Source organism: Halichoeres trimaculatus, unplaced genomic scaffold (assembly GCF_033239565.1).
Source record: "Halichoeres trimaculatus isolate MK-OKI-2021-1 unplaced genomic scaffold, fHalTri1.1 fHalTri1_scaffold_6, whole genome shotgun sequence".
Classification (NCBI taxonomy): domain Eukaryota; kingdom Metazoa; phylum Chordata; class Actinopteri; order Labriformes; family Labridae; genus Halichoeres; species Halichoeres trimaculatus.
The window spans coordinates 9,126,376-9,270,554 of NW_027437184.1; the positions used below are offsets into that span (position 1 = coordinate 9,126,376).

General features: G+C 39.4%; 5 protein-coding genes and 1 non-coding gene across 11 annotated transcripts; 2 read left to right on the plus strand and 4 right to left on the minus strand.

Annotated features, from left to right (window-relative positions):
• Positions 1–6,038: 6,038 nt before the first annotated feature.
• trnaw-cca (transfer RNA tryptophan (anticodon CCA)) lies at positions 6,039–6,110 on the minus strand. The gene has a single exon. It is a non-coding gene; the product is annotated as a tRNA-Trp (tRNA).
• A 2,422-nt stretch (positions 6,111–8,532) lies between these two features.
• st6gal1 (ST6 beta-galactosamide alpha-2,6-sialyltranferase 1) lies at positions 8,533–40,044 on the plus strand. 3 transcript variants are annotated; one of them, XM_074672770.1, is made up of 9 exons: positions 8,533–8,872; positions 13,243–13,338; positions 28,238–28,444; positions 28,750–29,115; positions 29,647–29,911; positions 30,240–30,337; positions 33,077–33,178; positions 33,257–33,431; positions 34,745–40,044. In XM_074672770.1, exons 2-9 carry the CDS (start codon positions 13,327–13,329, stop codon positions 35,014–35,016), a joined length of 1,497 nt encoding a protein of 498 aa, XP_074528871.1. In that variant the 5' UTR covers positions 8,533–8,872; positions 13,243–13,326; the 3' UTR covers positions 35,017–40,044. The 3 variants fall into 3 exon arrangements, with proteins under 3 accessions (XP_074528871.1, XP_074528870.1, XP_074528872.1); XM_074672769.1 differs by having other exon boundaries at positions 8,533–8,804; XM_074672771.1 differs by having other exon boundaries at positions 8,533–8,800.
• A 2,343-nt stretch (positions 40,045–42,387) lies between these two features.
• Positions 42,388–48,101, minus strand: LOC141792040 (heterogeneous nuclear ribonucleoprotein A/B-like). 2 transcript variants are annotated; one of them, XM_074672798.1, is made up of 9 exons: positions 47,978–48,101; positions 46,370–46,586; positions 46,071–46,239; positions 45,477–45,635; positions 45,221–45,352; positions 44,696–44,801; positions 44,460–44,606; positions 43,872–43,948; positions 42,388–43,289 (listed from the first exon to the last, which is right to left on the minus strand). In XM_074672798.1, exons 2-8 carry the CDS (start codon positions 46,561–46,563, stop codon positions 43,878–43,880), a joined length of 978 nt encoding a protein of 325 aa, XP_074528899.1. In that variant the 5' UTR covers positions 46,564–46,586; positions 47,978–48,101; the 3' UTR covers positions 42,388–43,289; positions 43,872–43,877. The 2 variants fall into 2 exon arrangements, with proteins under 2 accessions (XP_074528899.1, XP_074528898.1); XM_074672797.1 differs by having other exon boundaries at positions 42,391–43,287; positions 43,858–43,948.
• Positions 48,102–50,149: 2,048 nt separating this feature from the next.
• Positions 50,150–51,986, minus strand: btg4 (B-cell translocation gene 4). Its single transcript, XM_074672409.1, has 4 exons — positions 51,755–51,986; positions 50,912–51,049; positions 50,526–50,796; positions 50,150–50,362 (listed from the first exon to the last, which is right to left on the minus strand). Exons 1-4 carry the CDS (start codon positions 51,925–51,927, stop codon positions 50,150–50,152), a joined length of 795 nt encoding a protein of 264 aa, XP_074528510.1. The 5' UTR covers positions 51,928–51,986.
• A 2,074-nt stretch (positions 51,987–54,060) lies between these two features.
• faxdc2 (fatty acid hydroxylase domain containing 2) lies at positions 54,061–68,381 on the minus strand. The gene is made up of 9 exons (XM_074672506.1): positions 68,303–68,381; positions 66,722–66,756; positions 63,103–63,200; positions 62,221–62,324; positions 60,697–60,818; positions 57,509–57,714; positions 57,273–57,378; positions 56,870–57,036; positions 54,061–55,105 (listed from the first exon to the last, which is right to left on the minus strand). Exons 1-9 carry the CDS (start codon positions 68,325–68,327, stop codon positions 54,949–54,951), a joined length of 1,020 nt encoding a protein of 339 aa, XP_074528607.1. The 5' UTR covers positions 68,328–68,381; the 3' UTR covers positions 54,061–54,948.
• A 4,856-nt stretch (positions 68,382–73,237) lies between these two features.
• macroh2a1 (macroH2A.1 histone) lies at positions 73,238–95,209 on the plus strand. 3 transcript variants are annotated; one of them, XM_074672208.1, is made up of 9 exons: positions 73,238–73,411; positions 74,493–74,693; positions 75,348–75,454; positions 75,601–75,792; positions 76,075–76,182; positions 81,082–81,172; positions 84,745–84,834; positions 92,876–93,050; positions 93,748–95,209. In XM_074672208.1, exons 2-9 carry the CDS (start codon positions 74,522–74,524, stop codon positions 93,911–93,913), a joined length of 1,101 nt encoding a protein of 366 aa, XP_074528309.1. In that variant the 5' UTR covers positions 73,238–73,411; positions 74,493–74,521; the 3' UTR covers positions 93,914–95,209. The 3 variants fall into 3 exon arrangements, with proteins under 3 accessions (XP_074528309.1, XP_074528307.1, XP_074528308.1); XM_074672206.1 differs by lacking the exon at positions 81,082–81,172 and adding an exon at positions 79,909–80,008 and having other exon boundaries at positions 73,241–73,411; XM_074672207.1 differs by lacking the exons at positions 73,238–73,411; positions 81,082–81,172 and adding exons at positions 73,463–73,481; positions 79,909–80,008.
• The last annotated feature ends 48,970 nt before the right edge of the window (positions 95,210–144,179 follow it).

Sequence of the window (144,179 nt, forward strand, 5' to 3'; positions counted from 1 at the left end):
CCAGTTTAATGTGTGAACAGAGTCTCGAGTCAAAGTCTGCAAAGGTAGAAGCAGTTGAAGTTGAAGGAGTAGCAGCCTTTTTTGTTTGATTTGAGTCAAGTTTGAGAATTTTATGGCAGGTTAATCGGCAGTTTTTTTCAGTAGCAGCAGCTGCTTCTCTCAGTCAAATTGAAAACATTCCGCCCTCTGAGAGCAGGAGGAGAGGTGAAAAGAGTGAAAAGTTTGTGTCGCTTATACAGTGAAATCTCAAAAACAGTTGAAGATATTAAAAAAGTTATTACAGATATCAGTAGTGGAAAGATCAGTGAACATTTTAAAGCAAAAATGAAGTCTGTAAGTGGGAGTAAGCTGAAGTTAGAGCTTGTTGAAGTTGAAGCAGATTTTAGTCAGAGGAGCTGAAATTTCCCATCTGTTTAACATAGAGAAATTTTTTTGGAAAAAGCTGAATAAATCAAAAAGTTTAATAGTTAGAAAAGTGAAAAGATATAGCACACTATTCCTAAACAAGCTGAATAGTTTAAAAGTTGAACGGTGAAAATCGGACAAAATTTGAAGGCTGTGAAAAGAGCCAAAAAACGTACGGAAGAATAAGAAGTTTAACTAGAGAAGTTGCATTTCCTTGCAGCAAATGCGTTGAAATGCTGAAGCTGGAAAAGTTTGAATAAAAGTGGAAAAAACTGAAAATGTAAAATAAAGGAAAAAAAAAAATGTTAAGAGAAATGAGGAAAAGACAATGAGTGGATAAAGAAAGTGGATACAGTGGAAATGTAAATCAGCCTACAAAAGTTAAAATAATTAAATAAAAAGAGAGAGAAACCAAACAGTGAAATCTCAAAAATGTAGAAGAAAGCAGAAATCTATGATTAATGTGTAAATGAGATGAGGAGAATAGGACCAGTTTAATGTGTGAACAGAGTCTCGAGTCAAAGTCTGCAAAAGGTAGAAGCAGTTGAAGTTGAAGGAGTAGCAGCCTTTTTTGTTTGATTTGAGTGAAGTTTGAGAATTTTATGGCAGGTTAATCGGCAGTTTTTTTCAGTAGCAGCAGCTGCTTCTCTCAGTCAAAGTGAAAACATTCCGCCCTCTGAGAGCAGGAGGAGAGGTGAAAAGAGTGAAAAGTTTGTGTCGCTTATACAGTGAAATCTCAAAAACAGTTGAAGATATTAAAAAAGTTATTACAGATATCAGTAGTGGAAAGATCAGTGAACATTTTAAAGCAAAAATGAAGTCTGTAAGTGGGAGTAAGCTGAAGTTAGAGCTTGTTGAAGTTGAAGCAGATTTTAGTCAGAGGAGCTGAAATTTCCCATCTGTTTAACATAGAGAAATTTTTTTGGAAAAAGCTGAATAAATCAAAAAGTTTAATAGTTAGAAAAGTGAAAAGATATAGCACACTATTCCTAAACAAGCTGAATAGTTTAAAAGTTGAACGGTGAAAATCGGACAAAATTTGAAGGCTGTGAAAAGAGCCAAAAAACGTACGGAAGAATAAGAAGTTTAATAAAGTCACAGGATAACAATATGTTGAAATGCTGAGTCAGCATTTCAACATAACTAGAGAAGTTGCATTTCCTTGCTGCAAATGCGTTGAAATGCTGAAGCTGGAAAAGTTTGAATAAAAGTGGAAAAAACTGAAAATGTAAAATAAAGGAAAAAAAAAATGTTAAGAGAAATGAGGAAAAGACAATGAGTGGATAAAGAAAGTGGATACAGTGGAAATGTAAATCAGCCTACAAAAGTTAAAATAATTAAATAAAAAGAGAGAGAAACCAAACAGTGAAATCTCAAAAATGTAGAAGAAAGCAGAAATCTATGATTAATGTGTAAATGAGATGAGGAGACTAGGACCAGTTTAATGTGTGAACAGAGCCTTGAGTCAAAGTCTGCAAAAGGTAGAAGCAGTTGAAGTTGAAGGAGTAGCAGCCTTTTTTGTTTGATTTGAGTGAAGTTTGAGAATTTTATGGCAGGTTAATCGGCAGTTTTTTTCAGTAGCAGCAGCTGCTTCTCTCAGTCAAATTGAAAACATTCCGCCCTCTGAGAGCAGGAGGAGAGGTGAAAAGAGTGAAAAGTTTGTGTCGCTTATACAGTGAAATCTCAAAAACAGTTGAAGATATTAAAAAAGTTATTACAGATATCAGTAGTGGAAAGATCAGTGAACATTTTAAAGCAAAAATGAAGTCTGTAAGTGGGAGTAAGCTGAAGTTAGAGCTTGTTGAAGTTGAAGCAGATTTTAGTCAGAGGAGCTGATATTTCCCATCTGTTTAACATAGAGAAATTTTTTTGGAAAAAGCTGAATAAATCAAAAAGTTTAATAGTTAGAAAAGTGAAAAGATATAGCACACTATTCCTAAACAAGCTGAATAGTTTAAAAGTTGAACGGTGAAAATCGGACAAAATTTGAAGGCTGTGAAAAGAGCCAAAAAACGTACGGAAGAATAAGAAGAAGTGGAATAAAGTCACAGGATAACAATATGTTGAAATGCTGAGTCAGCATTTCAACATAATAAAGTCACAGGATAACAATATGTTGAAATGCTGAGTCAGCATTTCAACATAATAATTAAATAAAAAGAGAGAAACCAAACAGTGAAATCTCAAAAATGTAGAAGAAAGCAGAAATCTATGACTTGTGTGTAAATGGGATGAAGAGAATAGGAGCAGTTTAATGTGTGAACAGTTTCAAGTCAAAGTCTGCAAAAGGTAGAAGCAGTTGAAGTTGAAGGAGTTGCAGGGGATCAGAAGATTATTTCAGTCTCTGTTTTTGATGGTAAAATGTTTTAAATAAAGTTTAATCATTTAAAAGTTATAAAAAAGGGGTTATGATGTGAACCAGAGCTGAAAATGTGGAATGGAGAGAAGAAGTAGAAGAAATAGGGGGAAAACAGTACAGAGATTAATGCAGCACTAGTAAGAAGAAAGGAAGGAAGAAGAAGAAAAAGTAGCAGTTTGTCAATTATAAGTTGTGGGAAAAAGCTGTATAAATAGTGGAGCATGTAGATTAAGTCAAAGGGGGAGGTATGGTATTATAAGTAACTGAAGTACATGTGTGTCTTTGTTCCTGGATGTTTTGATTACTCAGTATAAACAGCTGTGTGTGATGAAAGGTTGTCATGTTTGAATCTTCTGCTGCCTTTTCACTGTTTTGGATGGTAAAATGTGTGTGTGTGTGTGTGTGTGTGTGTGTGTGTGTGTGTGTGTGTGTGTGTGTGTGTGTGTGTGTGTGTGTGTGTGTGTGTGTGTGTGTGTGTGTGTGTGTGTGTTGGTCTGTTTGTGTTGGTCTGTGTGTGTTTGGGTTGGCTGTATGTGTTCGTGTAAGACAGTTTGGGTTGGCTGTTTAGGCATTATAAAGAAACATATGTGTTTCTCTGTCCTTCAAAGACCTAATCAGTGATTATCCACAGCTGTGTGGTTACCATGGTGATCATCATGATGTCATAATGAGTGTGAAATGGCAGTTGAACTTTGGAACTCCTTTGCATCCACTGATCTTAAGCTGGATTTTTGGGCTAGACATAGGTCCGAACAAACTGCATTTATGCTGAAACCCTAAGGGCTAGAAGAAAAACAAAAACATTGTGAGAATCTGGAGACTCTGATGAACAAGATGATATGCTTTACAAGATGATAGGATTAAAACTGACCGCAGGAGGGTGATGTATAAAAGTAGTTAGGAATGAAGTTGATGAGAAATATTGGTCAGATTTTAACATTACTTCAGATTACAGGGATGTGACGGTTTCTCTCACACTGAGGCGTTTTTTGGCAAAACTGTACATTTTTTTGCTAAAATACTCCCTTTGTAAGAAGCAGGAGCCTTCAGTGAACCATTTAATGTACTTTTTATTTTTCTGCTGTGAAGATTTTGGAAGTTATGACAATTCGATCGAGATTCGCACAACCTTACTGCAGCAGCCTCTCTCACTCTATTTGAAAACATTCCGCAGTCCAGCAGCTTCGATTTTGGGGCAAAGTGGGAAAAGTTTATGTTGCTTGAAGAGTGAAATCTCAAAAACAGTAAAAGCTGTTGAAGAGCAGATAAAAACCTGAAGAGTGGAAAGATAGCTGAACATTTTAAAGTTTAATTGAAGTCTGTAAGTGGAAGTAAGCTGAAGTTAGAGCTTGTTAAAGTTGAAGGAGATTTAAAGGAAGGAGCTGACATTTCCCATCTGTTTAACATAGAGAAATTTTTTTGGAAAAAGCTGAATAAATCAAAAAGTTTAATAGTTAGAAAAGTGAAAAGATATAGCACACATGTCCTAAAAAAGCTGAATAGTTTAAAAGTTGAACGGTGAAAATCGGACAAAATTTGAAGGCTGTGAAAAGAGCCAAAAAACGTACGGAAGAATAAGAAGAAGAAGAAGAAGAACCTGGAATAATAAAGTAGGATAACAATATGTTGAAATGCTGAATCAGCATTTCAACATAACTAGAGAAGTTGCATTTCCTTGCAGCAAATGCGTTGAAATGCTGAAGCTGGAAAAGTTTGAATAAAAGTGGAAAAAACTGAAAATGTAAAATAAAGGAAAAAAAAAATGTTAAGAGAAATGAGGAAAAGACAATGAGTGGATAAAGAAAGTGGATACAGTGGAAATGTAAATCAGCCTACAAAAGTTAAAATAATTAAATAAAAAGAGAGAGAAACCAAACAGTGAAATCTCAAAAATGTAGAAGAAAGCAGAAATCTATGATTAATGTGTAAATGAGATGAGGAGAATAGGACCAGTTTAATGTGTGAACAGAGTCTCGAGTCAAAGTCTGCAAAAGGTAGAAACAGTTGAAGTTGAAGGAGTAGCAGCCTTTTTTGTTTGATTTGAATCAAGTTTGAGAATTTTATGGCAGGTTAATCGGCAGTTTTTTTCAGTAGCAGCAGCTGCTTCTCTCAGTCAAATTGAAAACATTCCGCCCTCTGAGAGCAGGAGGAGAGGTGAAAAGAGTGAAAAGTTTGTGTCGCTTATACAGTGAAATCTCAAAAACAGTTGAAGATATTAAAAAAGTTATTACAGATATCAGTAGTGGAAAGATCAGTAAACATTTTAAAGCAAAAATGAAGTCTGTAAGTGGGAGTAAGCTGAAGTTAGAGCTTGTTGAAGTTGAAGCAGATTTTAGTCAGAGGAGCTGAAATTTCCCATCTGTTTAACATAGAGAAATTTTTTTGGAAAAAGCTGAATAAATCAAAAAGTTTAATAGTTAGAAAAGTGAAAAGATATAGCACACTATTCCTAAACAAGCTGAATAGTTTAAAAGTTGAACGGTGAAAATCGGACAAAATTTGAAGGCTGTGAAAAGAGCCAAAAAACGTACGGAAGAATAAGAAGAAGAAGAAGAAGAAGTGGAATAAAGTCACAGGATAACAATATGTTGAAATGCTGAGTCAGCATTTCAACATAATAAAGTCACCGGATAACAATATGTTGAAATGCTGAGTCAGCATTTCAACATAATAAAGTCACAGGATAACAATATGTTGAAATGCTGAGTCAGCATTTCAACATAATTAAAGACACCAAGGACAAAGGATATTTAGCATTCACTATTGATAGTAGAAGCCACTGTTTATATATGTGTGCCAAGAAAATATCCCCCACACCATCGCGCCGCCACCAGCAGCCTGAACCTTTGATACAATGCAGGATGGATCCATGCTTTCATGGTGTTGACGCCAAATTCTGACCCTACCATAGTGTGCCTAATACAGTGGTCGGTGAGTGTATATACTTTAAAGTAAAGTGTAAAGTTTATATGTATGTAGTATGGCTAAATTTGTAACATGCAATTGAAGCAGTAAAATAAATGCTATACAGAAACAGGAAAAGGGCTGCCATGTGGTGTCGGTTTTCAACACAAATGTTTCAGTTTAACTTTCGATCTACTTGTTTGCAGTTGGAGACTATTGCTAACAGATAGATAAAAATAATAAAAAAAAATGAAATTAAGAACTTGCTATACAGGATTTTACTATAATTACGACATCTTTTAGGGGGTTTCATTTTTCATTTTTTCAGTCGCTTTGTCCTCTGCCACTTGATTTCAACGTGGGAAAAGATTGACCCCGACGTGATTTGAACACGCAACCTTCTGATCTGGAGTCAGACGCGCTACCGTTGCGCCACGAGGTCCTGTTCAAAGTATCATACAGTATTCATTAATGAACATAATTCAGTTCTGTGCCATATATTTGGGGGACATTAAGTATCGTTCCCATGGTTAAATACCTAAGCAGCAAGTGTAGCACGAGCCGGAGAAAGCACAGCAAAGAGCAGCTAGCACAAGCTAAGCCCTGGCTAATGTAGCTGAGCCGGCTGTTAGGCAGAGCAATGGATAGAGAGAAAAAAAAACGGTCACTAGACAACAAGTGAAGAGAGGGTGAGGGTACACCGTCAACTGAACGAAATTAACTTCAGGTAGAACTGATTAATGCGTTATGTTGTGTGTTACTGGGTAGCCACAGAGCTAACGGGGCTAACGTCAGGTTGCAACTGTCACGTGTGAGGGGACAGGGGCTGTGACGTCGTGAATATGACTTACTGATAGGATGAAGTAAAGCGATGATACGGTTTTTTCACCGAAAGAACCACGTAAATGCATATTAACTTACTTACTAAAATGGTGTACTTTCTTCCCTGGTAGTCTAGTGGTTAGGATTCGAGGCTGTCAACCGAGTTCGATTCCCGGTCAGTGAACAAGACCTATGCAGTTACAAGATGCTAATTACCCCCGATCTATTTCATGCTCAGTCTCCGTCAGTTAATTTTGGCCCTATTATTCTAAAATGTAACATGATGTAATTCTTCTTTCCAAATAAATTTAACTTTTCCTAATTTCAGATATATTTTTTAAATTTACCGTATCTTAATAAAAAGAATGAGTAATTTTTTTAAGTAGCGCACATTACACCTCAGTTTGTAATGTCAAAACACTAGCTCTACTTTAATGTCCCCTTTAAGTGTCCAATGCTTATACTTTTCCTTTCATGTAAAATCATGGCACCAAGTAACACATTAATATCTCTATTTCTTAGAACACAATACACAAGCCTCATCACAAAGAGGAAATTTATTGCATCACCATTATTAAAATCTTAATAGGATGGTGCAGTATGATGACATCTGCAGTAATAACGACTAGACTAATTACAAATGATTAACTGATAAAGTACTGAGGACGAATCGTTGTAGAGAAAAGATGCCCTCTGGTTTCTCTTCATCCTCCTCTCTCTTCTCTGCAGAGAGGTTGCGTGTCTTGGCTGCTGCAGAGAGTTCAGTCAAGTTAATCAGATTTAAACTGGAGTATGCCGGATGTCAGATAATTATCTCTTCCCTTCAAAATAAAACATGAGAAAGTGACGTCGCTTCAATACAGTAAGCGACTGATTAAATGCAATATGAAGCTAATGCAACTGAAATACAATATGCATTTCAATACAATATGTCTGTTTGGAAGTGCGGTAGATAATAAGAATGGAAAATTAATGTGAAAACATGTAACATTTAAAGTTGGTTGGCCTGATGGCTGGAAGTTTTACGGCTACCACAAGACAAACTGAATGCAAACACAAATCTTGAGATGAAATTCCCTTTTATAAGGGTGTCCAAGTGGCCAAAACTACAATATAGTACACAAAACAAAAGGCTGGTCATTGCTAAAGGGCAAGGTGCTGTGCTGCTCCTACATGCTCTAAGTTAGGTTGTCTATTACCTTCAGTGCTTTCACAGCTTTTGGGATACAAGTTATAATCATATAATGATAAAGACACAGTACTGCACCTTCCAATGTTTTAAATATGAGCATAAAATAATACTGTGTTTCTACCAGAACGTGTGCTGATTTCCAAACCTCATCTTCATATTCACATAGTCCTGAAAACATAGCACAGTTACTCTGCAAAATTTTTCAAGAGCTCTCCATGAGGCTTGGTGAAATGATGAGATCATCACATAAGGATCTCCTAACCGATTCTTATCACCTTGGTGGTGTGGGCCTAAAACATCAAGGTCTGCCCATAGCTTTACCCAAATCAGGCCTCCGGAGGGCTTCCCAATCAAATTAAAGAGTGTTTGTGGAGCCTCTAAGACAGCAGTTAAAAGAAAGTGTTTCAGACAGCGGCTGAAAAAAGGGTTTTCTAAAACACCTGTTTGAAAAAAAAAAACAGATTATTTGAGAGCTGTAAATACTATAAGGATATTACAGGGTCACCAGAGGTCCCCCAAAGTAAAAAAAAAAAAAAAAAAAAAAAAAACACTTGACAAGAAAAGATAAATGTAACAATCTCTGGAGTCAGTTTAAATAAAGCATATTTGCTTAAGACTTCAGTGAGTTCTTCATAAGAGAGGATTACTAGAACTAAACAGCACTAAAAAGGTCCATTTAGTTTTTATCTAAAAGGAAAATATATTTTTGAAGAAGGTTGAAGGTTGAAGTGTTGCTGTTTTTAAAACGAGTATTTATTCGAATACAACAGCTTTCAATGCCTCTTCTGTAAATTCAATCTATGCTCTTATTTTGAAAAGCTCAGCGGAAATGCCTTTCTGTCTTAACGTTAGCTCAACGCTCGGTGCTGCATCCTGCGCGGTGGGGTATCAAAGCGAGAAGGGAGAGACGGGGGGAGAGAGAGACTCGTGGATCCGGTTCGTACTTCTCCAAATGCTCCCAGGCAACGACAGTGATCCCGGACCGGACGGACGGACAGAGGCGGGACAGCCACGCGGGAACATGGCGGCGGGAACAACAACCTGCTCGGTACCGTAGCGACGAGAAATCAGAGGAGAGACGCGGCTCGTGGGCTAGTAACGGAGGAGCATCACTTAACGCAGGTCAGCAAATGTGAACATAACACCTTCAAGAAGCGAAAGATGGATGAGATTGAGAAAGGTTAACAAATGTAGGTATCAGTTTATCGACATTTTTATTGATCTCAGTCATTTTCTCGTGTTTTTGTAGTGATCCTGAGATCATTTGTGATATCTGACGGCCTGCCTTTAAATATATATGGGTCAATGGCATGACGTGCATTTATATGTCCGGATATGTTATTGCCCTTTGAAATGATTTCAACAATTTATTATTTGTATTAGCTTTCACTATACCACCCAATGAATTTGAATGCAATTTCAGTACATTTAAACAGTGCACCTTTTAATTTTCAGTAATAATGCATTACAATTAGAATGCTGTGGCACTATTTTAATGTTTTAAACCTTTAAAATCTGTACATTTTTACAAACATAACTTATAATTTAATACGCTTCAGACTCTGTTATCGCCAATTTACGATTACAATAAAATTATGGCATACACAGTAAGCAATAATAACAAATATGAAAGATACAACACGATACAACTACACAATCAGCATGCTATTGCAGAAAGAAAATCAAGTACATGTCTCATGCAGAGTAAAAAACAAAATAAATCTTTATATACAGCGCAAAAAAACAGGCGTCCAGTGTATGGTTCAAGGTAGGCAGTTAATCTGCATTATTAGGACTATTATCCTGCTCTGTCTTTGTATAAGAAGCCAATTAAGAAGAAAAGTATGTGTTGAAATAAAAAAAGAAATTAAGCGTCAGAAAATTGCAGTTCCTCAAGTGTCCACTAGAGTCAGGCTCCATAAGCCTAGAGAACAACATTTACATCCATTCAAAATTATAAATCTTTGCAGCCATCTTCATCAATTTGACTCTAGCCTGGTCATCCAGGTTAGGTTAAGTAAGTAACCATGGGCTTCAAAACTCAAAATTTATTGTACAGTGTTTGCTTTGATTAGAGAAACTTAAAGCTAAAACCCAGTGCCATAACCTTATGCTTTCAACGTTTGAAATATTTTCAATTTTACAATTAAAAAAGTTTTGAGGCCATTTATAATTTAAAAGCTTCTGCACAGGAAGTTTGGAATAATTTGATGTGAGGACTTTTTATTTTGAAGGTAGGCAACCTCTGGCTTCTGGCTCTGAAATATGAAGCCAAGAAGAAAAAAAGTAAGTGTCGAGAGACACAGGTACAAGCTGTTTAAACCTATAAAAACGTTATTTTATCATACATTCTTGATAGTATTTTAGACACATTGTTTTTTAGACTCATGTTTTGAGCTTGTGAGTTACTAAAGGTGTTTTTGTAAATGCCTTTTTTAATTTGAATGAGTAGCAAAAGTTAAGTGGTGAAACTAGGTAATGCCCCTGTTTGAGGGATGATAAAAATGTTATTTACAGCTTCAGTGTTGATGTGACAAACCTTAACAGCACTAAGAGAGTGGTGTGAAGGAGAGAGGAGCTGAGACACACAGATAGCAAGCAAGAAGTGCAACACCAGCTGCAAATGAACAATGTTTTTGTAGAGTTGTGCAGGTGTTTGTATGTTCTTCAGAGCGTAACAACAGTTAAACAATGTGAAACCTGTGCTATCTTGCATTGTGTTATTTGCTTAGTGCTATTTTCTGCTGCCCAACAAAAAAGTAGATATTGTAAAGCATGTGGGATTTTGGTTGAAAGCTATTTATTATCATCACTTTAATTATCAAATCAAACAGAAATGACAAAGAAGAAAACAAAGGTTCACAGCAACATGTACAAAAACAAAAGAGAAAGAAGCTGCCAGAAAGAAGTGAGAATTTATGTAAGTGCGAAGTGAGACTAAAGAGTGTGAGAAAGAAAGGGTGTAACAAAAAAGAAGTTGGCTGGCCATAGAAACTCGTGAGTTGACCTTCTTTTTCATGATGAGAATAGCTGGTTGCTATCAAAAGAAGGCTATGGCTACAAAATGTCTTTGTTACCCAGCCTACACCCCAAGAATGTCAAATCATAACTGAAAACTGAAACTGGAAAACCACCAGTGTCTCTCACCTGTGTTTTCTAAAACATGCAGTTCAGAGAATAAGTCATGCATGAACCCAGTCTCTGCAAAATGCTGTTATGGTGAAGTTGCAACACCCCAAGCAGAGCAGACTGTGACCCAGTACTATGGGTTAAAAAGTCTGTCAGAAAAGCAGAAGTCTGACATGAATTTTGTCCAAGAAGCAAATGGATAAATCATACATTTCAATAAGAAGCTGGACAGCCAAAAATATCACCGCATCTGGCTGCGTCAAAAGTGCAGGGCTTTAAGAAAAGAAAAAAAAGCTTGAAAACTCAACAAAGAGGTTTAATCTTAATTTGGAGCAAAGCAGGTCTCACTTCCACTCCTTTGCTGTCATGGTTGTATATAAGTTTGGCCAGTCAGCATTTCCAATATGGCGACCGCCATCTTGGGGCTTCAAAAAGCTTTTTCAGAAATCAGACCAAGATTATGTCCATGTTCTGTGCAGTTTATGAGTATTGCATTGGAGTGTTTGAAATTTGATTCTGGGGGATAATTTGAAAATGGCCCTTCCTGAGAGGTAGTACTTTCCAGAGTTCCAGGAACTTTGGGAGGCATGGCACCCAGCTGTGAATGACTTGAGCCCCATTTCCACCAAGCAGCCCAGTTTGTTACAGGTTGGCTTGGTTAAGCCTGGTCCTGTTTGTGTTTCCACAGCTGATCGTGCCCCCTTGTAAGAGGCAGGGTGTAAGCTGGATGCTAATAGCCGCATCAGTTAAATAACAGCATGATATACAACACAATACAATACAATACAATACAGCTTTATTTATAGCACATTTAAAAGTACCAACGGGGGTAGCCAAAGTGCTGCACAGTATAAATATATAAAAAAAAAACTCTGCACACAAAGCAAAGCAAGCAACCAACATACAAATTAAGAAGCAGACAAGCTCACAGCAAGTGCCATTAAAACAAAACCACCGATATGATAAATTAAAAGAAATTAAAAGCCACGGAGTAAAAGTGTGTTTTTAAGAGGGATTTTAAAACAAGAAGTGATATATATATATATATATATATATATATATATATATATATATATATGTAGCACCGATAAATCCAACCAAAAAAAAACAAAAACGTGACACAGAAAACAAAGAGCAAGTATGTAAGACTTCCAGCAATTTGCCTTCTTTGTGATTGGCATGCGGCTCTTTGTTACAAAGCACGATCAAGTTTTGTTTCAGAGAAGAATAAAGCTGCTGTCACACTTTTGACCAACCAACGGTCTGTAGTGTTGTAGCTCCACCTCCCGGGATCAGATCGGTTTAGTCTGGCACCCCTACGGAAGGGTCCCAAAAAGTGGGACAGCTTATCTTGGTTATTTGGGGATCTGTCCCTGGGTTAGTCAGTGGAAGTGCCATAAAATGCGCGCCGTGCTGAGACGAACCGAACTGAACTGCTTGGTGAAAACGGGGCTTTGGTTTTCTAACTCCTTGATGATTGTCTTCTTTGAGGCTAATAATGTGAATGTGTCCCTGTCAGCTCCTGGTGTTCCAGTTTAAAGAGTGACCCTGTAAACTGGAGACCTTCAGCTGAATGTGTCTGTCAGTGAACATCCGGTTTACAATTAATATTTTTTCATTTTTACTATTTATTTTTGTGTTGTTGTTTTTTTCCAGATGAGCAAATGGGCCTATGTGTTCCCCAATCCCAAGATGATATTTCTTATATGTTATATTTATCATTGCTAGGTAGGAGCAGGAACAGGAACACTTATAAACAGAACTCAAATCACAGTTTAAGAAGGATGCATCCTGCTCCAAGTCGTCAATCAACAACCTCACTACTAAGCCCATACATGGGCTGTTCTGGGGAATGTTTCAACAGGAATTAAAGTGGAAAAATATAATTCAAATAGGAAAACAAAACTAAGGTGAAGTGCAATTTTTTGCACAGAAACTGCACAGAGAGCCCAGCAGAAGGGCCAGTTGAGCTAATCAATTAATCGTCAAATACTTCCTGATGACTACCACATCCTATTGAAATGTCCATCCCTTATTACACACAGACTGATTTTAAATCAGTCATGCAGGCTGAAAACCAGGTCAGAAATGGCCTCAGATTGTACAGCGTACTCGTATGTATAAGTATGTAAGACTTTCAGAGAAATAGGACAGAGCACTCTGTCTGCCTGGAGGGGATAAAGATTATGAGCAAAGGGACTTACTTACAAGAAGCCATAGGAAAGGATGAAGTGGCAGCAAATGTAAAAGAATAAAACCACCATGTTTTATTGCTCTACTGTAAAAGCTAGGCTTCTGAGAGCTCTGCTTTTGTTCTGAAGTTTTAAAGTAGAAGCAGAATAAAGCTTTTTGAGGTATATATGTGTGAGTGTGGTTACATCATCCATACAGAGAGCTGGCAGTGAATAAAACTGTATCTCTTCATCCACAGAGGAGATGAGGGGAAACTTGAAGGCTGCAGCCCGTTTCTAAGCAACACAACAACAGCAACGCAGCGTGCGGTACCACACACACCATGAGCTACAAGGTAACATCACTACACTCATCACTACAGAGTCCAGTGTGTGGAATAAAAATAAATCTGTTCCCAGTGAAATGATCAGTCTGTTGGAAAGCTCCAGCGGTCTTGAGATGACTCACAGTTGTAACAGTTGCTGTTAGTGCCATGATTCATTCATTATGCTGATACACCTACAACGGAATGAAGTATGCAAATTTAACAGCACCTGCTACTGAGAAAGAATCAAAACAAGGCCAGCTGGAGCGACATCCAGGGCATTAAATCAGAATAGGAAATACACTGAAGTTTAGTGGACATGTCTCACTGGTTAAAACTGACCAGCACCAGCAGTTGTGCCTCATTTTACCAACACTGCCGATCTCAGTCACAAAAAAATGTTGTATTTTCTTTTTCTTTCAACTGTTAGCATCTCATTTCTCTTCTGAACACAGCTCAGTTGTGACTATGTACAGGCAATGAGCTTATTATGGATATTAATATCAGTAGGGATGTCCCGATATTACATTTTCACTTCCGATACGATACGATACTGCAGCATTGAGTATTGGCAGATACCGATATTAATCCGATACGATATAAGCAATAAACATGCATACTTTTATTACTTATTTTGTAGTATGTCTGTTATGTTAGAAAAGGCTTGATTAGGTGATGTTATTCAAACAAAGAACAGTAGTCAGCAACAGTAGGCATGAGGAAAAACGGGCCCATTTATTATTAACCAATGGGTAACAGAAACTGCTTATATCTGAGATTTTAGATGCATTCTGATACAATACCGATACTTGCTGATATCGGACCGATGCGGTATCAATATCGGACTAGGACACCTCTAAATACCAGAGTGTTGTGGAATCTTAAAGATGTTTATAACTTTTATGGTAGGTAACGTTTAGTTTTTGGAGATGTGAATGAGGGGAGTTAAAAGAGTGTTGTGAAAGAGCGAGGAGCAGAAACACACACACAAGAGGGCAAGAAGTGCAACTCACCTGTGAATAACTAATGACTAAATCCAGCACCTTTCCTGCATGTTTTTTTGTGGAGCTGTATGTGTTTTTTGTAAGTCATTTAGAGCATAGCCGAGGTGAAACAATCAAAAGATAACATCCTAATTTTCAGTTACCACTGCTGCTTTTTTCATTCTGTTTCAATTACTTCAAGTTGAAACTTCAACTAGGTACCTGTAAATTACCTCTGCCAAGGAGGTTGAGTTTTGGGGAGAGTTTGCCTATGTGTCTGTTTGTTTGTTTGTGAACAACATAGCTCAAAAATTAACCATCGGATCTTGATAAAAATTTAAGAATATGTCCCAAAAGGGATTAAGAGATGATCCAGATCACCGTCTGGATCCAGGATTTTTTTAAAGGATTCTTAATCATTGTGAGATAGGGACATTTTCACCATATGTGTGTATAACTCCACCATAAATGTTCATATTGCTTTGCAAAACAATACAAGACAAGGTCACCATAATTTCTGACAGATGTAAAAGTACGATCCAGATCCTCAATATTCTGGATACTAGGGCTGGGCGATTATGGTAAAAAAAAGAATCCTGATCATTATAAGTGATATTGAAATCACAATTAATATACACTATCATTCATTTATTCAAAAACTTCAGTACTGATTTAAACACAACTTTAAAGAACCAGCAAGTGGCACATACAGTATTATTGATACACATAAGTCACACACACTCGCTGTGGCTGCACATGGAACACAGAAGAGCTGTGAAGCACAGGAACTTGCATACATCTACACTGTGTGGCATATTAATTGTTTTTCTTTGATTATATTGTTTTTATGATTGTCAGATGGCAAAATTGAAATCACGATTAAAATCCAATTAATTGTCCAGCCCTTCTGGCTACTAAGATCCAGAATATGAAATATGTACTGGGTCATCATAATTTTCATCACTGTCAGGTAACAAATTATCGCACAAACCTGCAACTAACACCAAATTGTAGCAGACAGTCTGCTGAAAGGGAGTATAACATTAAAATAAGGCTAAAGTTTTGCGCGAGACTCACAACACACTTGGTGGAGGTCTGAGTGCTTTTCTAGTTTTTTCATGGTCTTTAACTCTTTTTGATATTATTGAGTGTAAAAACAGCAGACCTGTATTAGAAGGATGTTGGTATTGAAAATTTGGATGGCCAAAACAAAGATATATACAACAAAATGTGTGTTAACTCTCTTCTTCCAACAGGGTTTGGTTGGAAAAGTGTGTGGGTGGGAAAAGTTTTCAAGTTTTGTTTTTTTCCCTTGATTTCAGGACAGGACTACTTAGTTTTGTCACCTCATACCTCAAAGATCTGACGGATGAAATATTATAACTAAGCAGCTCAGGAAGTTTGAGCTGGTTCATGATTATCAAGAGGATAGGACAGACAAAACATTTTGATTATGTCATCCCCTTCTTGAAAGATTTATACAGGTTTTATTTTGGCAAAAGAAGAAAGGATTCACTGCCTTTCTTTGTGTGTCACTCGAAGTTCATCTATCGGTCAAGGTCAGTGCTCACACACGGCTCTATTTTAGCAGAAATGCTCTCAGGTTATCGGCTTACATAACAGCCTTGTTTCCCAGTGTCAAAGCCCGGCAGCCCTGTAGAGAAGCAGCAGATTTATCACATTAGAGACTAGAATCAGCGCCACTCTGCTCCCCCTGTCTCTGATTGATGTCTGATGTGTGCTACCTAATACTGCCCAGTTTTTAAATGAGTTAGGTGATGATTTAGCAGGCACCTGGAGGTCTGTGTGGTTGTATGTCAGGCTACCTGCCGCATAACCGAGGCAATAAGTTAGCATCTCCCCTGACTTGGAGGTGCATCGAAGGACAAGAAACAGGAAGTTTTTCTGTTTTAATTTAATCAGTAAAGTCATTTTCCGTTATCTTTATATTTGTGACATGCAAAGTGGAATATTTCATACCCTTTTGCTTAAATATCAATAAAATCAGTTTTCCAGTATCTCTCAATTTTCTGGAATATTAAGTCATGTTGCGGCGTAAGGAGGTGATCAGTCCGTAGTTTTGGTGATATAATACTCAAGCAAGGGTTGCATGGTCACGTTCGCCTTGTCTGTACTTTGCTGGCTTATTGCCCACAGTTATTTGGAGATCAAACCATTTGGTGGACGTTTTGGCGCTGTGGGCAGGAGCCAAGTTCTGCTGGAAGAGAAATTCAGCACGTCCACAGAGCTTGTTTGCAGATTGGGGCATGGAGTGCACCAAAATCTTCTGATGGATGTTTCAGTTGACTTTGTACTTTAAGAAACTCAGTGGACGAACACCAGCCGAGGACTTGGTACTCCAAATCATCACAAGCTGCAGAAATATCACACTGGACTCTGTGATTTTAAGTATTTCCTCCTGGCTCTAGGATCATTTCTAAAACAAATTTCTAAACTGACTCTGACCTAAAAAGTGGACTTTGGATCTTGGAAGCAACAGTACAGTTCTCTTATAGCTCTTTTACCAAAAATGTCTGCGCATGGTCATGGTAGCTCATGAAGCACTGACACCAGCCTCAGTACACTCCTTGTGAAGCTGTCTGAATGTCTAGACTCAACTTCCTTGACAGTCCTACTTCCTCTCTTTTCCCTTCCAGTCAACTTCCCATTAATTTAATGTTATAAAGCACTCTGAACAGCCAGCTTTTCTGACTCATCCTCCTTGTTGAGAATATCTACTGCATTGTCTGGATGCAGCAGTCTCCCTTATGACTGTGGTTGGATGCTTAGCATAATTTAAACAGAAATCAATGCCATAGACCAGGGGTCACCAACTATAAGAAATTTACTGGACAGTCACCTCAGGGCCGGGCCCTCAAATAAAAATCAAATTTTGGCATAGCATTGTAAATTTGATGTATATTGTTGGTTTTTTTTTTTTCATTTCATTACAACACTGAATGCATTTTTAGCTTTTATGAGTCAGGCTTCTATCACTGATACCACAGTCAGCCACCAGGAGTGATAGAGATATTTTGGCTCAACTCAATTCAAGTCAACTTTATTTACAGAGCACTTGAAAAACAAACATCCCTTGTTAACCCTCTAACACCCGAACCTCAAAATGCCTGCCTGGGCCTATTTTGCTTATTTTGACTATAAAACGGTCAAAAATGTTCCATGAGTAAATAAATTGGCCCATTTTCCTGGAATGCTTTGAACTTTCAATATCTGTAGTTATTGCCAATTTACTGCAGTTTATATGAGAGAATAAAACAGTTCAAAATGAAGAATAAATCCAAAAACAAAATTGGAAGTCAGAGGTTTAGTGAAGGAAAAAACACTGCAATCAAACATTGGGAACAAATTTTTAAAGGATAAACGTAAAGCTAGAACATTAAAAAACACGTGTGCATTGACATTTATGACCATTGTCTCTCATTTTGTAAAAAGAAAAAGCATCACCAGAATCTTCGGCACCCACACAGCTCCCTCCTCTCACACACCAGAGAATGGCTGCTCTTTGTCACGGGACAAGCTGAAAGCGCAACTAATGGAGACAGAGATTCAGGTGGTGTTGCAAACTTTATAGTCCAAATGAGGCTTGATGCATTGTTTTACCAATGCTCAAACAGTAAAAGAAGACTAGGTACACTGTCCTAATCATGGTTATGATAGCTAACCAAAACGAAACTAAAAATGAAAACTAAAATTTAAAATACACTGCAGTTAAGTCAAACTAATAAAAACTATAAAAGAAAAAAAAAAAGATAAGTAAACTAAAACTGTATCTTATGTTCACAAAACTAACTGAAACTAACCAAAATTATAGATAAAATGTCCTTAGATATCGTTTCTGACAATATTAATAGCCTTTAGGATTTAAATTAATCCGACACATTTTCCCAACCAATTTTACGACTGTTTTCGGCAGTTGTCAGCGCAATACGGCACCATCATAGCGACGTACTGGGACGTGCTTGTTTACTGCACTGACTGAATCAGAGCATCTGTAATAGTTTAATTTCATGTGAGTCTGCCTTTATTGTTACAGAGTCCAAGTTTCTAATTATTTAAGCTCATATTATATTGTTTCATATAATTTATGTTTATATTAGTTTTACGTAATTTGTGTTAACATTATTTTTTTATATAATTTAAGTTATTTTTTTAATATTATTTTCTTGTGTTTAAGGCAGCAGCCAACAGTTCAGTATCAGCATTGAATGAGCAGTGAGCACTATGTTGGACTTGAAAATAAACATTATTACAAAATATTCACTCTGACCTTTTTGAATGCTGCACCTGGTTAATAAGGTATGAAAAAACTAAAACTAAACTGAAACTAAACTAAAACTAAACTAAAACTAAGCCTTGTTGCAAAAATCAAAACCAAATAAAAACTAGAATGCCTGCTCCAAAACGAATCAAAACTAAACTGTAATGGAAAATAAAATGTCAAAACTAACTAAAACTAAACTAAAATGACAAATCCAAAACTATTATAACCTTGGTCCTAATACTGCACAATAAAGACATGAGCTATTTTTCAGCTATACAGTACAAACACAGTAGAGTACTCTGTTCTAAAAGGGATATTACATAACGTCAATGTTGAATTTCATACGTAAACTGGTCTAAAAAAGTCATCACACAATACAAGCATCAACCAACACATTTTACTACGCATACCAAGTAAAAACTAGATACAGAGGGCTTCATTCATCCCGAAGTTCATCCTATCTAACGTTACTTTTTTCTCATTAAGTTGCTCCTTCAGATGCTCCGTCAGTCTCAGAAACATGCCGATGCCTTAGTGGAGGTTTTATAGTGGAAGATCTTCTTTGGTATTTTTAGGAGAATTCAGCTCCATTCTGTGTGAGATCCTGTCATTCATTTGCCCCACATCCTTGCATGTATTCCCGGCTTCCTTAAAGCCTGAGTGAACTTACCCTAAAATCACAAATTGGCTGAAAAAGCACTGTCTCAGTTTTCACAAAACATTGGACTTTTTCCAATTGTTTTAGACTGTGAAATGAACCTATTTTGAGCAGTTGGATGTCAAAAAAGGAGTGAGACACAAAAGGCCTGCTGTTGTTTAAAGTCTTTTACTGACATTTATGGTTGCAAGACATTATTTTGACGGATGAAGTCTGCTGGAATCATCAGATGTTAAAAGTTTTTAGGGCCATTTGAGTTTTTTAGAAGAAGTTTGAGTAAGTATGTAAACCGTAGATAGATAGGCCATGGATGTCATGCATCTCTGGGTCAAGTTCAGTATTTAGCTAAAGTCATGGGGAAAACAAATGGGGGAAAATGTCCACTAAGGATTCATTTAAGATAGATCTGGTGGATAATGAAAATTAGATTGCGCTTTTGTTTACAAGGCGCCTGCCAGCCACTGATTAACAACCAAAGAAGGCGTCTTTGACTAACTACCAAACATATCATCCTTGTGAACAAACACAAGCTAGTCTTTCAAGGTCTGAAATCAACTAGTTTATCTCTCTTAAAACAAAGTTGTTAAGCCACCACAGGGGATAAAGATAAAGACATGAATGCTCTTTAAAACGTCACTTTTCACTTAAGAAAAAGCTCTCAAAAGGCTTAGTTTAGAAGTCAGAAGTAATCTGCACTTTATGTCCAACAAATTTAAAACATCACTAATGTACTTTTAATTTGAGCTAACGGTAAGAGTTATGCATACTTATTGGTAATGATTCGTTTCCAACAGATTCACCTCGGCATCCCTTGTTTTCTAAAACTGTAATTCAGAAGAGCTTCTTTCAGAATATTTCTAAATGTTTACTGATTGATCAGTTCATATCTGTGCAGAAGGAGTTGATTTATAGTTTCTTTGGCGTATTCATAATTTAAAGGGGATGTAGATATTCAGCCGTGCATCGAGGCTCAGTGATTTGAAGAGCAAAGGCATAAATGTCGTGCTTCAGCCGACAGCGAGCAACCCATCAACCTCCCCTCTGTTTGATTCAGAGCTCTGCTGCTGCTGACACGTACGTAACCACCTCACTCCCTCTCACTCTGCCCTGCCAGATTAAAACTCACACACCAACACACACACACACACACACACACACACACACACACACACACACACACACACACACACACACACACACACACACACACTGCAGTGGCACACACACTCCTACCTTTTAATCTTGAGTAGTTTATGGCTCCACAAGCCCATGTATAATACACTTCACTTCTGTGTGTTTGTGTGTGTCTGCGGTGAGTGTGTGTGTGTGTAAATGTGTTCAGGCAGGGGATTTAGGGCGACATCTTTAAGCAGATATCGGGTGACACCACCATCTGTCTGAAGCTCTAAAGCCTGCAGCACTGCAGTGATGCAAACGTTACATTAGTGCTTTCATTTATTTCATCCATTCATTCACTCCGAGACACCTCGGTGGCCGCAGCAACATTTTGCAGGATATTTTAACACAAGTATTGCACCGCTAAAGGCTTTACCACTAATTGTGCATGCTAGTTTTCATGAATATATGTCCAAAACTTACAATCAGTGCTTCTCTTAACCTCACGTGTTGATTAAAGACTCAGATTTTTGACTTGAAGCCGTTAACTTTGCAGTTGCAAACTGTTTTAAAAAACCTAGGCTCAGCCATTTGATAGACGAGTGGTGCACTATGCATCAAAATGTTTGTACTTTATCAATACTTTTTATCCTAAGTGGTACAATATTGGATTTTTGTGGAACATGCAGTCTAATGTGGGTCATATGGTTCAATGTGGCTCTGATGTAAGTGACTGGAAAAGTGGAAACTGCACCGACTAATAAAGGGGGATCCTCCGCTCTACATCTTTCTTCCTGAGCGGTAATGGATGAAATAGTATTTGTCATTACACAGGGATATAATGAGAAAGAAGAGCAGGGTTACCATCTAAGCATTAAGCATGCAATGTAACTTAATTTTGGCCTGCATGACATAAAAATATTAGGGATGGGTCATGATTTCAAAGCATTAAATATTAATCACTCTTTTAAAAATCAAGCTCTGCTCCATCATACCACCAGATTAGATATGTTTCTATTCTAGTTAGCATATGGTGCATTCTGGCTACGTCCCTGTTCTAGCAAGTTGGAGCCCTCTGGATCAGATACTCATGCCTCCTACTTTTCCTTGGATGCTGTTGCAGTAACACATCCATTTACAAAACGCAGATTAAAGCTATGGTCTACGATTTGAAGCTAGGTAATTATTATCAACACCGTTTTGAGGTCGTTATGGTCCGATGGTCCGATCTAGGCAATATTAAAACCAAAAAGAATGAAAAAAATCCATTCAGTACAGCAGCTGCAAAAGAGCATAATATTTGACCAATCTTAATCGCCGTTTCCCTCATTTCGGATTTGTGCGTCAGTCCATCCAATCTCCTGTCTCCCTCGCTTCGCACCGTACTGCCCATGGTCCCACCTCGCGCTTCCCCACTACCCCTCTCACGTCAGCTAGCTGCTCAGCTACCGAAGCGCCATGGAGCCAGAGAAGACTGAAACCAGGAAGCTGTTACTGTTACCCTCCACAGGGACAGGAAGAAAACGGAAAAGTTTCAAGGAAAAGGCTGGAGCAAGGAAGAATTATGAGTGATACAGGTGCCAACTGAGACTGAATATTGGAGAAATGTACGACCGGAGGAAAAAGCTGCAGAGGGATTAGGGACTGAAGACTGACACCGAGACGCCCATTTCGTAAGCTTTAAGCTGGACAAGAAGTTGTGCTCCAAAACCTCATGAAAACAAATTTTAACTTTCAGAATCAAACAAACCATGTCAAGCCAAATCGTGTTTAGCTCGATTACAACATCAAATTGACACAATGAGCAGAGCCAGACCAGGAGGAGTCAACAGGTTTGAGGTTTTACAGCCCAACATGAATGAGGAGAGGATTGTCACTGAGGAGGGGAATGTAAGAGCTCCTTGGTCTCCTCCTGGTTGGGGCTTCAGCTGTCTGGTGGTCTTGCTATTAGTGGGACTGAATATGCAGCCAGTGTGAGTTGACGGATGAGAGACGGTGCAGAATTGGATGTGGTGTGGGTAGAAAACTGGAAAACCTATGTGTCAGTGACCTAAAGTTTTATTTATAGCCTAAAACTGGCAGAGAAGGATATATTTTCAAAAAATACCATATTAAAGCATTTAGAAACTAAAGAGTATGTTGTTTTTTGTTGAAGAAGGTGGAGACCAAAAACATGGCTAAAAAGAAATTTGTCTTTGCTTTAATTACTAAAGATTAGAGGAAGAGTATAGTAAAATCCTTCCTTGTTGTGAGACCAAAAAGGAAACATGCATGGCTACAAACAGCCGTCAAGACAGTTAGACCCAAGTGCTAATTTCCAAAAGACAGAAGATGCACTCGTCTCTTTCCTTCAAGCCAAATGGAAGCAGCTGGTTCCCCAAAGAGTCTTTTATTTTCGTCTCAGAGGTCAATCATTGAAATCCTCTCCGTCTTTTCAGTCACTTTGGTTTATCTCAGCTGGGAGTGCAGATGATTCATTCATGCTGAACTGGACTCAAGGGGCTTCATTCAATAATGGGAAAAGAAAGAGACACTGTGTCCTGTCAGAAATCATTTCACACAGTTAGAAGCGCAGAAATCATTTCACACAGTTAGAAGCGCAGAAATGTTTCCTATTGGAAAATCCCAGAGAAGTGAATAGTCTCAAACTTCTATTAGTTCAAACTGGTCCCAATCCTTTTTACCGCTCATCCTTTCTGAGTGAGACTTTAGAGAAGGTAAAAAATCAACATTAAAAAAGAAATGACCCCATAATTAGATTGTTCTATTCTAAAAAGCAGATGTCAGAGCATCAGCTCCCCTGACTCCCAAACCAATCAAAAGCTTGCTGGACTGTAAGTGTGATTAAAAAGATTGCAGTCCCTTTTTTTGTCTGTTTTGTGGAATTCTGTGTCAGACAGCGCTGGGTAGAGCTGCTGCATGTTCTGCCTCTGGCTGAAAACAAAACCATCTGTTCTAAGTATAGAAATAACAGCAGCTACTCATTGGTTTTATAAGTTCCCTGCACTGCACAGAATATTGTGCAGTCATGTGTGCTGTTTGTGTTGTATAGGCTCCGACTTTCAATATGTGACTGATTGGATTGATTGCTGTAGTTGTCAGGGTCATGTGATGGTCATTTGTCATCTTGCTTGTATTTTTAGTGGAGGAAACTTTTTACTTTCAGTGGGTTGTATGTTTCGCAGACAGTTTTAAAGGTCCCATACTCTGCTCCTTTTCTGCAGTTTAATATGGATCATTGATGTTTTCATGAAATGGTAGTAACATGTTTTGGTCCAAAAAGCCAATAAATCAAGCACAGCAGCATTGTTTCCAGGCTCTCATAGCCCCTCTGTTCAGAACGCTCTGGTTTAGTGGGCGTGGCCGTCATATGTAAATGAGCCACCGCTGATACCGCCCCGCTCTTCTGCGTCACTGAGAGCAGCGCCACGAGGTCCGGATGCACCATGTTTAGAAAACAGCGAAGCTCGTTTTACCGTAGCATTACAGGCTAAAACAACAGGCTAACCGCAGCTAAAGTTAGCATCCTGAAGCTAACACAGAGACATGGGGGACACTGAGGAAAAGCTCTTACATCTGCTCCACAGCACACAGCATTTAAAATACTCACATTTTCAGGGTGGGAGGTTTGGTAATTCGCCTGGATTCAGGACCAGTCTATTCGCTAGCCCTCTGTTGTACTGTCCAAAGTTGGAAAAGCAGTCGGCCGTGAAGTGACTAGCACACACATGAACAGTTTTACTGAGTGTAGCTGGAACATTTCCTTGATAAATGAACTCCAGCCACTCTTGTCTTGTCTTCTTCTGAGATGGGAAGCTTGTGCATGGAACTCTGTGGCTGTTTACAGCCAAAAACAGAGCAGTGATGGCTTTTCAACTTCAGCATTCTCCTCCCTGATGCTGGAGAGATCCCTCCCTTTTGATGACATTACGCTGACCAGCAAAGTTTAGAAGTGAGAAGCAAGGTCTGTCCTTTTTCTGCTGAAAATGATTTCTTGGATTTATTTTATTGTAATGGCAGACACTGGAGCTAGATGTCATTTGCTTCATTTGTTTCATTTGTTTCATTTGCTTCCAAAACAAATGCACAACTTTGCAAGACAGTGAGTGACAGGGATCATTGAAAAATCATTTTATTTGTCTTTGATCAAATTAGATTTTGGTGTCACCAGAAACACAAATTCAGGCACCAGTATTTAGATATAAAATCAGTTGAAGATCACATCCTGTTTTATCTCCCAGTGTTCCCAGTCCTGATGTAAAGTCCCCTCCCTCCAGCTGAGTCGGGGTCTGGCCTGAGTCTGGGGATGTATATCTGTGTCGAAATGTCCTAGATTACCATGTGTGAGACGGTTTTCTGCCCCTGGGACTCTGGCAGCTGTGTTCTCATTCTTACTGCTCATCCTCACGTCACTGTCAGTAGCTTTCTGCAGAGTCTTCCAGGAGGAATTGAACAACCTCTGACCCTGCTAAGGGCATGGGTTTGGAGACCTCTCCCTGTGGGGCTCTGTTGGTCCTAAAAACAGCAATGCCTCTTGACTGCAGTGATCCACGCCATGGGATAAGAAGTCTCAGCAGATTACATTGAACAAATTAAGTCTGAGATCCTGGGGCAGAGGTCTTCTGTCTCCCAGAGTCCAGGCTAAGAACAGGGACAGACTCAGATTTACAGGCCTGGAGGCTCTTAAACAGCTCTAAGACGTCAGTCTTCCTGAGCCAACACCTCGTTTGTTTCTCTTCTTAAAGCTTGTCTGTTTTTCTGTGGTGTTGGTTTTTTTTTCCCCCTGTCATGCTTTCATTCATATCAAGAGAAGTTATCTTGCTCCAGTATGTCGCAACAAGCAACCAGGAATATGACAAGTTACTTATGGACTACATCCCACTTTTATACCTGTGCAGCAGGTTGCTACATACACAATACGTCAATAAATCTTTTACTGTTGGAATACCTATCTATTTAAGGAACATGGATTTGTGGGGTGAGCTGAGGAGCTGAGTATGTGGGTTGAAAAATTTGCTTCTCTTTGATGCCAAACAGCCAAGAAACTTTGTTACAAAAAAGAAATAATCTACCAAAAAATTCCTTACTTTTGTGCTGAGTTTATGCACTAGAATTAAAATATGCAGAGATCTTTACTTCTTTATATATGTATATAAGACTTGGGCATAAACGTGCCTTGTATTGCTTACTTCACTCTGAATTATACCAATTATTTGCAAATGAACAACATGCTGTATTAAAGATGACTGGAAACTAGAGATTGGAACCATAAAGTCATCTAAAAAATGTTTACTGAGGGTAAAATTCAACTGGGAAGTGGAGGTGTTGATTCTTTGAAACTAAAAGACACTTCCTCTTAATAGTTAGAAATTTTGCAGATTTCAGGCACTTTCACATTTGCTTCTGACTACACAGAGTACATCCACTTCTTAAACTTAATGTTGAACCTGCATCTGCTCTAAAAAGTCTCGTGGACTGGAATGGCTAGATAGGATCAAGAATAGTAATGACCATATTTCTTAGACTGGCATGATAAGCATGATAACAGATGCTAAAATTTAGCCACATTGTTTACCGATATAAAGCTAAGGGGAGCTATTGCTTTAGCCACAACAATTACCAATATGATCCTAACAGAAGCTTACATTAAGCCTAATTGTTTACCAATATTATCTAAAAGTAAGCATTTTTTTTAGCCACATTTTTATCAATATAATGTTAACAGTAGCAGTAACTGATACGAAACAGACCAGTAAACAAATATCTATTGTGTTAATCACAGAGGGCTAACTATTCTTCCTCAAATGCCTCCAACAGATATGACATGTTTATGTTTTCTAGATAAATTATGAAGGGCTCCAGATGTTATTAAAGAGTGACTCCTTCCCCTCAAAGTGTACGTAATCTTTTCTGAGGGCAGAGTTGGATGTACTGAGGAATCCTCAGTCTGATTTTCCAGGGAGGAGGTACAAGTTTCCCCAGATTGGACTAAAGAGTGACAGGGATTAAGTATCCCCAAGATGTCTTTTAACAAGGTACCGTAATCATGTTTCTGACGATCTGATTTTTAATGCTTTTTTTTAAAGCTTTTTAACACAACAAACAAACAAATTAGAATATTATGATCCGCCCAGACCTGAGATGTTACCTGAGCTCCCTCCAGCCAGTGTTGGCACTCTTCAAGGACAAATTTAACTGCCAGAAGCTTGCGGTCTCCAATGCCATAATTATGTCCAGAAGTGGATAGTTTTTGGACAAAAAGACATAAGGATGCATCTAATCATCTTTGGGGTAGACTTGGGAGAGGTTAGCCTCGATGCCCAGATCTGAGGTGTCCACCTCACCCGCAAACTGCTGTCAGGGAGGATGAGCACAGGGGCCAAAGACAAAGCTTTTCCTTTTAAGCGGGGTCCAAACAGGCCTAATGCTAAGTGTAGGTCTCTGCCTCGGAGGAAAATATCATGTTATCTAAACAAACACATAGACATTAAGCATATCTCTCAGGACATTAATGACAAGATTTTGAAAAGTGGCAGGTGCATTGGTTAATCCAAAAGGTATGACCAGATATTCATAGTGCCCAGTGGGTGTGTTAAAAGTAGTGCTGTCAGGCAATCAAAAAATTAATCTAATTAATTACAGGATTTGTAATTAATTAATCTAATTAATCACATTTTAATCTCATATCTGCTTAAGGTCCCAAAATAAAGAATTTGAATTCCAGGACATTAAAATTACATTAATTCCATTCTATTTTTGTTACAACCAATCACAGCTTTTAGGGACTGCATCATTTCTAGCAACTTGCTCAGAGTTGTTCTCAGAAACTTCATGAATCACTTTTAAGCTAAGAATCCTTGCTATGAATTTTTAGGCTAATTTGGGAGCTCTCTGAGTGACTATGACTGTAACTGTGAATTAAGGCTGGGACGAAGACTGTGAAGTACAACAAGGTTTTGAGAGACTTGAGGTTAAATACAAGAGGTTATGAGTGTAATGGTAAACAGGTGGGGAGGAACAATCAGAGAGCAGGTGTGACAAGATGAAGGCAAGACAAGGGTTAGTGACTTCAGATAAAGCATGGCATGAATGTACAGACAGAATGAATCTACACAAAGACATGGCAGATTTATCCTTTCTCCTCATGAACCAAGCATCCTCCCCCTTCTCCTTCTCCTCCTCCTTCTTTTCTTTCTCCCTGATTTCACTTATCACCCGAGGCACTGATAGCACGCTCCACTGTCCCTATTCTTCTTCACTGGTCTAGTCTTTTACTCACAGCATCAGAAAAAAGGGAATTTGGAGGACAAGGAGATGCTTCCTCATTAAAGAGGTTGGTTTAAAATACAGGCAAAATATTTACTCAGTCTCTCCAGAGAGATTCTGCAACACAAAAAGTTTCTGGTTTTGGGGTCTATGTGTTATTTCCAAAGGGACATTTAACTGAGGTAAAGTGAAAGCTTTTAAGTTGTTGATACTGAAGGAACAGGAATGAAGAACAGAAATGAAAACTGACAAACTGGAATGAGGAGATGAGAATAAAAGCAACTAGAAAGCAGCAATTTTGAGATTCGACTCTTTATATTTAATAAATAACTTTTACAGGTACTCGTGCATGCCAGCACCTTATTTTTTTCCATTGTTTGAGCTTGGAGGCAGTAGTAGCTCGCTCTGTTTGGACTATGCCAGAGATTTGCTGGTTCATGTTGTATTTAAAGACATAGTTTGAAAGTTTGGTGGCTGGAGTGATGCCCTTCAGCAAAGGCATCAAGCCCTAAACTAAAACATTTCTTTAAAAGCTTCAACTAAACTGATATCCACTCTTTCTTTCTTGCATTTCTTAGCACAAAGTTGGTTACCTTACGCCCTCTTTGTTTGTGTTTTCTGCAGATTCCTGGAGCGGCGATGGACAGAGTCAGCCTGCTGTGGCGTCTGAGGCGTCGTGCTCGACGTGGAGCAGTCTGCATGGCCTTCTTCTGTGTCTCCATGGCTCTGCTTTACGCCATCTGTGCTGAAAACAGCGTGCCTGTCACTGACGCCATCTTTGGGGTCCGAGCGAGGACACGGGCTCAGCCTCGGACACACTCTGTCGTCAAGGTCAGATGTGAACTGTCAAGGTTTTATTTCATATCTGAAACACTTCGTTGTAGCGGCTGTCTTTTTAAGGTGGCCCAGTCCCTCTGCTTGGCCAGCTCTCTTGAGGCCTTGTAGGGGTGGGGATATGGGCAGACCTTAGTGTTTGAGACCCACTCCTCCAGTGGGATATAATTATTTCAGCAATGCTCATGAAAATCTTGTGAAGACATTGCAAAGATCTCATGAAGCTCTTGTGCCATTTTTAAAACGGAGCATTTTGGTGGGTTCGGGGAGACCTTGACGCAATCTTCCATCTGATCCCACAGGTGCTGCGAGGCGGAGCCAAGTCTGTGTACATCGACCCCCAGAAGCTCCCAGGTGTCATCCCAGGTGACCCCCACCGTCCAATCCCTGTCCTCTCCTCTCCAAACCGAACCCAGGAGGCCATTGAGACGGTGTCAAAGCGGAAAACGAAAGATCGAGAGCCTGCTGGGTTCTTCACCCGGCTGCTGCCACGCCCCTTCACTCGTGCCCTGGAGACCCTGTTTTCAGGCAGGAGGAAGGGGGAGCTGAGTGGGAAAGGGGACTCAGAGTTCTTCAGGCCCAGTGGGCCCATGGGGGGCGTTTGGGATGACGAGATGTCCAGTAACATGCTGGGGAACAGGCTGAAGAAGGTGGTGCAGAACTATCAGGTGAGGACAGAAAATAGTTCATGTAAAAGTCTAAATTCAGAGAGAAAACAGTTTTATTTGAACTGTGATTGGGACGATGCAGTTTGGCATAGTTTCGTACAAGGCATGAACCTTGTCCCTAGTTGGGTTTTTGAAAAATTACATCATAAACCCTTGACTGGACCCAAATGCAGGTCCATTTTTCCTTTTTTGGCTGGGTTTTTGGTCTCCAGCCTCTACCACTCAGCTCAAAGGAAGTGCTACAGAAAAGGAAAGTTGTTATTACGGGTGAGATATTTCATCCAAAAACTGTGGGGAAATAGTAAAATTTGTTTCGCAGTATCATGGTTGAAATTGAAGGTGGTCCAGTGTTATTAGCTGCCAAGCTAAAACCTCGTGGGATAATATTTTGGTAGCAGTCAGTGTGAAGAATTTGGAGAGCAAAAGGGTGGTAAAAGATGCGGGTTTTGCTGGCAAGAGATTATATAATGGGTTCATTTTTCAAAACAAATGTTCTCTAAATGTTTCTCTTTCTTGATAAAATTCATTCAGGCGATGAATAAATATGGCGTGGAGCTCTCTGGTCCCGGAGGAGTGGCCAGCAGGCCCAAGCTGAGCGGTCCGAAGCTCCTCTGCCAAATGAAGGAAAAGGTCGAGGTGATCACATTGACCCCGGACCTCCACCCGTTTGCGTTGCTGCCTTGGGCCTCCCAGTTGCCTCAGCTGCAGCTGACCTCTGAACTCGGACCATACAAGAGCTGCGCTGTTGTGTCGTCTGCCGGGTCGCTCCGCAACTCTGGGCTTGGCAAAGAGATAGGTGAGACATACAAGTCTACTCCTCAGATTTATCCCTTCTACAAACATTGTTTTGATGTGTTAATGGTCTTAATCCCTAACTTGAAGCCTTCTTGAACACAGCATTATGTCCACTTTATTAGACCAAAGAATGAAAGGAAACTTGAGAGCTTGAAGCTGAAACACAACTTACTCAGACTCCTTTGCACTGGCTGTCAAAAAGCTGTTTCTCTTTGTCTTCCTGTCAAGATCAACAAGTTATTTACAGACACAAGGAGAACATATTTCTGCATCAGTGGTAGTTTCACTTCTCTAAAAACTGTTTTCTTATCTCACATACTTCGCCCCAGATGCTCATGATGCTGTGCTGCGCTTCAACGCTGCTCCCACCACTGGCTACGAGAAGGACGTTGGTTCAAAAACCACAATACGCCTCATCAACTCGCAGGTACTGGGAGTCGTACACACCCTTTTCATTTTAAAAGAAGAGAGCAAACTTTCTGCACCAGTTATTCTCATTCAGTTTCCAAATTCAGATCAAGTGATTCAAAGATGATTTGACTGACTTACCATATTGACCCAAATATAGGACGACCCTGATTATAAGACAACCCCCCTTTTTTTAACACCAATCTTCAGAAAAATACCGGTAAACAAAATTTACTTTTCAACTATTTTTTATTAAATTTCTGAGAAAATCACTGAAATAATAGAGACTGCTTTCATTTTCGGTTATAAATGCAATCAATAAGACCTGTGTTGTAAATGTAATTCTGAAGACCGCTCTGGTAGGCATGCCTTTGTTACGTTTCTCACTAACAAACTCATACACACTCTCGTCTATCTCTTAATAACAGTCTCTTTAGCTGTGTTTCCACCAAGCAGTCCAGTTCGGTTTAGTAAGGTTTGGCACAGTTTGGTACAGTAAAGTTTGATCCCATTTGCGTTTCCACTGCAAAATTGTGCCCTCTTGTGGTAGGCGGCGTGTAAGCCGGATGGCGAAAGCGGCAGCTGTTGAACACTAGCTTGACGCCGTAGCAGCGCGACACAGTTTGTCCCGCTAATAAATCCAACGAAGTAGAAGAAAAAACGCGACACAGTAAACAAAGAGCACAGATGGAAGACATGCAGTTCAGTCTGGTGCCCATACAAAAGGGTCCCCAAAAGTGGGACGGCTCGTCTGGGTTATTTGGGGATCTGTCCCAGGATAAATCAGTGGAAACGCCACAATATGTGAGCCGTACCAAGACAAACCGGTCTGCTTGGTAGAAACGGGGCTTTGGAGGACCACAAACCTTTCTTCTAGCTTTCTATCTTGAGAATTACACTCCATAACTTCATATTTTTTGTCTGACAGTTGTTAAACATCTCTATTGCATTAACCATCATTATCTTAAAATTAGCATCATAACTCTGACTCATTTGTCTTTTAACTTACCCAACTTTTGGTTAACTTTGCTCTGGGCAATCACAGCGCCTCTCCATTTCTCATCTCCTGTCCATAGCTCCTGACGCTGTGTCTCTGCTGTGGTTGACAGTTCACTGTAGCCACTGTGAGGCCACTGGCTTTGTAAAAAGCTGGCGCTCTCAGTATGTGTCAATGGGTAGACCCTGATTATTAGGTGATCCTCCCACTAATTTTCAACGAAAAAACCTGGTCTTCTCTTCGGGTCAATACGGTACTAATGTCAGTTTTAAGGCTGTTTTGTCCCTCTGGTGCCCCTGTTGCAGCTTTATGTGATTTGAAGCTCAGAAAACCCATTTTGTCTTTCACTTCAGCCTCTTTCTGAAAGGCTTAATTTTAGCTGCTGTCTCTTTAAGGCTCCCAGCTCCACAAACCTAGTTCTCTCTGAATGCTGAATGGCTGGAGTGATGGCAAGTCCACCACAAGCCAGAGTCCTGCACGGGTCCAATTTTCAAGATCCGCCCCGCCCCAACCTGGGGACGTACAAACCTGCACCCGAACCGTAAACCCGTGCATCAGTCCGATTAGTACCGCAACCCGATCCAACCTGTTGAAACACGACCCGCAGCCCGACCCTTAACCTTATTTAAAGTAATCATTTTGGGTCATATTGTCTGAAAATTGAACGGTATATCGTTTTAGTTCAGATGTCAGTGAGTAAACAACGCACCTGAATGAAGCAACTTTTCCAATAAAAGCCTGACTTCAGCTCCATCATCAACCCTCTGTGATCTTCTCACATACAACTGTAAAATTACTTGTTTTTTTACGTTTAATGCATTTAAATTTTTAATCTCTTAAAAGGACCTTTTTATGTGTAATAGTAGACTTTCTGTCCAGACTTAATCGACACTCAGCAGGTACGAGCACTGATCATGTCACAACCATGGATGTATTATAAGAACTGGATAGCGTGGCTATATGGTCACAGCCTTACAACCAGCTTACAACATACATTTTTATTGTATTGTATTTATTATTATTTTATATTAATTTTGATGTGTCACACTGAAACCCGCGACCCGACCCGCGTGTTGTTTTTTTCACCAAGATCCGAACCCGGGAAAAAAAAGTTTTTAAAAACCACCCACAAATCAGCTGTTTTTGTGGGTACCCATCGGGTACCCACGGGTGCCCGACCCAGTGCAGGACTCTGCCACAAGCCAGTTAGGAGATCCACATGTAATGGTTAGGGTTGGATATTAACAACCAGTTCTGTTTTGGAGCATTAACAAATTAAAGGACTCATGGAGTCGATAAGGCACATGCATTTTGATTCCAGTCATTGGTTTCTGACAGTGACACAAATTTTTCAGGATTAAACTTCAGTGAGGATCATCCAGCACATGTAAAGTTTTCTGATCAGTTGGGATCTTTAGTGTTGAGTTACATTGTGTCAAATGTGAAAATCCAGGAAGACTAACTTCAACATGATGGGAGGTTTAGGGAACACTCAGTCTTCTATGTACTCCAGAAAAAATGCTCCGCTACAGCTGCTGGAAACATTCTGTCAAAGGTTCAAAACACATTGGTCACATTCATATTGAGCTAAAAATTTTCTTTGTACAAGTTCAGAGAGCTTTCCTCCTGCCCCGGTTTGGACGAGGAGTCCCTCTGATTCAGAAACTTTGCTCACTTCAGAGATGAACAAGGACAAAGTAGAGGAAAATCTGTGCTGTGGATGCAAAATGTAGTATGTTTGCTTTGTTACTTGTGTTTCAGGTGATGGCGTCTGATGACCATCGCTTCCTCTCCAGCTCTCTGTACAGCTCAGGTGCTCTGGTGGCCTGGGACCCCGCCCCCTTCTCTGCTGACCTCACTCAGGTGACGTTCACACATGACAATGAAAACACAGGATGAAGAATCTGTAAAACATGCTGATCAATCTTTCGGCACTTACAGTGGCTCAACAGGACAGACTACCCCATCTTCACACAGTACCAGAGATACAGGAGGCTTCATCCTATGCAGCCCTTCTTCATCCTCCATCCTCGCTTTCAGTGGCAGGTGTGGCAGAGAATTCAAGACAACATGGCTGAACCCATTCAGAAGAACCCGCCCTCCTCCGGCCTGCTCGGTACGTTACACTCTGTCACACATCCTCTTTCAGGTCTTTATTTATAACACACAATAATCATTGTTTGATGTCAATCCTCTCTTTGCCCACATTTACCTGTTCCTCTTCCAAGCTGTCCTTTCAAAATAAAAGCACAAAGACTCCCAAAAAAGATCACAACTATCTACATTAAGAAACTTGAAAGATAGGAAATCAAACATTTTTAATTCTGTCACAATACAGCATCACTGCTCTGATTCTATCAGGTGTGTGTGTCAGCTGAGGGTAAAACAAGAGAGCGATTGCTCCAGTCATTGCTGCATCATTTGCTGATTCTCAAAGCATGTCTCCCCCAAAGTGCAAAAACACTCTGCAGAAGGTTTCAGTCCTCTGTTTCAGGTTGCTCTTGTTTTGTGTCTGTTTGTGGATATAAACCATAGACTGTATATAGAGTGGACAGCGTGGCACCGCCATTTATCATTGTACGGTTTTGAAGCCAAAATACCCACGTCACAGGCGCAGCCATTGGCAGCAATTGCAACCAGAGTCCGCACAGTCGAGACTATGAGGGTTTCTGGGAGAATCTGAGTGGATCTGGGTGACAAAAATAATAATTTTTCCTTTTCTTTCGAGAGTCTAATCACTTCTTGACTCTACCTCTCGTAATATTTTTCAATCCCCGAAAAAAATACATGAGAACGGCAGCTGTCAATCATGGTTAAACCTTACGCAAAGCCTCGTTTTTAACCTCGTATAACTAATGAAAACGAAACTTTTCAGAAAAAAATAGGACTTGAATACAAGACAGCCAAATGTTATCTTCAAATCACCACAACAATCGGATGTGAGAAACATTTCTACGAGGTGTATTAATTTTTTAAAGTTTGACCACAGCCCATCTGGAATGGCTGGAAAGCCAGATTTTTTAACCTATGCTGCATCCAGCCACCAGGGGGAGCAGTTTTTGTGGAGACCTCACTTAAAGCCGAGCAAGCGGACGTCCATTTTTTTTTACAGTCTATGATATAAACCATCAGCATCATCACTTTTTCCTACACCCAGCAGAAGCTGGATGAAATTTTGTGATAAATATGTTTTTGTAGCTCGCAACCAGCTCTGGGTAAATAGTTAAGTCATATAACTAGTTTAAGGCCACTTTGATTAAAGAAATCATCATTTTCTGTCCTAAGTTCATAATTTATCATTCACAACACAAAAATAGACTTAAATCATTCCAAGAAAACGCTTTAAGAATTAAAGTAACAATAACTGATAACAAACCATTAGGACTTCAGAGGAAATATTTAATTCATAATGCTTTTTGTCCCTCCCAGGCACCGTCCTAATGATGTCCCTGTGTGAAGTGGTGCACGTCTACGAGTTCCTGCCATCCCGCAGGAAGACAGAGCTCTGCCATTACTACCAGCGCTTCTTTGACGCCGCCTGCACGCTGGGCGCCTACCACCCGCTGTTGTACGAGAAGAACCTCGTCAAACGAATGAACCAAGGCACCGACCGCGACATCTACAACCACGGTCGGGTCACTCTGCCCGGCTTCAGCCAGATGAACTGCACCCAGGCTGCTGAGGGGGTAGCTGAACACTGAGCAGAGAGTGAAACACACACAAACACACACACACACACACACACATTGCACACACACACACATGAAGACACGCACAAATGACAAGGGACGCATGTACTCCTCACACACACTGCCGAACCCAAAGGGACGCTATGCCACCTATTATGATTATATACAGTTTATCCTATAGTTACTCCTGGCTATAAACACACACACACACACACACACACACACACACACACACACACACACACACACACACACACACACACACACAAATCAGCTGATGGATGTGCCTGTTCTTTACATCTACATTTGCTTACACCAACCTTCCACTGGTAATCTCTATCTCCTAACTCTACGACTAAACTCTGAAGGACCATACTGCTGTTTTTTGAAGCTTTCAGACAAAAAATCCAAACAAATAGAGGAATTTAAAGGTATTTCAAAAGGCCATGAAATCATCTAAACTTGCCTTTTTTTTATCTTTTTGTCTATTTTGGATATTTAAAGAAATTGGCACACTTTTTTCTTTTGATTTTTGAGATGAGAGACAGATATATCACAAAAATTATAACAGTTCCACGGCTTACGTTCATATTTAGCAGGGTTTTTTTCAATCAATCAATCAATCAGTCTTTATTTGTATTGCACCAAATCATAATGTTATCTCAAGACACTTTACACAAACATTAACAGATCTAGACCCGTAAATGTTCATAAAATGTTATTAGCAGAAACCCAACATAAAGACAAGATAAGGAGTCTTATCTCATCTTAACCCACCACAAGTACAGCACTTTGCAGTATTTATCAAGTTACAATGGCAAGGAAAAACTTCCCTTTAACAGGCAGAAACCTCGGACAGAACCAGACTTGTGTTAGACAGACATCTGCTATTTTATTATTTATTTATAGGCGAGACATACTGAACGCCCTTTCAGACTTTTTGGATTTCCTGCAGACTCTCAGAAACAGCCGTATGGATCCTCATCATCTAAAAAACTAAAAAATATAAGATTTATCCTTAACCAAACCAAAGTGTTAGAAGTGAAACATAAAGGAAAGGAACTGTCTCTATCACACTGACATTTGTAACTGAACATACTGTAACATTTGAACCCTTCCACTCGGGGGCGCTGCTCTCATTCTCTCACCTCCATCATTGACTTTTGTTTTAAGCAATGTGAAAATCTACTTTTTTGTTTGTTTGTTTGTTTGTTTGTTTGTTTGAAGGTATGGTTTTTGGTCAGTTGTTCTTCAGATTCTTACAACCCATCTGTGGTTGTGGGAAAGGGTGAAAACGCAGCTAATGTGCTTTAGTTTCATTTGTCTTTGATCCAATTAATGAATAATTTACTGCCCTATTTTCTGGGCTTAAAAGTACTTCTGATCCATTTTTTGTGGGCTTACAGTCATTAGTTGGTTTCAGAGTTTGATTGTATTTGTTCTCACACTGGGAAAGATGTCAAGTTTACATTCAGTGAGGGGACACAGTTATAGATTAAAACTATTACACTGGTTAAAGCTTTAATATGTCATAGAAAGTCTGAACATAGGGAGTTATAATCTATAAATCTGTAAACACAGGCAAACAGGTTTGTTTTCCTTCTGTTTATCCTCCTCTAAACCTTTAGCAGGATAGAAACCGAACTACAGTAATCTCTTCACATAACAGCAAATAAATGTTGCACTGTTCCTTTCAAAATGTGTCAGTTTATCAAAGTGGTTAGAAAGCTGATGAATGTCTTTACGACTGTCACACACACCTTACTGAGTGTAATGATAAAGAATACTGCCTGCCTCCAGACGATATGAACATGTTAAAAACACTGATGCAGATTTTGTACCTTGTTCGTCAACCCTGTAAGCTTTTCCCAATAATCTTTTTATAATTATATTAAATTGTAAATATAGCAGTATTATCAAGGAGGGTTTTCTTTTAGTGTGAAAGTTACTGAGATTCAGTTTTGTAAAGCAGAACAGGTTTTTATTTCTCATGTACTTGTACAGCAATCTGTAGCATCATGCTAGATTTGTGCACAAAGTAGTTTCATTTTTGACAATTTTTAAGATTTTTTGTTACTTATTTATTCAAGAAATCAACTGAGTTTTATTTTCAGTTTTCACTGTTTTACTGACAGTGAAATAACTGAGACATAACCCTGAAAAACTGGAGTAGCAATCTGCTGCATTCAGATTGCTTTTGTTCTGTGACTGACAGAGAAAAGCTGTTAGCGTCCCGTGTGCTGCCACCCTGTAGGAGCTCATATCTGTCTCCACGAGGGGATAATTTTTAGCAGTGTACTATAGAGTTGATTCATGAAAATTTTACAGGATAAACCAGAGCTTTCTCCCTGGAGCGAGTCAGCCAAAGCATCTTATTCAAATACAAAGATATGGCACACATAACAGCTCTATTTCATCTCTAAACATTGGGAAATGTGAGCCCATGTCCATGACGGTCCCTGTTTGCTAACTCACTCAGGAAAAAGAAATAGTGACCTTTGTAATCTGGCTTTCATTAAATCCAAAATTCAGCTTAGTTTTAAAGAAACTTTACAAAATAAAAGCCTGGTCTGCTCATATGTCTGAATCACAGTTATTTCCAGCAAAGGAAACTGCCTTGAGGGTATCATAACTTTTATTCTAATCCTACCAATGCATGTGCATCATCTTTAAAAGTTTTCTCCAGAATAGTGTAGCAGCTGGAGAAAGCTATATCTCTGATTTACAGAGAAACAAGTCGCATGGCACAAAGGTACTACATGTTTGATGTTCAGCACTTTCACATGTGAGCCGGGTCATTAGCATGCAAACAGCCCGGGTCACACTGTGAGAGTGTGACACTCCCTGGTAGTTTTTTTTTTTTTTTTTTTAATTTCAATTTTTTGTATGAATACAGTCTTTCCTTAATTTGTATACCTGGATATGACACTGAATTAATGCACCACCAGGTGGTGCATCAGGACACCAAACATGTTTGAGTATGATTGTTTTTGGAAAGAAACATAAATGCAAGTTCAATTTCTGTTGGTGTTTTTGCTGTCAAAGAAACTATGAAATGAAAAAAAAATGGGTAGAAGCATCCATGCTCCTTAGATGGTGAAATGTTTTATCTTCTTATCATCTGTCATTGTTATCTGGCGCCATCTTCTGTTTTGTTTATCTTCCTTTGAAAAATGTAAGAAACTCCTTTCATTCTTGTTCATATTTTGTGTTTAGTGCTTGTTAGCAAATGTTAGCATGCTAACATGCTAAATATGATTAAATAACATGGTACTGCTGAACATCAGCAAGTTGGCATCTTTTTTTCTGTGCTTGTTAGCATTTGATTTCACTGTTTAGATTTTTAAGATTTTTTTGTTTACAATTATGCAGTTTAAAAGCTGCAGTGATTATAGATTGTTTTTTTAACATATATGTTTGGGTTTCTTAAGATGATAGTGGTCAGACAACAATGACTTACAGGGACAGTAAGGGGTCAGCTGAAGCCTTTATCAAAAGAGTTCAACTTGATTGCTTGTATAAGGCCTGAGCTGTCCCAGAGAAACAAAACAGCAGCCGTTGTTTTTCTAATCATTTTAGTTTCATGTCTTTACCAGGACGTCATTTTTTATTCAGGAGGCAAACACTTGAATTATTGATGTCATTGCATTTTAGAGGAAATCTAGGAGAACATTTCTCCCTATGCAGTCGCTTCATTGTCCCAGCTCCTGCTCCTTTGATTTCAGCCATCAACGTATGTTCCTGTGAAACCTTTTGACGTTTCATTTCTGCTTACAAATGCACTTTTTCCTCTGCTTTGCCTTTGTCCTCTTTGTTTATGAAGGAACTGGTTGTGAAGCTGTCAATTGTAATGTCAAATGGTTGATTGTGTGTTATTTAAGTACTTTCTGCTGTACCGTAATATTTCAACTCAATGCAAAAACACAAATTCAAAAACATTGACTCAATCATTGACAGCATTCCTTGTTCTCATTTCTTCAATTAATCGTTCTTTTGGGTGTTTTCGTTTAAAATAAAATGTCTCAACAGCTTCCTAGAATTGTTTCAGCTATTGTCTCTTCAGTGATTTTTTGACGTCTTTAAAAGCCAGACCATCAGATTTAGGTCCTTACTTATCCACAGACATTCCCTTAAAAAGTTACTGAAACTGAATAACATGAATCAAAAAAGGTATATTCTCTGCAGATCAGGAATGACTGCACCATAGTACGTGCTGAGTGGTTCTGTAGCATCCACATGAAGTGATATTTTCTGTTCTGAGCAAATGTCTCAACAGCTACTGAATGGAAATTAATTTTGGACAGTCTTGTTACCAAAACATGTTTCCCTCAAAAGTTTGGTAAAATAACTATTCCACTTTCAAATCAGATGTGACACTTTTAATTTAAGTGAAAAAAGTGTCACACTTATTTAATTGTTGCCCTGAAACTTGTACATTATTATGTTGACCTATCCTCTGAGGCAACATGTGCCCCAAATTACAACAGGGATAACTATATCTGCCTAATATTAGCATGTTAGCCTGGTCATTGCATGCTAGGATGCTTTCATTAGCATTAAGCATTTACAATCTCATTTAGCCACAAGTTGCAACTACTTTTAATGTTGCAAATTTTCAAAAGAGAACAATCTGAAGTGGGGAAAAAGTGACTTTTCTTTTGGTTGGAAAAATATTCAGTTACTCACCATCACATATTAAAACAATGGTCATGGCTCTTTACAGTGAATTGTGACCCTGCCATGCTGGGTTTATACCAGTCAAGTGTAATTAACCCTGCAAAGTCAAGCCTCTGTAAGATGTTCTATTTTGATAAATATGGTAAAAGTCATATTTTGAGGATTCCTCAAACTGTTACAACCACTGTAAGTGAACTGTTTACATGATCTTTGGCTCATGATCTTGAGTTACAGTTATCTTGTCTGATAATTCTTTTGTGTGAGCAGGAGGTTGTGACAATGTGGAGTGAAATACATCCAGATGTTGGGATGAAGTGAATACATGTACATTAACTTTAACTTTAAAACTGAATTCAATAAAGAACTGACAACTAAAAGGTTTTGGAAATTGTTTGATATAAAATACTGGATTTATTTTTCAAACTATATCAATTAAGATAAATGTATTTCTTAACATACTTTTGATTTATTTTTTTATACTTTTTTATGACATCCTTCTAAAACTGCCCAAATATATATTTTTTTAAGTGTGACAGTGCCCCCTGGTGGAAAAATCTGAGATCTTAAATGTCTTTTTTTTTTACAGTCTATGCTTTGAACCGGTGATCTTGTAAGCAATAGGTAACTCCCCGTCGGGGACTCGAACCCCGGTCTGACAGGCGGAGATACTAACGAGGATTGATCAAAGACGCTCATGACGTCATCCGGCCAATCAACGAGCCTGTTTCATTTTGACACCAATTCGCATTCTTGGTACGGAGGATTCGATTGGGTCCTGCATGCTCACGTTCTTTTTTTTTCTTTTTCTTTTTTTTAAACAACGGCATACATTCCTTTTGAATAACGGTTTTATGCTTCTACATTCCGGTAATCGACATCTCCATAGCAACAGAGGTAGAGCGGAAATGACGCCGCGTTGTTTCGCAGTCGGAAAAGTAGAGCGAACCTGGAAAAAACTCACCTTCAAGGAAATCACAGCAGTTATTCAGCAGCGTGGATGTGACAAAGTAAGATACAGCAGAGCTTTAAACATTTAATTTATATAGCCTTTGTTTGTACCTTGATTAATTCGTCTGTTATGTGTATGCCACAATATTATTAATTGTTTCCGTTCAGGTCCAGAAACGTGGAAAGTTGGCTTTTAAAGATGTGTTGTAGCTCTAAAAGGAGCTGCAGACTCCAGCCTGAACCTGTCACAGACTGAGGAGAGAGTGGAGCTGAAGGGTGTCGATTGTGCGCAATTACACACAGGTAGACCTGAGTTTTATGATTCATCGTACCACGAGACGAGCACATAGGTTGTGATCTCATGTAAAGAAACGTCTTCTGCTCCTAACTAGTACCTTGTTCACACACAGTTCACGTTTTATGATAACAGTATGAGAAGTAAAATAATAATCTTCAGAGTGAATCCTGTAGTCAATACAGCTTCCTTAAAAAAATCCAGGCCAGAAGTTTGATCCAGTGTCCTCTGAATGTTGTCTGCGGAGACTTTATCATGGACATGAGAGTGTCTTAAAAACTGAAAGCCGCCTCTCTATTTTTATTTTTATTTATTTATTTCAATGTAAACTGATAAAGGAAAGACATGGGGAGCCTGGGACAGACTTTGGGATATGCGACAATAAATATATAGATTGATGTATGAAATCATAAAACTTTAATAAATCAGAGAAATACATTCCTTAAAGAAAATATATTTTGAGAAAAAGATGCATAAATTGCATTCAAAATGAAATAATTTGCTAATTTATGTATTTAGTTAATTATTTAATCATTTATTTGTGTTTATTTTTATGTCTCATGCCATTTTTTGTCCCCTTTATTTTTATAATGGTTTTGGCCTCTTTTAATGTGATTTTTTTCTAGAGTTCACACATCTAAAGGCTAAATGCATCCAAGTCTAGGTTGACTTTTATCACTTAGTTAACCCTTTTTTCTTCTTCTTTTAAATCAGTGATCTTCATTATTTTTTTTTTTTTTTGGTATGTCTAGATATCAACAGTTTTCCAGGGCTACAAGGTAACTTTGTTCCAGTTTCCTTTCTTTATTGATAGTTTACTCCTGAATCCTTCACAATTTGAATATTCCAATGCCAGCTGTTGAAATACCATGTGTTTAAATCTGCTGTTCAGCAAATGTGTCCACGAGGTTGCCAGAAGTCATATCCAAGCCAAAAAAAAACATTGTTTTTAGAGTAGAAATTAACAGATTTACAGCCTGGTACAAAAACCGTCTCCCATCTGAATCACTAATTTCACTCTCAGCACAGTATATGGGCAAAACTCGGCCGTGGAGAAAACATTAAGATATCTGACAGGCACTCTATAGCTGTTAGTGTGGGGACTCAAACCCCACCCCACTTTTGATGTAGCTGCGCCAGGCAATTTGCTTCAAACTTCTGTTTCAGAAACAGACAGATGACATTGTAGAGACTATGTCCACAGTTTTTTACAGACTACTTGCAAACGATAAAGTATCAACACTCAGGTTTTGACAAAAGTTAAAGGACTTAAGAAAACCAAAATATTCATTTTTAACAATCATGCAAAGAAAGACCAGGAGTAAAAATTGGCCACTTATAGGGTTAAAAAACCATCTCAGATTTCTCGGCGGCACCTTGGAAAAACAGTGATTCTATGGGATCACAATAATTGTAACATTAATCATTAGAAATACACAGATTATTACAAACGAATATTTTTATTACTAATAAATTGCCAGACACGAGCTGAGGAGACTCCAAGAGGCCTGAAGTCGGTCCAGAAAACACTAAGCAGACATTAATTTAGAGCAGTTATTTCTAAAACCAGCGGCACTTGAACACAAACTAAAAGAGCATGGAAACTTAACAAAATGTACTTAATTAAAAAAAAAAAAAAAAAAGGGTGATTTAACAGGGAGTCCACAGTTGTGCTTCATATGCTCACTTTTCCCTCTTACATCCCACAAATGTGTTTGCACTTAGATGTTTATGTCCCCATATTATCACAACACCCTGAAAGAAGCTTGCAGACCATTGGTTCAGTTTTCAGGATTATTAACTACTTAAAACTATCACTTAATTTCACATAAACAAGGGAGAATACCAATTGAATCATTTTGGGGGCAGAGTTATGAAGACCATTGTATCTTCCATAATTACATATCACTGGAAAGGCTACGAAACACCAAAATTAACCCTGAAACGTCATCTTTATGCTAACTCAGTCAACATGTCTTCAAACCCAGAACCTGGAAACTCAGAACAAAAAAAGTTACTGAAAACTGTTTATTTGTCAAAAAAGCTTCTTTACAGCGCCAAGATTTTCAACCTGTAAAGCCAGCAAACATGTAAAATACAAGCCTTACAATACATTAGAATCAAAACAGGTACCAAAAAGTACAGTAAAAATTACACTTCCATTGATGGAAATGTGGAAGGGAAGGAAAAAAAAAACACCAACGGGAAAAGTAAAACCTAAAAATGAATAGGATTTAAAAAAAAAAAAAGAAAAGAAAGTTACATTTCAGATGTTTTCTGTACAAATGGTCTTCTGTCATAAAAGAGGTCGAGTCATGCCCAGTGTGTCCGTCCAGCTGTCGGTCCACTGGATCACCAGAGGTCTGAGGAAACAAAGCTACATTAGCTTCACAATTCAGGAAGGTGACTAGCATTAGACAAAAATCTGGAAAGTACCCAATATTTTAGTTTTCTTTAACATTAAGCCTTGAACCTTTGTTTTGCATATGCTCATCAGTAGCTCTGGTCTAAAACATTTCAAGTGTGCAGACAGATTTAAGTCTTTGTGTAAAGTAAAGGTGATAACATGATGGTTCAGTGTTTCATAAAGTCTCACATATTTGAAAAATGGATTATCTCAATCATGTATTGTTCAAGGAGCACAGTAATTGATGTTTTCTTGACTGCTAATTTTTTTTTTTTTTTTTTACAAACTTGGGGTGGAGACAGCTACACAGGTAAGGTGTAGGGTTCAAACAGCTGCACAGATAAGGTGACTAAGTTCTTGTTCAATCTTTTAATAGCAGTATTTTACTAAATGTAGAATCTCAATTAAAATGTTTGTAAAAGTTTTCTTCATCAAGACACAAACCAGAACAAGACCCTGCCAGAACACTGGCATTCTCATTTATCATGTTGGATGCAAAAGAAGTGTAAAATTAACAGAGACATACCTTGCACTACCGTGTGATCATCAGTATGGCTTGTAGCTGGTCTGGTGTGCCCCCCGTCGTGGGGTCTTCCCGTAGCTTGCGTTGCCCTGATCTGAGAGAGACAGGAAGACTGGTCAGACAAGTGCTCACCCAAAAGTAAAACAATTCCAATGGAAGGAGGATCATCTCCAGTTTTTTTTCTTCGGTCTCTTGTTTTGAATAAAGCACAAGAAGTGGGAACTTCTGAAAATAATCACTAGGCAAACTAAGTTTCTGACTCAGTGTAGACCACAATATTTTTGATGCAAATTATTCATAGCATTTCCAACAGGTGCTGAACTATCCACAGCTCCTTTTCTATACAAAATACTGAACTGAAGTCTGAATGGATCGATTATCTCAGCCTTTTCCTGTTATAACTTAACTATTTTGTTCAGCTAAGTCAGAAACAAGAAAGACGAAAACAAACCACCTTCATATTTAAACAAATGTCAGCTAAAAATGTTAAATGATGGCAACCAAAGACAGCTCTTTAGTCAGTTAATTTACTCATTCATTAACTGTTTATCTTTCTTTACAACATGTATAAAAGCTTCAGTCTTATCTGAAAAGTGTGCACTTACTGTAATCATATCCGGGTCCATATCCATAATAACCAGAAGAGTAGTCATAGTTGCCATAGCCGCTATATCCACCATAGCCATACCCCTGGTTACCATATCCCTGGTTCCAGTAGTTCCCATATCCTTGATTCCAGCCCTGGTTCTGACCTGAGAGATGGAGAGTTCACATGGAGGTTTTAATAACCCATGATTTGGTGAACTCATTTTTCCCACCTGAACTTATCTATTTGCCTTACCTCCACGGCCTCTTCCTCCTCGTCCTCCATAACCACCGCCGCCGCGACCGCCTCCATACTGCTGCTGCTGGTACACCTCCTTCGGCTGAGCGATCTTCAGCTCACACTAAAGAGTGGAAGCAATCCTCAATCACACAACTTTTATACAAACAGATCTTTTTAAACCAAATCATATCTGGGCAACTCTGTAAAGCCAATCTGCTCTTATATTAAGATTCAACACTGTCTCACTAATCACTGACTAGACTGGTTTACCACATTTTTCACCAACATGCAGCTGCTTGCTTCTTCAATCTAATAAATGAGGTAACCTGAACACAAATACTTTTACATTACAAGGGGACTTCATTTTCATATCTTCATTTGTGCTCAAAATTTGTTTCTCAAAAATACACCAGTTGTTTGTCCAGGAACAAATGAGTTTCATCATGTAAGAACTTAAAGTGTACAGTGGGCAGTTTACATGGTCGCATTACGACAGTCTTCAGCCTTAACATGTCAGAGTCTTATTGAGTGTGTAGTTACCCTGCCGCCCTGGATACTGTGGAACTTCTTCTCCAGGCACTTCTTGACGCTGGCCTCCTCTTTGTACGTGATGAAGATGAAGCCCCTCCTCTTCTTTGACTTGGGATCGATGGGGAGTTCAATGGTTTCAATCTAGAAAAACAAGAGTAAGAGATTCATTTAGCTGGGAACTTTAAACCCAAAGTGAGTATTATAAGGAGATAAGACTTAAAATTTTTTGAGTCTGTGCTGGTGGTTTACTATTAATTAAACTGACCTCTCCAAAAGCCCCAAAATATTCCCTGATGGTCTCTTCCGTTGCCTCGGGATTCAACCCTCCAACAAAGATCTTTTTGACAGGCTCCTTCTTCATCGCCATCGCCCTCTTGGGGTCGATCGTCCGGCCATCCAACCCGTGTTCCTTCTGTGCCAGCACCTGAAGACAAACATTTTTTTTTTTAAATTAAGCTGCACACACTTAGAATGACTTCTCGTATGCAAGTTGAACATTGAAGCTTTGTGAATATTGTCGTCACAACCCAGTACGGGGCAATGCACTCCGATTTTCTGGAAATATTACTATATTGGAGAAATGCAGTGAACCAAATTCAAGCTACATCCAAGTTTCAGGTTCATACAGAGTGAGGCAAAATATAGTTTAGTCATTAAATCATGTTTGGTAAGCAAATTGGTATCTAAAAACACCCCATTTCACCCTGATCCAAGCACTGAACTTGGCAAGAAAGTACACTTCCATGACCCAATGCCTACATCATCATCATCATCATCAAAAGGGTTTGTACAAAAAGAACAAGATTGAAACTAAGAGGCTTGGCAAAAAAAAAGAAATCACACTTAAAAAAAAACACACCTTGTCCACGCTGGCAGAGTCCTTGAAGAGAACAAAGCCAAAGCCTCTGGATCGTCCTGTGCTCTGGTCCATCTTGATAGTACAGTCCAATACCTCCCCAAACTTACTGAAGTAGTCCTTCAGGTCTTTTTTACTCGTGTCCCAGCTAAGGCCGCCCACAAACATTTTTCTGCAAACAAAGGGAGACAAATCAAGTTAATTCTTTTTTTCTCACTTTGTTGATACCAAAAGATCTACACCCCTGTGTTTTGGGGTCAGCTGGAGCATCTCCATTACATCTTGATGTAAACAACACCCACCCAGCATCTTCCTCTCCTTTGCTGGCATCGATCTTTCCTCCATCCGTGCCATTGTCAGTGCCTTCCTGGCTTTCATCTCCAGCCATCAGCTCCTGCTCCAGCTCCAGCTCCTGCTCTGCTCCGTTCTGGTCCTCCTCTCCCTCATTTCCATTCTGGTCCGATGTTTCCATTAAGAGTGTCTCAGCATCTGCCATTCTGACGGTGGGGTTTTAAGAGTCTGCAACAAAACAGGAGTTTGGATAAGTCTGGAGAAGGACTACTATGCTGTTTTGTAGAGCAGGATTCCTATTTCCTTTGGTCAAATTTGTATCCATGATTTCCTCTTTTTTTATTAAATCTTCCTACTTTTCATACAAATTTAAACTGTGCTGAAGCCGTATGATTACAGTAGCTGTTTGTTCCTCCAGAGCCAGGGATTTATTTTTGGTTCACAGCTTTTGTAGTTATGCGATGAAGTACCAAAATTGAATACTAACTAAAGTATGAACACAAATAAGCCGCTGTAAATGACTGAAACCACCATGTTAATTCCTAAATACGAGCCATTCATCCATTCATCGTCGAAACTAGTGGAGGCTAAACAATAACGGTGGCTAGTTTTTAGCTAGCATTTATCGTCCTTCTTATGTAACCTGTAGTCAAACTTGCCACATTCAAATGAAAAACTACCATATTTATCGGGTCATACGATAATATGACCATACAACGACAATAAACATAAAGTACCCCACGAATTGTCATTATGACCCCAATTGCTCGTACAAAGACGCAACGTACCGGTGTTCTGTCCAACAATGCTTCCTATCTTAATGTGCCACCAAGCGACTCTTTGTACGGCTGCGCACGCGCGGAGTCATAGCGGTGAGCGTTTGTTAGCACTGTTGCTATTTTTCTTTTGTCAGTGTAACGAAAACTTCACCATCCCTCTGATGTTTTCAGCTGAGTGTGTATACAGCTTACTTAAAGTGATCCACCACTATGAGACTATCTTATTTAGGGATAAGCAGCGGATACAAAATGGAAACATAGAAGAACAGAACACCTTCCCATGCTAGACTTAGACGTAATTAACAGTCTTTACAATATTTGAACGTTATACAACAGTGCAGGTAAAACTCTTTAAGGGAACAACCAAAAATAACATTATGTCCAAAGAGTACGGCCAATCGATCGCTTCTCGTTACGGTCGCAATTTTAGCCACACCACCGGTGTGATTGTACATGTCCACCTTTCAAGCAGACCGCGCTTTGCTCCGCTTCACGCAGAGAGCAGGCCCAGTTGATACACAGCGCTCTGAATTTGAATGAAAGAAGCCCCTAAACCCAATCAAACCACAAATAAAACATGCCCATATGGGCCAATAAGTTAAATAGAGAAATTTCTCATGGGTTGGATCAACAGACCTTTCTAGCAGAGCACTATAACCGCTTGAACGTGTTTAGCAACACTGTGGCTAACAAGCAACTAGCTGATTTCCTGCGAATATTACACATATTTCGTGAACAACAGAGCGACTTAAACGTTAGACTGATACTTAACTGATAAAGAATTTTAACTCCCTTGACCAAGTACAGGCCCCAACAAAGAAACAAAAGTGGTGTCCTTACTTTAAGAGGGAAAAAACGGAGACGCCGATTCGCTGCTCAAAATGGACACTCTCCAAATTCGCCGCTAACTCGTGGCAGAATATATACGACCGGATGTGACCGAGCGCTTGATGACGTTAGAAAGACAACGCTTCTTATTGGACAAATAAGCTTCTCTTGAAAATGAAGGCAAGTCATGATTGGCGGATTGCCCCAAGAGGAGATGAAAAGCGAAAAAGCGATTTTCTTTATTAGCAGCATACAAACCCCGGCTTTTTAAAGGCACTTTGATGACTTTTCTAGCGATATTCAAATAGTATCACTTTGATATATTCGGCTGTTCCGAATCCACGGTTTTAAATGGTAAAATCAGCGTTGAAAACATTTTTTTCTAAACGCTATTTCACAGTATCCATGGGGGAGCTAGCAAACCCATCTAAAGCAAAGTCCCCATGACAACAATACTGGCCACCACCTGGTCACAAAGGCTAGCAGCGAAGAGCAAGATCTGTTCTCTTTCTTGGGTTTATCAATGGTGGACAGAGCTGGGCTGTCAAAAATGGACAGAAGAAAGGTAAACGAGAGAGTGATAGAGCACAGGCTACCCCACGGGTTTAGCAGTTTGTGATAATTTGCATTCCTACCAGCAGCTACTGCAGTGGTCGGTTCAGACTCCAGAGTTTCAATAAAAGGAAGAGCAAGGGCTGTGAGTAACACCAGAAAGATAGTCTGTTCAATATCCTGAGCTGCAGACTGAGTTTACGAAGTGAAACTTAGCCATTACCTTGTTGCTTTACATCTTGGAAAACGTTTCAAATAAAGTCTTGAACAAAGAAAAGAAGGGTTTAAAAGAAGATCTCCTCCCCAAAACCAGTGCAACCCTTGGCAAGAGTCATGTCTTTATAACAGTAGGTGATGGTGCTCATGAGAAACACAGTCTTTATCCTGAAAAACACAACTGCTTCCAGACAGTTTTCAGTGCACCTTTGACGTTTTTATTTAGTAGACAAATATGAACAAGTGGTTTTAAAGTGGCTTTAAATATGAAAGTGCAGCTGATTGTGTCTGCATGAAATTCACTAATGGGAAAACTTATTTTAAAAAAGGAAAGATATTTTATTTTCTCTTTCATTCACATAGTTTGTACATTTACTTAAATACTTGTTCTTTTTTAAATGATTAAACATAGCATAATAGGTCACTTGTAGCCTGTGGATGTAAATATTAGTGATACTGGAACTGATGGTGCCTACAAACAGAGTTGTGTTCACAAGAAAAGACTGTTTGAATGCCCCCTTTTATGGTATTTAACAAATCCTCTTTCAAATTGTTTTGAAAGCTTTGAATTTACAAGTTGTGATGTGCCTGATTACATACAGAAATAGAAAATTCCATAGAATTTAGTCATTTTTCTTAGTTGATTTGAGATTATAAAAAACTCTGACCATAGAAATATAATTTTAAGTTTTATGTAGTCTCACATCTTTTGTATTTTTATTTTGACTTTGCGTTCATGCTCTAATTCATAGTAAGAACCTCGACTAAAAACTGCATGCATACTTCGCAAATACTGAAAATCTATGCATTTTAAGTCCTGTCTTAGCAAATATACATACAGTTTAAGATACTAGATTTCTGATTACATGAGCTATAAGCTAAAATAATCAAAGTCTAAACAAAGGGTTATATGCAATGAGTAATGATGATGAAAGTTTCCATTCTCTTTTGTGAAAAGACTTTTTTTCGTTTTCTTTCAGTCAGTCTTCGGTAATCTATTTTATGTTTTTGCTAATTCTTTTGGAGGGGCATCTTTTAAAGTTGCATTATAGACAAAGATGTTTAATATTTTCCTTTTGCAAAAAAGACTACACTGAAGTGTCGAAAAGACAATCAACAAAAAATGAAGAAAAGAGGACATGATTTAGATTAAACAGCAGAGCTGATATGGACGCATTTATTTCTTTTCAAAGTCAGTTAAATGTTACTTTATTCACACTTACTTATATTTAAAAAAAACATTTATAAAGAAAGAATTATTTAAAAATTATTCAATATTAGTATACAAGTTTAAAAAGATGCTTAAACAGCATTACTTTAAATCATTAGCACTTTAAACCATTTAATAAACTTCTGAATAGAGTCACTGTTCCCATCCTGAGCATGAACCTGATCTCATTTATAGGGTTCATCCCCTCAGGATCTGGACTTGCTGACCCAGTGATACTTGTCGACACGAGGCCCAGTGAAGGTGAAGGTGGCTCTGTAGGACTTGAAGCCTTTCTGGTTGGGGAACTGGGTGGGAGGTCCTCCAGTTGGAGGAGTGTGAGGTGGGAACGAATCAGCAGCGAAGCCTTTCCGCTTCTCCCTGAGCCAGTTTTGGGGGGCACCAGGGGAGAACTCGCTAAACTGAGGACGAGAAGAGCAGAGGGTTAGAAAACAGACATGCGCATCAAGTTTGTACATCTGTAACTGCTTGAGTCATTAGAAATAAGGAAAAAACAAAGCAGCAAGACAATGTTCATTACACAAGAAGCTGCTCACAGGTATGGGATACATTTATCAAACCTACCCGGTAGACACTGTTGGGGTTGCTGACTGTTGGGATAGTTTTGGGCTCAGGATTTGAGGATGGGATTGGAGCAGAACAGAGCATCACCAAGCTGCTGCTACTGCTGCTACTTATACTGTTGTCCCCATCCTCCTCATCTGAAGAGCTTCCTGACTGGACATCAAGGCTTGCCCGCTCCACAGCATCATGGATACGACGGGAAAACTCACCATCCCCTCGCCGGCAGCTGTCCACTGCTGAGACGCAGAACGCGGTGCCGCGTTCGCCGTACCTTAAAAGAGGATACAGCAACTTTTATTGCAAAATTGTTTTGGATTTCTTAGACAGCTTTGCATGAATGCATGGATAATCCATGACCATGATTTCACAAAATGTTAACTCCTCACCTGCAGGACACCTCTCCTGGGTCGACCCACACAGTCATCTCCAGTGGAAGGCCCAGATCTTCATACCGCACAGCACTTTGCCTGCAAGCCTGCTGCAGCACCAGATCCCTCAGCTGCACACGGTTCATACGCAGACACCTGACACACACAAAAACAATTGCAGACTTAATATCTTTGTGCACTTTAACATCTTCATATATGATAGAATGTTAATGGCAACAAATATCAAAGCCACAGTAAGGATTTGCTGATGCCTCAGAATGAAAATAAAACGATCAGAGATGAGGGTGATTTGTGTATAGTGTTGGAAAATGCTGCTGACAAAACTTTCCAATGAATCAAAGCAAACTTTTTTTTTTTTAAGTTGCATTGTCCATCAAACAAAGGGACCTTATTTTAGGAGCAAAAAAACAACTAACCTTCTTGTCAGTGAGGATTTTGCAGCTCATAGAGAGGCATCTCTCTTAACGTTACTTTGTCATAACCTGCTAACTTTTTGAAGGATTATTAGTCAACACTGATAAAACTATAGAATATCTGAAGCAAAATAAACCTCTACATGCATGAGAAGTGTGCCTTTTGGGCAGGTCAAACTGATTGATTCACAGCAGTTTTTGCAGCAACTTGAATTTCATAGTAAGATATTCCCAAGATAATGCCAGAGATCATTAAATTTAGGTTGTAAAGGCCATTTACCATTGGTCCCTTCTTAAAATAAATAAACTAACTTACAATTTTGTACCACATTAGTCTTATTTATTCAGTGTCACAGCCTGGATATGTTTTGTTCTTTCTGTGTTTTTGTAGCCACCTGTGCTGGAGTATGTTGGAAACTGTACTGACCTGTAGGCCTGGCCCTTGGTTGGCGTGTCTGGGTACCAGTGGTTCTTGTAGTTTTCGAACAGAACTGAGGTGAGCGCAGCAGCAAAGCGGTCTCTGCTTTCGTTGTCCAGACAGCCGTATCTTTTCACCAGCCGAGCCACGAAAAACACAGCAGCAGCAATCTCCTCTTTCATGGCTTAACACACACACACACACACACACACACAAACCAACTGACGTCTGAGCTGAACACTGGATACAGCAAGAACTGTTAAAAACCTCTATGGATAATAAAACATGGGTAGGGGGATCCTACTAATAGAGAAAAACAAAGAAGAACATAAAAAGAGACTAAACTGGACACAACTTAAGCAAACAAATTTGCTTCTGGAGCTCTACAGGGAACTTTGATTTCTAATGCTGCTACACTCAAAAATAACAAAACACAATCTAAAGCTGTGTACAGAGCAGCAGCTTGTTCACGAGTACTTCAAATACTACAATCGTCACTCCCTTCTCAACCACAGTTCAGCTGTGTGACAAGCTCACACACCTGAGGCTGGTTGACCTAATGATTCTGTGTGTGTGTGTGTGTGTGTGTGTGTGTGTGTGTGTGTGTGTGTGTGTGTGTGTGTGTGTGTGTGTGTGTGTGTGTGTGTGTTTGTGGGTTACAAAAAATCCTTTGATAACTTTTAGGGATGCACGATATTGGATTTTTGCCGATATCCGATATGCCGATATATTGAAACCCCTTTTGGCCGATACCGATAATCACAAGTTTGTTTGTTTTTTTCACTGTAAAGAAAGCTAAGTCTATCCTGTACTGGAATTTATATGTTACTCTTACTGTGACGGTCTTATTTGTTTAAGAAACACACATAAAACAAGACAAAAAGAATTTGATTTTACCATAAATATGAAATGTATTATTTTTTCAGCAAGACATTCAGTATTGAAATACAGAAAAATAATTTCTTAAGATCACATGAACTTTAAATGTACAATGCATTTTTAAACATGACCAAGTTGCATTTGATTATTTTAGAGCTACTGTAACAACCTGGTGACAGACACAGAGCTCTGCAGTGCAAATAAATGAAGTGCTACATTTTATTCAAGGAGCTTATTTTTCAGATGGAAAATAATAATAATCCTAACTGAATAGCACCTTATCGGCTGTGCATATCAGCAGAAATTTGCATATCTGCTGATACCAATAAATGCGTTTTTAAGCTTTTATCAGCTGATACCGATAGTGTGCCAATAATATCGTGCATCCCTAATAACTTTTAATCATCGATGTGTCTTGTACACATATGTTAAGTGTGGAGTTGATCTGATGTAAAACCTTGGACTAGTTTGATCAAACGCGCACCCTATAAATAGTAAAAATCTGACATTTTACTTCCTGTTCACAACTCACTACAGTCACAAGAAACGTTTTTGTAGCTCTAGGTATGATATTTATGTACAAAAAATTTCAGGCCTCTATCTAGAGTAGCCAGAGAGGCTGCCGATTTAAGTCACCAGAGGGCGCACTGGAGCAAGTATTGGCATGAAAACACTGGATTCAACATAGGCACATAATTTGGGGTCAAAGCAGCAGAAGACACAAACCAAGACAGAGTAACCCTAAGGGTTCCACCCCAGTTTTCGGGCTCAGGACTTAAATTTGCTAAAGATAAAAATATTCACTAATTCTGTGTCCAAGAAATCTGTGTGAACTGTTACCCATTAAAAAAAGCCAGTCAACTATGTTTGTTTGCTTAACTGCAGTGTTAGTGATACGGGTCAACTTTGGAGAGCGCTAAGTCTGACATAATAATGTTGAATAACTCTACTATGTTCAATAACCCTAACTATAGTATAGATTTATGTTTAAAAAGTTCATCCTTGATGATAGTATCCCTCTGTATATCCACAGAACTGTTAAAAGCGTTATTTTTAAAAATATTGGACAACTACAAAACCCCCAGATACATAGACTAAAAAACTTGCAAGCAATTGTTTCACCAAATGCGTAGTACTTCATTCATGTCTTCCATGACATAACTTTGTCAATAACACAGTTGACAAAATAATAAACTAGATGTTTATTTTGATTTGAATATTTAACAATTTATTGCCACTTACTGAATTTAGCATATATAATGCACAGATTTAATATAAAGCAAAAGGGAAAAAAGCCCAAATTAGTATATTTGAAATGTACCACTATCTATAGAACCACTCGTAAACATTATTTGAGGAAAAGACAAAAATGAGGCTCATTTACTTTAAAATACTTTATTATCGAACTGACCAGTCCAAGTTTTGTAATAATCACAGTAAGAGAACTTTTGTTTTGAACATTCATGTCCTGGTATACATCCACCTTATTTCTTTCTGTAATACACACTAACATACATTCATTAATAAGTGCAAATGTCTCCTCTGTCTGAGCAGCAAGCAAATCCAGCAGAAGAGTCTGGACTGATAATCTTCAAGCGTAAAGATTACTTAAATTAAAAAAAAAATGTTAAAAAGCTTGAAGGAATGAAAAGAAGATTAATATTCATTTGTTAATGTTTGACTCCACATTAAAGCTACAGTTCCTCAAAAATAGAGAGAACACTTGAGTAGTGGTTGTCGTTCATACACGAGCTGTGAAGTTTAAGAGATGATCAACATCTGCTTTATAAATATGAGTTCACAATGGGATGAGAAATAAAATTAAAAAAGGAAATATACCACCCAGGTTTTGTCCTCTAGGAACGTCGGAGGCTGTGACACATGAGTCCACATGACTGACGTTTCGAAGTCTGAGCTGAAATTCTGGTTCTCAAATTTCTGAAGTCATGATAAAATTATACATAATAAAAATAAAATGAATACTCATGCCAAGTAAATACATTTATATTTGTAAACCCCCAAACATTGTTTCCTCATGAGTGTGTCAACCTTCTGTCTGAAATCTTCTACCTTCCATCAAAGGCCACATTTACGCCATTAGAAGATCTTTACTAAACTCAGGCGCCCCCTGCAGGAGGGATAAAAACCCACTAAATCTGAGAGTTTGATAAAGTGCAACAACATTTGTAGTTCATTAAAACTGAGGAGCACGATCAGATGTTCAGTCTGAACCATGTTTTCGATTGAAATTATCAACTGTCGTTGAAGATCAAGGAAAGCTGATCCCACACTTGGCGAAGCATCGGCCTGGGGGCCAGAGGTGGTTACTGGCCCTTCTTTGGCGGGTCGGGGATGCTCTCATTCAGAGGGGTGAGGCTGGTGAGCAGCGTGTGGCGCTCATACTGCTTTGACTGCCTGAATTTAGTGTCTGTGCCGTGGAGACGGTCCAGCACGCCGAAGACCCCGAAACACTGGTTGAACCTGAAACAGATGGATGAAGACAACTTCTTCAGTCAGCGACAGAAATCTCACTTAAAACATTAATGTGAATATGCTGAGGTAGATAAACATTTTGTTTTTCCTCTTGTTATTAATAAGTGTCCAATTCATTTCCCAATCATTCAGGCTGCTACTCGTGCATGAGTAAACAATTTAACATTTGATCTCTTTCAGCACATCTGAATGTGTGAAAGATTTAAAAATGCAGTGGAGGGGTTTACACGTCTGTGTGAACCTGGAAGCTTTGTTGTTGGAAGATTAGGCTTCGATAGGGTCCCAAAGCAAAGGTCCCTGTGCACCAGGTTTCAGTTCCCCACTTTGAAGGGATTTCTCATGCATCTTATGGGAGGTTAGTGACATGGTACCCTTGGGGAAGAAGCTGCTTCAAGTTATGGCCAAGTTGTGACATCAGCAGCAAGGGCGATCGTCACACTAAGGCCATGTCCACATGTAGTCAGGTATTTGGGAAACCGCATATATTTTTTATACGCTTACACCCATCGTCCACACGAATCAGCAGCTTTACGTCACTAAAAATGATGTTTTCTGAAAACTTTGGCCAAAGTGAAGATTTTGGAAAAACCCTGGTTTCATGGTTTCATGTTGATGCCGGTAAACAGAGTTTTCGGTTCTCAAACGACACAGCTGAATGATGGGGGGGTCATTCTGATTGGCTGGCATGGGTTTTACGTCAGGAAAACACTGTCCATTACGGGTTTGGCGAGCTAGGAGCCGCACTCACTGGCAGATTTATGGACAAAAGTATTTTTTAGAGCCAACAAGGGGGGATACTCCTTTTTTAAAATACCTGGCTACGTGTGGACATGGCCTAAAGGGGGCCTTTGAGCTTGCCAATCCAGAGTTCTGAGAGCAGTTGTGAGGTTGTGGTGGATAGGAAGATGTGGACTTTTGTTTTGCCAAAAAAAAGTCCCAAAAAACGCTGGGCAGGTCAGGATAGGAAAACAAAGAACAGCTGACCTAGACTGGGGATACTGTAAGGCGGAAGGAGCACCGTGAAAGTTTCTGGAATCTAACTAACTGGCACATCCTCCGAAGAGGTATCAGTCTGAGTTTCAAGGGTAGGGTCTGGTCTATTTCCTTGACAAAGGTTGCTGAGGTAGTCTGAAAGCTACTCAGCAGGAAGGGGCCAGGTCTGGATGACAGTATATGAATTAAGGGTCCAGCTGAGGGTTGGGGGTCCAGCAAGAATACTGGTTTCCAGGGCTGTTGCTTAAAGTTATCTGGTCCCTGCACCCAGGTTGCTCACACAAGGCTAAGCTTGGGACTGGAGTTAGGGACCACTGTTTTAGCACGACTGCCCCAAAGATAGTGGTCTAACTTCATGATGTTTTTTGGATTTGATTAAAAAAAAAAAGAGTTTTAGCAAATTAACAAAATCAACAATTGTTTTTAAACAACAAAAATACAACTTGACTTAGTCTTGAACATGTATATATTTTTTCTTACATAGACTTTTCAGTCTGAATGTGTTAAAAAAAGAAAACAGTATGCATTGTCCAGTTTATGGGGCTGAGTCCTGTGCAGTTTTGTCTCCCTATCCCCTGATGGAATATGACCCCCAGTAATGAAGTATCTTTTAATGTTAGGTTTCAAATAAAAATTTTTTAAAAAGTTAAAAGGTACAGTGTTTGCTGAATTTTTTTAAATTAAAAAAAGGTTAAGATTTGATGATGACCTGTTGGTCAAATTAAAAATACTTGAGGAAAAGGAAACTGGTAAGCTCACCTGAGGTGGTGGAAGTCGTGGAACTCCGGGGAGGGAAGGAAGGGGAGGTGGTACCCACAGTGGGAGATGGTGGTGCTGAACAGAGCCAGGCAGTACCACATGGAGGTGGTGGAGACATGAGAGCCCAGAATGATCGGGCCCATCACCACAGGCAGCATGTTGGAGATCTAACAGTGAAGAGCAAGATGAACAACTCCAACAACCACCAAGTGGCTCGTGTTCATGTGTGCAAGTGCGTCCTATTTCTCAGTCAATCGTAAGTGCATTACGCTTTGTTCAAACCTTATCTTTATTTTCTGTAAGACCACATCTCAGCAGTATGAGTATAAATCTACCAATGCAGTAAAATGTCTCTGAGATCAAAGTACAAATTTTGATGAACAGAAATAAAAAAAAAACTGACCACGTGCTCCAGAGGATGAGCGTAGGTGGACACAATCCCGATGGGAGCGGTCCACTCGTGGTGCTGTTTGTGGAAATGCTTGTAGAGACTAGGATGGTGGAACAACCTGAAATAAAAGAAAGAAGTATTAAGTAAAAAAAAAATAAAAGTTAAGTTCATACATTTACCACAAGATGGCAGTAATGTGCAGCTTAAGTGAGTGTAACGTTTCATTGTGTCTGTGGGGTTAGATCTACCTGTGCGAATAGTAAAACATGATCTCCTCAAGGATGGAGAAGAAAGCCAGCTCCATCAGGGCCCAGTGGAAGGTGGGCAGCTCAGGACCACAGGGGTTTCCTCTCAGGGTCATCAGGTGGTACACAGCAACCACCATGGGGCCAGAGACGAACACCTGGTTGAACACGACCGTCTTAACTGCTTGTTTAAGCTTAGCTGGATCCACCTGCAGGACAAGGGAGGACACATCTCTTCATTTCATCAAAACAAAAGTCTTCCTGTGGAAAAAAAAGGCCTCCAATGTGTTTGGAGAGATTTTCTGTTGTCTTTTCTTTTTGATTTTAGATTCTTGAACCAAAAGGTTGTTGATATTAATGACCACTTTACATAATTTTAGGTAATTTAGGATGCATGAATGGATTGTATTCTGTTATATAATCGTAACATAATACAACCCATGGAATACAATAATGTCCTTGTTCTAACAGAATTGTATATCTTAAAAAGTCATCGCCTCCTGAGGGAAGCCAATTTTTTTCCGATTTATTTTCCAGAAAGTGTCAGGATTTTTTTTTCTTTTTACTTTTTAAATACATCCACTAAACTCAAATATAAATATACAGCTAAAAAAAAACTCATGCCTTTTAGTGGAAAGTCCATTCTGCACATTCTCTAACACCACAGTTGTAAATAATTAGTCTAAATCTTTTTAAGACTGTTGAATTAATTAATGAATGGATCAATATATGGAGATAATTAATGCGTACGGCTTGCTATCAAAAAATTTGCACTTCCTTTGTTAGTTCGATATTTCATGACCTCCACAGACTGTTTCTCAAACTGTTTTATTGCTCCAAAACTTTATCACTCCCCAGGGATTTTTTAATATGAAGGTTCAAATATTTTTTCTCGGTCAGAGCTGAGATCCTGTTTCTGGGTGAAGGACCAACAGGACAAACTGCAGATTAGACCATCACAGGTGACAAAAGTTGTGTTTTGACTGACGTAAGCTATGAACTGCAATGAAATACCAATGTTATTTCAGCCCTGAAAGGTGATAAACCCAGTGCAGGCCATAAACACACCACACTGACGTCCTTTTAACGTAGGGCCTGTCAGCACGCAAGGCTTCCAGGTTATTGATATAAATCTAAACCTGACCACAGATACTTCTCTTTCATCCATGAACATGGACCTCCTGTGCACTCTGTCCTGTAGTTATCTTTCAAAGATAATCAATAACATGATTAACCTTCCAGCCTTGGTTTTCAGTATTGTCACTGTTTATCTCTGCAGTGTCCATTCGCTCCAGTTTATCAGACACAGAGAGGGGACTTTGGACAGACAGACAGGTGGACACGCCAGATCAGACACAGAGAGCGCCAGCATCCAAGTCTGAGCATGTCTTCATGTGTTTACACATATAAATAACACCAGATATACTCCTGTGTGCTAAATGAGTTACATTTTGAATGTTGTTAGTTGTTTGTATCAGTGGCTGTGAAACAATTATTGGATCTCAAATACTGCCCAGGCTGAGAGGATGTTGATATAAAATTGTTTGGGATTATTTTAGATATTTGTCTTTTCCGGTCTGTTTTTTTTTTTTAATACATTTATATTTCTGTGCTGTATCAGTTTCAGGATATTTAAATGTTTTAAGTTATAGATGTTTGTGTTACAGTATTTTTTTATTGTGGCAGATTGGTGAATCAGTGCCAAATGATTAAAGAACAAAACAAAAACACTTTTCGGGCCTAAAAGTTAAACAGAAATAAAATAAATAAAAGTAGAATGAAAAATGTATATAGAATTACTGACTAGATAATAAAGATAAATACAGACCTAAAGTTGGTTTCTAACAGAATTGCACAATTTATAAGTCAAAAAGGAGTTAAATAAGATTGATAGTGACCATTTGATGTGTAAATAAGCAAATATGCAAGCGCTGAAATTTTCATATACCTGGTTCGTTATTCATAGAGAAAATCCTATATGGCCAGCTCAATTCTTGATGACTCCTTAACCTTCAGGGGTTTTTTTCTTCCTCATATTTGTAGTTTTTACGTCAACCTTTCATGGTTGATTCTTGTGCCATGTTTTTTATGCGTCAAAGCACTTTGTTTTTAAAGGTGCCATATAAATAAAGTTTATTATTATAATTATATTGTTATATAATGTAAAAGTAAAATACTGGCAACCCTGCTTCCAATATTTTACTGTTATTTCAAAGCAAAGTCATTTTGTTGTGATGAAATTTTGTAACTGTGAGTGAGGAGAGGACTCAGTGGTTACAAAACCTCACTGTACATTGATTTGTCACACTGAAGGGGGCATAGGCTGTCTGTGCTCCACATGGCACAGACTGCCTGTCTGAGTACCCACGTCCCCAATGAGCCTACAGTGTGGTTAATGTTTTATATGTTGATAAATGAGATGTGTTAAATGAAGAGTAAAAAGGAGCTTTTCTTTTTTTTTTTTGAGACAACTTTTAGCTATGACTATTTGGACAGCATTTTAATTGGAGCACAGACAGAGGGTCCATGCAGTGTTACATATCAATGTATATAATGTGTATCAGGGTCTTACATACACTGCATTCCCTCCTCACTCACGGTTACAAAACACAGTCATAACTGTGTTTTTTTTCACATCCATATAATGTAGTCCAATATCCAGTATTACACTTAAAAAAAGTAATTACAGCACATGCACTGTAAAATAATACAAAAAAATACTGTCCATACCTGCTGCCACTATTTTAGAGTGAAAATGTTAGTGTTCTTGTATTAGTTATATGTAAAAACACAAAAATGTATCTGTCATCTTGAAATTAAAAATTACCCACAAGAGCTGTAAATTCTACTCTTATATAAAGAATGGAGTGATATGTATTTAGTGGGGAGGGATTAAGGGTTTATATTTGTCCCTGATTAAAACACCATAAAATGTCTTTACTCTGATGACATAGTCAGTGATTACACAACACTGGCTGTAACGAGGGGCCATAAAGTGATGGATGAAGTAACATTATTGTTTGAAGGAGCAGAGGTCGCCCTGTGCTGAAGTTTCCCCTGCAGCAGTAGAGACGCTGGTGGTGGTGGTAATACTGGTATTGTATTTTAAATGAAAAAGTCTGGAGTATCAAAAATACATTTGTTTATGAAAGAAAAAAAAATATGTGTAATCGATCCAAAAAAGCACAAACCGGGTTATTTTTGTCCATCTGGATGCGGTATCGGGTGATGAAGGAGGGTTTCCCGGTGGTGTCCACCAGCATCAGCAGACCACTCATCACCCAGAGTGTGAGAGTGGGGAGCAACATGGTCCCTGTGGAGGAAGAATCAGGCATTAAGTAGGGGATGAGTGTTAAAATGTTCCTTGATTTGAGGTAGTATATCTTTCTTAGGCTTTTTTTCTAAATTCTTCAGACAGGGTATAAGCACAGTGACTGAAATACTTTTCGAGCAACTTAAAAATAACTCCAGACAAAAGCTTGCGTCATGGTAGATTTAAAAGGAAATACTAAAACAAACTTGCAGACAATTTCGAGAAAGTACCCCCTTTAATTTCATGTCTTTAAAGCTCATTTGAGAAACTTTATGTCTGTTTTGATTTGACTTCTGTCCTTTTTCTGTCTGAGAGTTAAGCTCCGGTGTCCACCATCACTACAAAATCAATCACAGAAATTGTTTTCAGCAGAGAAAAACACAGATCTCTTTTCTCACTAATAAACTGCATCATCCAGCTCAGTGTTGTCATAGATACACTGACATGATGTAAATCAATACAGTCATGCCAGGCCCAATCAAGAAATGAGAAATGGCATTTAGGAACAACCAATAATGGCATTGATAATCTCATTCTCAAGTGTGGATTACAATCAGGCATCTATTTAGGAGTGAGACTTTTTTCAAGATCACGTAGAAAGTCCTCACACTTTAATCACAATCATATTTGTTTTTTTAACAGATACACCGGCGTAACCTTCAGTGTCATCTGACAGGAGCTTTAAACTCCAAATCGATTTCTTCACTTGCAATTTAATGTTGATAAAAGAGATATGAAACATGATTACACCGTGAATTAATCTTTATTGCGCTATGCTGTGACTTGATGCATAAATACATAACCACTTTGGAGAAAAGCCCAACCTGGTACCAACCCTGTCTTATCCTATATTTTTGATTGGCCCTATCAGTTTTATCCGGCAGTAAAAGAAAACAACCTGCAGTGATTAAATCTCATAGAGAAAACCTTTGGATGTTTAAAGCAGGAAAATAACAACGACAACAACATGACAGCTGCATCATAAAAGCAGGAGAGTCGACACCAGAGAGAACCAACAACTATGACCACTATGTAAACCTGATATGTTCTCTTATAAAGCTGCTCCTCACGCTGAAAACAAACCCAAGCCTCTTTCTTGGAGCAGATAAAGTCTCATTTTAAGCTTCATTAAAATTGTGCTATTTTGAATTATTTTCTCACCGTAATAATCAGTTTCTGAACCTTTTAAATCAGACAGGAAGTCATGGTTCCATAGCCTCAGTAAATAGATCAATGCAGTCACTTATCTCTAAGTATTACACAACACAAACACAAAGCAGGTCGTTCATGTAGAAAACAGATCGTTGAGTTTGATTTGGCCTGACATAGACAGCTTTTGCTGTAAAATGTTCACCTGAAGAAAACTTTTTTCATAAGGAACAAACAAGTTGTTTCTTGTTACCCATGTAGAACAGAGCTTCATCGTGGCCATCAAACATCACGTACAACTTCGTCCACAAGTTCTGCCAGAAATCTCCCGAAGCGCCCCAAAATTTCTGGAGATGCCTGAAGGAAAGAACAATGGCTTATCAATCTGGTAAGATTAAAGATTTCGACAAAGTTAGGACACATTTTCATAATTATTATGAATCTTTTTTTACTTGGGAGCTCATCCTAAACTTGTTTTAACAACATTAAGTACATGTTGGTGTGCCAGCTTGGAAATCGTTAAGAAGAAATCACTGACATGCAGAAGTTTCAAGCTCTGACATCAGAGTCTGATCGGTTTCATGAGTTTTTCAGTCACCACACCAACGCCTTGACAAAAAACAATCAGGTATCCACCCAGCATGGCCTCAGTCATGCGCTTGAGATCACTTCACAGATATTCAGCCACATCCTCACAAAGTAAACACGCACATCTAAACACGCAAAGGTCCTGATGAAGACCTATTGACACCCAAACTACATACCTTAGCGTGTCGCGTCATGCCTATTAAGTCTAATTTTATGTTATGTCACACCTTTACTCTACTCTGCTTGTTGCTTCATGTGGTGCAAACTTATGTCACACTTTGTTTTGTTTGATTCTGTATCACTGGTCACATTTTTCTGAGCTCTCCAACACAAAATATCATGTGAGATCTAGTTTGATTCAAGAAAATCTCGAAAACCAGACCCTACACGACTTTGATTTCACCCTGATCAGGCCTGCTCTGTTTTTACTGTATTTATTGCCCCTGATCTTGGATGCTGTCCAGTCCTGTAGTTTATCTCAGGGTTCATCTGAGGACAAGACCTTGCTTTGTTGCATAGTGATGTGTACCTTGTAAAGGAAACCTACCATGTCAGCGAGTTTCCAAACGCAGCCAAGAATAAGATTCCAGATCCGATAACAACGGCAGCTTTCTTCACAGAGTCCCACAGTCCTCCAGGGCCATCCTGGGAAAAAAATAAAACATAACAGAAACTGTGAATGAAGCTCTTGGTTTCTCTGAAGATGCTTTGCAGTCTCATGATTGACCTTTCCCACAGAAACAGCTCCTGGAGCAGCAATGTGTTAAAAACAGCAGAGAGACTGTGGGTGTATTTCCAAGAGGACAAAGGAACTCTTTGGTTCATGAAATTTATTCGCAATGAATTTCATTTAGAGAGGAATAATGCATTTTGAACCACGAAGCTGCAGAAAAAAAAGCTGGGTTATATAATTTAGTAATAAAAACCAAATATCGTGTGAGATAACAAATCAGGGTTGGCTGTGTTTTGGATTGATTTTTCACTTTCTTAGGGGTCATTTTTAGCAGCCCAAAATAGAAACCCAAAGAGCAAGTGTCAACAAAAAAATAATATATGATTGAGAGGTAGACTGGTGGCAAAGCACAAATTATTGATGTATTTTTTGAAAAAGACAATGTTGGCAAGAGATACAAGGTTAGAGGGATTTTTTAAAAGAAGGAGTACCATGCTCAATTTTCAGGTTTTTATTGCCTCTGATAGATTTACATGATTTCCAGCTTTGTCTCTGAAATTTTCGGTGACCTATTGGAGCAAGATGCTCAGAGCTGCTTATAGTCCCATCTAGGAATTACTCCCACACTCTTTAACCTGACAGCTTCTCTACATTAAGTGTCAGTATCCAACTTTTAAACACAATAATTATCTCTGAAAGTATTAAAGAGCATGATATTACCTCTTAAAACAAAAATATTTGCTTATTACAGATTCTTACTTGTGAAGACATTATTACTATTTACTTTTTTGATGGAAAAATCTTTGATTTTTCGAATTTTTTTGGACTTTTTTTCTTGAACGTTTTTCAGCTAACTGGCACTGTATTGAAGGGGCACTGGTTTGGCTAATCAGCACCACACAGCTCCATCTATTCTCCCTTTTTGACTAAACTAAAAAGCAAAAAGTAATGATGGATGGATCAGTACAAAAAGAAATTAAGTAATCAATATAGCTGGCTCAGAGTCAGAGCACCTCACATCAGCACATCTTGTGCTGAAATGACTGGTTTTTAACACAGAGCAGGAATATCAAACATGTAAATACAGCTACTGAATGAAAAAAAATGTAGGGATAGGTACCTGGCAATCGGTTTAAATACCCAACTGTATTAATTTTTGGTACTTTTTTGTGTGTTTACGTGGAATTACATATAAATTGTTTAATAATAAAAACTCAAAGTTTTTTTTTTATTTTAACATATCTGTTTCTCAATATATAAACTTACAATGCTGTGTTTAGGTCCAGCATGGAAAATCGCCTACTCTTCACAAGGATATGTTTAGGTACCTAAAAATGGTATTGTTTGATTTTCTCAGGGCTGCAGACCGAATTGGAAAATGGTCGGTACCCATAAAAGTACCTAATTGGGTACCCATCCCTACCAAAATGTGTTTTTTTTTTTTTCTGAAATACAGAGATATTCCTATTTACCCTGTGCAAACAAAGCTGAAAAGACATTAAAGTTAAGTCAGATTAAGGTTTTTATTGCACACCACCAAGGAAAATGTGAATTGGTATAACTTTAAGTGATACAAAAGATGATTTTAAATCTTAAAACATGTCATCTCCTTTACTGAATCATAAAAAGAACAAAGGTCAGCAAGCAAAGTCCAGTTCATTTGGGGGAAGCTAAATCTGAACCATCCACACTGAGAGAAAACTGGATCAGATCGCTCAGCAGGAATTAAGTCCAGGGATTGATGTCACAGTCACCAAACCTCCTAAAAATGCCAGATTTTACCCTGGCTGACCTTTCACAGCGCCATGGCAGCAGAGAGAACAATGTGGCACAAATGTCATGCTGCCTCCAGGATAAAGCCACGAATCTTTCTGCAAAGATATTTATTACAGTGAGCTCTAGTTTTATTTTTTCCTCCTGACATATCAACCCAACGGTTACCCTGCAAACAACCAAACCAACCTACATCTACAGAGTTTCGTTGCATGCCTAATCTATTAATGTCATACCTCTTTTGTTTTCTGCAGGTCTCTATAAAAATTGTGATAGGGTAAAAAAAAAATGCAACCCATCAAGTCAGACAAGCCCAACCCAGGGTTTAACACGGCAAACGGGACACCTCTCACAAAGAGCCAAACAGGGATGAAGACGTCAGGTTAAACAGCGTCTGAGAGAAAGGCTTGGCTTTTGTCACATCAGCTTTACATGATGACAAGTGTTAAAAGACAAAACACGCCTTTTTTAAAATTCTTCACAGGCAAACAAGAACCAAACAGTTGAAAATTCAGAGAAGTAAGACTCTTAGAAATGCAGCGTGCAGTACTTAACTCAACAAAATAGACATGGATGGTTCAAATTATTGTTCTCGTCCTTTAATTTATGTTAATATATCTGGAGCTTCTTCATGTCTAATATCACCTTTGCTTCAGACTCACAACTTTAAGTTAGCCACGCACTAGATGATTTTGTGCCAGATTTAGGGTCCAAATTGCCTTTTCCCAATGACCAAGAGGCCCAATACGCTCCAAGAGCAAAAAGTGCTATCTGATGTGCCACTTGTGGCTAAGTGTAATCCTGGTATGTCACTTTCTTATTGGCATATTTATTCTTTGTTTATCAGTGGAAGGCTGTTTTTTTCAGTTTTCAAACACCAGATGCTGCTCTAAAGAGACATGCCTTCAGCAGACTCTTATATATATATATTGTTTTTATGACAATTATATGTTTAGCAGTCATGAGGACCTTGAGCTGCTTTAAATGCTTTAAAACTGCACATGACTTCATAAGGGGTGGCACTATGCCTTTAACAAAAATGGCTTAAAAAAAGAAAGTAAAGCACTTTGTTCTGAAGTTTTAACTGTGTGAAAATAGAGTTACGTTGATCTGATTTAATGGTATATGCATGTGTGCAGTAGGTGGTGGTTAACATCATAGTTGCTTGCAGTCAAAGATGAAAAAGAAGTAATGGTCGCTTTTAATCTAGTCAGACTGTACACAGTGGCTAGGCTAGGGTAATGCTAACCAAGTTAGGTGATCAACCACAATCAACTGCTCACTGTTGCATAGATAACTAGGGCTTCAGATATCTGTAACTAAGGTCTGAAGAAGCTCAGTCCTGGACCCTGTGGAGGTGGAGGCTGGCTGAACTGGAGAATGATGGACAAGCTGTCATCATCTATTTTCTGATTGACCTTTTTGCACTTTCTTTACACTGTCTTAATTTTGTTTTCTTGATTGCTGCTGTGACTTAAATTTCGTTGTACTTGTTACAATGACAATAAAATTCTATTGTATTCTATTCTATTCTATTCTATTCTATTCTATTCTGTTCTATTCTATTCTGATTCCCAATAAAATAAACCTGATTAGGTCACACCCGAGAGCTAAAGAAAGCAAGAATGACGTCCAAAAGGGTTGTGCAGGTGTTGTTCCGCTGTTGTGTGTTATGTAATCATGGTAATAGCCAACGGTTGTAGAAGTGTTGTGTTCTTACCTGTCGGCTGCTTGCAGTGGCAGCTGCCCTTGTGTCTGTAAACACAGTGAAACATTACACAAGGATTATGTTCATCATTCATTGCTTCTGATTATCATTAGACATCAACATCAACAGGTCTTTTAAGAATCTGCGTACATTGTGTTTTGAGTGTTCAATCACCATCAGCTCTGAAATGACTTTGTTAGTAAGATTTAAAAAGTGAGACACTTTTGGAGAAAGTTGCAAAAATACAAGGGTCTGAAATTGAAAGATTTTCTGTTTTATCTCACAAGCAAGATGATTCCATCCTGCCCTGTTCAAAAACAAAATCCACGTCTTTAATTCATGTATGAAAAGCTTGAATTCATCTTCATCTTTTTGTAAAAAAAAATGTAACTTTTGTTAACTGTTTAAAGTCCTCAAACTTAACATTTTCATGGTTAGAGTGCTGTGAAGCCTCGTGCAAATTTTACAGCTGGAGGATTATTTCTAATCCTATAATACTCCATGCTTCCATCGTGAGCACTTTTTCAGTCAAATTCTTGGGGATAAAAACCTGACCTACATCTACAGAGTCTCTGACTTTGCAGTTTGACTAAGAAAAGACAGTTTTAAAGACAGACAAACACAATTAATGTAAGGAACAAAATGATATAAAAGTCCTCCTGCACTTTCACAGTTTTTTCCCTCTGGATTTTAATTTAGGAGTTATTCACTTGACATTTTAGAGCTGTATTTGTCATTGATCAGCTCAAGGAGGTTTGTCTGAAGTCCTAAAATCAGAGGTTTTACATTTGAGTTGTACATCTCTATGGACAAAAGCTTCTGCTGAATGAAATTTTAGAATTGTAGAGTAGATATTAAAGACATTACAGACAGTTTTTGTGCACATACCTGACAAATATTTACACAAAGGTCCAAAGAGAAAACTTAAAAGAGGCTTACAAACCTTGAACTTCGACCTTTTTGATTGATTTTGGAGATGAACCATGACCTAAAGCCTTTTTGGAAGTGTCCCTTTAATCCGTTTTTTTTAAAATAACCAATTAAGTAACATAAAAAGGAGATTATGGATGATATCTCAAAACATCTTTCACCAAAATTTAAGAGTGTGCTATAGTGGGATATATTATTTTGCAAACTGCAAGCTGTAGCACCAAAAAGCAGAGTATATTAAGGAAATATTTCCATTAGCCTACTTTTAATGTAACAACACTGACTTTTTGAATATATGTATATAAATGTTCACAAAGGCAAAAAATAGGCTGTCTCAATTTGATATTTATAACTTTCTTAAGGAAAGTATGTTAACTAAATTAAAGAGTAAAATAATACATTTTTCTCTCTTCCGCAGTTATATCATTGGCTTCATGGTTTTGCCTCCAGGAGCTTTTCTAATAGTTTATCTTCAATAACTTATCATCTCGCATTACGCCACATTGTTTTCCTCCAGTGAACACATCACCTGTCCAAATGCCGATTGTTTGATTTTTAAGCTATCTCTTCAGTAAAAAAAGGCAAAAATTTTAAACTACGGACGTAAAGCGTCAGAAAATTTCCCCATGGACATGTGTACGGTCAGATAAACCACTGACTTACCGCTAACTCTTGTTTCCACCGTCATCTTCTCACGGATTTCTCTTCTTTCTCTCGCTCTCCAAACCACCGTGTATTTACAACAGGGAACGACTCCTGATTGGCTGCTTTCTGGTCAGCTGACTCAGGATGTTCTCTGTCTTGAGGATGTTGTTTACTCGTGTGGTCCTCGTGTATGCAGGTGAAGGTTGAAACTCAGCGTGAGGATGGTCGCTGTGGTGGTATCACATGGCATGTGGAAGGAGAAAGTACGCCCCGGTGGCTGAACTAGATTAGAAAGCAATGATAATACCCTCCTGTGCTTTTATTTTGAAATTTAAAATTGAATATTAGATTTTACTTCCAGAAAAAAAACTATGAAAGTAAACACATCCATCCATGGAAATTTTGCTCTGTACGAACATAATTATCTTCACAAAAAGGAACCACGTCTCAACATATAAATATCAAGGCAGCTTTCACTGATTGATGGTGTGGCTCTTTGTTTTTGTTGTTTCTTTAGTTTTCAAGCTTATACACATATTGTCACCAATATTTGCACCTTCAGCATAGAGACACTGCATCTTATTTAACAAAAAAATGGAGGTTAAAATCTATAAGTACACACAGCATGGAAATCTGTGCTTGTGTATCTAAAAGTTAAAATTTTAAGGAATATTTCTTTCATTTCAGAATCTCATGAACACAGATTGGTGTGCACAGGAGGGAGGACAGCCGCCCCCTTTGTGACCAAATAAACACCAAATAAAAACCAAATAAAAACTCCTGATGGGCAACATACACTGATTTGCTCGCTTGGCTGCTGGAAATATGAAAAACTGCCCATTGGATGGTAAAAACGTGTACGAAAGTGTCCCTCAGGTGAAAAGGTAGTGTGCTGAAGTGCCCTCTTGGGAGGCCAAAATGTGCACTAATATACCCTCTTGGATACAAAAAACATGCACTTAAGTGCCCTCTTGGAAGAAAACACGCTTAAGTGCTTTCTTGGGGGGCAAAACTTATGCACTAAAGAGGTTTAAAAAAAAAAAAAGAAGGCATGCTAAAATATCCTCTTGGATTGCAAATGTGTCCATTGGGAAGCTTAAAATATACTTAAGTGCCCTCTTCAGTAGCAAAATCCCACGTTAAAGTGCCCTCTTGGTAAATAAAAAGGTGCGCTAAACTCCCTTTTTTCTTTTTTTGTCCCCCTGTCTTTGAAAAGGTCTGTGCATCCCATTGTGGACACATCAAAACTGACACTGCATCCTGACTTTGCCAAGTGATGGCAGACAGCCCCTAATAAAAGGCAAATTGTTTCCAACCACAGATCACTTTTTAGTTAAAGAGCCTTCATCTGGAACCATTCTTAGCTGAGTATCTGCATGTTGTTTGTTTGTTTGTTTGTTTGATGTGGGATGAAGTAAACCTTTGAGTGTCTCTATGGTAAAGGACAATATCACCCAGATTTCTTTGGCACAGAAGAAAAAATATCATATTTTTTTATTTTGTTGATGTAACAAAGAATATTTCCAGCTCCCACAGGCTTGTTGTCTGTTTTAAAAAATTGTGCTTGCTTGTCTTCAGTCTAAAAGAAACCGTTCTGATGACAGTATTGATGACTACAGGCTGTTCATGTTCACACACTGTCCTCTGCCTTCCCCTCATTAGTGATAGCCCCTGAAGCTATCACTTAACTCTCTCTGACCCTGATAACCTCAGGCTGCAACATGTGGTTCACAGTCTGTTTACTATCGAACTGGAGCTTGAATCGTTATGTAAAAATTAGCCTGACTTTGAACAGTGATGTGTTAATCAGAGCCAGAAACCCCCTTATGAAAACACACAGGTCAAATTAAATAAATAATGCACCTTGGATGTTTTCCTATTAATACATGAAGTAAGTAAGTTTGTGAACTCTTTTACATAAGGTTAATAAATAAATCTACAGATGCAATGCTTCATTACCTCACTCATGAATGAGATCATCTGCATTTCTGCGGAACTTGATTGTCTATCTTTTCTATTATTTCAATTTTTATTGGGAGGAAAACAGCAGACACATGATTATGTTGCACCATACAACCTGTCTGCTGAAAAATCAGAGCATGTCTTGGCAATGCCCAGTGACTCAACACCCTACAGCTCAGGTCTGACCTCTAGTGTCAAGCTGTTGACACTGCATCAATAACATCAGTTACACACAGAGGGATGCAAAGACTGCACTGGACTCATGACTTATTTTGTTATTTCGATACTTTTGTGTGGAAGTTTAGAGCTTATGTTTGTGCTAAAACAATTTATTTATTAAGTCATCTTTACTCACACTCAGACCTAGTTCTGGTGCAGTATTCGATCTATGTCAAAGCTCCACCTTTCATATCAGTTTTATTGGTTTATTCATCACATAAACATGGGTGTATACACATACCTACACTTTTCTACGAACTGTTCTTATTATATCTGCATAATCAGTTTGTGCTGCACAACCTGTTCTGTCAACGTGCACCTGTCAACTGTACTTCATCTTCCTTTCTCTACAGCCAGTGAGTTCACTTCAAGTTTAACATCATGCATGTCAAGATTTCTTTATGACTGCTCAGAGCTCAACCCAAAGGGATTATATATAGTTTTTGAGTGGAACAGAAAACATGCTGCGGAGCCTGACAATTAGAATTAACCTACCATTATTTTCTTGATCATAACAGCTATGTAATGCAAAAGGTGAAACAGTTTGATAGAAAAAAAAAGCCAATTTTATTTTGTACGCACTAAAATAATTTTCTTGGTCATCTGAAGGGAGCAGAAGCACGACTGTCAAAATGAAATTTTCAAAGGCTGAATTCCATTTAGTTGCATCGCTCTTTTGCTAGCTCACAATCACACTTGTAGATGCGTCAGGAATTCAGTGCCCTCACCTTGTAGAGAAGGCCAAAGAGAGGAAATAATAGACACAAAGTACTAAAGAAGCAGCTGAGTAAGTACTGATATAGGACAGGGAGCTCATCTATTAAAAATACTACATTGGTAAACACAGGTATGGACTATTTAATTGTTGTGCTGATTTTTAAAAAGACACATGTAACTCTGGTTTTCACTTCAGCCCTGTAGGTGGTAGTATTTCTTTCAAACATACTCTTCCTACATGGGGAAAGCCATGTCGTTAAAATACACCAAAAAAAGGTACCAACTAGGGCCCATGTGCATATCCAGTCTTTACACAAACTGGACCATTTGTCAGAATGTACTGTTAAAGAACAGCCTATTTGGCTGTAGCATTAGCCGCATGCTAACTGCCAGTAATTTAAAGAATGTGCAATAAAAGTGAGGCAAGTGCAGGACGTCATATGTCCAGGGAAGTTCCTGGAAAACTCCTATCCAACAAACTTGTGTTGTGCACATCTATTACGCCTTCACAGTGGTAAAACTGAAAAATGTTGTGTCTCCTAAATCTACATTTACTGTATATTTCAACATTGTCATGCTATCCCTTAAATGGTGATGCATGAGCACAATGTCCGCCGTCTTCAAAACAGCCTAACAGGTGCTGTTATTCTACTGTTAGCACCTGTAATGTTGGGGTCTATCACCATTAAATTTGATGCTTTAATGGGCATTAGCCCACTGTTTACTGTTTGTAGTACTGTTTGTACTTAGCGGGCTAAGTACAAACAGTTCATTTGTCATGTGAATGACTGGATATACATACGGACCCATGTCAGATAGGGGTCTGATCAAGGTTTTCCTGTGTGGAGACATAATCAATCCCAACAACAGTGATTAAATTAAATCTGATTCCACCCTTGCCTACAGATCTGACAGGCTGCTCCCTGTATTGACATACCCTACAAAAACAGGACCAATGATTAGCATTACACTTTGCTCCTTAAAAACAGATAAAGCTAAATAGAAAGTGTCTCTTCAACACTACTCTACCTGCATGACTTTCTCACGGCTGTCATTTCTGCTCCCCATGACCCTAAATTGGAGAAGTCATAGCCCAACACAAAGAATCATATACGCTCATTTAAGTCATTATTGTTGGATTGAACTTTATGGTTGGACCCTTGTAGATTCCAGGGAAATGACATTCTTGTTGACTACCCTCAGATAAAACTTCCGATGATGCTTGTTGGCTTTACTGAGTCGAAAAGGTTTCTGTAGTAAGAAAAAAAACCCTTGGTTTCTCACGTCTGCCATGAATTTAGTTCATGGTACACACAGAAAAAAGGTGACAAAACATACAGCGCCTTGTCACCACTGTACTGTCAAGGCACTTTAGCGCCCGTTTTTGTCTCCCAAGAAATCAATTGCATTTTACCAATCAGGAGGTCACTTGAGCATGTGCTTGTGCCACCCTAGAGGGCAGTTAATCATGTTTTTATCAATTAAAGGGGGAATTAGTGTATGTTTTGGCTCCCAATAGGGCACTTTAGCATGTGCTTCTCCCAACAGGTCACTTAAGCTCACTCCCTGGTATTAAATTTGGCACCTTAGAGTGTGTTTTGGTCCCCAAGTGTGCATCTTAGCATGTCTTTTTTTTTTTTTTTTTTTTTAACAACTGGGCCATGGTGGTTTGAGAGGAGAAGGCTTCTCATGATATTTTGAGATTGGGTATCTATAAGTAAAATACATTTTTATTAAGGTGATGATTTTCTACAGTGTCTTGAAATAGCTTTTGTTATGATTCGGCCCTGTATAATTGAAGACTAACTGACTGATAGGCAGATTAAATCATTGACCTCTGCTGTACCCTATAATGGATGCTTAGAGATATGAACTTGCCCCGTAAATGTCTGTGAATTTTGAATGAAAAATCAAGAGAGAACACTTTACTTGAATAAAAACTAACATGTATGTTGTGATATGAGTGGTAGATATATCATCAGTCTCGTCGACAAACTGCATCTCAGCTCAAACCACGTGTTTCCTTGTACAAAGTGAAAGAATAAAGGGTTAAAGATCAGCTCGGCAGCAGCCCCGCAGCTCTGCTCCCTGCTCTCCAGCAGTCGCATCGCTCCGCGGGCAGCGCTGACTCGCTCCGATATTTCAGCTCGCTGTGGATTGTGGGAGTCGAGGACTCTGCCCAGGCTTGTTACCGGAGAACGGGAGACATTTTCCGCTGTGCCCTGTTTTGTAAGTACTCCACTGTGTTTGCACACAGCATTGACGAGTCGACTGAGGTCGCTTCTTGACAGCTAAGCAGGTTTGCTGGAATTTAACTGATCCGTTTACGTTGCCATTTCGGTTTTTGTTTCTGGCATGGAGGCCGAGAGCGGACACCGTGCTGCTGGAGCTGACAGGCGGGGAGGGGAGGGAGGGAGGAGCGGGCAGCTGCTGCCGCTCTACCGGGGTTATTCCCACCGAAAACTCGCTGACCTTAACGAGAAAATAACCCTAGAACATCTGACAGCTCAATTTTAGCCGTTTGTTCAGTTGCTTAGTCTGTTGGTTCACTGAATTCACCGGCGCGAGACGCGAGGCGGGCTGTTGGCATGCGGAAATCGTTGCCTTGTGTGTCAGTGGGCAGCAGGAAGAAATGCCCGGTGTGGCGGTTAAACCCACCTACCGAACGGTACACCTGACCGGAGCGGACTAATGCCGCGGATACACCATCTTTTGGCTGTTTGTCAGTAACGTCGTAATTTCCCATTCATCATAATGTTTGATGTATGCCCAACGTATCGGCGTAGGTTTAGGTAATAGCCTGGCCTTTGGTGTTGCTAATTGATTCAGTAACAGAGAGCTAATTGGTGTCGACATCTGGTACTGTGGAAAAAATGATTTAAATCACATTTAATATCGCCTGTCGTCATATAATCATATAATTTGAGCCGTAAGGTAGTTTTTTGACAGTAGTTTTATCTCTAAATCATCATTTTATGCATATTAACATTCAGTAAATAACCACGTCATAATGCTGCTGGCATATTTAATTATTAAATTGAAGACAAGTAGAGGCATAATCTTCTCCAGGATCATTTTTAAAACATTATAATTCCAATTTTAAGAGGATAAACTTAACAAATTGTTTTTGTTTTGGACATCTGTAAAGAATGTTGCATTGGTGTACTGTTTGTTATTTTGTTGTTATGCAAATGGGTTGGTTGTAGCCTGTTGTCATGTTGTTTAAGTTGTTTTCAGTGTGAGAACTGCCCTTCTGATCAACAGCAGTGATCCATATTTGTTAGTAATCCATGTTGATTTCTCCCTGCAGAGAAAGACACTGGTCACCATTTCAGCATCATGTCCAGCCGAGGGGGAAAGAAGAAGTCGACCAAGACGTCCCGGTCCACCAGGGCTGGGGTCATCTTCCCTGTTGGGCGCATGCTTCGCTACATCAAGAGGGGCCTTCCCAAGTATCGCATCGGAGTAGGGGCACCTGTGTATTTGGCTGCTGTCCTTGAGTACCTCACTGGTGAGATGGATAGAGTAAAAATATGTATTCCAATACATTTGGAAACTTATTTGTGTGTAACTGGTGTTTTGAGGATGAAGGGTGTTTCTTGTCCGGGCATGTACCTGGAACAGCTGATCCTAAGTCTTAGGCTGTTGGCTGCTGAGTAATATCTCCCAAACAGGGCTCTGCAATGACTATCAAATGATCAAAGAAGTCAAGATTTGTGCTTTAAGACATTCAGAAAATCAGGAAACATAATTTAAACCTCAAAATAAGAATTGTGATGATACTTATTTTTCATAGCATGTAAGTGTAGTTCATTTTTTCATTGTATTTAGTCTTTGCAATAAATTGTTCAGCTTAAAAATGCTTTAAGTAAAGAACATTACTTAACAATGATGCAACACTTTACATTTTTAAATCAGGAAATACTATATTTTTTTGCAGAAAAAAATAAATAAAAATAATTTGCTCAAGCAATATGAAGTTTTTTTTGGTGATGCACTTGATATTTGAGTCCTCTTTCTGGCTGTTGTATTAATTTAGTGACTCCATACTAGTTATTTAGAATAAATGTAATACAATACACCCAAACACACACGGATTGATTTTACAAACCACATGATGTGCTCTGCAGCATTTATATATCAATGACTTTTTTTTATTTTATAGCTGAAATCTTGGAGCTGGCAGGAAATGCAGCCAGAGACAACAAGAAGGGTCGTGTCACGCCCCGACACATCCTTTTGGCCATCGCAAACGATGAGGAATTGAACCAGGTCAGTTGCTGCAAGTGTAGAGAAAAAAACATGACGCATATTTTTAAAGTTTATCATTATGTTTCTTTGTTTTGTATCTTCTCTTTCCATGTAGTGTAGAAACATCTGAACCTCTACACTTTTTTTTTTAAATCTCTTTGTCTCAGTTGCTGAAAGGAGTTACCATTGCAGCAGGTGGAGTCCTGCCCAACATCCATCCAGAGCTGCTGGCGAAGAAGAGAGGAGCAAAGGGGAAACTGGAGACCCCTGTCTCACCTGCACCTGAGAAGAAACCCAAACCGGTCAAGAAATCTACGGCCAAGAAAATGAGCGGGAGAAAGGCAGGAGGGAAGGCTAAGGTAAAACTTAATGTTCACATGCCGTGCACCTTTACAACTGTGGTCAAGACAGAAAGTACACAAAAACAGGCACTTCTGGATGATTTCACACAATTGTTTCTGTATAAGTGTGCCATGCTTAGACAGATTTATAGAGACTCTTTTCATGACTCCCAGATTTGTAAAACATCCTGTTAACAACAACACACTCTTTCTATTGATGATTAACTTAAAAACATTTATGGGAGCTGTAAAATCACAACACTATACACCCTGATGTGTTTGTTTCTGTGTCCTTCACAGAAACAGGGCGAGGTGAGCAAAGCGGCGTCCGCAGACAGCACCACAGAGGGATCTCCAGGCGACAGCTTCACTGTGCTCTCCACCAAGAGCCTCTTTCTGGGTCAGAAGGTCAGTTATCTCTCTGTAATGACAAACACCAATCCTCATAAACGAGTCTATATGGACTTGTGTAACTAAAAAAAGACCTGCCAAAAACTGTGAAACATCTGATGAAGCTGGCTGCGAAAGGAATCCCTTGTTCTAAAATGACGAGAGAGCAGTGTTGAATATTTTACTAGTCAAAACATGAGACAAAGTTTTTTGTGTACTCTTTATTTATTCATGGGGAACCAGAATTATCAGATCATTGCTCAGAACATTGAAAAACTGGGGATTTCTCAAACAGCTGCAGGGTTAAACTCATCTAAATACTCCTACAGACTCAAGACAATGATAAATCTTTTTTGTAATGTCTTTATACTGACTTGGCTTCACAGACCAGTTAAAGGAAGGAAATCAGGCAGAGATGACGTTGAATTGGATAAACATGCAGATTGCTTTTTCAGGTCATGTAGTGTTAAATAACAAAGCAGTGAACTGAACTTTAGGTCGAACAGTTGTATTCACACCTGCTTGTGTCCTGTACCTTAGATCCACCAGATCTCCCTGTGCTTTGGTCCTGCTGCTCAAAAACAACAAAAAACCCACTCCTTCCTGTCAAACTGAAACATGGAAGTAAATTTTTCTCAAAGTATTACCCAAGCTGAGTCAAAGCTTGACTCTTGTATTTTTTCAAAGCTCTTAAAGTTTCAAGATCAGACGCACATTAGACTTTGAAAAGCAGAGGGATGCAAGAGAACGAATGACTCAAGAATGATGCAAGAAGTGTCATGGGTCCCCTGCTCTGAAAGTTTAATCAGTAATTACTGGTTTTGCTTGATTCTGACTCCTTTGCACACCGCTGGAGTGAAAAAAACATTTAGAGAGCTGTGTTTGGTTTGGAGCATTGTCAGTTCAACACTGCCCTCTGATATTTACCCAGCCATAACTCATGTATCACAGCAGACTTAGATCTAATTTGTTTTTGTTTTGCGCTCTGGAGAGTCATTCATAACTGAGGAGCAAAGAAATAAATTGGATCTGTAGTGAAACAAATGAGGGAAATTTACTTCTAATGCTCAGTTTTGACTTCAGCTGAAGCAAATGGCACTGCATGCTTCTACCTGCAAATGCTAATACAAGGATCACATGAAACTGATGAGTTAACCTGACTAGATGTAGCACAAAGATCAATCTCTCAGTAAAATTAACCTTCTTAATTTTACTTCTTGTAAATATAAATGAAATTGATCTTTTAATAATTAATATTTTATTTTTCTAACAGTTAATAGTTTGTTCTGGCTGCATCGTTTATGTTGAAGTGAAGCAGTAGCAGCTGTGTTTGTCCGCCCTCAGTCTACATTAGTAAAACAGCTTCCTGCTTCATTTTTGTTGTTGTTGTTGTGCGACTGACCTCAGATTACGGCAGCTGTTTGAATCAGTGGATAGTTAATCAAACGAATTCAGTTAACCTCCTGCCGATGAAGATAATGAACACAGGAAGAGAAAAGCTGCCATGTCTCTGTTTTTAAGATGTCATTACCCTAACTGCACTTTTTTCTGTTCTAATGTTCAGTCTCACAGTCTACAGCTCATTTCCTCCAGTCTCCTCGCTTTGCTTTCAGCCTTTTATTTTTAATGTAAAAGATTGAATTTTTAAAGGTGTTATGCATCTTTTTAAATAACAGATTGCAGTCTATAATTCTAACAAGATGTTGCTTTTGCACTGGAAATTTTCAACATTTACAGGGATGCCTTGACATTTTGACTTTTCTGTATCATGAAAAAAAATAATGCTACGCAATACATATCATTATACAGGAACTGATATCTACTAGGCTACCATACAGACAAATCTTGTAATAAAAAAACATCACAAAAAACCTCCTGGTGGTGAAAACTAAAGCATTCACCCTGTTTGCCACGTCCACTTTTCTCCGTTACACACAAGGATATCCGCAGTATTTGCATGTTTACGGGACCCATGCCTTCATGTATTTTCAGAGAGGACATGTCAGTCAGCAGTCTTCCTCACTTAGTTATTATTAATCACAGGTGTGATAAACCCAATAAAACTTTGAATTGCTGGCCACATTTTTTGGTGGTAAACTGTCTGCTCCATGATGAGTTATAAGGATATATAGTCCTGATGATCATGTCAGTGATGGTCCCACTTATTCTCCACACTTTAGTTATTTCCAGAATAAATATGTGCAGGTAATGATACATAATATTGAAAGACATAAATGAAAACTGTTACCTAAAGCTGTGTTTCCACCAAGCAGACCGGTTCAGTTCATCTCAGTACGGCGCGCATTTGTGGCGTTTCCACTGACTTATCCCGGGACAGATTTCCCAAATAACCGAGACGAGCTGTCCCACTTTTTGGGACCCATTCGTATGGGTGCCAGACTGAACTGATCCGCTCTTGGAAGGTGGAGCTACAACACTGCAGACCGTTGATTGGTCAATAGAATCGTCACTTAACCCGACAGCGGCTGTATTTCTCCTGGCGGCACACAGTCTTCTCTGAAACAAAGCCTGATTGGGCTTTGTATGAAAGAGCTACATGCTAATCACAGAGAGGACGAAATGCTGGATGTCTTCCATCTATGCTCTTTGTTTACTGTGTCAAGTTTTTCTTCTTTATTGGATTCATTAGCGGGTAAACTGTGTTGCGCTTCTACAGCGTCACTCTATTGTTTAACAGCCGCGGCTTCTTCCGCGGCTGAACCGAACCGTACTGTTTGGTGGAAACGCAGCTTTAGTGTTTGGTCCTGTGAGGTCTGTCCAGTTAATGAAGGGGAGATGGTGCTGAAGAAATATGTATTCCTTTTTTTTTACATTTATATATTGTCATAATGAAAGTGACTTACTGGAAGCAGCTCACTACATGCATGATTAGAGCCTAAATGCAGTCATCAGTTTGAATGACTATGATGATATGGATCTGTTAGTAAAGTTTGATATTTACTGAGATAAAATGTGGGACAGACATCAAAATTTGTCAGCAGGCTTCAATTCACCACTGCGATCTGTGTTGCCAGTTTCCCCATGTTTTTCTATTTTAACAGTATTTCCCCAAGTTTTTAAGATTATTTAGTCTTTCTCCTTCAGAAGAGTAAACAGGCAAACAACAGGAAGCAGGAAAGAGGTTGTTTGACTTGCACCTCCAAATTTCCAACACACGCCTTCAAACATGCAAACAATACAAACATATTCTGCGTGTACCAAATCCAAATACTATCTTAGTCCTTCCTGTGACGACACTTTAAAACACAGTTAACAATGTTTTTCTACTCAACGCTCACTGAATCCATTCCCTCTGGCTTGGGGCTGTTTGCCTGTTTCTCACACTGTTTTTTCAGGCTGTTTCTAGTGGCATTTTAAATTATTTAGCATTCTGTAGTCAATGTACCTACAGACCTGCTGTCCTCTACTCCACTCTTGTATTCTGAACATATAGCTCTGAGAATCCAAGCAGGGGCTTTTTGCAGTGTAAGCTTGTTGCCATGTGTTTTTACTGTTAGATGATCACACTCATTAACGTATGACTCAGAGAGCGTGGGCCATCAGTCCACATTTAGACGTTAACTGTATATGTCACACATGCATGTAGCTGCAGATATGTCGCATGAACAGTCTCATAAACCTTCAAAAAGTCAAGGTATTCCTGTAAGAAAAGGTGTGAATCTGGTTTTAATGGCTTTGCTTCCTCCTACTCCTCTTCCTCTGCATGCTCCCCCTCCTCTGCAGCTCAACCTCATCCACAGCGAGGTCAGTAACTTGGCTGGCTTTGACGTGGAGGGGGTCATCAACCCCACCAATGCTGAACTTGAGCTTAAAGATGATCTAGGTGAGGTCTCCCCTGCACCCTGTCTGATCTCAGATGGGGTTAAGATTTAAAATCCTTGAATGTTAAATAACCAAACCACCTCTCTGAAAATAAAGACCTGTTAAAATTAAGTTTAAGACTGAGCAAACACCAGGTCTGACTGCTGCTGTGTGTTTGTCTGTCGATGACCTGGTAAAGATCAGCAGGAGCCGTTTTACCCTTAGAAAAATAAACAGACTTATTGATGATGTTGCTCATAGTGTAGAAAAAAACCTGGTGAGAGTCTTCACTTTGATCCAATTTGACCTCAAGTGACTGAACCTGCTCTCTGATCAAGATAGAAAAGCAGAAAGGCTGATACACTCTGGCAGATCAATAGACTCATGATTAAAAGAGCATTCCCAGCAGCAAAGCGTGAGTTTCTGGGGAGACATTCAAGGATTTTATCAAAGCTGCTCTGAGCAGAAAACCCGCCCGCTCTTCCCTACGATATGTTGAGATTCACTTCAGGTTGTCGTCCTTTCAGACAGCAGCGAGAGCTCTATTATGCTTTATATCTAGTGTAATTTCAGGATGGTTATTGGAATGAAATGGAGCACCGTTTCAGAGGAGAAAAACTGACATGAAGCTCTGTTAGCGGCAGCCTGGATGAAAGGTTGGCAGTCTGAAGTGCAATCATGAAGTATTTGGTTCATTTTAGTGAGCTGGGAAAGAAAGACAGCACAAAAAGCCAGAAAGCGAACTCATATGTGATTAAACATGTATAAGCTGAGTAAGTTCACATCAGTAAATTGTTATAAGATCTGAAGTTTTAGTCATTAATGGTTAAGCTTGTCCTGTTTTCACGATCTGGCTCAGTGTGCCGTCCCGTTCCTTGCTGACATGATGTCACTCACCGTTTCCACAGCGGCTTCCTTGTTTCCTGTGATGTCCTCAGTCAACAAGGAGAGCTCTCACCTATTCCTCTCTTCTCCTTTTCTTCTCTCCGTTTCTTTTATTCTCGACTTCTTGGGCCACATCTTGTTGCTCTGGACCACTCACCATCTGTTCACCACCATGTTGTTTGCCTGTTGTTTGTCTGTTGTCGTCTGTAGTTGCAAGTTGTCCAAGCCGACATTTCCATCGTGGAGAGCGACGCTGTCGTTCACCCGACCAACTCCTCCCTCTATACAGGTGGTGAAGTAGGTAAAGGAACCTTTGTCACCACGAAGACTGCAAGTGTTTGTCTGCTGTCTCTCTCTCTGCTTACTCCAGAAAGTCTGCACTGCAGTCTGAAGACAAAAATCACAGCCGCAGCACACTTTGGTTTCTGCTTTCTAGGATAACTAGCCAATGCTTTGCTGTGAAGAAAGCCTGAATAACCCACAACCCACCTCTCTGGCTGCTCATATGTTTGCATTAATGGCCAAACATTACCAGGAAGAGCTGTTGTTGCATCCTGCGTGCATTGTGAGTGAAAATTGACTTGCAGAGGCTTGAAATGTGCAAGCAGGGACATTTTAACATGCCAAAGAAATGCTCATGGGAAACTACGGTTTCCAAGATTTGAAAATGAGCTGCCAAAAAGAGCTCAAGTCACACAGCGTCTTGTTAACTCAGAGGACAAACTCAATGTAGACATTGTGAAAAGGATCATTTGAATTTGGCAGCTCTCTGCTTGAAACTAGCGTTTGGCAGCTGGATTTATTTTCTCAGTGACAAAAGAGATTTTTTTTCTTTAACACTGAATGAAGGTTCTGGAAACTGCACTCCTAACAGGGTTAATGATGTTGGATGATGACTAATAAATGATCAGAACAACATCATAAACTAAGGCAGTTTGGAAAGAAAGAAGACCCCTAGTAGTTGTAAATTGTTAAAATTTACATTTTTTACTGTGTGAGTTTTAAAGTGTGAGACTAAATAATTATGTTATTTTGCTGATCAAAAGTTTAAGACCACAGCCTATAAAAAAGACAAAATCTGCTCAAAATATGGATTCAATATCATTTTCTCTCAGGTATTCATTCATTCTGCCATGACCTTCTGATGGCAAAGGCTAAAAAACTTTCTCTCTTGGAACGTGGTTAGACTGTCGAGCTGCATAATCAAGGCCTCTCACAGCAGGTCAACGCCTTAGGTTGGACTCGGTGAAAAAGTAATTTTGAATTTCTTCAAAGATCCTGAGGGTTATTGAACAAAAAAGTCAAGTGGTAGACCTAAAACAGTTTCATCTGAATGTCTGTCCATCAAGACATGGGGAGATCTTTAAGGCCGTTACTGGTGCCGACTGCAGCCCAATAACCATCAGAGGCCATCTGAGGGGCTGTTTATACGACTACGGTTTTAGGGTGAAGCGCAAAAGTTTTGTTGCGTTCACACGGAAACGGCATGTCGGCTGACCCAAAACGCAAACTTTTGAAACAGACTCTTGAGTGAGATTTTTCTGAAACGCTGCCGACACTGTTGCCGTTTGCCATTTTCAGTGGAAACGATGACGTCACAATCCGCCTCTTTTGAGCTTGGTATTCACAAATACACCAGATGATCAGCCCAACTCTACTTTGGTGGAGATCTACTAAAAGCTGCTTCTGGACAAGACAGTTATAGCATCACCTGCAGGCCTGGAATGCTTACTACAGCGTTTTTGGTCCCTCTGGATTTCCGTGTGAACGCAGTTTTTTTAAACTGTGTTTTCACTGCGTTTCAGCATTTTCAGATAAAACGTTGGCATGTAAATAGGGCCTGAGAAGGAAGAGCAGTACGAAAAATCAAGTCTTCAAAGGTTTTGTCTCCTTCAAAGCCACAAAATGTCCCGTCTGGACTTCTCTGAGGAGAAAAAATTTAACTTTGACGTTCCTGATGAATTTTAGCGTAATTGGCATGACAAAGAGATCCCACTGAAGATGTTTTGTCCATGGCACAGTTGAGGGGGTGCCATCATGGATCTGGGGGCTTTTTCCTTCAATGGAACAATGGAGCTTCAGGTTAGTCAGGGGCATCAACCACGACAGCGCTGCAGTTCACAATAACTGCCTGACAAAAGACTTCTTCCAGAGGAAGAACTTCACTCTTTGGGATCAACCCAAGTGTTCCTCTGATCTAAATCACAGTGAGAACATTTAGGGATGGATGGATAGGGAAGTTAACAGAAATGGACGTCAGTTCCAGTCAGTGGATGATCCTCCATGAAGCCATCTTCACCACTTGGAGCAATGTTCCCACTCGCCTTCTGGAAAATCTCGCATTGCAACTTATTTTTGAAGTGATCCTGGGAACGGTGAAACTCCTCATGTCTAAGTCCTTTTTTGAACTTTGATTTCTTTAAAGGGTTTTTCAGGTTTTTTGAGCTGTGGTCTTTAACTCTTGATCAACTGATGAACAGTGTATTTCACATTGATTGCTGTTAGCAATAAGTTGCTCACTCATGTTTTTTTTTTTTGCTTCACTCCCTTTTCTTTTTTTTGCAGTTTGAAACTCTTTTAAAAATTTTCTTCAGATCCATCAGCACAAAATGTAAATTCTTGAAATTTTTTAACTGCTCTTAAAATTTAGCAGAGGGCTCAGTAAATGTTGAGACATAAACCTGAGTAAGCAGATGCCGAGCGATCTGACTTCAACTAACAAGATGCTGTTTCCAGCCTGATTTGCATTCATTTACTTGAAGTGTAAAACTTCCATCACAGCATTTTAGAAACTGCTCTGTTGTATTTCTGTGCCCTCTCTAGTGCATCATCTTGTTTTCAGTCTGAACATTTGATGATTTAGTTTCTTCCTTTTAATGACGGGTTCATCCATCAGCTATGACTCAAACCCACTTTGAAGCCTTTGCCAGTCAATTTTCACGCCACAGACAGCCTGCAATATGTGCACCAGAGGAACATAGACTCTGAGCTCGGCTGGCACCCTTGTCTCTGTGCTGCTCTGCTCTCTGATGATGCCTCATCTCATAGCCCCTTTTGAAGAAATACTACACTGAATGCTAGCCCTTGATAGTCATTAAATATCCAAGTGCTGTTAGTCATGGAGAAGATGCTGAGTCAAGAGAAAGATGATATGTGGAGCCAAGTGAATATTTATATATTTGTATGGTCTGCTGCTTGTTGCTGCTTTTTTTACTTGATTTGATTGTGGGTGATCTGGGACTTATCCTTCCTGCTAAACTTCTGTCTGTCTGTCTTGTAGCTTCCTTTTTTTAGCTCTTACATACATCTGATGGTATGATCAATGTGAATTTATTTCCTTTAACCATTTGCAGAGCCAAACTTAAATCACACCCTTGGTTTTATTACTTGTAGTAAGTGAGCAAATGTCATAAAAATGGGTATAAACTTCTTTTTACTGTCCAAACACATTCTTCATTCTCTTTTATGCAAGTGAAAGAAAATACCATCAGTCCAAGCCAGCATATGAGGACAGAGGGAAGTAATTACAGACTGAGGCCCATAATACATTACTTAACTGACTCAGAGTGAGTCATTTGGAAAACAGCAGCTCTCAATCTTTGCGCTTCACTTCTCCCTTTGTTGGACTTTTCTCTGAGTTTAACAAATCACATCAGTGTGGGTCAGTGGAGAGATGTAAGCGCAGAGAGAGGACAGGTGAGATGATGGACAGCATCTGCTTTACCAGCCTGTTTGTGTCTTCATGATGTGTTGCTCGCTCATCTGTCTGCATGAAATCACTGCTGGTCTCTCCGTCCATCTGACCGTCCGTCTGTCTGTTTCACGATCAGCTGCATGTGATGATATGATGACTTCAGTCTTCTTTACTTACAGGCAGTGCTCTGGAAAAGAAAGGAGGGAAGGAGTTTGTTGACGCGCTGCAGGAGCTGAAGAAGAAGAATGGCCCCCTTGAGGTGGCTGGTGGTAAGTGCACAGGACAAATTTTATATTGCTTCCTGAAGGTTCCCACAGCGCTGCGCTTTTTCCACATTTTGTGATGTTACAGTGTCATTCCAAAATGGAAAACAAAAACATGTTTCTTCTAAATTCTGCAAACAACACCCCATAACGACAGGGTGAAAAGAGTTTTGTAAATTTATTACAAATTAAAAACTAAGAAATCATATGTACGTAGGTATTCACAGTCTTTGCTTAATGATTTGTTGATGCACCTTTTGCAGCAGTTACAGCTTCAAGTCTTTTTGAATATGATGCCACAAGCTTGGCACACCTATCTATGACCAGTTTGGCCCATTCCTCTTTGCTACACCTCTCAAGCTCCATCAGGTTGGATGAGGCATCAGCATAGGCTGTATATAGAGTGGACAGTGTGGCTCCGCCGTTTATCATTGTACGGTTTTGAAGCAAAAATTCCCCAGTCACAGGTGCAGCCATTGTAACAGTTGTGCAGCCTGAGTCTGCGCAGACGATGAGGGATTCTGGGAGAATCTGGGTGGAGCCAAGTGACAAAAATAATAATTTCTTTTTTTCTTTCGAGAGTCTAATCACTCTACCTCTCGACATATTTAACAATCCCCGAAAAAAATACACAAGAACGGCAGCTGTCAATCATCGTTAAACATTACGTATAACCTCATTTTTAACCTTGTATAACTAATGAAAACAAAACTTTTCAGAAAAAAGAGGACTTGAATACAAGGTAGCCAAATGATATCTTCAAATCACCACAACAATCAGACGTGAGAAATATTTCTACAAGGAGTATTGATTTTTTAAAGTTTGACCGCCGAGTCAGAAGAAATTCACCCCCTGTACAGTGTGTGCCAAATGTAAACTTAGCGACTCAGACAGGAGACGTTTTTTGAAGCAGGCTGTAAATAGGTTAATTTCTTCTTTGAAAACGGCTTTTTTTGGCTTGGTGTGTTTGTGACTTCTAGCGCTTCTGCGTCGTCTCATATTCTTAGATGGGTGGTTGCCGCTTGGTCAGTGCACAGCCAATTTCATATCTCTCCAGAGGTGTTCGATCAGATTGAAGTCTGGGCTCTGGCGGGGCCTCTCAAGAATATTCATAGAGTTGTCCTGAAGCCACTCCTTTGATATCTTGGCTCTGTGTGTAGGGTTGTTGTCCTGCTGAAAGGTGAACTGTCGCCTTAATAAGGAGTGGTTCCTGTCTGGCCACTCTACCGTACAGCCCTGATTGGTGGATTGCTACAGAGATGGTCGTGCTTCTGGAAGGTTCTCCTCTCTCCACTGAGAGGCACTGGAGCTCTAACAAAGTGACCACCGGGTTCTTGATCTCCTCTCTGACTCTGACTAAGGCCCCTCTCCCCTGATCGCTCAGTCTTAGAGGGGTGGCCAGCTCTAGAAAGAGTCCTGGTGGTTCAGAACTTCTTCCATTTACTGATGATGGAAACCACTGTGCTCATTAGGACCTTTCAAAGCAGCAGAAATGTTTCTGGACCCTTCCCCAGATTTGGGCCTGGAAACAATCCTGTCTCAGAGCTGTACAGACAATAAAGCAGTAGGAACATCTCAGGGATGATTTGTGGAAAAAATGATGACCCTGTGATCAATTTAGAGCTCAGTGGCAAGAGCTGTGAATACTTAATAAATTTGCAAATTATCCCAAAAAACATTTTTTATGTGTAATTATGGGGTGGTGTGTGTAGAATTTTGAGGGAAAAAATGAATTTACTCCATTTTGGAGCAAGGCTGTAACGTAAAATGTGGAAAAAGTGAAGCTGTGAATACTTTCTGGACTCACTGTAACAATACTAAAAACGTGAAATAATATATTTTTGTTACGAGGCACTGTTTCCATTTGTTGGAATTCAAAAGTCACAACTGGAGGGGTTGTGTGTCTTGATCGTCTTGTGAACCACCCAGCTCTTCTGACAGTGAAGTCAGTGTCCCTTAAATCTTCTTCTAACACACTAAGCTTAAGAGGGCTGTGTGTTTCTGGCCGCCGTTTCCTCGTTCAAAAAATGACATCAGGACTGAGCAGAGAGAGTTAGGTCTTTGGGTGTGAACTCAAAGATTTGACTCATTTATTCCTCTCTTAAAGGTTGGAAATAAGTGGTTTCTTCTTGAAGTGAACTTTTAAGAAACAGTGAAAGATCAAAGACTTTATTGGCATGTAGTTTCTCTTCTTGGCGACTCCAGTCTGAGCCTGTAGGCTTCAGTCTTCAGAGAGCTGTTAGAACTGAGCCCTTACAGATTATTTCATCTGTGAGTCCATTTGTCTCAACCCCCCTGTCCCACTCTCATTCTTCCTACATCTGTCTCTCTCATTATTCATCACTCACAGTCAATTTTTCAACCACCTTCACCACCACTCTCTCTCTCCCCCTCACATTCAGCCAAACCAGCTGAGCATCATAATCCTGCTCTCTGCTGGAGCTCATAAATAGATTACCAGGTGACTGAACATAGAGCCAGCAGGGCCTGTCAGGGATTCTGGGGGATCTGGATCAGCCAAACAGTCATCCTGACCAGATCTGGGTCAAAACAGCTGTCAAAGAAAGTATTTCAGGATGTTTGAAGGACTTGTGAAAAGTGTTTTCTCGTCTGGATTATGGTGGGGAAACTTCATCATCTGAAGCTCTGGCAGGTACAGAACTGTTCTCTGTGTTTAATGACAGAAAGGGGAAATATCCCTAGCCAGATGTCACATAGAAATGCTGGTTACATTAGGAGAATATCAGTTCTTGCTGTGAAACAAGTCTAGTGAAGTAAAGTTTTTAAAATGGTAAATATTTTTACCTTATGTGACTCTAAAATTCAAAAATTGATAAACAAACTGAAAGTGTCACATCCGACTAATTTATTATTTAGCTACAGAAAGATGACCCAATAATATCCACGTGGGAGCGTTTCATTGTCACAACTAAATATTGGAGCTGAATAATGTTATTGAAATAACAATAACTAAATTAATCCTGCATTTTAATTTTTAGGTATATTTTTCCTTTTTTATTAAATGATGTTTCAGTCCACCACAATCCTTTTCTCATGAGGTCAGTTTCCAGGATGCGTAACGTAGGATGTAATGTAACGAAGTCTAAGCAGGTCCTGGCTGATAAGTTGACCTTTCATTGCACTGTGAAAATCTCTTTGAGGTCTAATCCTGAAAGATTAATGTCTCTGTTAGAAACTGATTAACTAAACCAAAATGCATGTGACTTATAAAATCCACAAATCTCATCAATTTGGTACCCAAGCCTGATCGTATCATACTTAACATCGTGCAATACAATGCAAACTTACATATTGCAGCAAAAGGTAAGCTAAGGTAACATAATGCAAGCAATGTTACATAACATAACGTAAAGTTATGTAAAGCAACTTAATGTAATTCATCATAATGTTAAGAAACGTGGTGTAGCGCAGTGCAACAATTCTACAGTTCTACAATTTCATTTAGCAGATTTTTTCGACGCGATGTACAAGAGGACGTATAACACAATTTAATGCAATACAACATGTAGCAACATAATGTGTAATGCAATGTAACGATACACAATGTTGCAACATAACATATTGCAACACAAACCAACATATCACAACAAAACCAAAACTAATTTAATGTAACGTAACGTAACATAACCTAACGTAACGTATTGAACGTAACGTAACGTAACGTAACGTAACGTAACGTAACGTAACGTAACGTAACGTAACGCAACGTAACGTAACGTAACGTAACGTAACATATTGAATGTAACGTAACGTAACGTATTGAATGTAACGTAACGTACCGCAATGTATTGAACGTAACGTAACGTAACGTAACGTAACGTAACGCAACGTAACGCAACGTAACGCAACGTAACGCAACGTAACGCAACGTAACGCAACGTAACGCAACTTAACGCAACGTAGCGTAAGGAAATCACACATTGATGCACCTGTTCACCTGTGATAGCCCTGATCAGCAGATTTTTTGATGATTTATACATTTTTTAACTATCTTCTGGTCTGTGTTTCCTGTTTGAGGCTACTCTTCTGTTTCTAAAGTGTTTTTTCAAAATGTTTGCCGACAGCAGCCAGGGTAGACGTTTTATTCTTTTTTTGTCTTTAAGTAAGAAACAAGTACCTGAACACTGTTTTTATTAGGCATGGTTTCAGATGATAAATTATACAACACAGTGAATTATCTATTTATACATCTGCAGTTTTGGACTCTCTGAGGCTATTTTAGTTGGCAGAGGATAATTTTTTTTCTTTTTTTTTTTGAAGGATCAAAGCATCTCTGTTGTATTCATTAGCAACAAAACATAGACCCCCAAAAAGATTGATTTTGACTCCAGCTTGGCTAATTTTTTTTACTCATGCAGTCAGTCTCCATTAAAGTACATTAAAAGTTGTTTTTATAAAAATAGAAAAATATTAGGCAAGCTTTTTCTTTAAAAAAGAAAAAGAAAAAAATGAATTTGTATATCTTTTCTCTTGTAATCACAATTTAGACTGAATGCTAAGAAATTTGTGTTTGTTTTTAGGTTAAAGAAGTTTGTCAGTATTTGTTGCTGAAGCTCAAAGTAGTCCCCTAAAAAAGCATCTCCCCCTTAGAGGCTTTAACTTTATCAACAGGAATGTTTTCATGCAGTCCACAGATTGATTGACAGCTTGTCCCAGAACTCCAGCTCCCTTCCAAACCATTAAAGACGTCGAACATTGAAGGTGTTCATGAAATCTGTAACCATCATTGTCACCATCATCACCATCATCATTATCCACACACTTCACCTCCCGGTCAGATCACAAACACACACACACACAGCGAGGAGAAATGTCTCCATCCACAGTGAGCTCCATCTGGAAATCAGCTCGTCCTCCATTTTGACTCCCGGTTAGTCACATGCTCGCTGCGGGCTAATAAAACCTGACTGGAGGTTTTCTCACTTCACAGAGACACGCTCTGGCTGAGTCCTCATGTCCGCAGCTGCTGGCTCGTCTTCCCTTCACTTGCCCTCTCTGTGCTCTCCTCTTCTCTTCCCTCTCTTCTGGAGAAGTGATTCCTGCGGCCCACCTCACAGTCACACTCTGCTCAAACCATTTAAAGCACTTGGTGGTTTGCTGAATGTGTTTTCCAAAAGAAAAGTGTTATTTTAGCATCTCGGGTCTCTTGGGGTTTGACTCTGACAAAACCAGTTAATGAAGCTGATATCTGACTGGAAGTGAGGAAATCCAGCTGCATGTTGGAGGTGAACAAGTTCGCCCGCTCTGTCTGAGGGTTTATAACCAGGAGAAAGTTACTTAAAGAAACAGCCCTGAGCCCTGAGCTCTGTGTGTGTTTATGGATAGTGCAGGTGGCTGCTGTGGATGACCACAGAGACTGGTCTGTCATTTAGTGTCATTATGCTTTTAGAGCTCTGCAAACCAGCATGTAAACATTTATTCAGCAGCAAAATATTTGCTGGAAGTCACACAGGGTCTGTTTTCCAGTTTTTTGCTGGATCCCGTTCATTTAGAGGCCAAAGGGATCGGTTCAGTGATGAAAGTTGACGGTGCTGGCATCCTGATGGCTGTTGGGATTTTAGTTTGGGCTGATTGGAGCTGATCTACATTACATTTCATTTGGTTTATTTATCAACAAAAATATGAAAAAAGGGAAGTTGAGCCTTTTTTGAACTAATTGTCTGACAGACTGTTTGGCTTTGTTTGGTTCGGGAACTTTATATTAACAAAAGATATCTCTTTGGACTTTAGAAGACTGTTGGGGACAGTTGACATATTTTAAAGATTCTGAAAAAAGTTTTTAGTTTTATAAAATTGCAGGGGAATTAAAGAAGAAATTTGAAAAAAAAAAAAAATGGAAATCCAACCCTGACCCTCAGACTGACAGTAAAATAAGATCCAGTTAACAAAGACCATGAATTCCTGCACTTTTCTCTGCAATATAGGTGAGGAGATAAGGTGGAATCAGACCTAAGATACACTTATAAAAGAAAAGAGACCAATGTTTTAGTCTGCTTGAAGACAGGGAAGACCACCCTACATGAGAATAGAGCAGACAGCAGTGAGTCATTGATTTAAAACCTGTGATGAACCTCTAAGCTCCATGATACACAGTATCAAGTGTGTGCTAGCTTTGAGTAGAGGCATGCATGTATAAAACATCACCATGATCAAGCACGGACAGAAATGATGCAGCAACAAGTTTCTTTTTGGATCTGATTCTAAGTTAAAAACCCAGCTTTATCTAATCTTTTTACAAGCTGCCAAATTATCAGTGTATCATTCGTTCATTCCATATCCGTTTTAGAATCCAAAATCGGAAAACGGATAACAACTTGTTATTCCATTTCTCGTTTTCAAATCAAAAATGGGAAAACAAATAACGGCCTATTTTTCGCTGTTTTGATTTAAAAAAAAATAAAAAAATAAAGTATGAGAGAATGGAATTTTCATGGGATTTTTGTTGTATTCGTTTTTGGTTTGTATCACTTTCGATGTGTTGTGACCCCGGAGTTGTTGACCTTTTTTTTTCTCAGGAAGGCCAGTCAGTCTCTACCAGCTCACGTTTTACAGTTATTCTTAGTCAACGTTTTGTCAAGGATGGCGAATATGTACGTGCTTTTTAAAGAGGGGAAATGTGTCACACTTAGGAGGCATCAGTAACATGACGTTTCCACCTGAGGTTGTGTTGGAGGCAGAAACGTCTGACACTCATTGCAGAGCATCTCCGGACATCCATTTCCTCCAAAATGTCTGTGTGGGTCATACCAGCTTAGAACAACTGCTTAATAACATCGGCATATTGTTCCAGTGCGGCCATAGTGGTCTATTTATATGACACTCACTGTATATTTGGCCTCTCTATGTCTGTGAACAGGTTTCAAGATCCGGGCAGTTAAAGACTGGGTTGGGTCACAACACATCGAAAATGATACAAATTAAAAAGGAATAGAACAAAAATCCCATGATAATTCTATTCTCGCATATTCTATTTTTAATTTCAAAATGAAATCAAAACAGCGAAAAATAGGCCGTTATTTGTACTCCAATTTTTTGATTTGAAAAGAGAAATGAAATAACAAGTCGTTATCTTTTTTCCGATTTTGGATTCTAAAACCGAATGTGTGGACTAAAAGTTAAAGCATCATTGATTTAAATAGCATAATGCTGTAATGGGATAAACATTCAATATGAATCCCCCAAAGGTGCAGATTTATGGTAGGTTTGTAGGTTATAATTTTTTTTCAGAAATCAGCATTATTTCTGTTTTATTGGCATTTAAAACCAGTTTCATGCCATTGAAATGTTGTTGAGTTGAATTAACAGTAGTTTGTAACTATGTCAAAGCCTTTTCTGGAATGGGGACAGAGATATACATTATGGTGTCATCTGTATAAAATAGAAATTTGCATTGAAAACATTATAGTCTATACTGTTAATTAGGGCTGGACAATTAATTGGATTTTAATCGTGATTTCAATTTTGCCATCTGTCTATCATAAAAACAATATAATCGAAGAAAAACAATTAATATGCCACACAGTGTAGATGTATGCAAGTTCCTGTGCTTCATAGCTCTTCTGTGTTCCATGTGCAGCCACAGCGAGTGTGTGTGACTTATGTGTATCAATAATACTGTATGTGCCACTTGCTGGTTCTTTAAAGTTGTGTTTAAATCAGTACTGAAGTTTTTGAATAAATGAATAATTGTGTACATTAATTGTGATTTCAATATCACTTAAAATAATCGGGATTCTTATTTTTACCATAATCGCCCAGCCCTACTGTTAATATAAATAATAAATACAAGGGGACCTAGGACCAAACCTTGAGGCACACCTTTGTTATAGTTGTAATATGGACAGCCAGCTGTTTGCTCCATCATGAGGGAAATATACACAGTCTTATCAGAGTGTCTGCCAATTTGACTCTTATAAATTCACACTCCTCACACTCAACTCCCTCATTCTTTATTTTATGGATAATCTTCACCAGAAGTTTGTTTTATTTCTGCTTCCTCACATCCTTTCTCCTTTCTGTCCATCAGCTGTCCTGACCGGTGGCTTCGGTCTGCCTGCGAAGTACGTCATCCACTGTAACAGTCCAGGCTGGGGCTCTGATAAGTGTGAGGAGCTGCTGGACAAGACTGTGAAGAACTGCCTGGCTCTTGCCGATGACAAGAAGCTCAAGTCTGTGGCTTTCCCATCGATTGGCAGCGGGAGGTAAGAAAACATGCATCATCCAGTCACAGATTAGTCTGGGCTGAGGAGACGAAGGATTCTGTTTGGAGAATATAAACTTCATCAAACTCAGAGACTGCGCTCAAACATCAGCAGGTTTTTCTTATTTCACTGAGTGATCAAAAATGTGCGTCATATTAACTGAAAACACAGATTTCATTGTAAAACAATGTTTAATTGGAAAAGAACTGGGTTTTTTGAAGACAAATAGGTCATTGTCAGATAAGTCTCTTGAACTGTTGATCAAAATTTTAAGACCAGCTGTAAAATGTATTTTGTTCTTATTAGAGTTTCAAAATACAAAAAGAAGAAATGGGAGTGAGACAAAAAAAACTGAGTGAGCAACTTACTGCAAACAACAATGAAGGTGAAACAGTCTGTTCATCAGCTGATCAAAAGTTTAAGACCTCAGTTCAAACCTCCCTGAAAAAATCAGGGGTACAGGCAGGATGATCTCAAAGAGTGAGGTTGTTCCTCAGGAAGAAGTCCTTTGTCAGGCAGCAATTGTGAACTGCAGCATTTTCCAGTTGAAAAACTCAGTCGTTACCACGCAGGCTAGGATTTTTCAGATTTTTCAACTGGCCTTAAGATAATGATTAAAGATAAGGTGTGTGTGGTGTTTTCATGCTTGATTTAGTCTTCGAACACGTCCCTAAACGTGCCTATTGTGTTTTGTCAGGAATGGTTTCCCCAAGCAGACGGCGGCCCAGCTGATCCTCAAGGCCATCTCCAGCTACTTTGTGTCCACCATGTCTTCCACCATCAAGACCGTGTACTTCGTGCTGTTCGATAGCGAGAGCATCGGTATCTACGTGCAGGAAATGGCCAAACTGGAGACGAGCTAAGAGAATCTGGAGTGTTTTGGAGTAATCACCTCCTCTCACCTCTCTTCCCTCACTTTAGTTCTTTCCTGCAAGGATACCGAAGGTGTTTACTAGTGATTATGAAGAAAAAAAAGAAGAATCTTTCTATAGGCCGGGAACTTGTTTTTGCATTATGTTTGTATTTTTCTTATATTGTTTTTAATTTCTTTATCACTTCTGATATTTAAATCTCAAAGTGCACTGTTCATCCTGCGGTCTTTTATTACAAACAGTGCAAACACGGAGCAGATTTAACAAGTGAGAGACTCACTTACAGATTTAATTTTCATTAATGAAGATGTTCTATGAGAGAGATAGCTTCACCTCAATTACCAGGCTTCCAGAGAAGTCCAAAGTATACGGGTTAATGCATGCAAAAGCAGTAAAGATAGCAAAAAACAGCTATTCTCTTTTATTTTGATCTCAAAAAACACATTGATTCAGTGTATTCACGGCATTTGGATCGTTTCTGTTGTGGGTAGTGTTGGTTGTTGGTCTTTAGGAGACCGATATAAAGGATCTTTGGGATGAGTTTTTGTTTTTGTGATGTGCAATGCTAAAAGTTTGTTTATTTGTGTGCTGCAGAGACTTTTAATTTCCATTAAACATGAAGAGAAGCCGATAACTTGCCATGCTTATGTCCTAAACACATCCTGGTACTCGCCATGCATTCACACAGACGCTCATCATTTAATGTAAAATCAATCTTAAACAAGTTTAGTGGAAATTGTAGGTTTTTGCAGCACACATGGTTTATATTGTGTGTTCCTATCTGTGTTTATATCGATGGAGTATTTGTGAAATGTTAAAGTTAAATATCGGGCTGTAACAAAGTCATAGTTTTATTTTCTATTCTAATTTTCACACTAATTCTTAAAAAGCGGTTTGGAGGCAAAAGAAGAAAACCTTTTTATTTCCTGTGTTTCGTCTTTGTTAAGCCATAAAACAAATGTGCTCACTGTTGCTGGAAATCGAGGTCCTATCTGCGGCCACCAGATGGCGCCCTGTAACCAAGAATTGGAGTTTTTCATTGGAGCCATTTTCTGTGCAGCAGTTTTTCCTCTTCACACAGACGCTGGATGATTTGAGTTGGATTTGAATTGATACTGATGGATGGACAGACAGACAGACGCGAGGAACCCGACTGCTCTGCTGCATTTGGACTTTTCAAAAGCCTAACTTTCTTATGAGAAAAAAATGTAAATTGCTTTCTAAAGAATTGCTATAATTGATGATTCTACAAACGGTCTGTACACACTCCGGTAATAAAAAAAACCTTTAAATCAACTTTTTGTTTCTTGTGAAATCATGACATCAGCCACAGAGAGCTGCCAGTAACTTCTATTTAAACAAATCAGATATTTTTTTGATACAAAAAAAATATATGATCCATGATGTGCAATCTTGATGCGATTTAACTAAAAACTAATATCAAACCCTCACGTTTCTGCAACTCTAAAGGCACCTGTTTGTTTCTGTTCAATACTTAAAGACAAGATGGTCTCCCTGAAACAGATCCCTGAATCTGTTTTCAGCCCCTTAAAGGCCTTCATCTAAAGAGTTGTTGTTTATTGCAGCTATTAGATAATGACATTACAACTGCAGAGTGGGACCATAAGAGGAACAGGTTTTGCTTATACACCAAGGTAACAAGCTATGTAGCCTGTGCTAACTGCTTATTCATCAACAAGCTGTTATTGGATAGAAATGCTAACTCCCTGGGCTGATTCCAGTTCTACCCCTTAGCCCTGGTTTTGTGCATTCACATCAAGCTGCAACCGTCGGTCTACGAATATGAGACATTGCGAAAGTGCTAAAATCTGCTGTTTCTTGAGTGTCCGCTTGAGCCTAGCTCCGAAAGAACCAGAAGTCACATACACACCAAGCCAAAAAAAGCCATTTTCAAAGCAGAAATTAACCTATTTACAGCCTGGTTCAAAAAACTTCTCCTGTCTGAGTCGCTAGTTTTACTAACGGCACACACTGTACGGGGGGTGAATTTTTTTCTAACTCGGCTGTTCAGAGGATATTAAGATCGCAAGCTCCCCCAATAAGAGGTACAGCTGAGGGTCACGTGACTGATAAGCACCCTATGGCTGTAGGCTAAGCCCTTGCCACTACCAATATGGCCGCTATAGCCAATGTGCTTCATTTTCCGTTTCGGAAACAGACGGGTGACGTCGGCGAGACCACGTCCTTGTTTTATACAGTCTATGATTCACATCTAGTGAAGCTGGGTGTCCCAGTTCTCCATAAAACGAAACGCAAAACGAAATCAACCCTTTACCAATGTTATCAGAAATCTGATCCTTTGCTACGCCACATAAATATTAGCCATGCTTTGAATTGTTGGTTGTAGTTTAAAATCGCTTATCATAACAATCCACATAACGTTGCTATAGCGACAGCTGTAGCTCGCAATAACTACATCGGACCAGGGTGACGAATTCACAACAAACGGACTTCAATACAATGAACTGCATTTTATGATTGATCAGACAGCTGAGCCGCATTCAGGTACTGAATTGGCTATATAAGAAACTCACATTTTAGTCAGGGTGTCTGCGGGGTCTTAAAAAGTCTTTAAGTTGATTAATCAATTGTGGGAAAATTAAGGTCCTCAAAAAGTATTAAAAAGTCTAAATTGTGGTTTTATGAAGTATTAAATTTTATTGGTGTTCAAGCTTTGACTCCAAAAGTATCCATGAATATTTTTTTTTCTCCTCGCGACTGTCCTTTTATTAAGCTGTTAAGCATTCACCAATAACTTGCTGATGGAAAGCAAATCACACAATCTCAGGCACATTTCTTAAATTCTGATAATGATGAAATAAGATTTTGTTTTTTCAGCGAGTTGGCCTTGAATACTTGCTGTTACTGCTTGTACGAGAACAAGAATGGGAGTACCAATAAACCTGACAGTAGTTTCATTTATTCTTTCAAGCTTTATTCCTTCACAGCTTACCTCATTTCTATTTAAAGTCAAACCACAACTGTGAAAGATGGGTTGCTACCAGCAGTTTAAAATTGCGATGAGGTCTTAAAACTTTTTGAAAGGTTTTTTAAAAAAGTCTTAAAAGGCTTTGAAATTAACCTCTAGGTTTCAGCATATACCCTGTCAGTATTCAGAAGCTACATAATACAGCTCCTGAATACTACAAGCTAGCGACCGTCTAGGGGCGATGACATAGCGAGTATCAAGTGATGAGGGCCAATAGGAAGGGTTAGACCATGGGGTAAGACGAGGGGGGAGGGGGGAAAGGTACAGTTGAGATTGCCCCTGAATCGACATTTTGGTTGACCTAACACAGATATCCAAATCTTAAAAAGCCAAGAGTTATTAGTCTCAAAGTTGAAGCAGAGGGTTGGGAGCAGGACTACAACAGATTTAGACAATTGAAATCAGAGTCCAGATTCTGTCCCCTTCATTAGTCTGTGACACCAAACACCTGAGATCTAATCCCAAGGTTTAATCCAGAGAGTTGTTAATGTCTGTCATTAATTAATCAGTCTAATCTTAATCTTCATGTTTCCTGCCCTGGCTTGATTTTTTTATCATTATAAAAAGATACTTAAAGCAAATTTGCAAAAGTTGCGCAGCACTTATTTTCATCTTTCATTGGTCTGATTTGAAGTGAGTCCACCAGGCAGAGGTGAGCCAGCTTGTTGTGGACAGATCCCAGTCCTCAGTCCTGTGCTGGGGCTACACGCTGGCAGGGCACAAAGAAGACCAAGGAGTCAGATGGGGGTCAGTTTCCCAGCCATCCAGGGAGGCCGGGACCTGAGACCTCCTCTGAGGGCGCCCATCTGACGCCTAATCCCCAGGAAATACAGGCAGGTTTCCCCCCCTCCTCCATCTCCACCCTCCACTCCACCACCATCCATCCATCCATCCTTTTCCTCCGTGCTTCTCCTCCAAGGCAGAAAAGCTCCGTAAATTCAAAGCATCTGTACGGGCAAGGGCCAATCTGAGGGCCGCCTTTCCCAGAGCCCGCGCAGATGAAATTTTATTCTTTGCACGAAAATCTTTCAGGGGGAGGGGGAGAAAAAACAGAAAATAAAGTAAAGCAAACAGTGGGGGAAGATCAAGGAGGAGAGGAGATGAGGGGGTAAGGCGCTGGTCATCAGAGATCTGCACTGCTTTCGCTCTGCGTTCATGAAGAAAGAGTTATTTTCTGTCCTTTGTGGTGTTGATAAGAGCCACACTCTGCTTCTACGTGCAGCTCAGATCCTCTCCAAGCATCAGGACGAGGGAATGGTTAAAGAAAAGTGAAAAGCTCTTAGCTTTAACTTCTGTTTTCACAGAAATGTAGACAAACTGGCTAAAGAAATAAACATGCAGACACAAAGCTTTGATTTATAGATGATTTTACTGACTCCAGCCCCTGACACCTCAAAGAAACAAGCAGTAAATATAATAGATGGATGGAAAAAGAAAGAATAATAATTTTTTAAAAAGATCTTTCTGATACTTTGAACCTCTCGCGTCAGAGTGAAAAACCTCCTGAATGTCTCTGTGATGAAACAGTGAAGCTTTTTTAAGAACAGCATGGAGCCGGAAATAAAGCCTCAGTGAAGTATATATTCGTGAGCGCGGTCAGCGTTTTCTGCGTCTCGGGGACAGTTGAAGGACAGTTCTTGGCTCTCTGTGGTCAGAAATGGTTTTCATGTGGTTGAGGTCCAAGTTAGGACGAGAGAGTTGATAATTTCCAAGAACTGGAGAGAAAAAGATTTGCACATGAGAAAAGGAAAAATGGATTTGACCTCATGTGACCCACAGAGGCTGTTTTTGATCTGAGTTTAAATTAGACCAGACCGAATCAGAAAGGCTTTTACTTGACAGTAAAATCAGACTGCAGTACCTATCCGCCAAAATTTCATCTTTTATCATTTCTATTTGACACATTAATATTTTGCTATGATGCATCTTGGGTAATTCTTACAAAAAAAAAAAGCCTCTGGAGCAGCCACCACACAGTTTTTAGCAGCAGGTATTGTAAAGAGAAAAGTTTTCTTATTTGTGAGAGCTGCTTAAAGTTTGTCAACTCAAAATTATGAAATCTGCCTAATAAACATGATGACTTTTTGTAAAAGTAAAAAACAACATGGTTCTGCTGGTTTAAAGGCAGCCAAACATTTATTTAACCCTCTGTTGCAAGGAAAAAAAAATGTTTTGTTTTATTTTTTTATTTAATCATTTATTTTTTTATTTAACCCTCTGTTGCAAGATTTTTTTTTTTTTAAATATTATCATTATTATTTTATTCATCTATTTATTCATCTATTTCAAATGAAACTACAGTGGACTACAAATTGATGTTTTTGGTCACTCCATGAATTTTTTCCCAAGCATTTTAACACATTTTCACACATTATAACTTTGTATTGGAAATATTCTTGGTGTCGCATTATGTCGATACATGGTTAATCCTAATTTATTACTTGGATGAATCAAAATGTTAAAATATAATTGAATAATACTATTACTTAGATGTTGCAGTATATCATCATATACATTTTTTATTTTTTATTTTATTTTTTTTATTTTTATTTTTTTACCTCTAAGGCTTATTTGGAATGGAAGGATTGAAAAAATATGCCAGGGGTCCACAGGTGTGGCTGTCTGTCGGTCATCTTGGAGTCAGAGAAAATTTACTTGCAGTTACAACAACTGACCACTGAATGGAGCTCAAAGGAGTGGAGCAGCAGAGAGCACTCTAGAAGCAGACATTCAGCTCCACCATCGAGACCACGGACTTTAGGAGAAAATGGCTTTTAAATGACTGTAGAGACCACTATGAGCCAGAGGGTTAAGGCAGGGGAACTAAAGTGTGAGTGCTAATGCCTTCCTGTTTACTAATTGTTGAGGTAGAGCCAACAGGAAATTAGTTTGAGGAAAAAAATTTAAACGCAAGACATGTTTAGGCTGAAAATACTGAATTTTTTAAAGGCATCTTTGTTTTTGTACAGTATTTTGTAGATGCATCAAGTCACAACCTGTGTCCCTTAAAATAATAAAAAATAAAATGTCTCTTAAAACTACTTAAGTACAAGTAAAACTACTGGTTTGAAAAACAAAAACTGCTCAATTAGAGTAACTTAAGTAAATGTGGTGAGTTTCTTCCACATCTGGTTTAAGTTGAGGTGAGATTTTTTTCAGATTACTTTGGATGACTCAAAAAAAGCTGCAGGTTCACTCCAGGTGTGTGTAGGAATAAAAGCTTCCTGACCTTATTCACTCACCTTAACACAGCTCGTTTCACACTGCTGCTGAAATCAACGGGCTGTGGAGTCAGAATTAAAACGTGCACGATGAGCATTTCAACAGGTTACTTAGAAGGAAGCTAAGCTGAAGTCCTACGGCCTACCATGAGCTTGTGTCCCTTAATCCCATGATCCACAACCATTAAACACGGCTAAAGTAGGGATATCCACATCCACAAACACAGGGACAGAGGGCCCACATCCCCACAGTGCCACCTTGTCCTCACATGTCCTGACAGTCTCTGATCCTGGTACCAAGAGATATAGTAAACGGGCTTGGACAAGGACCGACCGCTGACTCCGACTCTTGCCCACCACCTCTAAAGGGTTAAACTGGATCCCAGGCTGGCCACATCACACTGTAGGGCCATTTAGTGCAGGAAACCTGATCGTTTGGCTCTTTTTGATGGCCTGATTCCCAGGCTTAGGAGAATAAATTAAACGCAATCCCCGCCTAGGCCTCAGCTGCAGCAGCAGGGCATGCTGATTTAGGATTTTCATCTGGGAGCTTTTCTCTCTCTTCCTGCTCTCCTCCCCTCCCCTCCCCCTAATACGCAGGAATATAGTGACTATGAGTTAAAATATGGCTTTTGTGAGGCCATAATGAAGCCTCAGAGCAACGTGAGCCGTCAGAGGAGAAGAGGAAGAGACTACATGCAGAGAAGAGGAGATAAAGATGGAGATGTGTGACCGAGTGGCTCAAGACTCTGAGATCCAGAATATTTTGTCCTGATCCTTGATGCCCCGTCACAGTGTGAGGGGCTTTAGCAGAGCCAGCGGTCTTATGGCCAAGGGGCCGATGACAAGCCTGTGATGTGTGTTTAGACTGCTGAACTTTGAGTCTGTGTCGCTGGTGTTTGAGTGACAGATCTGTGTCTGAGCTCTGAGGGAAGAAAAACAAGGATAGTCCCGTGTTGTCCAGGAAATATTCAAGATATTGTCAAATATGCTTGTTATGTTTTCCCAAAAACAAGACTACATCAACATGTCAGGATCAGACAACGTCAAAGCGCTCATTGTGCAAATATAACATGTTTCATGTGACTTGAAATGAGTTTTTGAGTAGTGGTGGGTGGTCACTGTCTTCCTCACCGTCTTCATCCTCAGTTTGGTGAGTAGTCAAACCAGAATGTGCTTTCATTTTAGAGGAACAAAAGAAAACCTCTGTCCGTGGAGGACTTTAAGACTTAGGTTTTTAGTCAAAAGCAAAGGATGCTGATATCATATATCCTGTGTTTTTATATCTTGTTCTCGCTGATTTTATCCATTATGGTTTAAATCTGTAGATTTAATCAGATGTTTTTAGAATATACTGAATAAATCACAAAGTTAAAACCTAGAGACATTTTCAGATTAAACAATATATTTGATTACCTGTTAGCTACTGTCAGGTAAATCATAATGACTTACAGCTAATCACAAGCTAACCGTTTTATAAGCTAACCTATAAAGCTAAATAACAGATTAAAGATTAAACAATCTTTGAAAGGGGGAATACAGTGTGTAATAATTAGCTAAATTTAGCCAAACAATAATAATACCTACACTAAAAAGGCAATAATATATAAAACCATTGAAAAAATAAAAAAAAACTATGAATGAGCCTTAAGCATTAAGACAAACAGAGGATTCCCTTTGACAGGGCTGCCATCTTGTCCCCCAATGTGTCAACTGTAGCCCTGAACAGACAAACTAGTCTAATAGATGTTTCATATTTGTGGTTGTGTGAAATTCCCCAGTTGGAAAACAAAACAAGAAAAGAGTGGTTGTTCAGTAAAAAGAGTTTCTAGAGAAAGATGATTGACAAAAAGAGGCTCAAACTTATAAATCATCACAGCAGCTTCTTGTCCCTAATCGTACCAGTCCTATTTTTAATCTCAGAATCCCTCACAACATCATCAACTGCGTGGTTTCCATGGTGACGAGGAGCAGAGACAAACTAGTGATGCGCTTCTGGAAGGTTGCCCGTCTTGTGCCAGTGAAGAAATTCAGTAAAATACTGGTTGACAGCTGGAGTAACTACAGGCCCGCCTTACAGAGTACCGTTTGATCCCAAGATCCAATTACGAGCTTTTTAACTACTCTAAGACACACTATTGGAGTTGGAATTATCGCAGCTGCTGGCACCAGACATCCCCTCCAATGAACTTTAGTTGAAGGATTTAAAGTGTACTCATCCCAACTACAGGGCCTCGAAAGAGACCTGTATTGTTATTTGCCACTATCTGGCTGCCTTCTTTGGATGTGGCAGCTATTTCTCAGGCTCCCTCTGTGAAAGTGAACCCTGATCCCCCATTACCTAGGGTTACCGTAGTAGGCACTCAAACGACCACTGAAAGTTGACAGAGCAGACATTCAATTGAGACGTCGCTGCCAGCGATCAGCTCAAGGACATCTAGAGTGGACTCCAAGCAATCTTTGTGACGGACAAAGAATTTAATGACTTACCACATAGTCTGACTGCCTCACCCACTTTCTTTCAAGTGAGTGCTTTCTTATTCCTGCTTCTAATAAATGAATGAAAATAAATAAATGAACAAATAAATAAATAAAGGGTAGTATTGTACAGTGTTTGGGGTCAGGGCACAGAGGTACTTAATATTTCCCCCATTTCCAGATAAATAAACCTTTGACAGGAGTGTACTTTGCAATGTATGTAACTGGAGTGAGTGTGGCTACAACTTGCAGTGAAATTGCAATTTTTGTTTTACACTACAGTAACTTGTGCCTAATCACATCCTTTCAAGGACTGTAAAGGAAATTTACTCATGCTTTGGTGTAAACACATTGTAACAGTGCAGAAAAAGTTGCCTCAATTGCAGTTGTCTTTGGGGTTGCAATAAACATTTGCTGGAAAAGTACAAATAGCATCTATCGCTATAGATTTTCTCCAGATTTTAACAAGTTAAGAGTAAACAGTAACTTTTGAAAACAATGAAATATTAAAGACTGTACCGTAATCATCGAACGTCAGGAAGAGGAGTTGTTTCTGAAAATACCTAACAATGTCCAAGTAAAGGTGCCGTTTAGGTTTTTGGAAGAGTGAAGATAAAAACCCACCTGCAGTTACAGCTTCTCACCACAGGAGTCGCCAAAGACAACAAAACAGAGCCCTAGTTGATTTTAAGTAATGGAAGAAAAACAATGATAAGCGGTGAGTTTTTCCACATGAGGACAACAGGTCAGGTAATGCTTCACTGGACAGCTGTAAATCGCTTTTATTGGCCTTGCAAAGGTCTAAGGGTTAGACTGAGGTTATTTAAGTCTCCAGACACACTCAAATTCACACACGATATACACACACACTGGCACGCAGGCTATCTCTTTGTCTGTGGGTTAATCTAAGGACCAGATCAAAGGGTCAGGTCCAGGAGATAAACTCCGGCCCTGGAGGTTGCAGCCCCCTTCTCTCTGTATATCTACAAATCATTAAGCTCAAGGTGATTCACGGCAGCTAACCGAGCAGCCCCGGAGGACTCGGGGCCAGATAGAGGAGGATTTGTTGGAGCTGAATCTGCTGCTCATTCTGACGTTACTCTGTCGCTCGGCTTTGAGCCTCTGCATGCTCTGAAGCAGACATGAGAGCCACTCAAGACACCCCTAGAGATAAAAGACCCTTCACCCTGGACAGGACGGGATCTACTGCTGACAACACACACACACACACACACACACACACTGCACTCCCCTTGCTTTATACCAGGGTCTCTAAGTAGGAATCCTTTTGAAAAGGCCAAGTATTCACCCCGCTTGAATGTCTGTAGGGTTTATTAAGCAGAAAATTTTCAATGGAAAGCAAAAGGCCGTACTTGTTCCTGCTTGATATGGAATACACTTTTAACAATGTCTACAGGGGCGGATGAATGGGCACATGTGTCATCGCTGCTGACACGCTAAATGGAGGGTATCAAAGCGTGGTGGTTTAGCATGGTGGGAGGAGAAAGGTGCAGAAGAAGAGATAAGACCGTGTAGAGAAAAGGGCCAAAAGGAAAGAAACAGCTGGGGAAGCTTTGAACATACACAACGGAAACAAGGACTCATCACTGCAGCTACAAAAGGATGAGCTAGCTACCCTGAAACTGAGCATGAAGATTTTTGAGTCAGACCCACACAACCCTCTCCGTAGCTACTCCTCGCGACACTCCTGGTCCCATCTTTGTGACTGTGACACCCCTGTAAGCTGGGGGTAGGGGGTTGGCCCCCGGCTAATTGGGATTCCACCTTTCTTTGTAGAAGCTTTGACACCTTCAGAAGGAGACAGGTGACGCCAAAGTGCCCCCCACCCACGAAGAGAGCAAAGGTGGGAGTTGGGGGTAAAGAGAAGAAGATGAAGGGTGGAGGTGGTATTATCAGGGTGCACCTCAGGGCAGCTTTGGCGCCATGACTCAGGATTGTCTCCATGTTGACGTGAATGTTGCTTTACCTGTGTTTCCATGTGAGTGTGTGCATCAGTCAGTTTGTATTCACGCATATACATGTGGAAGCCTGCACACTTTGCACACAGGGAGGTGAGTGTGTGTTCTCAGCGTCCCACTGTGTGTTGCTCAGGTATGCGGCAGGGTGTGTAACAGGGTGTGACCAACAATGACAGACTGTTTCAAAATTTCTTAGAGGTCGGTTTAACTCCTTCTGTTTGAGGTTTGATGAAATATATAAAATTCCCCTGACACGTCTATGACTACCTGAAGGAAAACCTGAAGATCAGTTTCAACCCAGAGCAACCGGATTAACCACAAATAAGAATTGTTTTCCACAAACGGTTGCATATTTTAGCTTTTAACGTCAAGTAGGAACATAAACCTCATGATTAAGCGAAGGCACAAGACAATACACTGAACTAAATCCAACATCCCACACAAGCATCAGTTGCCAAGTGTTCCTGCACCCAAACAAACTGCACTGTGCCCAGACCGCCTCGTACAGAGGCATGGACTTTTGCAGCGATTGCTCATAGTGATGCTGCGTTAGAAACGAATCCGATAAAGCCTGCCTAAGATTAAAGGGAAGGAGGCTGAATCCAACAACAGCTTTCAGCTTTCCCCAGGAGACAAATGTAAAAGTTATTGTAAACCAACCAATGTTTTTTTTTTTTTTTTTTTTTTTTCCCAAGCACCTAACCACATAAACTAACTCATGTAACCACATGTAGTTACTTCAATGCAGCCATATAATGCTGGATAAGATGACCAATATGTAATAACTAGTGCTGTCAGGCGATTAAAAAAATTAATCTAATTAATCACAGGATTTGTAATTAATTAATCTAATTAATCGCATTTTAATCTCATATCTGCTTAAGGTCCCAAAATAAAGAATTTGAATTCCAGGACATTAAAATTACATTAAAAGACATTAAAAACATTTGAAAATAAGGTGGGAATATATACAACACATTTTTAGGTACCCTGAGGCATAAGGAACAAATAAAAAAAAGTGTTTTGGTTCTATCTTTACAAAATCTACACAGTCCTGCACCTAAGATAAGCTGATTTGATTTTTAGGACGTTTTTTGCTTCTGTTCACATTTTTACACAATGTGGACTCAATTTTCACTGCAATATGAACTTCTATACTTCTATGAGGTCAGGAGAACCAGGGCTAAAGGCTAAAAACTGTGAGGAACTATGTAAAAAACACTTTTTTCAAGTCTTGTATCAAAGAAATGTGAAGTATTTTCAGTTTAACATGCTCTGAACACACAAACTGTTGCTCATTGGTGCAGAGCAGCCACAAGCTGAAACATGACACCAGGAAGATGGAAGGAAATTTTCAAAGAATTCTTTAGATTTAAATACAAGACATTTATCGATTATTCAGGGCTTGTTTGATGCAGTAAAGAGTGTAAAATTACCTGTTTTTTTACTGAATTGAGCTAGAGAAAACGGTTGATTTTCTGTAGATTTTCATAAAGAACGTATGAATAAACGAGATGTGGACGGCAGTCCCCTTAACAGCGCTCTCTCTTCCCCCCGGTTCAAAGCATGTTGCTGACCTCAGGTGTAATACATTCAGGGACCATCGGAAATTTGAAAATCTGACGAGAACACCACTTTTCCATGTAGGACAAACAATTTGTAAATGCTATACATTTGAAAATAAGTGCGTCTTTGAACTCCTCGCGGGTTTGGGATCCAGATTAATCTGCATTAATTTTTATAACGCGTTAATTTGCGGAGTAATTAATTAATCTAATTAACGTGTTAAAATGACAACCCTAGTAATAACATAATAAAACAAATGGGAGGACTGATAAATAAAAAAGGAAATAAAAAGGAAAGTAGTTGCTTGGTTTACACAACACTTTAAGGCCCCGTTTACACAGTCCATCTAAAAACACTAAAATGCAGTGAAAAAAAATCTGCATGTACACGGAAACGCAAACTGAAAACGCTGTAGTAAGCATGCCAGGCCTGTAGGTGTTGCTATAACTGTCTTGTCCAGGAGCCGCTTTCGGTAGATCTCCACTGAAGTCGAGTTGGGACAATCATCTGGTGTATTGGGGAATACTAAGTTAAAAAGTGGAGCAAAAGATGCACAATTTGTTGGAAGACACTCAGCAGATTCAGCAGACTGAGCAGCACAAGCACAACATGGTAGTTTGCAACGACGGTACTGTTGTCCTGTTGTCTGCGCTTGTGCAACGCAGAGTGTGACCTCAGTGTTTCCACTGAAAACGCCGGCTTACTGTTTACACGGCAACTGTATCGGCAGCATTTCAGAACAATCCCACTCTCGAGGCCATTTTCAAAAGTTTGCGTTTTAGGTCGCCTAAAAACGCAACAAAACTTTTGCTGTAAATGCAGACATTAACTTTGATCATTTTATGTTCTCTATTTTTGTGTGTACAAGTTGGACTGTGCTGTCATAGTAAAAAAGGGGTTGTTTTATGTTTGCTCTGCACTCATGCACTTTATTTGGACACAGTTAAAGCTGTTGGCTTTTCGCTGTAGTTACAGCATATGACCACTTTTCTGGTGCCGCTCTAGCGACTTTTCTGAGTTTGGGTCTGTCTTGAGGTCTTTTACTTTCACTTTCTATTTTGGTTCACATGGTAGCAGCTGCCTCGTGTTTTTTCCATCAAGAATCAATCAAAAGGTTTTATAAAGAGGGTTATTCAGGCAAGGAAAAGTTTGGATTCTTCAAGAGGCCCCTACTGAATTTAGGGGAGGGGGTTATTTTCATTCAGATAAAAAAAAAATCCTTTTCAATTAAGTTGTGATAGCAGTCTTTAAACTTCGCTACTTAAATTGCCTTCATTTTGTCCTGAATTTGGGTCATTTATCTTATATTTCCCTGTCCCATCTTTGCTAGTCTTGCCTTGTTTTATCCTACCTTAACATGTTTTTTTTTTCTTTTCTTGTCCAAACCTTTGCTTGACTTTTTTTCTCTTATCCTTTCTTGTCTTGTCTTGTCTTGTCTTGTCCCACCTTGTCTTGTCTTGTCCCACCTTGTCTTGTCTTGTCCCAATTTGACTTGGCTTGTCCCACCGTTGCTGGACTTGTTTTCTCTTGTCCTGACTTCCTGTCTCGTCTTGTCTTTGCTTGACTTATCATGTCTGCGCTTGTCCTCTTCCCTTTTGTCCTGGTTTGTCTTATCTTGTCTTGTCTTATCTTGTCCTACCTTTGCTTTTCTTGTCTTGTCCCATCTTTACTTGTCTTGTCTTGTCCTGTGTTTGCTTGTCTTTTCATAACTTCTCCCAGCTTTTTTTTTTTGTTTTGCCACATCTTGTCTCATTGTTTATGCCTTTCTTGTCCTGACCTTGCTTGGGGTCAACAGATGGAGGTAAAATCATTAACTTATTAGAAATGTAATCCCTTTTGTGGGTTTGTTTAACATGCTGTGTGTGGTTGCACTTGCGGGTGTACTTGTGATTCAAAATTAATTACTGTTCCCATCAGAATCAAGTATTAACACGGCTGTGTTTTTTTTTCTCATCACCAACCTTGTTGCTTCTCCTGAATCAAATCGAATATGGTTTTAAATTTTCAAACAGTAACAACAAGCAGAGACTGGATCATAAGACTTCAGAGACTTCAATCGTCATCCACTCTATTGTTTTATCTGAAGAACATCAAAGCCAGCTGACTGAGACTGGGACAGACTGCTTCACACTCACTTCTTAAAGTTGTCACACACTTTCAGGTCTTCAGTTTGGTGTGATTAATAAGTTTATTCTAAAAGGTTTACGTATTATTTGATCTGAATGTGTTCATGTTAGCATTAATAAAATAAATGACCTTAACAGTGTTTGTTTTTCGTTTTAACTTTTTTTCTCATAAAAAAGGGATTTCTACTTTTTCTCCAGTCATGTTCCCACGCCTTGAAATCGTTTTTATATCAGAAGGCACAGAATATTAACAGATTTACATCTTCTAAGAAGAATATTGTCAAAAAGCTGGAGCCTCTTTGCAGATTACATCTATCAGCATTTGGTTGGTGTTAGGCTGGTGTTCACTTTCAAACGCTGGGTGTGACCCTTAATCCACAGAGCCACTCAGACGCCGAAAACCTTAGCCAGCTGATTTCCTGAAACATCAGAGGCCTGGAGTCAGAGCGTAACAGATGGGCCTCAAAACAGGGGATTTACAGTTGCATCACCAGTCTCCATGGTAAACATGTTAGCATCATGCTTCATTGGTAAGACAATAAGCAAGATGACCTGCAGAGATTGTCTTTTCGGAGAAGAACTGATCAGTTTTAAGAGTCCTAAACACACATTTTATATGTAATAAAAACAAGGTTTAATCTATTTGGAGTTGAAGTCCCTCTCATGGGATTTTAACAGGTTATTAAACAGACTGAAATTAACAGTGGGGCCTCTTAGGAGCCTACAGAAGTTTACAAGAATGACATCAAATACTTTGATTTTATATTACTATAATAACCGCTGCCAGGGGAAGATGTCAAGGGGTGGCTGTGGCTCAGTGGTAAGGTAGTCGCCTCTCAATCGGGAGGTCAGGGATTTGATTCCAGCTCCTGCAGTCACATGTGTCCTTGAGCAAGACAACCCTGAATTGCTCCCACTGTTGGTCAGTGGTGTGTAGATGGGTGTGAATGTGGCAGATAAAACTAGTGGTTTCCAGTAGGAAAAACTCTACCATCAGTGTGTGAATGTGGTGTGGATGGGTTAGGTAGACCAGCAGTGTAAAGTGCTTTGAATGGTCTGAGAGACTTGAAAAGTGCTATAGAAGTACTGGTCCATGTCAGAAGGGGCAATTTACAGAAAACCTTCTATCAACTTAGAAATATTCCAGTGAGTGATTCACTTCACTTCCCTTTGTAATCAAGAAAATTTGCCAGGAAATACAACTTACAAGATTTTGACTTTGTCCATATGGGTGCTAAATAGGGATGGGTACCGAATTAGTTACTTTTATAGGTACTGACCGAATTCTATCAAAAGTACCGAGTACCGATTCACTTAAAATCAAAGGGTACCATGTTTAGGTACCTAAATGCATCCTTGTGACTGTGAGGGAGTGGAAGAGTAGTCGATTTTTCATGCTGGACATGAACAAAGCATTGCAAGGTTATATATCGAAGAATAAATACGATAGATTGAAAAAATGTTATACGTCATTACTAAACAAATTGATGTTTTTTACCACAGAAACACAAAAAAGTACAGAAAAATGGTACCATTGAGTACCGATACCGATTGCCGGGTACTGGGCATTGGTACAGTGTTGTTTTAAATGTGAAAGGTACCTATCCTTAGAGTCAAAATCAATAATAAGACAGAGTTCTTCACAGGAGATATCCATAGATATCCATAAGAAAATCTAAAAGCATTTAACAGCTAAAAGAGAGACTGAGGCCTTTATTAAAGCTTGTATGTAGAAAAAATTAAAAATCTCTAGACTCTATTAAGAGATGGACCAGACCCGTTACAGCTCCAAAAAGTGAGGCCAAAACTTTTGGAGCCCCTCTATTTTCTTTTTATATGTCAACAACTCTGACTCCTCCATGTAAACAGGTGGGAAATGAGTCAAACTTTACTGTCATGATACACAACAAAATAATGGTTTTGATCAAGATCAATGCTATAGAAAGCTTGTTAGTCAGAAGTCCCATCAGTCAGATGGCCTGTCAGAAAGAAAATCACTTTGGATTTGGCTGATGTTCTTGAATCCAAACTATTTATTCATTTATTTATTTTTTGATGAATGGGCCTTCTGACAACAAGGTGTGCTCTCGATCAAACATCAGGCTTTTGTGTTGGGTAATCCTAAACATACTGAGTTACCTACAAATAGTTGTTATTCTGAACAATTCAGTGTTAATTTGTAATTCAGTGCTGCAAAAAGGATATAGTGTCATGATTGGCAGCTCTGTGGACAAATGAAGCTCCAGTACTGCTTTGATTACTAGATAAGGAAAAAAACAAAACAAAAATCAATGTGACACAAACTCAAGATTCACTCATTTATCCATGACTGTAAGTTTAGGTTAAACACCAACACACAACAACACAACAATCCGTTCTGCTGTGGACAGCTGGCTAAAGGGGCATAGCTTCAATATCTGCGCTTCATCAAACGAGATCAGAGTCTGGCTCCAAATGCTAGTACCAGATTATGGTGTCAGCTTCTGTTAAGGGGTGAATTTGGCTTCACTTTTCAACCATGGGTGGAGATGTGCCGCCCATCTGTATATACAGCTAAAAGTTAAACAGATTTTTGTTATTGTTTCATTGTACTTTCCTCTCTTTGTTGGTTGTTTGCACCAATAATATAAAGTGGTGCCATGATATTTTTTGAAGTGATAAGAGAGGATTTTAAAACACAGATAAATAATTAGTCTTTGTGCTAACTAACAGCTCTAAGCTCAGCTTCCCTGCAGGGCTCTTACTCATTATCAATCAGTGACTTTATTGTCTTGTTATATGCCTGAATTGCAGATCATTAATTCTTCCCACTGTTGTGTTTCAGAGCATGAAAAGATGACTGTAAATTACTGGCACTGTCAAGTGTTGAGAGATGAAGCATTTATAATTCCTCAGGGTGAAATTAAACAGTGGTAGTTACATTCATACTGATGTGTCTCTCTCTGTCTGAACGTGTGATCTGTGTTTTTGTGGTTTGCAGGGCTGGTTAAGTCGGGAAATTAGCAGATGAGGTTTGGAATCAACCAAAAAACCACCAAGAGATTAGCACAGTGTGTCATGTTTAGTGGTTACAGCCAGATGTCTTGGATCAGATAGGTTTCAATTTAAATCAATGTGTATTATTCACACGGGATCTGCTCTGTTGAGGTCCAGCACCGTCCTTACTCCAGATAAACAGCAGATTGAGCGGGACAGGAAGTTGGGCACAGAAACCACCTAAAAGCACCCGGTGACTTTCAAAAAAAGAAAGAAAAAAACCTTGTTAAAGGTCCCATATTATGCAAAAATCACTCTTCTTTGGCTTTCCTCCCAGCCCACAAAATGTGATATTTAATGACAAAACCTGTACTTAGTAGTGCTTGTGAATATAAAATCCTGACCTAAAACAAGCTGTTTGGATTTTGGGGATTTACCGACATCAGCGAGTCCCTTCTTTGACCAATCAGGAGCAAGTCTGACCTGATTGGTCCACTGGAGCAGATACCCCTGAACCCCCTCCCTGCCCACTCCTCTCCCCGCTGCTGGAGGGGAGGAGAATGCCAAAGTAAGAGAGCCATCACTGCTTTGTTTTTGGCTGTAAACAACCACATAGTTCCATGCACAAGCTTCCCATCTTGGAAGAAGACAAGACTAAGTGGCTAGAGTTCATTTATCAAGGAAATGTGCCAGCTACACTCAGTAAAACTGTTCATGTGTGTGCTAGTCACTTCACGACTGGCTGCTTTTCCAACTTTGGACAGTACAACAGGGCTAGCGAATACACTGGTCCTGAATCCAGGCGCATTACCAACCATCCGCCAACAAACCTCGGACCCTGGAAATGTGAGTATTATAAATGCTGTGTGCTGTGGAGCAGATGTAAGAGCTTTTCCTCAGTGTCCCCCCTGTCTCTGTGTTAGCTTCAGGATGCTAACTTTAGCTGCAGTTGTTTTAGCCTGTAATGTTACGGTAAACGAGCTTCGCTGTTTTCTAAACATTGTGCACTTGGAGCTCATGGCCCTGCTCTCAGTGACGCTGAAGAGCGGGGCGGTATCAGTGGTAGCTCATTTACATATGATGGCCATGCCCACTAAATCAGACCGTTCTGAACAGAGGGGCTATGAGAGCCTGGAAACAATGCTGCTGTGCTTGATTTATTGGCTTTTTGGACCAAAACATGTTACTACCATTTCATGAAGACATCAATGATCCATATTAAACTGCAGAAAAGGAGCAGAATATGGGACCTCAGATGGTATTTATCTCGACGACAACAACAAAATGAGAAAATGAGTGGCGCCAAACCAGAAATCAACAAGTTTGAGGTTTTAAAGTCCAACATGGTCTGGGACTCCAGATTTCTGGAGGTGTTGATACATGCCCGACTGAGTATGTGGTTTCAGGTAAGAGAACAAGTAGTCAACTGGATGCACACATATCTCAAGGCCCTTCAGTCAGAAGGCCTATTTGACTTAAAATTAGTTTAGATTTACTTGGTATTCTTAAATCAAAACTATTTTTCTGACTAACAGGCTTTCTGATTTTCTGATTGAAGAGTCATAAGGTGTAAGGTTAGGAATAGCAAATTTTTTTGTGAAATGTAATCTGAAAATCAGAGAGAAGACCCCGATTGGAAGGCTACAAACACGCTGACAGTAAATATTGATTTTAAGGTCTTTATTTTGATTTGAAAATGATTTATTTCTGCAGCACTGCAGAGATACATCCCCAGAGTTGATTGCATGTGAATAATGTTTGTATAATAGAAAACTTCATAATCTTTAAAGTGGGGTTAACAAGATTAGGAATCCTGCATCTAAACAGAGGCCAAAAAGTGAATAAATCTAAAAAGGAGGCCAATATAAACAGTTACATAGTGGGGAATGAATATAAAATAATGCACAAGATTAAATCTTTATTCTCAGTCTTGTTGTTGGCTTTTAACCAATCAGAATCAAGTACTTCACACACCCAGGGGATTAATGAGAAAGCCAGGTAATCAGATAAATAATCCACAGGTGCTTCATAACAAAGTTACATGATGTTACGTCATGGATCAAGCTTGTGAGTTAGCAAACACCAGCGTGTGATCAGCCTGAGCTCACTGTTTATGCCCTGACAACGTTACTCAACCGTCACAGTGACATAAGCAAGCTAGAACAATACATTTGGCCTGAAACGATGGTTTGAATTATTCTCACATGGACCAAATGAGAGAGTGAATCAGTTTAATGTTCTTCATCTGGATCTAAAGCTGTTATATCTGGCACTGTTCAAGTTAATATCCTGAGTCCACAGACAGACACACACTACAGCGCCTGAACTGATGAGAAATGCAAATTATTAGTAGACATGCTGGCTCACAGGATCATCCCTCACTATACACATAGATTGATGAGTTTGAGATGCTGTGTTTTGTTATTTGACCATTTTGACCTCACAGATGATTTAATCAGGAGCAGGCTCGTGCTGTGATAGCATGAATAATCCTCCATCATTGAACACAGGTCATTCTAACTGAACGTGTTTTCCTAAAGAACAGGGGCACATTAAAGCAAAACGGCATCTGATGTGTTTCCAGGAAGCTCATGGGAACATTGCTCCAAATGGTGAAGATGGCTTCATGGAGGATCATAGAGGCTCAATCCCAAACTTCCCCATACACACTACCTCTTAACTATCGAGTGTCACTCCAAATTAAGTCACACTCCTGGCTGTGGAGGGCACTTTAAATGAAGAGGGAGGGTATAAACATTACCGGCAGGAATGGGATGCCCTCTTCACTTCGCGGGAAAACGGAAAACCTCGTCGCCATGAAACAGAAAGACGCTCCCCGTGTATGGATGTTACGTTGAGGCACAGATTGCGACTCGCTATATCGCTGTGCAGGGTTGATAAGAGCTGTATGTTTCCAAAATGACGCTTAGATTGACACAGAGATAACAGTGAAACACGTGGATTTAATTGGCATTGGGCAGATACCTGCTCCCATGCCTCCTGTGTGTGTGAAATGAGCCGCACCAGCTGTCACGTTTTTTTCTTCTTCTTTACAATCATTAAATCAGAAGTCATTACAATGACAGGAGCTATATTATACTTTCAATAATTTGAAGTGATCCCACATGTCTTTCATTGCTATCATCCAGTGGCGTTTTCTCCCGGAGGCCAAGGGAAGCCATGCTTCCTCTCTTTTTTCAGACTGTAGCCGTGTTTTAATGAAAATACTCCTTTCTAACAGTTTCGATTATTCTTTTTTATTTTTCGTCACTATCATCTCCTCCTTATTTCTCTCCTCTACTTATTGAGCATTTTACGATACGTAAAACAGCGCCCTCCTAAATGTTATGCTGTGAATGCGTGGTGAAAATACGCTATATAACCAATCAGATGAAGCTGGGTTCATGACACTGCTCACCTGTGATTGGCCAAGACTGTGTCAAGGGAAGCCACCTGTCTTTGGCCTCAAACCAATCAAATCACAGTGTCGTCATCATCAAGCCACTGAATGTAATCAGGAAGATTAGCACATTAGCAGTGTGCTTGAAGCGGCCGGTTGTGTGTTTGAGCGGGCGGTTGAGTAAATTAATAAGATGTTTAAGCTAAGTCAAGATGACAATGTTCGTGTGTGAATGAGTGAGTGAGGGTGGGAGAGTGAAAGGGCGTGTGTTCAAAGTAAGTAAAATGAGCGCTCTCTGGGTGCTCTAACTGGGTGCACTACTGGTGGTTTGGGACGGCCCTTAATGCGGCGGACCCTCCGCGAGAATGCGCAAACGGAGGGTTAGTGTTTAGGGAGAGTGAGTAGGGGGTGGTTTGGGATTGAGCCCCACTGTCTGGAACTGACATCCCTTTGTGTAAACGTCCCTATCCATCCATCCTTGAATGTTCTCAATGGATTTAGATCAAGAGAAAACACAGGATGGTCCCAAAGAGTGATGTTATTCCTCTGGAAGAAGTCCTTTGTCAGGTCCTGTTGAAAAACCCAGTCATTACCACACAGACCAGGGACCTCAGTCATGAAGGAGGCCCCCTGCAACATCTCCACATAGCTAGTTTGACGCCCCTGACCAACCTGAAGCTTCATTGTTCCATTGAAGGAAAAAGCTCCCAGATCATGATGGCGCCCCCTCCACTGTGCCGCTTAGAAAACATCTCGAGTGGGATCTGAGCACCATGCCAGAAACGTTGGAAGTCATCAGGAACATCAAGGTTTAATTTTTCTCCTCAGAGAAAAAAAAATTCTTCCACCTTTCAGTGTCCCATGTTTGGTGCTCTCTGAAATAATCCAAACAGGAAATTTTGTGGTGTTGAAGGAGGCGAGGTCTTTGAGGACGTGCTTTGATCGACTCTGATGGTGACTGGGCTGCTGTCGGCACCAGTAACGAAGACTCTACTGCGTCTTGACAGACGGCTAATCAGATCCTTCAGCTCAGCAGCGGTCTACCACATTACACGTTTGTCCCAAAACCCTTGGGATCTTTGATAAAATTCGAATGACTGTCTAACTGCGTCCAACCCCAGCAGCTATGGCGTGTTGTGAGAGGTCTTGCTTATGCAGCTCAACAATCCAACCACGTTCATAGAGAGAAAGCCTTTTAGCCTTTGCCATCCAGAGATCACATTGACAACAACATTGAGTCTACATTTTAGAGCAGATTTTGTCTTTTAAAGTCTGTGGTCTCAAACTTTTGATCAGCAGATGAACAGAATATTTCACTTTGATTGTTGTTTTTAATGAATTGCTTATTCAAAATGTATTTTTTGGCTCACTCTCTTTCATCTGAGACAATCCTCTAAATAAGATGAACAGCTGGAACCAGCCTGGTGGGACAGGGACTGAATCAGGAAGACTTTGGTGAAGTTTCCTTAATACATGTGTAAATATGTGCCTGTGTGTGCCTGTGTGTATGTTGAGACAATGTGTCTGTGTCGAGCTGACTTCTGTTCATGCTCTCTTAGGCCACACATGTTTGTCTTTGTCTGTGTGTTTGGGGTGTCAGGGTCTTGATGCTTTAAGCCTTTTCCTTTATACCAGAAGGAAGACAGGACCTGAGGCCTCACACACAGTCCACAGAATGTGTGCAAGGCTCAGACAGAAGGTTTGGGTGTCATCTAGTCCCTCTTTTTGAGTTCAAAGTCCAGCAGAACAATGAGACACAATTAGCAGCTTACAGAGGGGATCTGGGCCTTTCGCTGCCGGGTTAGTGGATGTATGTGTGTGTGTGTGTGTGTGTGTGTGTGTGTGTGTGTGTGTGTGTGTGTGTGTGTGTGTGTGTGTGTGTTCTGCCTCTTTCCCCTTTTAAGCCTGCCTTCTGTCTGTCTACAGTCATTTGTCTCCTCCTGCTCATGCTGTCTTCCTCTTACCAAAGAAAGGTGCTCTGAAAGGAAACTCGTGACAGGTAATGGACGAGTTTTAATTCTGTGGACTGACAGGGATCAGGCAGCACCGTCCCTTTCTCCCATCAAGATGATGACTTTTAGGGACACTTGGTGGTCCAACAGGAAGTGAGAGTTTTAGAATAAACTTTATTCACTGGAGGATTTATATACTAAGGAGGAAAAAGACACTGAAAACTCAGTTAGGATGCCGTGTTGGGGTTTTCCTTTCTAAAGATTCAAGAGGTTTGCTGTTTCAAAACCCCAGTTCCTGAAGTGTCCACTTGGGGCTGTCTCTGAGAATCCCCACAAAAATACTTATTTGTGGCAGCATTAAATGTGTTTGCAGCCTGAGGGAAAAAGAACGTTATCTATTTTTTTATTTTATAAAAAGCATGTAAAAGTGGATTTTTTTTAATCTAAATGTTTTAATTGCATTTAAGCTAACTCATAATGTCCTATGTTGGTGTCACACAGTGGAGTTGATTGGCTCCTAATTTGTTTAATGCTAGTTTTTTTTAAACATATTCCTGTTCAGCTGTGGATGTCCTCATATATATATATATATATATATATATATATATATATATATATATATATATATATATATATATATATATATATATATATATATATATATATATATATGCTGAAAAATAGTGTCCCCAGATTTTATGTTACAGCTGAAACACAACAGTTTGCATTCGTTGGTTGAGTCTGGATTACAGCCACACCCCTAAATCTTTCAGAGGGGGTAGCACTCTGAAGTCCTGCACCTAATGATTGCATGGTAAATTGCTGATTGCTATCATTTTCTGAAATAAATGGCTTCTTTAGTCTGAAAATCAGTGTGTTACATTAAGACATGCCACGACCGTACATATGTTTGCTCGAATTTGGGTAAAAATCTTGGGATTTTTATCAACATATCGTGTTTTTCTGTGAGAACAAATCTTTAAAGTACGCTTACTAGCCATGTGCTTGCTAGCATACTGTTGTTATACAAAGAATTAGCTAAAAATGTCACAACCGAAACAGTCATGACCGAAACATCTGATAATGTTTTGGTCATGATTTTCTCACCATAGGAATAGCCTACATTTGAGAACTGGGTACTGGTCACAACCGAAACAGTGTAGTCCCACCCAAAACACAGAGTATTTTGTAAAAACAAAGTATATTGAGTTATAAACTAATATAATAACACTATAATTTATTAACTTTATGTCCTGTCTTGTTAAATATTAACTTTGGAAACAATTAGAGAAAAATTAGACATTTTACAAAGAAATATTGCATTCTATTTTTGAAGAATTGTAATATATAAACTATGAAATTTGTAAGAATATTCATTTTAATCGATTGTGTTGTGAAAGCTGTCCTGAAAATTTTTGAAAAATGTAAATCTATAGACAGCAGAGTAAAAAAAAATCTTAAAAAGTTGATATAATATTTTTTTGCATAGTTTAATATATGTTTCAGTTGTGACAAATTTTGGGGGAGGTAAAACATTACAAAACATTCTAAAAATACAAAATAAAGGTTAACGTTTTTTTTTTTTACTAGATCTGTGACCTTTAGATATGGTACAATATATATAGGGGAAAATTTAGGGGAATAAAACACACAAAATCTTAAGATATTGCCAGCCCCATTTTGGACACTTTCTGTAGAATACCCCATATGTATATATATATATATATATATATATATATATATATATATATATATATATATATATATATATATATATATATATATATATATATTCAAGATTATTAGTTTTTAAACACATTTTTAATCTTCTTTGATTATAAAATTTACATCTATTACAGCCTCGGCCCCTACACCCATACTGTCCATGGTGTCCCCTCTGTCTGCGTCCCACTCATTGTGAGCACCCAGTGTAACGGGAGAGCAGTCTAGACTGGCTGGCTGCTGCCTCTAATCCTCAGAAACATGCAGCTGAATCAATCTGAAACCAGAGAGCGTCCTGCTGTCGCCCCTGTTAGCAGACGACAACACAAACACTCATTCATTACAACAAACACACAAATAACAGACATCTACCAACAGACAGGCTCAGGTCTCTGCTCTGAGCAGCTCTGCTGTATCATTGGTACGTCAGGGGGCTGTGGTATTATTAATTCAACAGCAGGACAAGTAGGAACAGTAACAAAGCTGGAACTATTATTTACAACCCAATCAACAGCTTCATAAATATTCCACATCAGGTAATTAATAACTTGGCCTACTTTAGTGACACTTAATTCCAGAGTATCCCTGTGTCTCTCTGTCTTTCAACCCCTGGTGTATTGGTCAGAACTCCAAACAAACACAAGTCGATCTGTGAGACCCAACAGATCTAGATTTTTGAGATGACCAAACTGAGTCTATTACTCCTGGTTTGTAGTCAATGGAACTTTTAAATATGCCACCAGTTACTACGTAAAATGCAGCCGATGAATGTGTCAGTGGTGTAGAAGAATAATAGCTTTAATGTCGAGCAAACGATACCATGTCACCAACTTATCCCCGCAACTTCAAAGCAGCAACCAAAAACCTGCAGAGAAAAGAAATCAAACTGATCAAAGAGCAGAAACGATGATGAGCAGAGGCATATGGTGAAGAGGCCACGGAGAATATGTCAACGGTGTCTGGACCACAGGAGGACTGACCCCAGATCATCTTTACGCCCACGTTCAGGATCGCTCTACAACGTGACACTGAAGGATGATGGGAGGAGGAGCGAGAGGGAGAGGAGCGGATGGTATGACCGTCAGACATGGTGAAATGATTCCACATCCCAGACATGTAACATGTATGTCGTTAGTCTTGGGGTCTCTCTGTCTCCTTTCAGAGGCAGCTTCCTGTCGTAGTCTGTGACTGAATTTGTTGCTGAAAAGGATTATTCTGCAAACAAAACCTGTGAGCTTGTTAGACTGAGAAGTTGAAGGCCTTAAATAACATTGTAATTGTAAACTTATGTCATAAGTTTGGAGCTTAACTGTATTAATGTCACCATGCAGATAAAGCAACAATTTTAACATTGATAGATTGAACACTGCATCCATTCAGAAGAGCTTTCGACCACTAGAGGTGCTACTGAGCACTATCTTCTGCCGGCTGAAAGACTGACATTACTGCAGGTTCAAAATTGAACTCCTTAAGTTAAAAAAGAGAATGAAAACACATCTTCATACTTCCTTGGAAAATGTTATATATTAGTTCTTGATTGAATAACAACTGAAAGGGTATGACCCAAAAAGTGCTTTCAGTAGAAGAAACAAGTCAAACCTGGTTTCTTATAAAGCTGTTAGTCATCTCTTTGTCATCATTTTTGCATTTGGAGGGGTTCATCACTTTGAATGGCTCATTTGTTGGTCATGGACACCAAACTTTTTGTGGCTTCAGTGCTATTTTTACTACTTTTTCTCCTGTGTTTGTCTGGAGATCCTACATGTAACCATGGCTGCCTTGTTTACATGTGAACTCAGCTGTTAGCAACCTGTAGAATTTCAATGCTAGCTGGTGCAAGGCCTGATGTTTCCTACGAGGTGAGGAGAAGGAGGTGAGGACAACGTGCTGGTTCTCGGGTGTAAGCCAAGAAGTGATGACATGGACCTGTCCTTCCATCCATAGTTATTGGGAACGTAAGATCTATCTTCGTTAAGATGGACAAGCTAGCCATGCTAACCCAGCAACAGAGGGAATACCAGAGGGCAGAGTAGCATCATGCTATTCACAGACATGGCTAACAGAGCTAACATCAGATACCAACACCACATTGGAAGAACTTCACCTGCTGTGAGCAGACATGATCCAGGAGACAGAGACTGAACAGACTGCTGAAGAAGCTCAGTCCTGGACCCTGTGGAGGTGGAGACTGGCTGAACTGGACAATGATGGACAAGCTATCAGCATCTATCTAGTTATGGACCTACGCTGCCTGTATTTCCCTCAGGGATATATAAAGTATTTCCTATTCTATTCTATTCTATTCTATTCTATTCTATTCTATTCTATTCTATTCTATTCCAAACACAAGACTCATTCAGCTTTCATAACCCTGAACGTCCTGTCCTTCTGTGGACTGTTTTACTTAGCAGATTTGGGTTTGATGTTGACCCTGCAGCTACATCAGACTCTGAGCCTTTCCTCTGGTGGACAGATTAAAGATTCTTACAGAGGCAGAACATTACACCAGCAAAAACACAAAACAGGCATTTTAGAAACAAAACATCAGGATCTTTAAAATAAGGATCAAACCCCACTCAAAGGATATCGTCAGAAGCTGTACACTGAGTAATTTTGTGAAAACACTAAAGCCAAGACACCCATGATTGCCTCAGCACTGAGATGTGTTTACACTATGACACCCTCTCATTTCCTCTTTTCTGTGTCAGTCGGCCTTCCTGTCATGTCTTAGCTGAGGACGGCTTGTTTTTCCCCGTGAATCCTCGGCCTGCAGCGTGGCCCTGTGTCTCTTTCTGAGCCCAGATGAAAGCTTCAGGGTCAGATGTGTATGTTTGTGTGAGGGGGCGACCACTCAGAGCCATCAGAGATAAAACAACACGGCTTTCCTCCCTCTACCCTCCCTTCAACCTTTCCTCTTACCCTCCATCCATCCATCCGGCCGTCTTTCCAGTCTTCCCCTTTTTTTAAAGTTAGGTCATTACAGTAATAATTAAAAGCAATAAAGTTATCTGAAAACAATCAGCTCTTAATTAGAGTGTTTTTCTTTCCAAAATGTGCCGTGTCTTTCTGTTAGCTTATATAATTCATGTAAATCAAGAGGACGTGGCTTCTTGAATACACTCACTATATAAGTGTATACTCTATGCATGCACACAATAAACACACATTGGAAAAAACACACACTTGCTCACACACATTATCCCCAACACCAGAGGTCTGGGTCAAGTACTGAATTAGAAACAAACACTTGAGAAGAGGAGAGCAGACTGACTGAAGTGAATGAGGCTGAGTTACACTATCAGACTGGTGTGTGTGTGTGTGTGGGTGTGTGTGTGTGTGTGTGTGTGTGTGTGTGTGTGTGTGTGTGTGTGTGTGTGTGTGTGTGTAGTCTCATTCAGTTAAGAGCATGTAATATTGAGCAGACACCTCTTCTTGGCACAACGCCGTCCTCACACTGAATGAACAGCTGTGTATGCATTAAATATTAAAAAGTGTGTTTGATACAGCTCTGGGAGATTTAACCCTTTAACCCCTGAGCCTCGAAATGTATTTTGATTATAAAAAGGTCAGAAAATTTTCTGTGAGCAAGTGCTCCGGTCATTTTATTTCCTGGGCTACTTGGAACTTTCAATAACTGGGAGTTATTTCTAATATACTGTATTTCACATGAGAGTAAATGAAGAAAAACACAAAGACTGAATTTGATTTCTGAGGTCCAGTGAAAGAAAAAGTACTGTAATTAAACAAAAATATTTTACAAGGTAACCCCAGAATAACATAACAAAATAAAACATTTGTACAATGACATTTAAGAGTCTTTGTTTCTTATTTATATGAAAAAGGGGCTCTGACAGCATCACTAGAACATGTTTTTCAAGCTTGTTCACATTAAAGATATTATTACATTACTTATTATTACATTAACAAAAAACTAACACACACACACACACACACACACACACACACACACACACACACACACACACACACACACACATATATAAATATATATATATATATATATATATATATATATATATATATATATATATATATATATATATATATATATATATATATATATATATATATATATATATATATAATCATGTAAATAATTCTTATTTACATAATTATTCATTAGATTTTGGCTATGTAAAGAATTTACCCACTTTATTTGTCTCCATTGTGCCTATAAAGTAGATTTTGTGGCTCTGGGATGACTTTAATCCAGGTGAACAGAGTAAAATCTGGCTCTTATTAAAAGGAATGATTGCAGACCCCTGAGCTACTGGAAGTAAACACACTGACCAGAACTGAAACATATCAGATTTGGTGCTGCAATGGATTGGAGATGGACCAGACACAGATCTGGTGGAATTTTACTGTAATTCGCTGCTCCATGTACACTTTAAATGATACTGCTCACACTTCCCCCTCATTCAAAAAAAAATGCTTGATACAAAATTACACAATGTTCTGCTACAACTCTGATGGACAGACAACATATTTTTGCCGCCAACTGGCTTGGCATGCTTCTGCGAGTGTTTTCCACCATGGCTAAGCAGAGAGATAAAAATGCAACCAGTTTTCAAAAATATCCCCACAAGTGTTGACATAACCTATGTTGTCGCAAAAAAGACAAAATTTTATGCACCCATCTTAAAAAACAGTATCTGAGACTTATAAGACCAAAAAGTAAAATGAAACCAAAGCTCAGCCAAAGCCCAGCAGGAAGACTGAGCGTGAGGAAGCAAAGAGAGAAAACTGGAGGAGCCTCTGACTCAGTGAATCCAAATCAGCTCCCCCTCAATCACACACCACAACCATCTCTATGGGAAATTGCCCTGTTTGTAATTAATGCTCAATTAAACCCAACATGGTCGCCCCTAATCCTCTGTGAGGTAACAGATTAGTCTGCACAGCTGGTCCACATCGGCTGAGCCAAGGCGGCCTATAAAGTTAACTTGTTAAGATGCGTCCTCTTCCTCAATGATCGTAGTTATGAGATTTGCTTCAATCTCCTCCAAAGCTGACAGACCAACAGAGAGATCGTTTGATTGCATGGGCGTAATCAATGACAATATACACACATGTGACACACACACACTACACACAAGAAATGAATCTGTGCGATCCATGTGTGGACATCTTCATGCAGAGTGTGTTTTTACTTCTTACTGACAACATGTGGAGTTTTCTGAGGGCTTAGTGTCGACTACTATGATGAAATGCAGCAACATTACATGTTTCTATGTTTGTGTGTGTGTGTGTCTTCGCATGTGACTGTGTGTTTAATAAAGCCTTCCTGATGTCTAACATGGCTGAATGGTCCTTGTGGACCTGTTGCTTATTGTCGCTCTGTTTGCTGTGGCATTATGAGGACAAACACCACTAAGGTCTGCGGGAGAGTGCTGCCTCATCTGACCCTCTGATGGCTAAAAAGGAGAGAGATTCTGAATTGTTTTTTCCACTTAAGTCAGTCAAGTTGACCTGCAAAAAAGGTGGACTGGCTAGACGGCCATGAATTAATAATAACAGGTCTTGAGGCATAAAAAGAGCAATGAATTAAAAATGAGTAATGAATTACCATGTGCTTATTCAGTGGACAAAGACATGAAGAAGAATTGAACCCAATGCTAAGGTGCTAAAACTGCAGTTTCTCAAATGTCCACTTGGGGATGGCCACAAAATCCCTATAAAGCCCATACACATGAATTAGAGTGTTAAGGAAAGGGTGTTTAAGGGTTAAAGGTTTAAAGGGTTAGGGTTAGGGGCAGAGAGTTTGGTGAGAGGACCTAGATTTTGAGGGTAAGAGGATTATTGTAAGGTTAAAGGGTTCAGGGATCATGTTAAGGGTTTGAGAGTTGGAAAGTTATGGTTAGATGGCCAGAGTTTAGAGGGTTAGGGTTAGAAGGTTTGAAAGTTGGGCTTAGGTTTTCAAGGTTATTTATCCCCATAGTAGGGCAACACAGTGTACCCCACTAATAAATCCGACAGAGGTAAAAACATGACACAGTAAACAAAGAGCACCTGTGGGGAACATCCTGCAATTTGTTTTCTTTGTGATTGACATGTGGCTCTTTGTTACAAATTTCAATCAAGCTTCATTTCAGAGAAGACTGTGTACACTTTTATATCCTGTATCCTGTAAGCTTCACCCTAGATCAGTCTGAAAAAAAAAGGTCATTAAAAGAGAAGACTTTTGATCAGTTTGGATTTTTTAACAGACATTTTTCAACATTCAGGCAGATATTGTGATACCTACCTCCCATACTACTTTTAGAGACCCTAGGAACGACGAGCAGGCCTGCGTGCTGAGAATGCAGTGACATATACGGATAATACGGAACAATGCGCTCTTTAATATAGGACAGCCCGATGCCATTAAGAGCTTTGCAAGTAAAAGGAAAAATTTTAAACTCTGTTCTAGTTTTAATAGGTAACCAGTGTAGAGATGCTACCCCTGTAGAGAGATGATTTCTCCTCCTGCTCCTAGTCAGTACCCCCGTTGCAGAGCCAGCTGAAGAGTCCTAGACTAATTAGGACAGCCGGATAAAAGAGAGTTGCAGCCTGGAAAAAAAACAAAGCATGGACTAGTTTCTCAGCATTGCTTTGAGACAAGATGTGTCTACCTTTCCTGATAATTGAAAGATGAAAGAGTGGCATCCTTGAGATCTGTTAGATGTGTGAGCATGTGCAAGATGAAATGAATTGATCCGAGCACTGAACCTTGAGGAACTCCGTAACGCACCCTGGTGGGCAAAGAAGGTTTATTGTTCACATGAACAAACTAATATGAATCTGAAAGACACAATCTAAACCAAGCTAAAGCGGTCCCTGAAATTCCAAGAAGACTTTCTAATTTCTGCAGAAGAATATAATGATCATTAGAGTCGAACGTGGCACCAAGATCAAGCAAGATGAGCACAGACAGAAGACCACTGTCTGAAGCCAAAAAGTTGGGGTTCATTGCCAGCAATTTGTCTTCTTTGTAATTGACATGTGACTCATTTTACAAATGTCAATCAAGCTTCATTTCAGAGAAGACTGTGCGGCAAGGAGAAATACAGCCACTGTTGCATGGTAAGAGCCAATTCTTTTGACCAACCCACGGTCTGCTGTGTTGTTGTTCCACCTTAGAGCATTCAATCTGTTTAGTCTGGCACCCCTACGGAAGTGTCACAAAAAGTGGGATGACTTGCTTTGGTTATTTGGAGACCTGTCCCAGGACTAGTCAGTGGAAATGCCTTAAAATGCGTGCCGTGCCAAGACAAACCCAACTGAACCGCTTGGTGGAAACAGAGCTTTAGAGAGTGAGCGAGTCACAGTAAAGGTTTAGAGAGCTAATGGGTTAATGTAAGTGTAAAGAGTTAAAGAAGAAATATCAAGAGACAAAAAAACAGTTGAGGTTTGAACAGTTCCCTTTTTTATCGGCAGACAGTAAACTCATATCAAGTTTTGCATGATTAGCAGTATGGCTGACTGTGCTGACAGGTGGTTATACTGTTGCGGTTAGCGATAAGCTAAAAGCTTGTTTCTGATTCCACTTTGACCTTCATCTCTTTCTGCTCAATCTGTCACTCACTGAGGTTCGACCTACGTTCACCTGTGTCTGCCTCTCCGCGCACATTCCTACGAGTCATTTTAAACGCATACCTCAGTGCGCTGTTTGTCGAGGGCCCTTGGGTGCTGTTGACTCTTGGTGAATGGTTACCTCTGAGCGTTGTGTTACGACAGGAACTGCAAGCAGCCTGATCTCGGACGTGTGCGCTTATCAGAGAGAAAACCATCAGGACAAACACCTCTGCTGTGGATTCAGAGGTGAATCTGTGCTGATCATTACTGAGCGTGTCAGTAGAGAGCCGGCATGTGCTGGTTATTGATCAATGTAATGACCTACATGTTGAAGAAGGAGGTTTTAATCATTAATCAGAGATGAAAAAAGGCTTTTTGGGGGTAATCACAGGTAGAGAGGAAGCGCAAAAACGTGTGCTTGGGTGTGTGTGCGTCCCTGTCTGCATGATGTTATCTTTCATCACAGCTCGACGTTAAACCGGCTCTGGTGTTTGGACGGTGATGAAGTTCAGTGTGTTTGCTTGTCATGAAAGATACAACAAACGGTGCATTTTCTAAACCAACAACCCTTCACTCTTCCTGCAGAGAGGTCAAACCAACCTCAGCCAAACTCTGCAACCCTTAGAAAAGTTAATTTTTTGAATTCTAAATTTATTTTTTGCTTATAATGTCAACTTTTCATCATATTTTCTGATTCCCACTTAACTCGACTACCTCTGCAACAATAGTCTTATTTAGGCGTCCTTACCATCCCCCACCATAAAGCCAACCTTTAAGGAGTTTAATACTTTCTAACTTTCAACATTTATAGTGAACAGGTGGTGATGCAAAGTAGAATCCAGACACTAAACAAAGGTCAGGGTTAGGGTTACGGTTAGGGTGCTTACATCGTCTCAATACTTTGCTGCTGCATCACAGCCTTGACGGGAAGGTGAGCGGTGAAAGTCAGGTCAGAGGAGGCTGTCTGTCAGCTAGACAGCTTTGTTTCCGCCCGTTTTCTCCCTAGAGGTGTTAAAATGGAGCTGACACGGGTGACATGTTAGCATGACATGAGTGGCGTCAGGAGGGGAGACACCGCTGCAGGGCGTCCGGATGCTGCGCCGTCTGTAAGCTCCAAGACGGGAGCTGAGTTATGCGTCATTGTTCCAAGGTGACACATGGGAAGTTGTGATGTGTGTGGGAAAGTGAGTGCATCCATACCATGCTGCAGCACCAAAGAAGTTAGCTTTATTTACTTGCATTTGCTCTAATAGATCAAAAGCAGGTTGTCAAGGGAGCTTCAAATTACAAAAGGCAAAAACAACAACAAACAGAAGCACAGGATAGAAGAAATATTTCACAAATAAATCCAAAAGTCCTGGATTGCACAAACCTGTTGGTAAAGCCAAAGAGGAAAACCTGTATTTTAAATCAGGGTCACTAATTTCCATGTGCCATTTCTGGCTAAAAATAAAGTTGTTGAGTCATAAAGATGGAAACTTCACACGACAGTTGCCGTGTCATGATTACACATCTCGGGGAAATGGACGAGCAGGTAGCTGTTGTGTAACGCTGAAGCTTCCTCCTGCTGTCACAGTCTGAGTGGATGGATTTGTGAGTTAGTTTTCCAGAGACTTAGCGAGGGCGGGAATGTTGTCCTTATCTGATCTGCATGTTAACATGGAGGAAACAATTCCACTGTCAGCGGCTGCTTGTGTAAACCAGGCCTGAGCGCAGGACGAGAGGAAGTGTCAGCGTGACTCAGGCTGGATTAAAAACAGGGGCAGAAATTAAAGTTTTTCTTTACATGTTGTTGTAGCAGCTCAGTCTCTTTGACAGACAATTAGTCAACTATAATTATAAGTGTAACAGTCTAAAAGTTATAAGACCGTAGGTTTTTGGTTTTAACAGAACAGACATAAAATGTATCCTGTTACCTTCACCACCGATCAGTCTGAAAAGAAAATTGGTCATTAAAAGAGACGACTTTTGATCAGTTTGGATTTTTTAACAGACATTTTTCAATATTCAGGCATGTTTTGTGATACCTACCCCCCATACTACTTTTAGAGACCCTACAAACGAGCAGGCCTAGGAGCTTTGCAAGTCAAAGGAAGACTTTTAATCTCTATTCTAGATTTCATAGGCAGCCAGTGTAGAGATGCTAACACTGGAGAGATGATTTCTCCTCCTGGTCCTGGTTAGTACCCAAGCTACAGCGTTCTGAACTAGCTGAAGAGTCCTAATAGACTGACTAGGACAGCCGGTAAAAGAGAGTTGCAGTAGTCCAATCTGGAAGAAACCAAAGCATGGACTAGTTTCTCAGCATTGCTTTGAGACAAGATGTGTCTAGTTTCCCTGATAATAGAAAGATGAAAAAATCTTGTCCTTGCTATCTGTTGGATGTGAAAGTTAAAGGACAGCAGTTGGTTTCTTTTGGCTTCATTGACCAGTACAGCTGAGTATCATCAGCATAGCATGGACAGTTCCCTCATCATAGTGCTAAGAAGAAGCATACACAAGATGAAAAGAATCAGTCCGAGCATTGAACCTTGAGGAACTCCATAATGCACCCTGGTGGGCAAAGAAGGTTTATTGTTCACATGAACAAACTAATATCAATCTGAAAGACACGATCTAAACCAAGCTGAATTGGTTCCCGAAATACCAAGAAGACTCTCTAATCTCTGCAGAGGGATGTGATTATCAATAGAGTCGAAAGTGGCTCTAAGATCAAGCAAGACGAGAGGAGAAGACCACTGTCCGAAGCCAGAAGTAGATTGTTGGTTACTTTCAGCAGTGCAGTCTTGGTGCTTTGGTGAGCTCTAAACCCAGACTGAAAGACCGCAAAGAAATTTGCAATGAAGAAACTCATAGAGCTGATTACCGTGAACGTTTTCCAAGATTTTAGAATTAAAAGAGAGATTTGATATCTGTCTGTAGTTGACCAAAGACCCTGACTCAAGTGTAGGCTTTTTGGGAAGAGGCTTTATTACAGCATTTTTTTATTTTCTTTATTTTTTTACTTTGGGTGTTGAGTCTTCTTTATTATTTCACAATAATTTTTTTCACAATTATTTCACAGTCTGATAAAATCTCATATAACATGAATGAAAGAGTATTTTGGAAAGAAAAGGCATTAAAATGTATTTATTCAGTGATCAGCCAGGCTAACATGTCAGAGCCTGATCACAGCTAAAGTGAGCTGTTTATGTATTTAAGGTGTCCTGTCTTTGTTTCAGCCGATGATTGATACACAGGCTTGAGTCTGAGTCCGTGTAATAGCTGGAAAGCACCGAAAAATTACAGTTTAGTGTAAGTTTGTGCTTTATTCTTTACTGAACATCTGTAAACATGGTTAGGAGTAATTTAGTTGGTAGAAAACAAAAGATCAGGCTTGTAACTTTTGGCGGCATCGATCCAAAACCTCTCACAATGAATCTGCTTTATCCCTCTTTTGACTTCCCCGGTGTGGCGTCAGCTCTACAAATAGTTAAAGTACCCTCTGATCCTGAGTAAATGTGCTTTAAAAGAGCAAAGTCAGCTCTCACAGGCCTGTACATGAGCCCTGAGCTGTGTGAGAAAGTGTTCCCTTTATTCCTGATGAGTAGATACACATCACATGTCATCAGTGAGGAGAGATTTTATCTGCCTGAAGCCAAACAGAAAGAGCCACTAAAGAGTCCTAAATGTAGACCATCAGGTGTTTGTTAGCTGTGTTACAGTCATTTAGTCTACAGTAATTATTACTTAAACGCTAAAGCAATCCAGTTTAAATTTTGTTGAATTTGATCAATTTGTGTTGGTTTTGCAGTTGACAGTTTGTTCAAATCTTTCTTCCATTTATCCTCAACACGAGGCTGGAAATGTCCAAAAGTCCAGGCATCAATATATGACTTTACCAGGCTCTGTGTCATTGAGAAAGGCAGAAAATAAAATTAAAATACTGAATAAAGTATAAATGTTACAGTCATGAGGACATGTGATGCAGAAGTGACAAATTAAAGTGAGTCATAGGATAAAGTGATGTGAGAATGATGCAAGGACACAAGTTTTCTGTGAGACAGTCCAGTCGCAAATGAGGAGCACAAGAAGTCAAAATGAAAGGATGACATCAAATTTAAATTTAAACTTGCATTATTACAATGAAAGAAAATACAAATAAAAGCTAATATGGTACAATCTGGCGCCATCAGACACAAAAAGAAAACGTATTATCACATTAAACTATCAGACAGAGTATGAGGCAATACAATATCACACAGCATAATATTATACAAGACCACACCATACAAAACAAAATGATAAAAAAATGATGTAAAATATAAAATAAAATTTGTTTTAGAATTCATTTTTAAGTTTTATTTTATTTTATTTTTTTTTAATTGAATGGATCAGAGCCTCAGTACACCTCTGGCCCTGTAGGTCTGCTGATTGTCTTCACCTTGTTGTCCCCAAAACCCAAAACCTTTGGTGACCAAGCCTCTCTGCAGTGGCTCTGAAAATATAGAATGATCTGCCACCAGAAAACAAAAACATCCCCCACCCTATCAACTTTTAAGTTGCGTTAAACTCAGTTTTATTCTTTGACTTTTAATTCAGCATAAACGCTTAGGACCATAAAAGCATATATCTTTTATGGTCCTAAGCCCTGTGTTTTTTTTTTTATAATTGTTTTTGTTTATATTTGTTTTATTGATGTTCTTATTTGATTTAACCGTGCAGCGCTTTGGTAAACTTTATTGTTTTTTAAATGTGCTGTATAACTAAAGTGGATTGGACTGGACAGGAATACAATATGTTATAAACAAATCAATGTGATATGCTATAATAGAGCTGGATACCAAAACAACATAGTTCAACAAGACAGGATACAGGAAATGATCTGATCCAGCAGGGTACAACACTTTAACCTCTTAAGACCCCAGCTTTTGTCTGGTGTGCAATTTTTAGTTAACCTTGGTATTTGGGATCTGTAAGACCTAATAAGTACAATAACTAAACTTGGTCTGTGTATGGGAAGTTTGATTATTTGTTTTACGAGTTCTCTATAGTTGTTTGTTAGTAGTGTTATTGCACTTAATTTTTTTTTTTTCACTAAAATCGGTGTAATGTTGTGATTTCACCAAAAGATGATGTGGGCAGTGTCCCTAAATGTGGCTAATTGGATCAAGTTAAGAAAAAATGAGGTATCATGGGTCTGAGAGACAGAAATGTAATGTCCACATATGAGGACGCTGGGTCTTAAGAGGTTAAATAAACCTAAAAATTTTTACATTCTCAAAATTTTGCATATTTATTTTCATTTTGATAGATGTTTCTTGTCCTCATACACCAAGTCTTAAATACTCTCTGCTTTTATCCCTGCTACCCAAGCTTTTGTCTTGTGTGTACATTTTTACTTCTCAATATTTGGGATAAGTAACACCTAATAAGTTTAATATCTAAACTTGATCTCTGCTAGGGATGTTTTATTAGTGTCACGAGTTCACTGTCAATTGTTAGTTATGAGTGTTTCAGTAGATAAGTTTTTGAAAATGTATCGTGGGTCAGAGAGGCAGAATTGTAATGGCCACATAGATTAGGGTCTCATGAGGGTCTCATCAAAAACCACAAATTTTAAACAAGACCGTTATAAATTTGTTACATCTGGATTTGCCTCCAGCACAAAGAGCAAATTAGTGTTAGAGAGGAAGAGGATGAAGAGGAGGAAGAGCAGGAGGAGGAGGGTGTGAAGTTAGGCCTCCTCCCTCTTCATCCCTCGTTAGTTAGGAATTTGTTTACCCTCCGTCTCGAGCCGTGACCTGTAATGGACCACGAAGCCCTCTGGTCAACATGGGATTACCCAAGAGCCTCTCCTCAGGGCGAGGACCCTAAAACACACACACACACACACACACACACACACACACACACACACACACACACACACACACACACACACACACACACACACACACACACACGGTCTAAGCTGCACTGATAACAACCATTACTAATGGCAATTAGCCCATTAGATCCTTGTTAATGCCCTATGACTGTGAGGTGGTTTGGGTGAATGAGTCCTCTTTGTCCTCTCGCTCTGTTTGGACCAGATATGAGTCTCTAATCAAACAGCAGAAGTGACCGTTTCCTCATGGTTAGCCTGGAGTGGGGTGGGTTTAGGAGGTTCAAGTGATGAGTGAAATTTATGACATGTTAGAGCTTCAAAAACAAACTCTATTTCTAACTTTGAGAGACTTTAAAAGCTCTTTAAAAACCAGGCGCTGGAGAGGGCAAATTCAGGACTCAGTTTTAGTTTTTAGCTTTTCTGCTCCCTGGTTTTTAGTGAGATCATTTATGAGTTCAAAGGTTTAAGTTTGTTGGTTTTCACTCCTTTTTAATTGGTAAGTTTAGATTGATAAAGCCATCAAAGCGTGACAGCTCCGCTGAACGCCAGCAACCAGACCAGCCGAGGATCCAGCCCAAGCACCTAAAGCTTAAGTCGTGATCTTTAAATTTGGTGGCAGTGTGCGGGGTCTCTCCACCTCGGGCTCCATTAGAGGACTTTGTGTTAATCCTGCGGGGATTGTGTGTCCCCTCGCCACCCCGCCCTGCCTCAGGCCTCCTGACTGTGAGAGATAGGACGGCCCAGGGATGGTATGAAGGCTTGGAGGGAAGCCCAAACACTGCTAAAATAACTCACTGGCCCTTTTTTTCTGTTCCTCTGCATCTCTCCTCTGAGCAAAGATAACACACACATACCTGTTTGATGAATGGGAGTTTCTGCCCGGTTTGCTCTGCAGAGAAAACGCCTTGGAGTGACTCACTCTGCACACACCAAAAGAATAAAGAAAGATGTAAATGTTGAATTAAGGAGAGTTTTGGTTCCTCTGCAGAAAAAGATGTGAGTCTGAAGCACGCAGTTTGAAGCACTTTCATCACTAAGCTGTTGAATATTTGATTATTTTACATTTCAGCAAAAACTCTTTTTGTTTTGATCAAACCAAAATAATTTTTTTCACCTCATTTCCGGGTTGTTTTTCCTTTTAATCTGAGCAGAAAGTTGAGACTGTGTTAGCCCAAACAGAGCATTACAGGTTTGATTAATCCACCACATCACTCTAATCAGAACAAATCACTACAGATAACACGCACTATCTGTCCTGCTGAAGCTTCTGCTTCGACATATTGTTGGGTGAAAACCGTAACCAATGCTTCCCAAGAAAGAAATAGAGTTTGTGCGAAAAAATGTTATGTGAAAATGTTATGGTAGTCTACTACACCTTAAAAAATAATTTTAAATTGATTTTAAACACATCAATCCAAAAGTACAGAGAAAAATTGGATTTCTGCAGCATACTGAGTAGCCCAGTACAACAAAACCCATATTATCAACCTTAGAAACAAAATATTTTAAATACACTTTGAGATGACATATCACAATAAAAAAACGTATTTCTTTTGCACTTGTATAACTTTTAGGAAGGTGAACTGTTTTACACTTGTCATGTTTTTGTGGTTACACAATTTGACAGTTAAATGGGACTGATCCTTTAATTGGTTAATAATCTTAGAAATGTCATATAATAAATTATGACACCAACAGAAATGCAGAGTACATATGTAAACAAGCATCTAAGATGTTTAAACAATTTTAAAATACTGGCAACCCAGCTGTCAGTACTTTACTGTTATTTTACAGCAAAGTAATTTTTGTTGTGTCAGCATTTTGTAACCATGAGTGAGGAGGGAACACAGTGAATATGAGACGCTGCTGTACAGGCTGTCTGTGCTCCACAGTACATGCTGGCTGCCTGTCGTCCAATTAAACTAACTGCCCTAGTTGTGGTATTTTAAAGTTAACCTCAAAAAAAAAAAAAAAAAAAAGGAAAAAAAGAGAGAGAGAGAGAGAGAAAAAATCAGTTTATCTTCCTCTCCAATTTGGCCAACACTCTGTAAAAATCACCTGGTACATGGTCCATGCCATGTGAAGCACAGACACCTGGTCTGTGCCATGTGGAGTACACACTGCCTGTATACACCCCCCTATAGTGTAACATATCAATGTACAGCAAAGTTTCATATCCACAGTGTGCCCTCCTCACTCATGGTTACAAACATAACAGGATTTTACCAATGAAACATCTCCTCAAATTTATAGTTATTTGTTTGAGTGTAGGTATGCGACCTCATTTTGTATGAGCTGCATTTCTCTTAAATCTTTGTTTTTTAATCACATTCGAACATAATAATTGACAGTCATTATCTGTCATCTAGTGCCAGAGAACAAGAGTAATCAGTATTAATTCAAGTTGAGTTAGTTTAGAGGTGAGAAATTTTCTGCTTCTCGTTGCTACAGACAAAGACCTTTCTAGATTCTGTGTTTTGACAATTTTTTTATCAAAGGTAATGACCAACAGTTTAATTTCCTTAACTTGCTCTATCAGTGAGTTACTGATGAAGAGTTAAAGTTCTGGCTCTTGCTTCAGAGAATGATTTGACCCCACAACTATGCTTTTTGATTTTAAGAGATTTTACTATGTAGATTGTCAATTAGGGATTTAACATATTATTATTATTATTATTATTATTATTATTATTATTATTATTATTATTATTATTATTATTTTATTTTTTATTATTATTTATATAATTTTTTCTTCTTTCTTTTGTTGGCTGTGTCTGTAACATTATTCTTCTTCTACATTTTCAAAATAAACTTTCATTAATTCATTCATTCAATAGATTTTACAGCGAATTAAATCCTTATCTATTAACACAGCTAAAAAAAAAGAAAGAAAAAAGAAAAAAAAAGAAAAACAGTAGTCCAAAAAGCTGTCATTTTCTGGAAGTACGGGACACATCTGATTGAAAATAAATACCCTCTTTTAATATGAGGAAGTGTTTTCTTTTTGTTTGCTTGTATCCATAAATATATATATATATATATATATATATATATATATATATATATATATATATATATATATATATATATATATATATATATATATATATATATATATATATATATTTATGTATATATATATATATATATGTATATATTTATGTACAATTTTGTTGCTGTTAACGAGAAAATGTTTTTATTTTCCACACTATTATCATTAATGATAAGTTCATGGCCGTGCGACTGACTGGGATGAGGGTTATGTTTTTGCGTGAGAACTCGCTCTGAGTTTAAACACAATAGAGACACAGACGTAACGCAGCTATGCTTCAACTGTGTGACCTGAGAGAAGGTGTGCACGTATGGAGAAAGATGGAGGGAGGGAGAGGGACAGCAGTCCTTTGACGGAGGAGAGGAACTGATGAATTATGGGACTCTTGCATGAAGACGGGTGGTACAGTTGCACTAAGTCAACTTCTGAGCGGGGAGTTTCCGTTTGAAAAGTTTGGAAAACAAGCTGAGTCTAAAACAAAAGCGGCACAGATGAATAGGTGGCCTACTTGTCTGCTTGGCAGGGCGAGGAGTGGTGGAGTGAAACATCTGAGAAAAATGTTGTTGGACATTTTCTACTGTGGGCAAAGTTTACTGATGATTCATGCCAAGTGTGAAAAAAGTCACTCTGTCCTGAAAAAGTCTTTCAGGCTGATGATTGGAGGGAGCTGATTTCAAATAGAGGGCTTAGAAAGGAAATGAAAGGTTGAGACGACTCTACAGAGCACGAAGAGCATGATCAGCTTCTGCACAGTGGCTCTACCGTTCAGCAATGAGACCAACACCAAGCATGGAAAATGTTTTTTTTAACAAGGCCTGAGTCCGTATGAGCAGCCGTGGGTGCTGCTCTGTTTATCCAAGGACTCGGCCGTTGTCAGAAAGACAGATTGTCTCTCTTTGTCAACATGATGCTGCGTAATGAACCTCATTATTTATTTGGTTGCTGCCATGACTACAGTTTGAGAGGCGTGATGTATGTCTTTTTTTAACACCCTGACAGCGCCATTCTCTTTCATGACACACGCAGCATTTCAGCAGGACCGTGCACTGCATGAGAATCCAGGCGTGAAACACGCTGAGGTAACATGGGCTAAGCAGGGCTCTGCGTGACGCTTTGAAGTGCTTTTCATCAGGAGATTATGGACGGGAGGAGGAGAGGAAAAAAAAGATTGACAGGGAGTTTACCTCACTGTTTTCTGACAGCCTGGGTAAACAGAAAAAGTAGGTCCTGTGAGACAGAGGTATAAAATTAGGAGAGGACAGAGCTCTACTGTTTTCTGAGTCCTAAACTTAGACTCTACGTAGACATGTGAGTTTATTTAAGAGGGAGATTAGAAAGATTTTACAGCTTTAGATGGTTTAGTTAAGATATTATTAACACTTTAAACTTTGTGAGTGTTTCTTCTGAGCTTAAAAATCACCACCACTTTCACAAACTCCCAAATAATCCTCTGGAAGTCCAGAGATTCAAACCGTGAATGACTGTTGCAAAAGCAGCAAACACTGATTTTGTTTTGCTGACATTACATGCAGAGGTCAAAGGTCAGTTAGTCCACGCTGTAGCAGCTCCATACAGGTATTTTGGTGTCAGGTCAGACAGGACGCTCTGTGTTTTGGTGCTCCATCACAGCGCTGAGGCAGCGACGTCGCTCTGAAGCGCTTTGATGTGAGACTAATACAGCTTGTAAAAAGGGGATCCTGCACTTTGAAGTGTGGCCTGACACTGTCCAGATACACAGAGCGTGAGCGTGTGTGTGTGTGTGTGTGTATGTGTGTGTGTGTGTGATGATTGGGCTGAAGAAGGTCTGTGTGTCTGTCATGCAAGAGTTATAAAAAGTGATGTAAACATTGAGAGAGGCTGAGAGATAGGGGGAAGGAGAAAAAGGGGGAGAGGGAAAGACAGATGTAGGAAAAGAAGCGAGTGAAAGAGAAGAGAGAGCTTTTGAGTTTTAAAACACTCATTATTTTCAAATTTTTAAGAGGAAGTCACATCAATGTGCAACATAAAAAATGACTAAATGTCTCCTGGATCACAGAACCAACAGAAGCGAGGACACTAACAAGGTGTTTCTGTCAAAACAAAGATCATAAACTAGAAAAGCACTCAGAGAGCGCACGCTTTAGTCCTACATTTATGTTATACTCCCTTCAGCAGACTGTCTGCTACAATTTGGTGTTAGTTGCAGGTTTGTACGATAATTTGTTACCTGACAGTGTCGAAAATTTTGATGACCTAGTACATATTTAATATTCCAGATCTTACTTCCAGGATTTGGATTGTACTTTTTCATCTGTCAGAAATTATGGTGACCTTGTCTTGTATTGTTTTGCAAAGCAATCCGACCATTTATCGTGGAGTTATACACACATATGGTGAAAACAGCCCTATCTTACGATGATAAGGAGTCCTTTAAAAAAAAAATCCTGTACCTAGATGGTGATTGGGATCACCACCAAAAATAAAATAACGTCTTCCGTATCCCATTTCGAACATTTCCTGAAGATTTCATCAAGATCTGTTTGTTATTTTTTGAGTTATGTTGTTCACAGACAGACAAACTCTCCCCAAAACATAACCTCCTCGGCACAAAAACAACAACAAGCTTTCTATTATACCTCAGAGAACACCCTCAATCGCCCATATCTGGCTCTAAGACGGCAGACTGTCATTTGGAAATAAAAAATTTCCACTTTCAGCTGAGCCTTCAACAGTCCCTGAAGGGCCTGCGCCAGCTCCTGACTACCAGGGCCTTGCTCTGTCTTGGTAGCTAGATGGCTAACTTAGCCAGAATCAGAGATGACGTTTACTAAAGTGTGGATGCTCTTTTGAGAGGGAAAGAGAAAATGAGAAGGAGGAAAGAGGTGGGAGGGAGGACAGAGGAGAAAAGACACAGAGGAGAGGAGGAAAGGAAAGCACAAAAGAGAGTTGGAAGAAGAGAGGGAGTATGGGAGAAGGAAAGGGAGAAGTGGGGGATGATCATGACGCTGTCAAAACAGAAGTTTTATTTCAGCCTCTCCTGTTGTCCACAGTCTTGTTTGCCAACATTACATAGGTTTTTCTATCAACATGTCTAAAGTTTAAATGTTTAAACATAGTTATTATTTCTGTCTGTCAGATTATTTGATTAACATTATTCTTACAGAAACAAACAGAACAAACATTTCAGGCTGACAAAGCGTTGATACTTCAAACTGAAAAGCAGATCTGGTTAACGCAGACTTCCAGCAGGATGGGGCTGTTCTTCAGCCTGTTGAGTTGTCGGACTGAAGCTGGAGTGTGTAGATCACGATGTTAGCGAGGAGGGGTCAGGGCCAGTGCATGTAACTCTTCCACTGATTGTTATGAAGGGCCGTGTGTCAGCGTCCAGCCCACCACTTTATAACTCCTGGCTGTTCCCAGCTCCTCTCCTGCATAAGGCCCTAATGCATTCTCTCTGACCCCGCCGCTCTAAATCAAATATCTGCCCTCAGATCTGTGCGGCTGCTCCGTGCAGCGTGTGTGTTTGAGAAAGAGAGAGAAAGAGAAGGAGCATCTGTGGGTTGAAGAATTAATAGTAGAAGAGTTTTAAGTGTGTAAAGATTTATTGAAAACAACAATTAAATTGAAACAGGATGTTCATCAGCTGATCAAAAGCTCAAGACCACACATAAAAAAAAAAACAGATAGAAATAAAAGTTTGAAAAAGACTCAGTAATGAGGAGCTCCACTGTTCTCATTGATCACATCATGCTTTTAACAACTGTTTCCAGGAGGCCAGTGGGAATGTTTCTCCAAGTGGTGAAAATGGCTTCATGGAGGATCTAAAGAATGAATATACAGTAGACAGCGTGGCTCCGCCATTTACCGTTGTACAGTTTTGAAGCCAAAATTCCTCCGTCACAGGTGCAGCCATTGTAGCAGTTGTGCAGACAGAGTCTGCACAGTAGAAACTGTGAGGGATTCTGGGAGAATCTGAGTGGAGCCAGGCGACAAAACTAATAATTATTTTTTCTTTCGCGAGTCTAATCGCTTCTTGACTCTACCTCCTGACATATTTTACATATAAAATACACAAGAACGACAGCTGTCAATCATCGTTAAACGTGATGTAAAATCTCATTTTTAACTTCTTATGACTAATGAAGACAAATCTTTTCAGAACAAAGAGGACCTGAATACAAGACAGCCAAATTATATCTTCAAATCAACACAACAATCAGACGTGAGAAACATTTCTACGAGGTGTATTAATTTTTTAAAGTTTGACCACAGCCCATCTAGAATGACTGGGGAGATGGATTTTTTGACCCATACTGCAGCCGGCCACCAGGGGGAGCAGTTTTTGTGGAGACCCCACTTCGAGCCGAGCAAGATGACGTCCATTTTTTTTACGGTCATTTTTGTAAACTTCCCTCTCCATCCATCCCCAAATGATCTCAGTGTGATTTAGATCAGGGGAACACGTAGGATGGTCCCAAAGAGTGAGGTTGATTGTCTTGTTGAAAAACCCAGTCATTACCACACAGACCAGGGCCCTCAGTCATGAAGGAGGCCCCCTGCAACATCTCCACATTGCCAGCCGCAGTTTGACGCCCCTGACCAACCTGAAGCTCCATTGTTTCTTTGAAGGAAAAAGATCATAATGGTGCCCCCTCTTCTGTGCTGTGTAGAAAAAATCTCCAGAGGGATCTCCTCGTCATGTCAGTGATGTTGGAAGTCAAAAGGAACGTCGCGTTTCATTTTTATTCTCCATAGAGAATAAAAATTTATTCCATTTTTTAATGTCCCATGTTTGGTGCGCTCTGAAAAAGTCCAAATGGACAAGTTTGTGGCGTTGAAGGGGACGAGGCCTTTGAAGATGTTTCTTCTGTCTTGACAGACAGCCAATTGGCTCTACCACCCCTCGACTTTTTTGTTCCATAACCCTCAGGATATTTGGAGAAATTCAAAATAAGTGTCTTCAGCAGTGGCCATGTACACATGAACCCAAATATTCCGCTTTGCTCTGACGAAAAGAATTTAACCTTTATATACACCTTATTCCGAAAGAAAAGTGACAATCTGAATGGACATTTAAACGGTTTCGCAGGGGTGGAATATTCCTTTCCCCAAACCGACTGAGGTATTATATATCCACTCATATGGAAAGTTGTCAGGGTGCGTTCTTTCAGCGCAAGCTCAGATATGACGTAAGACGCAACTAGAGACGTTCCTCAATTTGTTTACGGTTGTTTACATTTGTCTGCACATGCCCCATTGACTATTCTGTTTGATTATAGCAGCGCATGTAGACCAGAGATTGGAATATTCCTTTCCATGTATACTATCGTTTTCGGAAAAGTCATTCAGAAAGATTTCATTCAGAAACTCCTCATGTATCCGTGGCTAGTGATGGCGATGGACAGAGAAACTGACACTCTGACATGGGAATATTAACACATTGATTTGACTTTGTGTCCTTAAATACATCAGCATTGAAAACAGAGTAGTGTTAGGGAAAAAGAGTGTTTACTTAAACTCAAACATCACTGACTGCTGAGACTAAACATCAGAGCCAACACTGATTGATTAACAGATGATGTCAATGTAGGAAAGTACACAAAACACCAAAAGAACACATGCCTTTAGCTGCTAAGAAGCTACAGAGAACAGTAGCATCTTCCTGGTCAGTATTTAGCAGCGGCTTTCGTGCAGTTCATCTCGTGTTGTCTGAAACTTGGACTACCTATCCAGCATCTGTCCAAATCCAACATCTGGTCTTTTAATACGACGATGCAGCACATTTATTGAGACTTTCCCAACCATTTCCTAACCATTCAACACCAAATCTATTCAGAAATTAACCATGAAGAAACATCAACATCTCCTGCCAGAGAAATTGTCCATCATTTCCTGATAGTCAGTCCAACAGAACGAGAGGAAAAGCTCTACTGCTACCTGAAATGCATCATTGGAAACAGATGCTTTTATTGTGAAATCATGAAAGTCGTGCTGTGGATGCTTTTTTGGATGTACCACTTTGGCTTTTAATAAAACAGAGCACATCTAGGGCCTGTGGTATGTTAGTGTAATCTTGTCTGTACATTAGGGTGTGTCTTAAAATAACTCACAGTAGATTTATACACTCCTGGACAAACATGTCGTGCACACAAATCCCTCCCCCAGAATCATACATCACAAACCGGATTTACTCCTAAAACAGGAACCCATCACGACAACAGAGCTGATATCAAAGAGGATGAATGTATTAACAACAATAATAAAAAAACAACCTTTCCTGTGTGGATGGTTTCCATATCATTATGTGTGTGATTGCCAGAGACTCCGCTCTCAGCATTCCCGGCATTCCCATGTAGCTCTTGACCCCTGACAGCCTTAAATTATTAACATTCCCATCTGGGCTTAAACCTCCTGATCGCAGCTCGCAGCTACATTTTTCATGTGTTTTTCATATTACCACAAGAATTGACACAACACATGAATATCTGATTTCTAATTCAGGCCCAGAGTGTGTGTGTTTGTTTTGGTGTGTGCCACCCTGTGAGTTCATCCTGCAGATGTCACCATCATGTACGAAACCTCACCTTTTATTTTGTTTTGGGAAAAAGAGCTGCCAAAACACATCATCCCTGCCTTGTTTTCCCAGAAGGAGAGTCTCAGGCCAACAGGGGGCAGTAGTTTGCCTTTCTCAGAAGTACAATCACTGACTGGACTCTGCTGCTTTGGCATCCAGCACCACTGACAGCACACAGAGCCAACTGCACAATGAGATCCCATTCATCACAATTAATCAGAGGGCCAAACCCATTAACTGTCAGACCAGGGACCAGTTTGTCTCCGTAAGAATGACGGACTGCTCGAATACATCAGACGGTCTGGGGTAGGCAAGTGAAAAGAGTGTTTGTATCAGATCTGGGCTCCGCTCTGCTGGGTTTTGAAGTCAAGACTGAGCTGGATCTGAATTTATTACATCTGTTTCTTTGGAAATACGACACTAGAAACCCATCAAGTATTAGTTAACTTGATAACAAACCTTTGGGTATAAGATCATGTTAGAGCCCAATTCATAACAACAACAACCTAAATGTAATAAAAACCAGACAAATAAACCTGAAATATAAAAGTTGTTACATTTGGACAAAAAGTTGTTAAGTTTTTGGGTCAAGATTGTTACAGTTTGGGTTTTATTACTTTTGGGTTTGGGTTGTTGGTACATATCGGGGTCTAAAAAGGCTGGAAACCTTTTAATATCTAGTTTTAAATTTTGAACTCAAGAGATAAATAATTGTAAACCTTTGAAATTTAAACGTTTTAAATGATTTTTAAGTGGGGCTAAGACATTAGAGCAATTTAAAGATGCAGTATGGAGTATTTTAGTGACGGACTTGGTAGAAATTAAACAGAACAGGGGTCTGTAACCTGGGACTATGGAGCCTCTCGCAGCTCAATGACTCTTTTGCTGTGGCTCCCTGTATCTTTAAAAAGATATTACTGAAATAAAGATTTTTTATTTTTCTTACAGAGAGTACTGATGATTAATGATACTGACACAAAATAAGATCATAATTCAATTTTTTGTTGAACTAAAGACCTGTTTCCACCAAGTTGTATAGTCCGGATCGTCCCAGTACGGCACGCATTTTGTGACTTTTCCTTTGACTAAAACCAGGAAAAGTCCCTGAATTGCTGACCTGTACTGTCCCACTTTTTGGTACTTTCTGTTGGTGTGCTGGGAACATTGCAGTCTGTTGATTAGTTGAAAGAATAATCACTTCCTGTGTGACAGTGGTAATAAAGAAAAACACATAATCCCCCCATGTTGAAATTACCAGTTGACTTTGTGATAATAACTATTTTTATGTAGCTCTTGATTTACTGTTGTGTTTTTCTTTTTTGTTGGATTTATTAGCAGGGTACACTATGATGCGCTGTTATGCCATGACACGATTACAAAGCTAACGCGGCTATTTGCATCCTGCTTAAACACTGCCTACCAAGAAAGGCACGGTTGGCTGTGGAAATGCGAACAGCATCACACATTACCAGTCCAACCCGTACCAAACCGTGCTGATTCATACTGAACCGCTTGGTGGAAACTGGGCTTAGATACACACCACATCTTGCAATAAAGCCTGCCTCCTTTTTACTAAATCTCCAACAACAATGTTTCCTTGCACCTCTGGCTAACCTCAAGTTTTAGATCCCTGTTAGAATAACTAAATCAACAAAAAACATAAAAACAACGAGTTCAGGGACATTATCAGCATATGTCATCAGATACAAGCATACTTTCTGTAGTTCAACAGTTTTATAACTTAAAAAAAACCCTTTTTACATAATAATACATTGCGTTTTAACAATGTATACAGTTTCATACACCGTGTTGTCTTTATTGTAACGAAACATAGATTTTGTGGCCCTGGAATGACTTTAATCCAAGTGAGGCAAAATGACGCCATTGATAGTAAAGGTTGCAGACCGCAAAAATATAATATTCACAATATATTTGAATTTGTGTGAAAACTTTTAAACCTTTTTTGTTTTTGTTAACTTTAAATGAGCCTTTCATATTTTCACAAGATTGGGTTCACCATCTATGGAGGCCAGAATCTTTCACTGCAAGAATGGACAAACTAGTGTTGTAACTTTTTAGAGGCTGTTTCAAAGCAATTAACAGTCTGCATGATTCTAATAACGCTTCATATTGTTTGAATATGAGATGCATTGGGACACAGTCTCATCCAGAAGGCTGCAGATAACAGTCTGAAAGGAGAAGTCCAACGTAAACATCTTGGTCAGGTTTGAAAGGACGTCTGTAACATGTCTGAATGACCCAACTTCAAACCCTCAAAGTCCTCCTCAAACAAAAGTAAACCTCCCTTTTTTTCTCCTCTTTTCTTCTGCCCTCACTTTTTCCCCGCTCCACAACAAACAGCACATAATGATTTCGGGTATCTGGTAGATCAAGCAGGGGTTTTGCCGGCAGCTGTGTGGCGGTTGCGGGGTTGCCAAACCAAACATAGGGGGGCTCCTGAAGTCACCTCTGCCCAAACATACACCTAATCCTCCCAGCAGCGGCCAGATCGCAGCTCCCCAACGCGAGAGACAGTTTAAAAATAGAGGAGGGGGGGACAAAGGTCAGATCCACAGAGGGATTTAAGGCCTTATCATTATCACGGAACAGCAGAGCCGAGCGGCAGTCCTGAGAAAGAAAGTGCCTCTGTGTGCTCAGAGCTGCTAGCAGCACAGCAGACGTCTGAGGAACTGCACGGACTCTCAGGACCCAGATTAAACCAGCACTACCTAGAGTTCCAGAGGAAATCTACTTCAGGGAAACATTGAGAGATGA

Bases quoted from the DNA above. Each gene is read 5' to 3' on its own strand.
- st6gal1 (XM_074672770.1), top strand. The intron at 30,338-33,076 runs GTACTGGGAGTC...CTTGTGTTTCAG, and splicing joins TACGCCTCATCAACTCGCAG to GTGATGGCGTCTGATGACCA. The intron at 33,179-33,256 runs GTGACGTTCACA...CGGCACTTACAG, and splicing joins TCTCTGCTGACCTCACTCAG to TGGCTCAACAGGACAGACTA.
- LOC141792040 (XM_074672798.1), bottom strand. From the start codon at position 46,563: ATGGCAGATGCTGAGACACTCTTAATGGAAACATCGGACCAGAATGGA. The intron at 45,636-46,070 runs GTGTGTTTTTTT...GTTTGTCTTCAG, and splicing joins ACTCTGCCAGCGTGGACAAG to GTGCTGGCACAGAAGGAACA. The intron at 44,802-45,220 runs GTAACTACACAC...TCCACTCTTTAG, and splicing joins ACAGTATCCAGGGCGGCAGG to TGTGAGCTGAAGATCGCTCA.
- btg4 (XM_074672409.1), bottom strand. From the start codon at position 51,927: ATGAAAGAGGAGATTGCTGCTGCTGTGTTTTTCGTGGCTCGGCTGGTG. The intron at 51,050-51,754 runs GTCAGTACAGTT...TGTGTGTGTCAG, and splicing joins ACCAAGGGCCAGGCCTACAG to GTGTCTGCGTATGAACCGTG. The intron at 50,363-50,525 runs GTAGGTTTGATA...TCTCGTCCTCAG, and splicing joins ACCCCAACAGTGTCTACCGG to TTTAGCGAGTTCTCCCCTGG.
- faxdc2 (XM_074672506.1), bottom strand. From the start codon at position 68,327: ATGACGGTGGAAACAAGAGTTAGCG. The intron at 66,757-68,302 runs GTAAGTCAGTGG...CTGTGTTTACAG, and splicing joins GGTGGAAACAAGAGTTAGCG to ACACAAGGGCAGCTGCCACT. The intron at 62,325-63,102 runs GTAGGTTTCCTT...TCTTTCCTTCAG, and splicing joins TTTGGAAACTCGCTGACATG to GCATCTCCAGAAATTTTGGG.
- macroh2a1 (XM_074672206.1), top strand. From the start codon at position 74,522: ATGTCCAGCCGAGGGGGAAAGAAGAAGTCGACCAAGACGTCCCGGTCC. The intron at 75,455-75,600 runs GTCAGTTGCTGC...TCTTTGTCTCAG, and splicing joins ACGATGAGGAATTGAACCAG to TTGCTGAAAGGAGTTACCAT. The intron at 76,183-79,908 runs GTCAGTTATCTC...CCTCCTCTGCAG, and splicing joins GCCTCTTTCTGGGTCAGAAG to CTCAACCTCATCCACAGCGA.